Here is a 144,179-nt window from a genome sequence, read left to right as displayed (position 1 = left end):
GAGTTATAAAGTGAAAGGTTTTGTTAGTTTTAAACCAGGTTCAATTCACCATTTTCTACGGAGGTAAATGCCTGTACCAAGTCAGTAATATGACAGTTGGTTTACATTCGTTTCTTGTGTAACGGCATCTGATTTTTTCATTACAAAGAGAACTTTCAGATTTAAGATTTCCCAGGTGTTAGTATTTTTGTTATTATACTTTTTGACAGTTCAACAGTATAGATTAACCAGCTTCTCCAATTACGAACAAAACAACACCTATAATATTGATTGTCTGACAATATTAAATCTTTTTTTTTAATCGCTTGTCGCCTTTCTGGTTTATCGTCACCCAAAAAAGCTGAAACATTAAAATTGGAAGCAAAATATTTTGAACTTCTTGAACGCACACGGAAATAACACAACAACGGTTAAATCCTACAAATTGTGGTAAAGTTAAAGCAGTTTCAATTACACACAACCTTCTCAGTTTGCCTACCTACAGCTGTATGTATAATGATGTTAATACACATTTGCAATTTACACATAGCGTTTGTCTTGTTAACATTAATACGTCGCAGATGTTATTCTACAAATTCGTTGCATAAAGGAACATCTCCTCTTTTTATTATGTAAACACATTTTTTTTTTATTAAAACATAGGATATTTAATGAAAATTTAAAATGTACAACTTTAGATAAGTATTAGTAAGGTATTTTCCTGATATACAATATCATTTAGGGAATTATATTCAAAACAAGAATGTTTCTGTTTTTAGTTGCTGTTTGTAGATTGATAACATGGATCCAAGTTGGTAATGCTAGTAGTAAGTTATATAAATATGTAAACCCCACTTATGACTGGGGAGTAGAAATGTAGCATTTCATAGTCTTCTTCATGTATTCGTTTATCATTAATAAGAAGAAACAAATTTACTATACAACGTTTATATATTATTCCATTACTTTATTTGTAATCGGCAGTACGAGCTTTTGTTTTAAAATTATTATTTCTGAAACTATACTTAAATTGTCAGACTAGTTATCACGTATTAGACCGTAAGTTTTCCCGTTTGAAAACGAGTAATTTTTCGGGGCCCTTTATAGATTTTTGTTCGGTGTGAGCCAAGGCTCAGTATTGAAGGACGTACATTGACCTATAATTGTTTACTTTTATAAATTGTTATTTGGATAGAGAGTTGTCTCATTGGCACTCACACCGCATCTTCCTATACCTATGTTATTTAGCGTATCACTAAAACGTTAACAAATCCATCTGATAATTGATATACCACTGAATATAATACATGATTTTTTAAATATCTAATCAAAGATAAAAACTAAGATAGATATATATTTTAAAGTAAAAATATAACTTTTACATAGAAAACTTACTGAAATACACATTAAACAACGTGACCGTTTACTACAATATTGGTACAACGAATACCCTGTTTATTTGTGATATCTGATGCTTACATTTTAAAGCTTCTTGAATGAAAAATACTCTTCATTGTTATGATTAAATTTGAACACATTTGTAATATTCAGTTGAATAAACATCCACGACATAAAAGCAGTACTTGCACACAAAAAAAAACAAAAACAAAAACAAAAAAGCAGAAAAAACAGAAACTTTAATTAGGAGAGACAATTTCTAAAAGATCTTCCAATTTTAGTTTTTCGATTTGTCATTTTAAAGAAGTAGTCGTATTTATACACAGATTTTGAAGAAGGTATTACATACTATTTTATTTTTTAGCGTAAAAATTATACATTGCATCTTAGATTTTAGAATCGGCTTGCATTTGATAGTACAAATTTATTCCCATTCAACTAAACAAAAACAATTATTGGTGATAATAATGTACTGGCTGATGATAGAAAAGCATATGCAGACAGATTTATAGATCGGTTGATACAATATGTAATGTTAAAACATTGTTGTGACGTCATTCTATTGGTGTACCTGTTCTTTATTTTAGTGATTGGACTATCATTTACCTGTAAGAAACCATTATGTTACCTTTAACTGTCCAATAGTTTTAAGAATATCCCTCTTGTTCCTTAAAAATATTGGACAGCTGAAGGTGGTGAAACTGATTCTTACAGGTAAATGATAGTCCAATCACTGAAAAATATTATTTCCGCCAACTGTTTTTATCTTGAATGTGAAAAGAAAAAATGCAACCAAATAACAAATGACAATTACGAAAAAACAATTATTAAAGTCGCCTTCCAAAACAATAGTTTTGTCATTCGTCGTGTCCTGGGAAAAAATACTTTCAAATTGATAAACACTACCAACAGATTTATTATCGTCTGTCTTTGGTATCAAAATTTATAACTGGTGTTGCTCTTATTCTTCCTAACATCATTTTCATCTACAATTAAAAAAAATAATAAAGTAATGCTTCTTACGTTTGATGGACCACCCCGCTATACAAGGAACACAAACAACATAAACTGCACGCTGTGTAAAAGTGCAAATCTAGAACTTACATCATGAACTACGGGACTACAATAGTTGTTTTAATTTTCTGGTTTCTGCGTTGATTTACAAGTTGATGTTTTAAGTCTGATAGTATTGCTTGAATATGTCTTGAGTATAATGCGACATTTCGCTTAAGAACGACGATGAGTATGAGAACTTAATAAGAATAAAAGAAACGTTACTGCATGTTATTTATGTTACAGCCGATTTCATTGAGTGTGTAGGCAAAAGTAATATCTTTAGTTAGCTTGCTTGTTGGCTGAACCGGGAAGTCCAATATACAGAAGAATTGGTTATGTGTCAGACTAGTCTACTTTTAAAGGAGGTTAGTTTACCTAACCTAATAATGACCTCACGGTTCAGCTAACAAGCAAGCTAATCAAAGATATTACCTTTCAGGCTTTGCCTACACACTCAATGAAATCGGCTGTAAACAAATCAACCATGTATTCGATTCGCACTTTTTCGTAGTGATCGTTGTGTGTAAGAAAGAGGTTTTCAGTTTTTCCAAAAGAAAATCGAGAGACAAAATTATGTTCCTCTAATATTAAAAGGAAAGAAAAAAATACCACAAGGGACATTAATACACAAACAAACGGTAAAACAGAGGTGACACGATTTTCCAGGAAAATAATAGATAAAAATTGGGGATTATCGGGTGGAACCGTTTGGGTAAACAATAAGGTACGACATCAAACGTTCAATGTAGGATAAAAAAAACTTAATTCATAAAGTTTTTTTCACTGACCCCCTACCCCCTCTTCTTAGCGTAATTTGGGAACAATTGATTGACCAATAAGGTTAAATATAAAATCAAAATCAGTTAAACAAAACGTGCAGCAATTTTGACCCCCAATATTTGAATTAAGTGGTTTTTTTTCATCCTTCATTGATTTTTTTATGTCGTCCCTAACATTCTCATAAAAATCCCGATGAACAACAACAGAATGTAAAACGATTGCACATTGTTATCTTTTGTTCCTATAAATTATATTTTTGAAACAAAAACAAAATTTTTTCCTAGTAAAAAAATAAAACCCGAGAAGAAACAAGAAACTAATAGGAGAGGACTACATTTTGAAATATAATATATATAAAACTTGCCTTTATCAGCTGCTAAAATATCTATCCTCTTTGATTGAACTCTTTAATCGAATATGTCTGAATACACATTTGATGTAAATCCAAATTTTGCATCCGCACAATCACTAATCAACGCTTTCTTCGTTGTTTTTTTGCATTAGGAATATACTTTCAACGTCTTTCTCCATTTCAAAAACACAAAATGGATGTAAAGATATTCACGGAGAATAATAAGAGTAGTACTTTCGCACGCAAAATTCCTGATACGCATACCCTGAGTCTTAATCTACATGTAGCAATACATGTATACTATGTTTACCTTCAGCTGTACATTCTTTTTTCTATTGTTTAAGTTGAGCTACTGTTAAAAAAGGGGCAACATGTAGGCTAAATTTTAATGTAAAGAAAGTTTATTCTCAAAACAATTTTCACACTTGATAAAAAAAATTATTTTTTATTGGATTGCATTTTTTTCCCTTTTTGACGTGTTAAACAATGTTTTAAGTAAGATATAAGCCTCTAAAAATATTGCGGCCTCAGACCTGTCCAATATTTTACAGAATGGACTGTTAGAGGCTTATATCCTTTACAGAAAATTAAAAAATTAAGGAATGTCACTGTCAGTTCGATCTGTTTGTATGTGTGCTTGTTTGATTTATATATTTTGTTATATTAGTTTCTTGCAACTGTACATCTTTTTGTTGTTATATGACATTTCTATTGTGGATATTTATTTATATTTATTTTAAACATAATGTCACTCAAATAAACTTATTCTAATTTTGCCAGTAGCCATTAATCAATTATCAGAGGAAGATAAAATCAGATACAAGAAGCTGATGCAAACTTCAAAAACTGAGAACAGGTATTTTGTAAGAATAATGATAGTTGGTAAGGAATCGGCTGGAAAAACATGCCTCTTGAGAAGATTATTGAAAGAAAGCATATCTGATGTGTCCAGTACAGACGGTGTTGATATTGTTGTTCGTAGATGCAAAATCAATATAGAAGATGGACAATGGATCATCGGCAAAGGTATATAAATACTCAGCGGTAAAACATTATTATATGAAATAAAGTAAGTCATCAATGGAGTATATATGTTAACCATCACCTACATATAACGACATATATTTTAAACTTCAATTATTCTGAAATCACAAATAGTATATGTCACATGAATAATATGTATTCCCATACAGCATTTAATGTTTCATCACCAACTTTAACATTCACTGTTTCCTATAAACAATGCGTCTTATCGTAACGAAAATACGTGGTTGTCTTCTTCGAATACATAAATGACAATTGTTACTGGAGATGAAACATTATTTTTATCAATAATATATTACTTGTGATCCTATGGATAAAATCTGTTGTAGAGACGTACTTGCATATGTATGTTGATTATTTCTCTGACTGCACCTTGCACTAATATGTAGGATCATTTACAATAGATAAATTAGCTGATCTGTAACAATTCCATCTTCATAACTTATATATCATGTCCTGTGTTACGACGTTAGATTAAAACTGACAATTAAAGGTAACTTCCAGGCACCTGAAGTTTTTTTCCAAGAGCCTAGGTAGTCGAGTGGTCTAGCTCTTCGGACAGAGTGCAGTTGGTGCCACGATATCACAATAGTATGAGTTCAAATCCAGACGAGAAAAGAACAACAAATGTTTGGTGATATAGCTTCAAACAAACCCGGACAAATTTGTAAATGATTTAAGCCATTGCTCCACAGTTTTATCATTTAATTTGATTTTACAACAAAACATCGAGTGAAGTCCGATTTTGGCGATTCTTTATAACGTTTGTCTTGTTAGGGTGTATTCTTTTGACTTTTCAGTCTTGTTCAGTCTCGTTGAAATCTCGTTCTTGAATTATTTCTAAAACCTGTGATAGAAGTAGAAAATATCAATGAATTTCAAAAATATTATAATCAAACATAAATCTGTGAAAAAAATTGTGTATTTACAATGAATGGTTTTTGAGTAATTCAGTTTTCAAATTTTTCGACCAATCAAGTCAGTATTTTAGCCAACATTTGAGAAAACGGATGAGGGATATAAAAAATGATTTTACAAGAATCATGTACATCCCATATCAATTTGGTCTTTTCAAATTTCTAAGATAGGTTATTGTTCAATCATTTAAAAAAAAATTTGAAATAATATGCATTTTGTTCTAGAAACTTAGAAAAATCACAAAAATACAAAATTGAAAGCATGTAAAATATTACACAAAAAAGCATCACAATATGATAAAACTTTCTTATATTAACACCTACCTATAGTTTTTGTAAGTAAAATCTATTCAGATTGGTCCACATCATCTTTATAGAAAGTAAGAAAAAAGTTTAATTGTGGAACTGTGATTTTTTTTCACGATACTAGTCCAAAAATAGGTAAATATCGATGAAAAATGGGAAATTCATCAAAATTTGGGCATCTTCAAAGGGCCGTAGCAAAAAAATAAAAAAAATTGCACCACCATATGAATTTTTCTTCACCAATCATTTTGTTACAGTCTTATAAACAAATAGTTTAATTCTAAAAATTCTTGGCTCCTCAGAGGTGTACATCAAAATACGTCGTTGCTGTTATTTTTTTTTCTTCGCATGAAGGAACATCTCAACTTATTATTATATAAACAAAAACATATGATATTTAGCATTGCTATGCCCAAAATCTGGTATGAAATACAAAGTGTGGTGCTGAGGATCACAAAAATATTTCAATGTATTGCAAAATCCTAGCAACGGTAAAAAAATCATTCTGTTAACTGGTCCCATTCAGTTCTTCACCCAATGATAATTTCAATTATGACTGTCGTTTTACAAAATTTATTTTTAAACAAACAGCGGTTCTCATTTTAAGATTCAATCACTAAAATAAAACGAAATACGCCGTTTATTATGATCTAACAAATCAAAAATAGAAAGTAGCAGGAATGACCATGTCTATTTTGAAAAATTATGGTGCTTACTTTACCTAACGAAGAATAGTAATATGAAATTTGAAATCAGTAGCTGGATATACAAGCTTTGTATGTATTTTTGTCCAACTAAACATTTTTCGCATTTTTGGTAATCAATTTACATTCGTTTGTGAGTACTTGATATATGTTGTGCTAACAAAACTGTTGTGATTGCTACAATACTGTTATAAGTTAAAATAGACTATAAATAGATTAAGTCTTTGTGATATTTTCCAATAATTTAATTCTTTTAAAAAAACAATTTGAATTTGTCAATGTATAAAAATTGTCAGTCATCATCTGATTCCATGATTTTTCTTATTTAACATAATTAATGTAATACTTTGTCGGAGATTTTATCAACTTGAAATCAATGTATAAAGGATATTTCTCACATCAAATCTTTTTCTTTATCTGACCATTTGGTCATGTCAAAAAAAATGCAGCAATACATACCATTGCAAAGGGGCAATAACTCAATCGGTATACAACATGAAACTATTTTTTACATTAAATTCAGTTCTATTGTGTGCATTTATTGAGGTGATTTATTTTGGAAGAATGGAAACAATTGCAATTTCTATAACAGGTCAATATGTACAAAGAAGTAGGTAAAGAATTCAAAACTCGAGTTCTTATTGATGTGTTTCTCTCCGGCTTACAATTTTCGCTTTTATAAAAACTTCTAAATAATTTTGGACTTTACAGTAATCAGATCCTGTTAGTATTTTCAAATTTTAAACAAACTCTGTGAAAGGAGTACTGCTCATTTTCTCCTTTATGTGTTAACATAATGTTTTCAATAAGTAAAGCGACAGCATAATCATCAAATTTTGCTGCAAAATGGCCATATTTTTTTACCCTTATTACTCATATAAAATATACGTTACACCTTGTATGGATGGTATGGTATATGATCTCTAATGCCAATTGATGATATTTATACATAAAATGAAAGTTTAAAATTGATAAAATAACATAGAGCTTTGATCATTTTTTTTTCTGACAGATATTGATGATGATAAGATGAACCGGATTGACAGGGCACTTGCCCACAATGCAGATGACAGACACCTTCAATATATGCAGGTAGATGAGAAAAAGAATACTTATAATAGTCATCGTGATGAGATGTCTTTTAATACAAGAGACATCACGAACGACTCGAATTTTAGTCTGGATAAAAGTGAAGACACTAACGAGTCGTCATCATTGGTAATGCCGGATGATTTGACAAACGATATAAAGACTGGTCTAAATTCGCAAGAAGAAACACGTGAGTCTTCATCATTGGTAATGATTGGGGATTGTATAGCTGACGAACAGAATAGTCTGAATAAATATAAAGATGCGAATGAGTCTTCCTCATTGATAATACCAGGTAATTTGACAACCGATGTGAAGAATATTCTTGATAGCAATGAATATGCGGATGAGAATGCAACATATTTCATACTTGAGGATTTAACAGCCGAGGCAAAGGATAGTCTGCATGAAATTGAAGTTAAGAATGTGTTATCAGAAATGGTCATGCCCGGTGATTTGACAGCCGATGCGAAGGATATTCTTGGTAAAAATGAAAATACAAATGAGTCTTCATTATTGGTAATGCCAGAAGATTTGATGTCTCACGTGTTTTCTAGGTCGAAAGTAAATACTCCTTTAAACCGTTTTGCATTATGTGAATTATGGGATTTTGCAGGACAAAAAGATTATTATGCTACACATCAAGCGTTTTTAACCAGTAGTGCAATATACCTTGTAGTTGCAGATATGAAGGACGACATAAGTAAACAAGGTTTGGATCAGTGTTTTGCGGCGTTTGAACATGTTGGAGGTATGTCGTCCAGGAAAACATAAAAACTTAATAACTTATAATAATTCAATATTTTTAGATGGACAAAAAAATATCAAATATAAAGCGACACGTTTTGATTGTTCCGTACCGAAAAACAGCCTAAAATATTTTATGTACAGAGTTCATTATATTTGATATACTAAAACCTAAATAAGCAACATAAAGATTTTGCGGACCGTTTCTATATTCGAATAGAAAAAAATACGGTAGAATACAGGAATTATTCGCATTTTATTGATTTGAATATTTAGAGAACCGAAGCTGATATATACTTCTTTTGAAACTAATATAACAAAATTTATTTGTAAAGTAAATTATTCATCAATAATATTACGAATACATTCGGGTATTTTAGCTTTAAAAAATAAAAGTATCAGTGACAAGTTTCCAAATTATACGGTTGATATACATCAATGTTTTATTCTGATGAGAGATATTTTAGTTTTTTTCTTGTTTTTGTTTTGATGGTAATTAGAACACGGTTTTTAGTTATATTATCACTCTAAGCAATCTATAATTACAAAACACCAACTCAATAAATAAAACAACATCAAAGCTTACATTCTAATGCTATTAGAGAAAAAAAAAAGTTTCTCAGAATTGTGAAGTAAATTGTTATCAATCGTGTAACAAATGCATTCGGGCATTTTAGCTTTGAAAAAAGGACAGTGACAAGTTAACAAATTGTATGGTTGATTTAAATCAATTTTCGGTACTGATGCGAGATATTTTCAATTGTTTTTGTTTTGATGGTAATTAGAACTCTTTTTTTAAATACAAAACATTTCTCAGATTCCAGGGTCTTAACACTAAAAATGTAGAGACCTACATCAATACAGGAAAAATTAAGCAATACGTAATTCAGTATTTTAATAAAAGAATGTAATATTTTAGTTGGAAGTTATACAAGAAATTAATAATGATTTAACTAATTTTTTTCCTGTAAGTGAAAAAACAAAATACAGAACTCTGAGGATAATTCAAAACGGAAAGTACGTAATCAAAGGGAAACTCAATCAAACACATAAGGAACATATTTTTAAAGTATTCTATCTGGCCTGAGGCCTTATTTATGCAGCAATATTGATCCGTTTCAGAGTATGTTGATTTTTGGTTTGATTCTATCCATTGTCATCGAACAACTGACCAACCACCTGATTATGGGCACTTTGATCCACCGATTTTATTAGTTTTTACTGGAAAGGATAAATATGCCAATGAGGTACTATAATTGTAGACATGGTTTCGCATGTAAATATGAGTTTTACGATATTTTACTTATTATCATGCGCCATTGAAAGGAATTTCGTCATTAATATTTCCTAATGAAACATCTATCCATAAAAGATCAATGTATGTACGATCACGCTATCACCTTCAAAATTGGCAAAACCCATAAAGTATAAAAAGTTATACAAAAGCGCGGTATAACAACATGCAAAATATTTCATATCTGAAAGCTTAACCAATTATTTATAATTGAACAACTAAAATATAAAGGATTATTTTTCATAAGGGAAAAATGGTTGTTGAAGGTTTGACTCCCATTATAAAGGACGAGAAAAAAATAAACAATATGAACAATAGGTAGGTCTCCCAATAGAAGGTCCTCAGATATGATGGTAGCAAATTTTGAAAGCCGCTTGATAATGACGCAATGAATATATGGACTGGCAGGCAACTGACCACCGTATTGGCCCTTGAAAATTCAGTTGTGACAATAGTCCAAATAATTATGACGTCTTGAAAGGCTATTATAATTTTTTTCTTTGACGCCTTACATCAACGTCATAACGCCAAACTCATATATTCAGTTGGACTTTGATAGGGAATTTACTGCTTTATAAAAACGTTTAGCTGATTTCTCCTCAAGATGCTTCATTTAAGATGTATAAAATATATTTTTGAACCAAACTCGGTACATTTTGACCAACCTGAATTTCCGGATAATGTAAAACAATGGTTCCGGAAATTCGGGTTTTACCGAGTTTGGTGTACAAATTATTTTATAATCTCCTAAAAAGAAATCCGACAAACGTTTTAAAAAATGCAGTCGACATGTTCCCGCCTCGGATGGAATTGTTACTTATATTATTATTTCTGTAGGGATTAATTGGAAATATTTTCGTAAAACAAACACATAAAAGGTAAGAATTTTTATATATGCATTTTGTTTTAGCCTTCTTTGAAAATTTGATGGCTAAATTGGGTCTCAAAGTTGAGAGCAAAATATGCTCTCAAAGTCCAACCGAAAATGGCGGCTTCATCATTACGACGTCGAAGTAAGGCGTCAAAGAAAAAAAATATAATAGCCTTTCAAGACGTCATAATTATTTGGACTATTGTGACAAGAAACTCAATGTGCAGAGACCTCTTCACCGTTTTATACACGAGGCATCGAATTTAACGTCCTTATACTGATTGAACGCGAATTAATAGATCCCGCTTAGCCAAACAAACAGGGTTCGCTATGCGTTGATGGAATACCAGAGGATGACCATACAGTTATCCCCCAGGCACATCTTGTGGTACTCATAGGTAGATGTTGTATGTTTGCAATTGAGGTTATTCCACACAAGAGCAACACAAACAATATTGAAGTCAAAATACGACATTTAACAACAACAAAAACCCACACATAAGTAAAAGCTAGAGAGTTGTTTATGAAAAAAATGTAATGGCCAATAGATTCATGAGAGCTAGTTATACAATGTATTACATATACAACAATATATATTGGAGGCTCATCCTCTTTTTCAAATCTAAATAATTATCAAATGTGATAGTTCTGGATTTATATCTTTTGTAGGCAGAATTTAAGAACAGAAGAAATGAACTTGTTGATCAAATAAACCATGTTTTTGGATATCAAAGCAAATTTCATCACTTACACGAAACATTTTATCTGTCAAATACGATGGATACTGAAGAAGAATTTGAGAAGTTGCGATATGCAATTTACGTGAGTGCAAGAGAAATGAAAGATTGGGGTAATGCTTTTCCGTTAAAGTGGATTCTTTTAGAACATTTAATCGAAATCAATAAAAACAACGGCAAAAATTTCATAACTTTCAATGACATGTTTAAACTGGCTAAGCATCGTGATATCAATATATTGCATGAAGATGAACTGTTGCTGTTTCTTCGATTTCAGCATAACGTAGGAAACATTATTTTCTTTACAAATATACGGGATTTAATTATTTTAAATCCTCAGTGGTTAGCAGATGCATTCCGATGTTTGGTCTCAAATAGGTTTGATAACAGCAATTTACACCATCGTGTGGATTGGACATTGTTTACACGACAAGGCAAAATAAGTGAAGATTTAATAACAGAACTATTCAAATCAAAAGGTGGAGGACAGTTTTCTGGACAAGAACAAAACTTAAATAAAATTATGGAAAAACTTGACATATTGGTCAAAATTGAGGACTCGAGTAATTATATAATGCCAAGTCAGATGCCGTCTTCAACTTTTGAAGATGTATGTGAAAAATTTGGCATTCTTAAAAACAACTGTAAAAGGACTTCATGGCTTTGTTTTAAATTTGAATTTCTTCCACCTTCTTTCTTTAACCATATATCTTCCTGGTTCATCAGAACATACAACCCTAGCAAAGTAGATAGAGATATTGCTTTATACCGTGGCATCTGTATGTTTGACATCGATGAAACTTGTTGTGAAAAGATTTTGGTTACAATGTCGACTGATACGATTGCTCTTCAGATTGTGTCATTTTTAGAACATCAGAAATTTGGACTCATAACTAGCTATATATACAATGAAGTAAAAAAACTGATCGAAGAAATAATAGAGAGGTACAAGGTAAAAATATCTTTTACACTCCATTTCAAATGCAGTAATGGTGATTATTATAAAGACACATTTGCATATGAGACCCTGATAAAAGGAAAGGAATATTTTTGTCCACAGCATCAGAAAACACATCTTGCTGAAAAGATGTACTCGGTTTGGATGAAGAATAAGGTATGATTTAAAAACGGAACGTTTATAAAATGTTCATAATATCCCAATCGACGAATATCTACGCTAAGAAATAACTTGATTTAGATTAACTCCCCAAAATTGTAAAGTCCTTTTCGAAAAAGACCTTTATTAAAAGATCAACTAAACAGGCTTAGCAAAAATGCACTACCTCTTTCAGTTGAATACAATCATTTTTTTTTCAAATTAAGTATATGGACTGTTCTAATGATACACTCTAGGACTAAAAAAGACAATAGAGGTATCGATCAGGAGATACTCATATATAGCCTTCGATTCGTCAAGACTATTCAATCGATTCGTTGTGTCAGTCACAAAAAATCATTATTAGTTTGATGGACATGCTTTTATGTTTACCCTTTGTCATCCTATTGGCTCCGTAATTTGATAATCATATGAGTTTGGTGCTGAACAGAACAAAATGTAAAGTTGTGTAGTAGTCAACACTTCGGTGTTGACATAAATATCATTAATGTGGTCATTTTTATAAAGGAGTAGGTCCGGTAAGGACGGATTTTGGCCTCAAATGTCAGTTTCATCTGATGAAAGATTTTGACCACTTTTTAAACACTTAAGTGTCTATTTCATATGATTCAATTAATAAATGTGAAAGATTTTAACTTATTAAGTCATTAAACACGATCCGACTTAAGCTCAAATATGAAAAATCTACCAAATGTGCGAAAAAATGTCACTTTTCAGATGGTTTTTGTCAAAAACGAAAGTGGCCGCATCCGTGTCCATCCTAAATCTTTATTATATATGTTATGTATTATCACCAAATACAACTTCCATTTCAATATTTTGGATGAACACGAATGCGGCCATTTCGTTTTACACGGAAACCGTCTGAAATTTAACTAAAATACTGGAATTGTGAAGATTTCAGTAATTTAGCATGACTTAATGGTGCTAGTACCCAATATATGTGCATTGTATTGTAAAAAAAAAACCATTTTTATGTAGCAGAAGCTTTCTTCTGTTCAATAAATAACTAAAAGTTTACATTTTAACACTTTTGTAAAACAGCTATATTTTGGGGCCAAAAAAAAGGATCTTACTGGACCTTCTCCTTTCCTGTTTACACAATTCTGAATTTTTCGAAACACTATGAGGACTTTTTTTTCCCAGGCATATATTATCTTAGTCGTATTTGCCACAACTTTTTTGGAATTTTGGATTCTCAATTCTCTTCAACTTTGTACTTGTTTGGCTTTTTAAATATTTGTTATGAGCGTCACTGATGAGTCTTATGTAGAAGAAACGCGCGTCTGGCGTATTTAATTATAATCCTGGTACCTTTGATAACTATTTGTATTAAATTGACGGATTTTTTTCAGGTTCAAAGAGTTCCCGATGACGAAGAGAAACAGGATGACCTTATTCAAAGTAAAAGCAAATTAATTTCTCATTTTTATCTATAACCAGTTTTATTTTTTTAAACATATGTTTATGGCAGTAATTAGTCTAGTCTGTATCATTTCAATGCATGCCTCGGGGAAAACAAATAAGCAAACGTTTCGTAATGCAGAAGTATACAAATATTTCAAAGATGACTTTAAGAGAGGGACGAAAGATACCAAAGGGACAGTCAAACTCATAAATCTAAAACAAACTGACAACGCCATGGCTAAAATGTAAAAAACAAACAGAAATACAATAGTACACATGACACAACATAGAAAGCTAAAGAGTAAACAACACTAACCCCACAAAAAACTAGGGGTGATCTCAGGTGGCCACCGTCGTGTTGCTTATGTGGTAAATAGTCTAATTCGGTAGGTCACATTCATGAAACGTACTTCTAGCAAAAAGAACGTTTGTTAAGAGCCATTTTTTGGTTTTTAAATTGCAAAAATTCAAATTATGTTTTTTCTATGTACAAATGAACATGCTGATATACTCTGACAGTTAAATGCATAACGATCACTTATGGTGTTACTTTGCAATTATAAACATGTCGAACTTTGCATATTTGACCTGATGTACTAACTTCATGCAGATTTTCATAAATATATATATATATATATATATACGAGTCTAAATTGAAAACTACGTTCTAACCTATGATTGCGTTGGATAAAAACCGCAATTTTTATACGTGTGCATGTCAAACAAATTTCGTTGTAGAAGGGTCTAAAAACAGCACAAACAACATTTTCCAAAAGACCGAAAAAGTGAAAAAGTATATTTAAACAAAACGCATTTGACTAACAGGTCGAACAACTGATGTTCTTTATATATATATATATGAGCTATAACTTAACAAAAAAAAGTTTATTTATTTTAAAACCTTTAGAAAATACATCAAGTAGCCTATCATCTTTCTGTTGTTTCACATTAAAATAAATTAATTACAAGATCTCACAATGAGCTATTTTTGCAGTTTTAGAAAATTGCGTAAATTTAAATTTAAACAAAGATTTTCCTGAAAGTTTTAAAGCTTAAATGCTGATATATGAAACTAATCTTTTATTCATATACATTATAGACTTTGTTCACACCAATTGTATACATTGTATCTCAGAAAAGATGAAATTAAAATTAAGATAGTTTTATCAAACAATCATGGTGCCCAAAATCTTAGATATACAATCAAATGAATTACAAAATAAAGCACAGAAAAAAATTAGAATGATATGCAAATCTACATATTAATTCCTCATTAAATACAAAGTTTTATTAAAATTATGTTGTGTAGTGTCAGAGAAAATGCGAAAAAAAACACTGTAGCAGTGGTATATTAAGGAGGGGTGTCACATGTGGAGCAGGATCTGCCAAACCCTCCAAGAGCAAATGCGATGACCCCAAATTGTTGGTGGGGCTCGTGTAGCATAGTCTGTACATTCTTTCTTTTGTTTTACGTACTTTTGTTTCTCTGTTTGTCTTTTTCTGTACAGCCATGAAGTTGTCATTTTATTTTCGATTGACGAGTTTGAATGTTATTTTGATATATTTCGCTGCTTTTTGATGGCAAAATGACAAATTTAAAATTGGCATAACTCCTAGAAAAGATCCCTTCGAATTTCCTGTTGATATGCACATCCACATAGCTTATGTACATATTTTCTACAAAGTTTCATGAACGTTAGTTTTGTGGTTTCAGATGACAAGAACAGGTAGATTGACGGATCAAAATTATTATATATCATACGCAGCTTTGTTACTCTGGGTATAATGCATACGGATGTCAAATCGAATTTTGTATTATTATCACTTGAAGGATGTTGTTCGTAAAGAGGTGAGGTGAAGATAATATTCTTCGCATTCTGCGTTTTGTTTTGAAGTGAAACCGGTTGTGGGAAAATGTAATTTACTGTGTTATAACACTAGATGTTATTGAGGGTAAAGGTAACATTAGGCCATCAAAATCTGAATAATAAGTGGTCCAGGGCGATGGACATGTGGTAGGCGGTGTTTTCAAGATATCACAATAGCACGAGTTCCAATCCCTGCGAGGACAAACAAAAATGAGTTTGTCACTTCCTTACACGTTCTTATCAAAATAATTATTTCTGTGACTGTATCTAACTGTGTAGCAATCCAAGTTTCTACTGAATGTTTATCTTATCTAGTTTGTGATTCATCTTCTAATAAATCAAGTTATTTGCATTGCATGTCGAGGTGTCCTAGTACAATCCTATGCCTTTATCTTCAAATAGTTAGTGGAATGAGAAAACAAGCCAGTCTTTTTTGAGGCTACAGCCATTTGTAAACTTTCTGCTTTTTTTTTTGTTTCTGACTTTCATGAAAATTTCTTAAAGCTGTAACAATATGCTATGAGTTTTATCAAGACTTCTTGTTCTATTAATTGAGTTGTTTCCCTATATAACATCAACCTGATAGTATTTGTGTAACCTACATTAATTAATCCTTTTTGTGTATCAAAATACATTGAACATGCTGCTGTTTTTTTATTATTTATAAATACCACCATTCAAGGCTCGAAGATTGTATATGATGTCAGATACATACGATAACTTGTGTAGTAAAACAGACTCAGATAAACTGGGATGAAAACAATCTAATTTAGAAAATTATTAAAGATCACGGGGATCTTTTCGTCAACGGACCACTCGCTGAAAAAGACAAGTAATGGAAAAAAGACCAAACACATGGCAATCAAGTGCAGACAATGCTTTGAAACTTTCCGTCCATTTTGACAAATGCCTTGCTAAAGTTCAAACCTAGCTGAACGATTTACCTTATATATCTACGCCTAGTGTGAATCCAGTAAGATTTTGGCATTGCCGGCTACGCGTCCGGCTGCAAATAGTTTATAATTTTTCAGAAACAACACACGAAAATTACAGTTATTTTGTTACTATGGAAATTATGTTGATTTCTTTTGTTTATGTTAATGATCCTTCTTGTGTACTACAAAAATTGGCAAAGTGTTACAATAAAAAAAAACAAGTAAATATACAAATTATTAAAGTGTGGTGTCATTTTAAACATATACCAGAAGGAAACGTTGTTCAAATCAATACTGTTCAACAATTGTTTCTGCATTTAATACCTAAAGACCGATGGTGATCATACTTTTCCCCGTTTGCTCATGGACATAGTATAATTGATTTTAACGATACTGTTTGCCTTACTCGGAATTTTAAACGGAGCCTGAAGTTTGTAAGAGATCTTCAATTGCAGGGCTTGATACACTTGTAAGAACAGTTTTGTGGGTTCAATAGGTTGTCGCTATCAAGGCTTAATTTATAACTCTTTATACCCTCATTTTACTCGTTTCTGTCAAAATTGCCGCAACTTTGATCCTGTCAGTTTCAGAGAAGTTTTCGTCTAAATCAGAGTTATATTTTACAAAGTACGATTTATCCCTCACTTGTAAGAACTAGCAAAACTCCATTTTTGTAAGAACACTGATCATGCATGAAATGTTTGCAACTTGATGTTAAGCCACCAAAACATCAATTAATACGTTGTCCTTTACACAACAGTATTTTTAAAGAGCATTTATCTACCTCTACTTTGTCACTACCTTTTGTTGCCCGTCAAAATTAAGACATTACGATTTAAAAGTTAAGCTAGGTGTAATTTAAGAAAGGAATTCCTCCAATTAGACAGCAAGTTGTCTGAAACTACGGATTTTTTTTCATATAAGAAACATCATCTTCGACTTATGAATAGTACATATGTTTCGATCTACTACAGGTACAGATTTAAAAACAGCAGAAGACCGGGACATAGAAGTTGATGTGCATACACATTTGGAGCAAGAACCTTTGTCTGCAATTGAACGAGAATTAGTAAGTTATCATCATCTTACCATGTGTTTAAACCAAGAATCAACGATGAAAAAGAAACGCAAAATGATAAGTTGCCAATGTATTGATACATTTAAACCGCGAACCTACCACGGGAAAAAAACGCGAACTGCATGGTTACATTTCACATTTAAAAGCATATCGAGGATATTTTGTAGTCAGAAATTTCCACATTGTACATTAAGGAATCAACAATCAATCAATTAATCAATCAATAAATCATCCAATCAAGTATTAACCAGTATTAGTCGAAAAAGAATAATGATTAAAAGAATAAGGGTCATATACGCAGTTGGTCTTGTCTTTAAGTCTTTAAGTCTTAATTTTAAGGAATACAAATATAATGAAAAAACCATCACAAATTCAATATACACATTCATTACGTATATTGATTAAATACCGCATTAGAGTCAAATTAACAAATAAGACCAACGTTTTGTTACAGTAATTGTTTAATATTCACCAATATAAGTTGGAATTCTTCTTTCCCTCCATTCTCCATTCTAAATGTATGTTGATTCATCAATATTCGTTGGAAACCATCTATGGGTATCCAACTATTATTCAAATGTCAAATAATGAATAAATTGTCTACAGGTTTTCTTAGAAACTTTGACAAAAAAACTTAATCAATACTCGTAAAACTCCTGTTTAGACAATCAACAAATAAAAGTATCCACAAAAGCAATGCAATTGGATTGTTGCCAAAATATATATATGTTTAGCTTAAAATATAGGCAGCAAACCACTAACCTCTTACACAAAAGTAGGTTTTCAAAGATAAGGTAACAGTCAAACTTGCTAATAAAGTCACATCTTGTCAGCAAAAATCTGAGATTATGTGATACTCATAGATAGCCTTTGTTCCGTCAGGACAAATCAATCGATTCGTTGTATCCAATCGATTCGTTGTATCAGTCACATATTATCATGATAAGTTCGACGGACATGCTTTTATGTCTACCCTTTGTCATCCCATTGGCTCCGTAATTTGATAATCATATGGGTTTGGTGCTTCGCAGAACAAAATGTAAAGTTGTTTTTTGTATTCAATTGACGCATTTTTGTATGTTTTCAGGTTCAAACGGTTCCTGATAACGAAGAGAAGCAGAATGACCTTATTCCAAGTAAAAGCAAATATTTTCATTTTTCATCATTATATATAACCAGCGGCACCAGCATATGGAGTATATTTGTCTCAATTGATACGTAACTCTAGAGCTTGATCATAATAAGCTGATTTTGTTGAACGAGGAATACATTTTCCCCAAAAGTGACTAAGACAGGGCTAGGAATCAATCAAATTTAGGTCATCACTCAAGAAATTTTACGGTCGCCATCATGAGCTGATTAGCCATTATGACAAAAGTGTGTCAGAAATCATATCTGATATTCTTTTTCAGTAATAATAACCTTTCATCATTATTGGATTGAACAAAGAAATAACACGACTGGTGCCGTATACGATGCAGAAAATGCTTACCCTTCCGTAGCACTTGATTTCGCTCCCGTTTTTAAGTGGAGTTCATGTTGTTTCTTATTTCTTATTCATAACTGTGGTAAATGTCTTTCGGTTTTACGAGTCTTTGTTTACTCCTTTGTTTTGATTGTTATTGACTTCAATGTATACCGAGGGGAAAACAAATAAGCAGACATCTCGTAATTCAGAAGTATAAAACTGATTTCAAAGATGACTTTAAAATTTTACAGAAAAGATATATTTTTCATGAAAAAAGTAATATCACAAAAATACCGAACCTAGAGGAAAATCCAATCGCATGGCAAAATCAAATAACAAAAAGAATGGACAAGAACTGTCATATTCCAATATTTTCAAATGTAGAAAATGGTGGATTAAATCTGGTTTTATAGCGCTAACCCTCTCACTCTGATGACATCCTCATTAAATTCCGTTATATTTACAATGATGCGTGAACTAAACAGACATAGTAAGAAGTATGGGTAAGAAATCATCATTGTGTTACAATTTTAAGAGGAAACATTTAACAGAATACAAATACATCTATTTACATCACATTCATTGATTCGCGGGTCTGACGTCAGAATTGTTTTTATACGTCTCAAATATTTGTCGTTCAATGTATATACAAACAATTTGCAGACACTTGCAAAAAATAAAAAGCGATAAAGGAATAATTCTAGTTGTTTGTTAACACAACATGGATTAAAACAGGCAGTATTGAATATAACTCCATTTGAACTAATCGAAAAACTATACTGACAAATTAAGAACTGGTGCATCGTACGGGAACAGTCCTGTCTGCGTATTTAACCAACTCTGTTCTCTCTCTTTACAGATTAACAAAATATAAATAATATAAACCTGCATGGATTATTTTTTATCCATGTTTCTTTAACCTTAAAAGTTGAAAGAATACACGTATTCAAATTTGAAATTATTGACAGATGGTAGGACCTTAAAAAACGGGATTTTGTCCTCTGTGTCCGCGCGGCCGGTGATACCGCGCATTAGTTTATTTCGTCGTATCAACACGATAACACAAATGAAATCGTTCTTATTATTGTTTTAGCCTTATAATTATTATTCGTTTAGATAAAATAGAATAAAATTGACAAGTTGAAGAGTTAAATAATAACTGCAATCCCGACATTAACAATGGATGGCCAATTTCCATGAACAAAATTACATCATGGGATAAAATTTGTTCAAGGTGTAATACCACCATTGATTTTCCCCTATTAGTCTTTGTTAAATTGGCACTTTTAAAAAAATGTACAGTATTTACCCTTATTTCAACCAAAGAAATACTTTGCATGTATAAAGTTTAATCCCTTCCAGTGTTACAGTAAAAATTTCAAACTACATTTCATTGTATATAAGAAAGTAACCATCACCGGATGGATCTTTTCGTCAACGGACCACTCGCTGAAAAAGACAAGTAATGGAAAAAAGACCAAACACATGGCAATCAAGTGCAGAAAATGCTTTGAAACTTTCCGTCCATTTTGACAAATGCCTTGCTAAAGTTCAAACCTAGCTGAACGATTTACCTTATATGTCTACGCCTAGTGTGAATCCAGTAAGATTTTGGCATTGCCGGCTACGCGTCCGGCTGCAAATAGTTTATAATTTTTCAGAAACAACACACGAAAATTACAGTTATTTTGTTACTATGGAAATTATGTTGATTTCTTTTGTTTATGTTAATGATCCTTCTTGAGTACTACAAAAATTGGCAAAGTGTTACAATAAAAAAAACCAAGTAAATATACAAATTATTAAAGTGTGGTGTCATTTTAAACATATACCAGAAGGAAACGTTGTTCAAATCAATACTGTTCAACAATTGTTTCTGCATTTAATACCTAAAGACCGATGGTGATCATACTTTTCCCCGTTTGCTCATGGACATAGTATAATTGATTTTAACGATACTGTTTGCCTTACTCGGAATTTTGAACGGAGCCTGAAGTTTGTAAGAGATCTTCAATTGCAGGGCTTGATACACTTGTAAGAACAGTTTTGTGGGTTCAATAGGTTGTCGCTATCAAGGCTTAATTTATAACTCTTTATACCCTCATTTTACTCGTTTCTGTCAAAATTGCCGCAACTTTGATCCTGTCAGTTTCAGAGAAGTTTTCGTCTAAATCAGAGTTATATTTTACAAAGTACGATTTATCCCTCACTTGTAAGAACTAGCAAAACTCCATTTTTGTAAGAACACTGATCATGCATGAAATGTTTGCAACTTGATGTTAAGCCACCAAAACATCAATTAATACGTTGTCCTTTACACAACAGTATTTTTAAAGAGCATTTATCTACCTCTACTTTGTCACTACCTTTTGTTGCCCGTCAAAATTAAGACATTACGATTTAAAAGTTAAGCTAGGTGTAATTTAAGAAAGGAATTCCTCCAATTAGACAGCAAGTTGTCTGAAACTACGGATTTTTTTTCATATAAGAAACATCATCTTCGACTTATGAATAGTACATATGTTTCGATCTACTACAGGTACAGATTTAAAAACAGCAGTAGACCGGGACATAGAAGTTGATGTGCATACACATTTGGAGCAAGAACCTTTGTCTGCAATTGAACGAGAATTAGTAAGTTATCATCATCTTACCATGTGTTTAAACCAAGAATCAACGATGAAAAAGAAACGCGAAATGATAAGTTGCCAATGTATTGATACATTTAAACCGAGAACCTACCACGGGAAAAAAACGCGAACTGCATGGTTACATTTCACATTTAAAAGCATATCGAGGATATTTTGTAGTCAGAAATTTCCACATTGTACATTAAGGAATCAACAATCAATCAATTAATCAATCAATAAATCATCCAATCAAGTATTAACCAGTATTAGTCGAAAAAGAATAATGATTAAAAGAATAAGGGTCATATACGCAGTTGGTCTTGTCTTTAAGTCTTTAAGTCTTAATTTTAAGGAATACAAATATAATGAAAAAACCATCACAAATTCAATATACACATTCATTACGTATATTGATTAAATACCGCATTAGAGTCAAATTAACAAATAAGACCAACGTTTTGTTACAGTAATTGTTTAATATTCACCAATATAAGTTGGAATTCTTCTTTCCCTCCATTCTCCATTCTAAATGTATGTTGATTCATCAATATTCGTTGGAAACCATCTATGGGTATCCAACTATTATTCAAATGTCAAATAATGAATAAATTGTCTACAGGTTTTCTTAGAAACTTTGACAAAAAAACTTAATCAATACTCGTAAAACTCCTGTTTAGACAATCAACAAATAAAAGTATCCACAAAAGCAATGCAATTGGATTGTTGCCAAAATATATATATGTTTAGCTTAAAATATAGGCAGCAAACCACTAACCTCTTACACAAAAGTAGGTTTTCAAAGATAAGGTAACAGTCAAACTTGCTAATAAAGTCACATCTTGTCAGCAAAAATCTGAGATTATGTGATACTCATAGATAGCCTTTGTTCCGTCAGGACAAATCAATCGATTCGTTGTATCCAATCGATTCGTTGTATCAGTCACATATTATCATGATAAGTTCGACGGACATGCTTTTATGTCTACCCTTTGTCATCCCATTGGCTCCGTAATTTGATAATCATATGGGTTTGGTGCTTCGCAGAACAAAATGTAAAGTTGTTTTTTGTATTCAATTGACGCATTTTTGTATGTTTTCAGGTTCAAACGGTTCCTGATAACGAAGAGAAGCAGAATGACCTTATTCCAAGTAAAAGCAAATATTTTCATTTTTCATCATTATATATAACCAGCGGCACCAGCATATGGAGTATATTTGTCTCAATTGATACGTAACTCTAGAGCTTGATCATAATAAGCTGATTTTGTTGAACGAGGAATACATTTTCCCCAAAAGTGACTAAGACAGGGCTAGGAATCAATCAAATTTAGGTCATCACTCAAGAAATTTTACGGTCGCCATCATGAGCTGATTAGCCATTATGACAAAAGTGTGTCAGAAATCATATCTGATATTCTTTTTCAGTAATAATAACCTTTCATCATTATTGGATTGAACAAAGAAATAACACGACTGGTGTCGTATACGATGCAAAAAATGCTTACCCTTCCGTAGCACTTGATTTCGCTCCCGTTTTTAAGTGGAGTTCATGTTGTTTCTTATTTCTTATTCATAACTGTGGTAAATGTCTTTCGGTTTTACGAGTCTTTGTTTACTCCTTTGTTTTGATTGTTATTGACTTCAATGTATACCGAGGGGAAAACAAATAAGCAGACATCTCGTAATTCAGAAGTATAAAACTGATTTCAAAGATGACTTTAAAATTTTACAGAAAAGATATCTTTTTCATGAAAAAAGTAATATCACAAAAATACCGAACCTAGAGGAAAATCCAATCGCATGGCAAAATCAAATAACAAAAAGAATGGACAAGAACTGTCATATTCCAATATTTTCAAATGTAGAAAATGGTGGATTAAATCTGGGTTTATAGCGCTAACCCTCTCACTCTGATGACATCCTCATTAAATTCCGTTATATTTACAATGATGCGTGAACTAAACAGACATAGTAAGAAGTATGGGTAAGAAATCATCATTGTGTTACAATTTTAAGAGGAAACATTTAACAGAATACAAATACATCTATTTACATCACATTCATTGATTCGCGGGTCTGACGTCAGAATTGTTTTTATACGTCTCAAATATTTGTCGTTCAATGTATATACAAACAATTTGCAGACACTTGCAAAAAATAAAAAGCGATAAAGGAATAATTCTAGTTGTTTGTTAACACAACATGGATTAAAACAGGCAGTATTGAATATAACTCCATTTGAACTAATCGAAAAACTATACTGACAAATTAAGAACTGGTGCATCGTACGGGAACAGTCCTGTCTGCGTATTTAACCAACTCTGTTCTCTCTCTTTACAGATTAACAAAATATAAATAATATAAACCTGCATGGATTATTTTTTATCCATGTTTCTTTAACCTTAAAAGTTGAAAGAATACACGTATTCAAATTTGAAATTATTGACAGATGGTAGGACCTTAAAAAACGGGATTTTGTCCTCTGTGTCCGCGCGGCCGGTGATACCGCGCATTAGTTTATTTCGTCGTATCAACACGATAACACAAATGAAATCGTTCTTATTATTGTTTTAGCCTTATAATTATTATTCGTTTAGATGAAATAGAATAAAGTTGACAAGTTGAAGAGTTAAATAATAACTGCAATCCCGACATTAACAATGGATGGCCAATTTCCATGAACAAAATTACATCATGGGATAAAATTTGTTCAAGGTGTAATACCACCATTGATTTTCCCCTATTAGTCTTTGTTAAATTGGCACTTTTAAAAAAATGTACAGTATTTACCCTTATTTCAACCAAAGAAATACTTTGCATGTATAAAGTTTAATCCCTTCCAGTGTTACAGTAAAAATTTCAAACTACATTTCATTGTATATAAGAAAGTAACCATCACCGGAAGTAAACAACCCAATTTTAACACTGCGCGAATACACCGGACTGCACTGCTAATTCGAGATTACGGAATTTCGTGTCCTTATATTGGCTACTACCTGAGAGGTGTGCATAGATAAAATAAAAGAAGAGTACAACCCAGATTTGCCAAAATTGAATACTGGTAGGAGGAGATTTTTAGATTTAAAACAAAGATTACAAATGTGGAATCAGTCCACGATTTCCTTCAGCAAGCTCTAATATATGCACATTTAAATTTTTACTCAAACGTAAGATGTGGTCTTATGCTTTTATTAATTCTCCCACGGACAAAGCGTCTGCTTTGAATGTTCTTTTTGTGCTCTGAGACGACTGCAAACTTTTGAAAGGGCATGCATGAGTGAAAGAGATTTGCCGTCTTGCCATGCCTTCTGTTCATAGCGATAAAGATTTCAGCAAACTAAATATTTTGAAAGGATTTGACGAAACCAGCCATAGAAAAATTGGCAAACTCCCATTTGATAAACAATTTCTACTGAATCGGCGTTTATTATATGTTCTGGCGACAGAACAAAATTTGTATTTGGATGTTTATCTGACATATAATTTCAAATAAAGATATCAAACATTTGGGTTTAGAAAATGTAATTAGAAATGAAAAAAATATATAAAAAGTGTCTAATTTAAATATTGTCAAGCTCTCTGGTAATTCCCAGAATGTAGGATTTGCACCATTCCTTCCATACCCTTCCCAAAAATGTTCGCCTCCCTTCGCTCTGCTCTATTATTCTGCCTCTTTAAAAAAGGACCCCGTGTTCATCCTTAACCTTTATATATGTTATGTATTATCATCAAATACCGGAGTACAACTTACATTTCAATATTATGAATGAACACGAATGCAGCCATTTTCATTTTAGACAGAAACCGTCTAAATATTAACTAAAATACTCAAATTGTGAAGATTTCAGTTATTTAGCATGACTTAATGAAGCTAGTACCCGATATATATGCATTGAATTGTCAAAAACAGCACATAGTTATGTAGCAGAAGCATTCTACTTTGCAGTAAATAGCTAAAAGATTACATTTTCATACTTTTGTCAAACTGCTATATTTCGGGGCCAAAAAAGAGTCTTATTGAACCTACTCATTTAAACCCCTTTTGGATTACTGGAAAAGTAGATGTTAATAATTACGAAAGAGCTTTCGTGAAGCACTTGTAAGACCCAGCAATATTCCATTGTATGCAAGGACACCGAACATCCATGAAATTTTTGCAACTTGATGTTAAGCAACAACAAAAAATCAATCAATATGTTGTCCTTTATAACAGTATTTTTTTAAAGACAGCTATCGAGCTATACAGTGCTCTACATTGTCACTACATTTTAATTCCAGACCTTACGATTAAAAAGTTAAGCTTGGGTCGAACTTAAGATTTTTTATTGAAAATGAAGAATTTTTGATGTATGAAACATCATCTGCGACATATGTATAGTGAATATTTTTCCATTTACTACAGGTACAGATTTCAAAGCTGCAGTAGAACGAGCCAACGAAATTGATGTGCTAAAACTTTTGACACAAGAACCTACGTTTGCAAAAAAACGAGAATTTGTAAGTTATCATTGTCTTATTATGTTTTTAAAACTAAGAATCAACGATGGAAAAGGAACGCGAACTGACAAATTATCAAGGTATTTTTACATTTAAACCAAGAACCTTCAATTGGAAAGAAACTAGAACTGCAATGTTACATTTTACATTTAATCGTATATCGAGGATATTTTTATTAGTCCACACTGTACATTAAAAAGTCTACAATGTTAAAGATTAAGGGTGATTAACGAAATTGGTGTGATTTTTAAGTCCTAATATACTTTTAATCTTAAGGTATAAAAATAGAATGATAAACCCTTTGCAATTCAATATCCACATTAATGAGGTAAATAAATGTAACACCGCATTAAAATTAAATGAATCAATAGTAAACCATTGTGGTGACGTCAGCCTATTCATTGAGCTTGGATTCTTTTTCTAGAATCAACGCTTCCTAAATCTGTCGCTGAAATGAACTCACCATTTTATGTTCTTTTGCTTCCTTTGTGTTCCTTATTACTTTAAGTTTGAATTGACTAAGGCCGTGTTCACATTGATCTTATCGATGTTGTGGTAGTGTAACTCACACATAAACTAAACATAATTACGCTCCTATTGATGAAACTCAATGTTTACATGTAGTTTTGAATCATGTTTTGTCTTCATACAGTCGATAGTCGATTTGGGCGTTTTTCAATAAAAGCGCAACTTTCAGACCTAAAAATAATGGAAAATCAACTTGTCTAAAATTTAATTTCAAGAGTTATTTTGAATACCTCTATAATAGACCTGTTTGTAAACAAAAAGTGCAATCTTAAATATTCTTTAAAATGATATTATTTTCATAATTTGTGTACTGTTTCGTAGGGGACTTTTGTCCCCTACGAAACTTCTTCTAAACACATATATTTTTTGCAATTTTAAATGTTTCCGATAGATATTCCAGTTTGTTTACTTTAAATACTAGACAAATATCATTTTTTTTCTTAATTGGAAAACCATTGTTATCGATAAAGATTAGACAGTACTTCACATATGAAGGTTCAACTCATGTTACGTAGTGGACATTTTGATGCGTTTCGTAGTGGACAAAACCGTTTCGTAGTGGACAAAAAGTTTCGTAGTTCACATCAACCCTATTATATGTTAATAAAAACATAATAAAAATTACATGAAACTAACCCTTGTTATTTGTTTTGCACGAATATAATTGAAAAAAGATTAAAAATAGACTGCATGGTAGTGTTAGTGTCCACTACGAAACGTTTTTCTCCCATACTTGTTTCGTAGGGGGCCGTTTCGTAAGGGACGTATTCGCATGTTTTATTTTTTTCCCACAATCCCTATATTGCAATAGTAACAAGACTGATTGTTTTCATGAAAGAATTTATCAAGCTGTACGCTGATATTTTCTTCATAATTTTAAAACCAGATACTGAAGGAGATTTGACCCGTTTCGTAGCGGACATAATCAAAAATACGGTATCACTCTGGTCCATTTGATGTGCTCAATTTTTCTTAACAACAATTTAATTGCCGTTATAAAAGCATCACTTCTTTTGAAAGACCCTAATGTTTATATCTCTTGCAAACAAAAATTACATTGATTTTATAAAACTGTTTATTTGCAAATTTTAATGACTTCGTTTCGTACTGGACATTTCGTTAGGGACACACCCTCTGAAATTAAAAAAACCTATATTGAAAGCTGTTTATCAAAATATCTTGGCTCTGAACATACTTTTGAATTATTAAAGAACTTATGTAAAGTAAAAAAAAACATTTATTTTTTTACGATATTTTATCAAAGGTTCAAAATATATACTTTGTTAAATTTTATGAAAATCAAACGAACCAAATTAATTTTAGTTAAGGAGTATGAATGTTGAACAAGCGGTCTAGGGACATGCCATTTTGGTTGTTTTGGACCATTCAGGAGTCAATATCTTATCAATCCCTCTAAAAATAAACTGTTTCTTTGCTTAAAATTGTTAAATCTAATTCAATGTACTTACTGCACAAAAAATTACTTTCAAAGATCAAACACATTTTTTATAAAATGGCTGGGACAAAAAAATACGTTTTTATTGAAAAACGCCCATGTAGGCCTTGTACACATAACAAGGCTTTAAGAACTTAATTTTCCCATGTATATTTAAAAACGAAACGTTTTTTTTTTATATAAAATTGATACGTATAACACTGATAAATAAAGTTCTTTTCAGAAATATCTGTCAAAACTTGATATATTTATAGGTTACAGTCAAAGTTAGTAATAAGGTCACCTCATTTCAGCAAAAATCTATCTGAACGATCACGTGTTTGTCTTGCTGAAGTATGCACATGCTTTTTGAATCTATTTTCAGAGGTTACTCTTTTTCAGTACTGAACATGTACTTAGTATATTGCAAATGTTAACATTTAGGTGAATGGTAAAGCTAATTTCCATCCCATTTATACAGTCTGTAAGAATGGGTCTGCTGAAGTACTGAGAGAATTGTTGAAGTATGCTGATACACAGGCTCTGGAAGAAGAAGACAAAGGCAGTAAAAGTACACCACTACAAATTGCTGTTAAAAAGTTTGTGTCACACTATTGCTCAGTATTCAGTTCTTCAGTATATTGACATGATTTATAACTTTTTTTTGTTGACATGAATTATCATTGATAGGGTCATAATTATAAATTAACTGTTCATAAAACTTTCAACTTTTTAAAATAGTAAGGCTTTTCTACCTCAGAAATACATAACCTTAGCTGTATTTGGTGAAACTTTAAGGAAATTTTGTCCGCAATGCTCTTAAACTTCGTACTTCTTTGGTTGATGTTTGAAATATTTTCAATTCGAGTTTCAAAGTTGAGTCATTGTAGACTAAACGCGCGTCTAGCGCAAGTACAACATTTCAATCCTGATCACTATGATGAGTTAATTTAAATATTTTACAAGCACTGGATTGATGACACTGCTGGTGGAGTTGTGATTCCTCAAGGCTTTTCTATATTCGTAATAGATTACATTAGCAGTATTTGGCAAAGCTTTAGGAAATGTTTGGTTCTCGATGCTCTTCATAATTTTTGTGGTCCTATTTTGTTAGATTCAAGCGTTTCTGATGAGTCTTTCGTAGACGAAATGCATGTCTGGCACCAATAGAAAATGTCATGGAACCTAAGATGAGTTTATATTTTATTTTGATTCCCCGAGGGTATCACCAGTCGAGTAGACAACACTGCTGTCCTGACAGAATAAAATACATGTATATCTTGTGTCATCGGTGATACCGGTTTTCCGTAATTAAACATGTCAACTGTATTCAAATCTTGGATTCGCTCACCTGTGATTTTTAATCTCAATGTTCCAAAGCATTGGTTTGATTTCTTCAGATTTATACATGGCATAGAGAGGTAGTGAATGCATGAGTGGACTATTGTGTATTGTTATTTAAAAGAAGTATAACCAGAACAAAACCAATCCAAGGGAAATTTACAAAATTAGTTGGTTAAACTTGGTAATAAAGTAGCTGAACCTCCCAATCGTGTGACAGTTTATATATTACAGTTCTGATTGAATTTAATTACTATTATTTACAATCTGTAATTAAATGGTTATATTTTAGCATTTCTTACCAAATTCGATATTTCACACTGTTGGACCTTAAAACAGCTGCAGAATACTTATTATGTATCATATCGCGGTTTTTTTTCAGAAAACATTCTGAATGTGTAGATTTACTGCTGAGTCACAATGTTAATAAGGATGTTGTTAATGGTCACAGACAATCAGCTGTACATATTGCAGTCCAAGGCAGAGATTTAATAATGCTGTGTGTTCTGAGGAAATATAATTGTGATGTCAATACGAAGGTAAGGCTGATAATGATACAGCATGAAAAGTTACTAGGATTATGTAATTTTAGTCCCTATATCGTCATTGATATCATATTGAAGTTTTTGAAGCAGTCTACTTTCAGTTGTTTCAGCCAATTGTATGAATGGTCTTGGTTATTTTGGACATATGATCTACAAGGCCAACTTTTTAATTTCCAAAAATGCCAACTGCGTAAAGATACAGGAAGATGTGGTTTGAGTGCTAATGCGACAATTCTCCATCTAAGTCACAATTTACAAAAGTAAACCATTATAGGTCAAGGTAAGATCTTCAACACGAAGCCTTGGTTAACACCGAATACCAAGTTATAACTGGCCCACAAAAGGTACTACTGTAAAACCATTCAAACGAACAAAACCAACAGTCTAATCTAAATAAAAAAAACGAGAACCCAGAAACATTTATGAACCACACCAACAAACGACACATGTATGTATTTATTATTAACTCTACACCAGTTAATGTTGATGGATTTTTTTCTCTTTCTCGTTGGTTCACCAAAGATTTAAATTTTCTTTATTTTTATTCTGTATATAAGGATGATTATTCATAGAGTTACTTTATAAGACTTTTGAACACTGAGTTAGGTACCATCAACACTTTTAAAAGAGAAAGTTCTATCAATAAAATGTACGATGTTTTGTTTGATTGTAGGATACCCTAGGAGATAGCCCTGTTATAGATGCTATAGCAATACAAAGAGATACTACGGAAATTTTGGATGTGATACTAGATTGGCCGGAAATTGACCTAAACATTGTGAATAAAAATGGATTTTCTCCTATCCATATTGCAGCCAGGAAGGGAGATTTAAGGTAGGAGATAACTAGTGAGCTAGTTTTATGAAAACTTGTTTTTAATCAAATACCATATAATTATAGAAAACTGAAAGAAATTTAAAGCTAACAATTCAATTATGTATGAAGACAGTTATGTATTATAAATCAAATGAAGAGGCTAAAAACTTCTTTGAAAAGGCATGACAATATATTTCGGTGTTATTGATAATCATTTGAGTACTTGATTTTATCCACTTCTCATTAACAGAGCAATACAAAAACTCTTAGAAAAGGACAAGAAGTTACTAAATAAGAAAAAACGTGATGGGTACACAGCTTTACACCTGGCATCATGTTTGGACCATCATCAAGTCGTGCAATATCTCCTGGATCAGGTACGTACAATGATCTGATTGTGAGTTATCTCATAGACAAGATATATATACCGGTACATAATCTGATTGTGAGTTATCTCATAGACAAGATATGTATACCGGTACATAATATGATCGTGAGTTATCTCATGAAAAAGTGTTATAGTGACATTTTTAGTGGTCTTGTGATGTTTGTGAATATAATTATATATATGTGTTTTATTTTTATGAAATAAAAGTTACTAAAAAAATCAAAATAATTTATTGTGAAACCATTGCTATAAAAATAATAAAAGTCAGAAAATAAATTATAAAAAAAAGCAGTTAAATCTTTAAATAGATTGTTTGAATCATTTAGTTATAGTGTTGGAATTAAAGTATATAGAATTATTTCTTCATGCTCATGTTAAACTGTTTGTATTTATTAATTGTAAAACAGTCTAAATGACACTCCTATAAAGTACTATATGTATACCGGTAAATCATTCAGCTATTTATTCCCCCTAGTAACGATGGTCTACCTTAGCTATATCAGCCAAAACCTATTTTATTTTTTTCATTGTCAATGCTCTTTAACTCTGTATTTCATTTGGCCCTTCAAATGTTTTGATTCAATTACCATAGTCTTTTCTAAATTGAACTAAACCAAATATAAGCCTTGTATTCAATGCGTTGTGATTAAGTTTGTTTAAGAGATAATTCTTGCACTACGCGTTTACCTCTACAAGTGTTTACTTTGTTTTCTCAAATCAGACAGATATTAAGTAAATATTGATAAAAGAACATTTCAAATAAACTTTATTTTAAAAGATTGATATTTCAACCTGTGTTTGTATATACCTGATCCATGTCACGAGTCTGTATTTCACTGTTGGTCGTAAGTTCGTGTCGATCATATTTGTTGTTCAAAAATTGTTTGGGTCTTCTTTTGTTCATATTTTTAATATCACGAACTTAAACTTAAAGAGGACCCCGGGTACAAAAATTTTAGCGAAAGATTAAACATAAGTTATTTCATTACACATTTTATTTATTAGACCCCGTTCACACTAGGACATTTAAAGCGATTTAAACTAGATCGGTTTACTTTAGATCGATTTAAGGGATAATGTGAACGCCTTGAATCGATCTTCAATCGGTCTAAACTAAAACATCAAAAGAGGTAGTTTAGTTTGAATCGATCTAGAGTAGTCCGATCTTACTTTAACTGTGAACGCATAGATCGGTTTAAACTAGTACGATTGAATCGAAAATAATGTTTGCGCATGTATAGCGGCAATACTATATCATTGGTTCATTAACAGCCCATATTTTCTCTTAACAGAACTATGTGTACATGCACGTTTTATAAAAACAAAATGAAAACATGTTGTCTGCGACAAAGCAAAAGTTTGCGAGATCTGTGCTTTTCACTGAGGAACCGCAGTATATCGTCATGTTGTATTAAACTTCATTGCTTTATGTTTGTTTAATTAAAGAAATTAAATTTCAATAATACCAGTATCAAAATTTTAACTTGTGTTTCAACACATTAATTTATTAAATAAGTTCTATTTATACGCAATGTTTACAGTTTTACGTGTAAAAAATAAGATCGATTGCGTTTTTAATTGTAGTGTGAACGCACTGGTTCAGATTAGACCGATACAGACCGTTTTTTAAAAAGTTTTGGATTCTCATATATTCTATGTATAATTTTTGGACTAGTTTGAATCTCGGTATATATTTCTGTAATTTATTCTTACATACTTTTGATTTTTTAACCCTGTATGAGTACATTGCCTATGTAAATTTTAAAATTGTTTGTATGCACATTGAACGACAAATTTATGTGACGTATATAATTTTTCTGACGTCGGACACTCAAGTAGATCCATGTGTTCGTGGATAGGGTTTTGTGTCTGTTCCTTTTAAAAGTTTTGGATTCTCATAAATTCTATGTATAACTTTTGGACTAGTTTGATTTCTGTAATTTATTCTTACATACTTTTGATTTTTTAACCCTGTCTGCGCTCATTGCCTATGTAAAATTTAAAATTGTTTATAATCCAGGTACTTCTGATAACTATTGTATTCACATTGAACAACACATTTATGTGACGTATATAATTTTTCTGACGTCAGACACTCAAATCAATCCATGTGTTCGTAAATAGTAGATGTTGTTGTGTCCTGTTAAATTGTTATACGATGATGACTGATGTTCCCATATTTTGACTATTTTATTGATTGTGACTGTTTATTTAACGCATCACGTAACGGAATTTGATGAGACTGTTATTAAAGTGAGAGGGTTAGCGCTAAAGAACCAGGTTTAATCCACCATTTTCTACATTTGAAAATGCCTGTACCAAGTCAGGAATATGACAGTTCTTGTCCATTCGTTTTTGATGCGTTTTGTTTTTTGATTTTGCCATGTGATTATGGACTTTCCAAATTGATTTTCCTCTGAGTTCAGTATTTTTGTGATTTTACTTTTTGATAAGAGATAATGGGAACGCCAACTGGTTCTATCTAGATCGATTCAAATAAGATAGATTAAAAAGAAATGCTAGTGTGAACGTGGTCTTTCATTATTAGTTATTACTTTATGATATTGTACAAACATCAACCAACAAAAACGATTCGGTTTAGCCGAAGATGGTTTTTAAAATGTTTGTATCCTTGAAAAAGCTCCAAATAACTCCCTTTGGTACAAAAATGCCATTTTTTGGGCATTAACGCTAAAATATCTTTTTTTTCTCATCGCTGAACTTTATTTTTTATTGTTGTTTTCAAATAAGCTGTACATAAAATAAATAATTGTAAAATTTAGGCGATTTCTGTAATTTAGTTCTTTTTTTTTATTTCAATATTGCTTTTATTTCGCCTTTTAGTTCAACAGAAAAAAGGACGTTAACAAAAATGTATGCTTCTTTCGAAAGCAGATTGTGAATTTAAATGAACGGTGACCCCATTTTTTATTTTATTTTCTATTAAGTATATGATTAAGTTCATTAATAGAAAAATATAGCTAAATCCTGTATTGAAAGAAATTGATTTTTATCCGCCAGCCCCTTTAATAGCTGAATATATTGTTCGTGTTTTTGTCAGTAGTGAATTTTTTACTGTGATAAATAATTGTTTACATTCATTTTATTTGAACTCTGGTAGATAAATGTCACATCTGCTGATTTTCATACTTATTTTTCCAGCCTGGTATAGACATAAATGCAAGAACAAAAGACAAAAGTCAGACATCTCTGTTGATTGCTTGCTTCTATGGCAGCAAAACATCAGCAGAAATTCTACTGAGGGAAAAATACAGTAATTTTCTTTTGAAATATTATTATTATAATGCTATAATTATGAACTGTATGGTGATATTTGAAAAAAAAGAAATGTTCTTTATATTTTATTAATTAATTATAAGCATTGGTTTATATTGCGGTCCGTAATGTAATGGTTTGCTAATTGAAGGTTGTAAAGTGACCTATGAATGCTTGCATTGAAATCATGTGGACCCTTAGGAATAGATATCATATTTACAATCATAATGAGGATACATCTCTAATTTTTACTTGGCGTCTTCCGATGTCGTCCATATAGTGTAAACACTTTTAAACATCTCATTTGAAACTGTTGAACCAATTTCTACCAAACTTAGGCTAAATGAATCCGATGTATCTAGAATATAAAGTTTGTGTTTTGTTTTGTGTTTCGTCTAAAAAAAAACATGGCCACCATGGCTAGAAATAAAACATTGGTGTAAAATTCAGATATTATAACTTATATTAAATCTGACATGTGATATATATGTTCCTTAGCTGAAGGTCTATCAGCCTAGCAATTAACATATGAATCGTATAACCCATTGTTGGGTTGCTGCCACTAAATTTGTAATATAAAGGAAATTTTGTAGTTTTTGGTTATAATATTGAAAATTTTTAATGATAAGATAAACTATACATCAAAAACGTTCAGCAAAGTAGGATCGATAAATCTTTTTAAAGACAAAAATTATCAATTGGCTCTTTAAGAAGTAGTTGCATTCTACCTCAGGCATAGATTACCTTAGCTGTATTTGGCAAAAATTTAGTCCTCAATGCTGTTCAACTTCGTACTTTATTTGGCCTTTTAACTTTTTTTTTTATTCAAGCGTCACTGATGAGTCGTTTGTAGACGAAACGCGCGTCTGGCGTATATACAAAAGTTAGTCCTGGTATCTATGATGAGTTTATTTAAGGACAATGTTACACAATTTGATTATCATGGTTTTTTTACTCTAAAAAATCTTCCTCTCTTAATTTTACTGAACAAATTCCAAAACAACCTGAGCTGAATGATCTTTAGGGTATATGTAATATACTTTATGTATTATTTTCTGTTTCGTAAATCACATGGCCACAATGGCTCAATTAGAACATACTCATGAAATTTTCAGATAAATCTAACAACTCAAAATGTATAGCATAGTAAAATTTACTAATAAGTGTATATGACCAAAATTGTCAATCGACCCCTTAATAGTGGAACGGCTAATGTTGAAAAAGTCGTTTAATTAAGGAGTTAAGTATATCAATCCATCCTGGAATTTTAATGTTTTCAATTAGCTATCGATTATTCAGAAAAATGTTTGTCGTAAATAATAAATCTGGTACAAATGACTTTTTTTAACTGACTTTACCAAACTTTCAGAATACCTCACTGCTGATTCGGATGACTAATCTTATAACTAACGATTTTCTTTTTAAGTTCATACCTTAAAAATATAAATATTGTGCTAAATATTTGCTTTTTATCAAGATTTTGAGTCCGGATATTTGTCACACATTAACCGAAACTGATGCATTTTTCAGTTATAGGTAGCACTCCACAGTTAGAAAATAAAATTGAAAATGAGCCACAAAATGTTTTATCATCTCCTATTCCTGGATTTCTAATATATTAATCTAATAATTTTTGTTGCACGTGTGCACATGTATGTAATCAGTATCTTCCATAGATTTGATTTTCAAAAGATAAAAGGGTGAAAATTAATTCCTTTTATGTGTATCCATGGCAACATTCTGTATTTATTTACCATAAAATATTGCAAAAAAGGGGGTGGGGGTTGAACATGTCACATATCCCCCTAAAATTTGTATCACACTAAAATTTCAATGCCTTTGAGTAATACCTTTTAACAAACTGTTTTCCTAAATCTTCCTAATGATCATAAAAAAAATGGGTGTCTTTCGCCTCATTTTTTCGTAAAATCCAATCACAAAGTTCGTACGATAAAAAGTTGGAAAAAAACATTACAATAATTGCCAGACCAATGTATGGTATGGACATGCAAATACGGACTGTCATACAGAAAACAGCCTATATTATATGCAATACATAACCTTGATGTTCATAAAAAAAAAAAAATACAAAGGCTATTTTAATACTCAGCTATCCAAAAATGAATTTTATTGCACACTAGCTCTCATATTTGAAAAATTCACAGGGGCAAAAATGCGAAACTACACACCTAACTGTGGAGTGTTATCTTAAGGTGAAATTTTCCCCTCCTGCCTCAATTCTTTTTATAATTTCTGTGTTCTAAAACACGAACATAAAAGACTAAAGATTTGTGGTAAATTTTATCTTAAAAATTGCATTTCTGTGCTTTCTGATGTGCCATAAGGTGACTCAACTTTGTTTTATATTTTCTGTGTTCTACTAACTGTTAATAACTGTTACGATAAAAATAGTACCTTATTTTTTAAAATTGGTTCAGTAATAAAAAATTTATGAAGGTTAGCAGTTGGTGTTGAAACGCGACAAAAAGTGATTTAAAAATTAATGCTGGATCATAGTGAAAACTTCAAGTATGTCTCATTTTTGGGGTAAATTTCTAAAACTTTTCCCTTTCTTTATTCATTTTATTCAAAATTATAAAATTACCTTTAAAGAGGACAAATTGTACATGTTTAAGGTGTTTGAAAGCACATATAGGTCATTTTTGCTGAAAAATAGCATACCTAAACTTGGTTTAGAAGCTCTCATGCAGGGTATAAATTTCTAACAGTACATGTACTGGCATCATTAAATTTAATTTAATTAATGCCAATTATAATATAAAATCCTGCTAAAAATGTTTATTTGACTTATTCGCATTCAAAAATATAAAGCGATACATTCTGAGATTATCATATAAAGAGCAATCTTTGGTTACGGAGTACAAATTTAAGAACGCAACATGTCTAAGTGCCAAACTGTTTATATTTGGTTGCTAAAGATAGTAAACAATAAAATAAACATAAATTGCATTCCTATCAGAATTTTTACCTTCAGAACTAAAACACGAACATTAAAGACCAAAGATTTGTGGTAAATTTTATCTAAAAAAGTGCATTTCTGTGCTTTCTGATGTGCCATGAGGTAGCACTCCACAGTTAGAAAATAAAATTTAAAATGAGCCACAAAATGTTTTACTATCTCCTATTCCCTGGATTTCTAATACATTAACCTAACTGTTTGTGTTGTACATGTGCACATGTATGTAATCAGTATCTGCCATAGATTTGATTTTCAAAAGTTAAAAGGGTGAAAATCATTTCCTTTTATGTGTATCCATTGCAACATTCTGTATTTATTTACCATACAATATTGCAAAAAGGGGGGTGAATATGTCACATATCCCCCCAAAAATTTGATTAAACTAAATTTTCAATGCCTTTGAGTAATACCTTTTTATAAACTGTTTTCCTAAATCTTCCTAATGATCAAATAAAAAATGTGTGTCTTTCGCCTCATTTTTTTCGTAAAATCCAATCACAAAGTTCGTGCGATAAAAAGTTGGAAAAAAACATTACAATAATTGCCGGACCAATGTATGGTATGGACATGCATATACGGACTGTCATACAGAGAACAGCCTATATTACATACATTACATAACATTGATGTTCGTATAAACCCAATACAAAGGCTATTTTAATGCTCAGCTATCCAAAAATGAATTTTATTGCACACTAGCTCTCATATTTGAAAAATTCACAGGGACCAAAATGCAAACTACACATCTAACTGTGGAGTGCTACCATATGCCCTTATTATGCCATTTAGCGGAGGTCATATGTAGTCATTGTAGAGATTATTTCTTGTGAAGCATATTTTATGTTGTATGGTACTGTTGTTTATTCATTTATGTTGAATTGGGAAAATGAATATTATTGTAGGGTTCGCTTGATTTTTCTGGTCTGTTTGATTTGTTTTGTATTCAAGAAAGTTTCACTGTTTCGTTAAAACTGGTTTTGCGCGATGCCAAGAAAAGGCAAGAAGGTGTTTGTATTGACAAATTCATAATCTGAGAAATTTTTTTCCGATGAAATTTTGATTATATCAACAGAATCTGCACGAAATGTCTTATTTTTCGGTTTTTGTTTTAATGAATTATAAATTGATACACATGATACAGGAACTTTTGTATCAATGGTCGTGCTAAAAAAATCTACAAAAGTAAGGAGAATTCTTATTCAGTACCATGTTTAGGTGCTGAAAAGGAATAATAATATATTAAGCCCAATGTAAATTATTCCTTGCTGCCTGAAATAAAATGTCATCATCTCTATACACGCGATACATCAAAGTGTGATATTTGCACGGAATTATCTCATGAAAAAGGTGATTTCAATACATAACATTATATCGGCAGAAAGGTTGGCATATTACTTCTAGGACATAATACTCTGAATTGATTTTTAAAAGAGAGAAAGATAATTTTCTCAATAATGCAGTTTATCAAGCTGCATGTTTGAACACTTACTTGGCGTATATATGTTTTGTCGTTGGAACTAGTGCTTAAAACTATAAACATGCACTTAATTCGTGACAGAAAGTCTCTTGTAATGTTATCAATTTTGACAATGTACCAGTCATATTAAACCAGACCTTAAATTATTCATTTAACAACACGGCTAACCTTGAGAAGCACTACAAGGCTGCTATTGTTTTCTTTACCCAACAATGACTAACATTGTATTTGCTAGCGACATTTGTATGGGAGACCAGTTTAAGGCCGCGAATAACGTCAATACAGAATTATAATTCAATTTGGCAGTTTGACGGATAACAGACGATTTACACCAAAGCACGATTTTTTGCTGATTTTTTGCCTAGCTGTCACCGGTCTCCTGCTTCATGTTTATGCTTTGATTAGTTTCAAGTTTTTGTTAGTCGATAAAAAGTCAGTATTCAACCTCTCCGTGTTCAATTTGATGGGGCAAATTGACAAATAATGGCCAGTTTTTTGGGGGGAACTTTTACTTTCTACGACATCTTTTTTTTCGTGTAAAGGGGGAATGCGCATTCGGCGTTGACATGAATATCAATAATGTGGTCATTTTTATAAATTGCCTGTTTACAAAACTTTGAATTTTTCGAAAAACTAAGGATTTTCTTATTCCAGGCATCTATTACCTTAGCCGTATTTGACTCAACTTTTTGGAATTTTGGATCCTCAATGCTCTTGAACTTTTTACTAGTTTGGCTTATTAAATATTTTGATATGAGCGTCACTGATGAGTCTTATGTATACGAAACGCGCGTCTGGCGTACTAAATTATAATCCTGGTACCTCTGATAACTATTTAGCCCGTATCAGCCGATCGCGACATGGCAGAGGACACAGATTTAAAATCATATTAATCTATACCTGCTTTGGTCCATGAAAATAGTGAATATACAGAACAACTGAATTTACTCCTATTTTTTTGGTGGGTTTCGTGTAGCTAAGCTTTTATTGTTATTTGTGGTGTTTTATAACCTGTTGTTTGTCTGTCAAGTTTTCCATGAATATGTTCATTTCTTTAAAACAAATGTGTTAGAATTTTAGTACTTTTAGTTATTCTTTTGAAATATTTATTCTGACAAAATAATGAATTAATTAAACTTGTTTTCGTTTATAAAAAAAAAATAACGAAATAGGTTACGTTATATGTTCTGACTGTTTTATCGACAACATTTTTTAATGAAATTTACATTGTATCTATTCCCAAAGATTGCCAGATTGATATCAGTGACAGCGATGGTAACAACGCCTTACACTTGTGTTTGAGTGGTCCATCCATCATTGAAATGTCTGGAGTAAGTATGAGGAAAATTTGACGAGGTTTACCAATACGAGAGGTTATATTTGTGTGGTCCATAACGAGTCATTAAAATGAATGAAATTAGTATTTTGGAAAGTTTGTTGGGATATGCCAGTATATAAACTCATCATAGATACCAGGACTAAATTTTGTATATACGCCAGATGCGCGTTTCGTCTACGAAAGACTGATTAGTGATGCTTGAATCCAACGAGTTTGATATGTTCTGATATGTCTATAATAAATGTAAAATATAAAGTAATATATTTATTAGTTTAAACAATATTTTTTTCAAATAAATTGAATTGGATTGGGCAACAGGCATAGCCTATGTAAGCCCTTTTCACAAAACAAGGTACAATATATTACATTCAAACAAAGCAACACATACACAAACATAAAGACAAAACAGAATTAATTTTTCAAAAATACCTCTTAGCTGACTGGAATGATGTTTCAAGTAGTTAACTCAGATTAAAAGAATGACTATTTTAAAACGTTTCAAATGTTAACTCAGAAAAATTAATAAAAAATATATTATGAGAAAAAAAGTTTTAGTATTCTAGGTTATAAACTCCAACATTGATTTAGAGGTATCACATTAAATTAAATGGTCTCCAGTCAGCTATCTAAAATAATAAATTTAATAACTCATTTTAAAAAAAACATGTTTGAAATCATGTACTTATCTTTACTAAATTATTGCATCTGAAGAAAAACGACAGCGAGTAGTAACCATATTGATACATTAAAGAATTATAATAATATAAAAAGAATTTAGAATGTTAATAAAAAGAGAAAAAAAAAGTAGATTGAAGAAATTTAAGATATACAAATTGAAAATATGAATGATATAGAAATAAAGGTGCATTTATAAGCTTTTAAGCTTTAAAAATATATTTATAAAGATGTATAAGAAATCAATTTAATTATGTGTAATACTGGAACAAGAGACCGGATAATTATACTAAAATATTTCTGTTCCACAACTTGAATATATGGTTATAATTTAATTTAATTTTGATATTGGAAATAGGCAATATGTCAAAGGGTATACAACCTGTCTACACAACAGATAACATTTGTTTTCATATTTATGAATTTCTTTTCTTATCAAAGCAAGAGTTTGATGAAAATACTATGTTAATAACAAATTGAGTAATGTGTATGAAACTATTCAGAAACAAATCGTGCGAGACAACGACAAACGAATTAAACAACAGCTAGACCTAGCAGAACTGTTAGTCAATAAGGGTGTGTCCTACAATGTTAGAAATAACAACGGCAAACTACCACAGGAACTGCCTTCTGCAGGGAAATTGAAACAAGAGTTAACTAGTATCCTAAACAGTTTCCAGGTATTTATTTATTAATATATTCTAACATGACATCCTTCAAACACTTTGAGTACACACCCGTGGTAAAATATAAACAATATTGCTTGGGCTGTTCATATTGTGTTCCACGTCATATGTGGTTTTATGAAAGAGCTACCCGACGTCAAAGACCAATGACAATGACGTCAGAATGTAAGCATTTTACGGGAAAATACACTCTTGTGAAATCGTTAATCATCATAAAAAGTAAACGTAAACAAATGATGCAAAAATGTGATATAAAGTAGCCATTTTTGTATACATGTGATACATATAAGTACAATAATCATTTAGATTCTTCCAAACTTATCTATTATGTTATTGTAAAATGTTTAAGCATCGTCATTTATTTAGTATGGTCTGTTATTCTACTTACATTTATTTACGAGAAAGCAAAAAATGTTATCACCTAGAGCGCTTCGATCGAAAAATTGTTGTATTTGTTATATACGAATCGAAATAATTCATTGGGGCTAATAAATATATCGTGATTATATTGCAAGGGAGACAACATGAAAGAGGGACGAAAGATACCAAAGGGACAGCCAATGAATTAGATGTTTAAAAAAACCTTCCGAATATTTCCTGATTATCAGCACGATATCCGATATTAAGCAATTATTATAGATAATGAAATATAACTAATATACTTATCATATACTTAGACTAAATATCATATGTTTTTCACTATCTGATAATAGCATTAAATTAAGGTAAATTCCAATTTTTTTTCCGAATTGGTGATTTGCGGGCTGATATAAAAAGTTTATCACATACCTATCTGTAACGTTATCGCATGGCATTCCGGTGATACTCGGCAAATTCGGAAATATATGCATTTTCTAATAGTTTCAAACATAGTTTAGAAAGTTACTTTAAAGTCATAAAAACCTCAAATTAAAAAAAATCATGCATATATTTTTTTAGAACTTAATGGATAGTTTTGATTATACAACTTACGTACATATACTTTTTTCTGAGGAAAATTCTTTAATATGTCCACATTTAGAAGAAGTAAGCTTATTTTCAATTGCTTGCTTCCGAGAAGCAATGTGCCGACATTTTTTTCCGTATGCATAGTGACCTGAGCGTAACCCTCCTCGTAAAAATCAGGTGATCGCAATACGCATGGATATGTCATTAAAATAAATAATTATCTGATTGTACATGTTAAACACGTGCTCAATACCCATGTTGTTGTTATGTGAAATTAAAAATTGAGAAAGGAAATGGTGAATATGTCAAAGCGACAACCACCCGACCATAGAGCAGACAACCAATGTTGTTAAATAATTAATTAATACTATACCCCATTCATAAAATCTGCCACAAATCCGCTCTTAGGCTGACATAGTGTTTCTGATGTCCACTCTAAGCCTGAGGGTGCAATCAACAGTTTTTTTCTATGACGTCATATTTTGAGGGACCATCTATAATTGACCCTTAGTGGTGTTAATGTTAATGAAGATACTTGTATAAAACTAGATATCATTGGAATCAGAATTGTCTCTAGTTTATAATGAAATAAAAATAAATTGTACTTTTAATAGTACCAAAAAGTTTTATCCAGAGAAAATGGGAAAAACATTGCCTAATCTATGCATAAAAAACATGAAATCAGGCCATGTGCACACACATGCAGACATGATACATGCACATTTTTTATATTCAAAACTGTATGAATTTCATAGGTTTTTACCTGGTCTTTCTAAAAATTTATGCTTCAGGCTACGTTCGCCTGGTCCGAAAAGAGCTACAGTGGGTGCAAATAAGTTTTGCACTTTTCACTGCCAAAAAAACAGGATGTTTACAGTTTGTCTCCCCTTAAAACATGTGTATTTAATCTAATTTTTAAAAAATATTTTAATCATTCAACCTGTTTTAATTGAAGCTAATTAACTTATTTTTACAATCAAATATAAAAAACATGATACTTTTTTACCAATTGTGTTGATAAAAAGGGACTTCCCTTCAAGTCTATTTTTAGTCGGGGAATAACCCCTAGTTTTGTATACGAAACTGTTTATAGCACCCTGAAAGACTTGATCCCCCACCCGAGGCCTCTGACGATATGAATACAATTTGGAAACTTGAAAAAAATTACAAGCATGAAATTCACTTACATGAACACAGAAAATACACTTTATTATGTAAATCGTTTCCACATTAAGCAGAAATATAAGAAGTTCAAATGATTATATATACCAAGATTATCTCTTACTGATAAAAATAATTAAAGGTGCAAATCGTATTCCGGTCAGGACCATAGCAATAGAATTAAAATTGTTATCGTCGAATGTTCTACTGAACTTTAATTCCTCCTTAATTTACTGTTTCCTGGTCTTCATTTCTCTGTAGCTGCAATCGATTCTGATTTTCTTTTAAACAATTGTATAATTTTTTTCGACTGACAGTTTTGAACAAATTGTTCAAATTCACTATAACCTTTTTAAAAATGTCTTCCCCACATGTATTATATCACATCTTCCAATTTAAGAACATTTATTATTAACTGAAAAAAAACTGTTCACTTACTATATGTAAATATTTATAAAAGTTCTAATAAATGTGAGTATTGAGCAGTTTTAAACCAATTTATTTGGTAATTACGACAATTTCCGTATATATGTTTAGGTACATACCCGATCCTATGGCTTTTTATCATAAAACCGGATGCGGGTAAGCGTATCCCATGAATGCCAATTTGACTACTCGAGTACGCGCAAACACTTTAGAGTGTCCGCATGTCATCTCTGTTTTCATAATATTGATCCGTTACTAAAGTGAGTAGTTTGGGATGTTGTGTATAACATAACTATTTGATCGCTTCATCCAACACTACCGTGTCTGGTAAAGCACTAGATAATAATGACAGTATTTTTCAGGTAAAGTCAATATTTACAAATGCATAATAAAACCTAACTATTGAAATGGTTATTACATATATTTATAAGTTTATTTCAAATGGGGTCTTTATAATTGCTCAAGGTAAAATATTTAACTTAGAGGGTCAACCACTGCCAAAATGTAGTATAACATCAAGTCCCCGTAAATTATTTCACTTACAAAACAATAGAAACGTACGCGAAGACAAAAATATTTAATGTTAGAGAGATTTAGTTATTTTGAACATTATATTATAAATTATATTTTATTGTAGCTCATCAGCAGTACTAGTTAAGTCCTTTGTATATAGACGGGGGTCCTGAGGTGTATGCTGTACAAAATGTATGTGTGGTACAGCCGGAGGAATGTTCTTTTCATACTGAATGTTTTAATCCTAGCTTCAAACAATGTCCGAATGTGGTAAAGGTAAACAGTCAACAGCAACAATCAAGAGAAAGTAGAGTTTCAGAACTATGCTTAAAACTTTCTTGTATTTAGTTAATCTGATTCACATAGATAAGATTTATTTTATAATGATTTATTTCACAGTGATATATGTATAAATAAAGTTGAGATTATATTAGAAACAAAACAATTGTTTGTTTTGCTTAACATTTTTCATGTATTTTTGAATTTAAAACTGTATTATTAAATGCATTTCCCTGTTACTGCAACACTAGACAGAATATTTGTATGTTGACTAAACACTAAAGTAAACGCGAAAGTTTGTGTCCGAATCTCCATTTATTCCTATACTTTCATATGAAAAGTAAAATTCAGTGAAACAGTTTTGCTTTTAGTGTACATCTTTAACTGCTTGTACAGTTAACAATTCTGATTTTGTATGGTTGAAAACTTTTTACCAGGTATAATTTTTTCTTTAAACAGATTTCCATTTTCAGACATTTGATATGATAGGGGTTTTGCATATTTCAAAGGATTCAGTATCATACATGTATAACAATTTACCAGCGATTATGTCTAATGAATCTTTTACAATTCACCAGATTTCAGTCTTATAAACATGCATCCTTTTGCAAGACATTTGGTACAATACGCATTCCTGATATATGCCTAACGAGATTAAAAGATAAGGCAGAAGAAACCAAACAGATATTCTGAATCAAAATTCGAAGACACACTGAAAATTCAATGCGGCGAAAATGAGGATAAAGATAAAAACGACTTAAAAACAATCAACAATATATAATCAAAATTACCAGGATTATAATTTTATACGCCAGACGCGCGTTTCGTCTATACAAGACGCATCAGTGACGCTCAGATCAAAATAGATAAAAAGCCAAACAAATAGTTGAAGCACAACACAGAAAACCGATAGCTCGGCAACGCTTACCACACTAGCACTGACATGCAGTCTGGGTGCGTCAGCATATTCTGCACACAAGACCATTTAATATAATTTTATGTTCAATCGATAAAACCGATTGCAAATATAACTTTTCAAGTCCTTTTTTAATGATAAAATATGATAACATCTATGTACATTTTGCGTTTTTCCAACATTTATTTGGCATGTCCTCTCCTTTTCTATCAAAGTTATGAATACGTTTGGAGCATCGGTTTACCTCATCATGAACCAGTTCAAGCTATATATAATTTTAGTATACCCTTAAGAAGTAGAGATGTGCAGTATACTGCATACTAGTAAATCTCAACCTTAGGCGGAGGAAGTCGTGTCTGCTGTTTCTCCAATTTCTATTGTCTGAAGGAACTTTGACTCGTATGAAAATAAGAAATGTCGGCAAGGAGAGGCGAACAATTCGTTCCATAATGAATGGCAATAATTTCAACGTATATATTGTCAATGAGGAACTCCAGCATGCTGATCACTTGTTCCTCTATATACCACGTTTTCCCTTTTTGTTCCTATCAATAAATATATGCCGTATGATATCTCAATGCAATACTATAGTGTTATTAACTGGCTGTTTCTGTATTGGCACTGGTATAGATTCAAGGTTTGCTGTATTGGCCTCGAGACCCGTAGGGTCGAGGGCCAATACAGCTGACCGAGAATCTATACCAGTGCCAATACAGAAACAGCCAGTTCATAAAACTTTTATTAAATAATCCAACGTTTTCAATACAGACTTGTTCTGAATGCTGTATTACATACATCAAATGTGAATATAGGGCCAATATTTCCAATACGGACTGGCAATGATGTGAAAACAGTCCGTATTTCCAATACGGACTGCCAATGAATCCTGAATTACATGCATAATTACACCTAATATAAGAATGCCAGAATTTGATTGGTTCAACCATTGGTAGCCAGTGTATTTTTCGCATATTCTAACATTTTTTCCTCATTTCAAACCAAATTTTCACCATGTTTTTAAATGTCGCAAATACATGTACCATGGTATTTGCCATTTTGTATATTCCTTTTTTACCCTCCCGGGCATATTTCCGCCAATTTGTTTCGGATAAGATGTTACATAAAAAAAGAGAGCTAACACGTATTAGTACATGCATAATTCCTACGGTTCTATGATAATATCCACTTATTTATCCTCAAAATTATGCATAAACATGTAACAGTTTATGAATTACACCGTTACAAGTAAAAGAAAAAAATCAACTTCACCTGTACAGAGAATTTTAGTCCTTAACTATTCGGTGTAATTAAACAGATATATCATGTTATGGAGTGGTATTTGCGAAAAATACGAGTCTTGGGACCGATTTCCATCGCCTTGTTGGCTTGGGAAATTTCACAGCCCTTTGACTTGTATTTTTCGCAAATACCACTCCATAACATGATTTATGATCTGTTCACAATGTATGTTTACAGGGCCAATGATTTTTTGAATACTGACTTGCTTTGAATCCAGCTTACAGAGTTACATGTATGTCATTGATATGTGTCATAATGTGATCAGCGGTCAATATTTCAAAAGACAAATTTGTATGAACTGTCAAATTTGTAAGATTCATATTTTTTCAATAAGAATAATTATAGGACCTACCGTAAAGAGGATACAGAAATCATTTCATATCCCAACTCGTCACTGCTTTTCGCTTTTACGTCCATCATCATGCATGGATTTCTTGTCAACATTGTCAGATGAAATTTCTGATTCCTCGTCCAAGTACTTAATAAAATGCTATAACAATTCATTTTATGTAGCAAATATAAAGTAACTGGGAAGAATAAATCAGACAGTTTAACTATTCTTACTCTGTCTTGGATCGTCTGCGTTTTGAATGTGATGATTGTTTACCTTAAGGGAGATATACATTTTTACACTAAATCAATAAAGGATTTTTTTTACCTATGCAATTTGTAAGTTTATCAATACAAAGTTGATTACGGGCAACTATGATAAAAACAAGCCTTAAATTCCACCCTGAAAGTAAAAATTGCTGATTCAGCAAATTTTGCCTGATCTGTAGGTAATAATGTAAAAATTTACCTAGAAAGTAGAAATTCATTGTTTTTATGTAACTTGCACTACATTTTTAATTATAAATGCTCGCTTTGACTTTTCGCAGTGTCTGACACATGTGCAACCACTGAAATTTGAGACGCGACATTCTTCGGTTGCATGTACATCCTATTATTTTCACCGAAATAAATAAATTGCATAATTTCTTATTTTTTTCAACACAAGTACAGCTATACTAGTTTTCTTGGGGTTTAAATTGTAGTTCTGATGTAACATGACACCAGTTGGAGCTTTTGGGGAACTAGTAAGTGGTGAAGGGGTCCTTACTTATTCATTAAGCTCTCATACTGGTCTGAAATAGAGATAGAAATAGGGGTTTCTTTACATTGAATAGACCTTATTTTTGACCAAGAATGTATTTATGATATTATATCAGCAAGATTGAATGGTTTATTCATCTTCCATGCAAATACCATTAGTTGTTAAGATTTTCCGACAGTGAAAAGCACAATAAAGGCAAATTGATTATGTAAGGGGACATAATTTAACTTAATGCATACATGAGAAATAGACAAACAGTAAACTTTTTTGTTCTATTACATGTATTGTCAAACAGATTTTGGAATAATAGTTAACTGCAATCTAAAGACTCTTGTTGTATTATCCTCATAATCTGGAAATGTTTAAAGTAATATAAGGCATACTGTAAAATGTGGAATGGACTTTTATACCAGTTTTCATGATTTGGTGCTAAAACTGTTTCTTTCAGTCAGATTAACCATAAACAGAGTTGGCAATCCACTAATTCCTCCTGAATCACCATGTTTGACTTCTGTGTTGATTTGAAACATCATATATTAGGTTTTTTTTCACTCCTTAAGTAAAAATGGGAAGATGAAAAAAAAGTGAAAATCTGCCAGATGGGGTAGGGATGGTATGTTTCATTTTTTTTGGGTAAAAAATGAGTGCAGACTGGTATTCTTTATTGTAATATGATCCAAAATAAGAAGTCTATGCATCATAGGTGTCATGACTGGTTTCAAGTTTGTTATGTCTTGGTTAAGGGAGATATACATTTTTACACTAAATCAATAAAGGATTTTTTTTTACCTATGCAATTTGTAAGTTTATTAATACAAAGTTGATTACGGGCAACTATGATAAAAACAAGCCGTAAATTCCACCCTGAGAGTAAAAATTGCTGATTCAGCAAATTTTGCCTGATCTGTAGGTAATAATGTAAAAATTTACCTAGAAAGTAGAAATTCATTGTTTTCATGTAACTTGCACTACATTTTTAATTATAAATGCTCGCTTTGACTTTTCGCAGTGTCTGACACATGTGCAACCACTGAAATTTGAGACGCGACATTCTTCGGTTGCATGTACATCCTATTATTTTCACCGAAATAGATAAATTGCATAATTTCTTATTTTTTCAACACAAGTACAGCTATACTAGTTTTCTTGAGGTTTAATTTGTAGTTCTGATGTAACATGACACCAGTTGGAGCTTTTGGGGAACTAGTAAGTGGTGAAGGGGTCCTTACTTATTCATTCAGCTCTCATACTGGTCTGAAATAGAGATAGAAATAGGGGTTTCTTTACATTGAATAGACCTTATTTTTGACCAAGAATGTATTTATGATATTATATCAGCAAGATCAAATGGTTTATTCATCTTCCATGCAAATACCATTAGTTGTTCAGATTTTCTGACAGTGAAAAGCACAATAAAGGCAAATTGATTATGTAAGGGGACATAATTTAACTTAATGCATACATGAGAAATAGACAAACAGTAAACTTAGAGATGTGTTCTAGTACATGTATTGTCAAACAGATTTTGGAATAATAGTTAACTGCAATCTAAAGACTCTTGTTGTATTATCCTCATAATCTGGAAATGTTTAAAGTAATATAAGGCATACTGTAAAATGTGGAATGGACTTTTATACCAGTTTTCATGATTTGGTGCTAAAACTGTTTCTTTCAGTCAGATTAACCATAAACAGAGTTTACCAGCTTTGATTATTTGTAATATCTTCAATTTTTCACTTATTCTTACAACATTTGTATAAACTTCAAGATTATAAAAAAACGGTTTTTTTCTAAAGTGAACATTGATTGGTTAAATATTTCTCAGTGTGTTTGAATTTGTTTGTTAGCCTTTAGGTCATGAATGTTTGTCTCTAATATTTAATTAACTGTGCATTTGTATTCAGATATCGCAGATCAAATTTATTCGTTCATTGTGTAATCATACGTTTTTTGATTGAGTTAAGTCTGCCAATTGATATTTTATCGTATGTTTTTCTATGTTGTGATGTTATGCTATTGTTTCAGAAAAAGGGAGAAGGTTTGGGCCCATTAAAACGTTTAATCCCGCTGCAAATGTTTGCACCTGTCCTAAGTCAGGAATCTGATGTACAGTAGTTGTCGTTTGTTTATGTAATATTTACGTGTTTCTCGTTTCTCGTTTTGTTTATATAGATTAGACCGTTGGTTTTCCCGTTTGAATGGTTTTACACTAGTAATTTTGGGGCCCTTTATAGCTTGTTGTTCGGTGTGAGCCAAGGCTCCGTGTTGAAGGCCGTACTTTAACCTATAATGGTTTAATTTTTAAATTGTTATTTGGATGGAGAGTTGTCTCATTTGCACTCACACCACATCTTCCTATATCTATTGGCAATCCACTAATTCCTCCTGTATCACCATGTTTGACTTCTGTGTTGATTTGAAAGATCATATATTTGTTGTTTTTTTCACTCCTTAAGTAAAAATGGGAAGATGAAAAAAAAGTGAAAATCTGCCAGATGGGGTAGGGATGGTATGTTTCATTTTTTTTGGGTAAAAAATTAGTGCAGACTGGTATTCTTTATTGTAATATGATCCAAAATAAGAAGTCTATGCATCATAGGTGTCATGACTGGTTTCAAGTTTGTTATGTCTTGGTTAAGGTGGCACGGTAGTATTTGCTTTCCAGAATTTAGGTTGCTCTTTTGTGTACCCTACTTAGGTAAATGTATCTAAACAGTGTGATTGGACAAAAAATACAGTATCAACTGAACATACTTTCCCAAACTGAGTGATGAATCAGGTGTAGAAAAATATGAAATAATTTTACATACAGATGAAAATGAATTTTTGAGAATTTTTTTAAATTTTGCATTCACTGCACCATAAAAGACCTAAAAGTACTAGTGGCCTTAGGATTTTAAAAATAGCAAAAAAAGTAAACGGTCATGATACATATTCAAATTCATTTCTGAATGGTAAAATGAAAGTACTTCAGTTAACTGTGAATGTAGAATTTTTTGCAGTGTTAGAAAGTGGTGAAAATTCTAAAAAGGCTATCATTATCCCTTATGGCCCAGGAAATACTACCGTGCGACCTTAACGGATATGCAACAGTGTCAATAATAGAACGTCGTACTCGAAAAGGCTGTGAATTATTTCCGTTTCAAGACTGCAAGACGTTAAAAAACATTGTACATCATTTAACCTTTTTATTTTATGAGTACACAAATGTACCCCCATAGTTAAGTAATGGCGTTGGAAAATTGAAACCGGAAGTAAACGTCCTGTATTAGCCTATGGGCCAATACAGCTTTTATCTATATTGGCCCTGTTCGTAAAGCAATATGAGCTCTTGATTTATATCGACAGTGGAACGTTATCAGTATTGCACATGCCGATTTATCCGTATTAGGGCTGTTTTAATCGTATTATTTAATAAATATATATATATAGTGTATGCTACCTTATTCATATCGCAGGGCATTTTGGATACAGTTAATTTCTTTAATACTATGTTTCAATTTTACATGGAGTATGGGTGTAAATAGGTTTAAAAAATCAAAAGTTTTGATAGAATTCATTTCACAGAAAGCTCGGGATTCAATATTATCCGTAAGTTCTTTATAGAGCTTTTAAAGAATCAATATGCAGGAATTTCCTTGGGTCAGTGTCTAAAATTCCCGATCGAGTAGCAAGTCAGATCGATTACTAGCAAGGTACACGACCCCAAACATTCTTGTCGATGGAATCAAAACAGTATCCCGATAACTAATTCTGTCTTGATTGAGTAATGACCGAGAAGCCAGTCACTCGAGAAAAGATCGGAAATTTGTCGAGTAGCGATCGAATTGATAGTGTAAGGACCATGTTGGGATCGAGTTTGACCGGAATACAATTATTTTCCCGTTCATTACTCGACCTATTCTCGACTAATATCCGATCATTCCTGATCAACGCTAATCCTGTTTTATTTGTATCAAGATTAACGATCAATGCCCTATCCATTCCAGATCACTGCGACGTCTATTATCTTTTTTTCATCCCAGACAAACTCGACAAAAACCCGATCAATACATGACCACATTCGACCACTCGTAGAACTTTATTCGATCATACACGAGTACACATGACTGCTACATGATTCTCTAAAAGGGCGTGAAAATCTGATTAACTCTTATAAGTTTGCTTTCGCAAAAAAATATTGTCACTGTTTATTTTTTATCTATAAACAAGATTTACTAAGCTAGAATTTTAAAAGACAGGCAAAAGATACCAAGGTAACTATCAAACTCAAATGTCGAAAACAAACCGACACAGACATGGCGAAAAACTAAAACCGACGAGAATACAAACAGACGTCCACAAAACACAGTATAAAAAAACATAAAACTTTAGAGGATTTCTTAAATTATGAAAGCAATTGTGCAATAAAGTTCAGTTTTAGAGAGCTGCTGACTAATTTAGCCTTCATAGTCGGTTTATAAACACCAAGATTGTTTTTATACGCCCCGTCAAAATTTTGTAATGGAAATAATGAAGATAGTGGAATTAACTTTTGTTGAAGTGTAAACAATTTCTTTGGATGTATTAGATTAATTACGTGCTTTCGATGCTCAATTCTGTTGACAATTTCGACTTTTCTATTCTTTGTACTACACTCCCACATAATCTTATCAAACAAAAGTTTCCCTATTTAATTAAATGGTGGTCTGGTAAATCGCAATGTAAATATATTTGCTGTAATTCATTTCAAGCCTTCTTCTCTAATGATTATGAGAAAGTCAAATATGATAGATATACTTACTGGAGGTGTGGTGTGCCTTTTGCACCGTCTTATGGTGTTTGTATTTCACAACTAGTTTGCTAAGCCCTTGTCTGTTCTGACATTTTTTGTTTTAACGAACGTAATCTATGCCTGTGTGCTGGTGGTTGTTCCACAGTTTATAAAAAGCAACTGCCGCTGGCTAGCATGCATATGTGAGCGAAGATAGAGCTACAATGACTACCCACGACAGCGCATTGTATCTGGGATCTTGTATCTCAGGCTATACTGTAGAGGATCTTGGAGCAGCAAGGGGCCTTAAGATACAGATTGTATGCCCACCGATGTGTGGACACGCCCTTACTCCCATCAACCTTGCCCCAACTATGGGTAAATAGCCGGTTAAATGATGATCGTTAACCTTGGAAGGGTATCTAATCTATCTAGGAGTACGAAAACGGGAAGATAATGGTTCGTAAGCCTTGGTCGGCAACTTATCTAAAGGAAAGAAAACTCCACAAAAAATCCCTGACCCTCCAAATAGGGGCTCGTCATAGGGCCAACAACTATATCCTGTAAAAAGAATTCAGTTACGGAAACAGCAGTAAAGGAATCAAGAACAAAAAATAGTATGATTGACAGTGGTGAAAGCCGCAAGGAAGCTGTTGGCAGGAATGAAATGCTGAGCGCCAAAGCAAAAACCATAATAGGATTCTGGAACGTACATAATATGTATGAAACTCGGAAACTTGCACAGGTCACATCAGAAATGAGGCGATATAATTTGAACATTTTGGGAGTAGATGGACAGGTTCTGGTAAGATAAAGACAGACTCAGGAGAAACAGTTCTTTACTCAGGGAATGATGACAACTATCATTATGAAGGAGTAGCCATCATCCTCAAGAAGAGACTTATGGTCTTTTGTGGATAGTTGTCTCATTAGCAATCATACTACATCTTCTTTTTTATATTATGGAATGGAAACCTGTCAATAGTAGATTGGTAATAGCAAAATTAAAGGAGTGCACACCAACATGACTCTTATACAATGTTATGCACCAACAAATGACAGTCATGACACCTTTTACGAACAAGTACAAGCTGAAGTGAGATTGGTACCACGTCATGATCTATTGGTGGTAATGGGTGATTTGAATGTCAAAGTGGGAAACAACAACACTGATATGGACAGAATAATAGGTAAACATGAATGTGGTACTATAAATGATAATGGAGAAAGACTTGTAGAATTATGTGCAGCTTACAACCTGGTAGTAGGAGGAACACTCTTTCCACATCAAGATATACACAAATTAACATGGTATTCTCCTAATGGAGGGGACAAGAATCAGATAGACCACCTTATGATAAATGGTACTTGGAGGCGTTTATTACTTTATGTTAAAGTCAAGAGGGGAGCAGATGCTGTTACTGTAAATATTAAGATGGAATTGAGAAGTACAGGGCGCAAAACACTTGTCCCCACATGATATGATATTGAAAAATAACAAGATCATAAAGTAAAAAAGCATTCGTCCTCCAATTGAAGAATAAGTTTCAAGCTTTGACAGATAATCCTGACATGGTCCCATCAGAATCAACAGAAGTCAACACAAAATGGGCTCAATTAAGAACAATATACGAACAACTGGCAAAGAATGTTTGGGTTTTAAACAGGGTAAAAAGATGAAAAAATGGATAACACCAGGTACATGGAAGGTTATACAAGAAAGACGTCAAATGAATAAGACGATACTAGACACAAAATCTGAACGGTTACAAGCAAGCTACAGAGTAATAGACAAAAATGATAAGCGAATGGCTAGAGCAGACAAAAAAGCTTACATGGAAGACCTGGCTAAACAAGCAGAAGAAGAAGCAGAAAAGGACGATCAAGGAAATATTTACAAGACGAGCAAAAAGCCAGATGGGCAGAAGACTTTAAGGAAGTACTTAACAGGCCACCGCCAGATGACGGAGCGATAGTAATTGAGGCAGTTCAAGACTTGGAAATTAATAACAACTTATCAGACAGACAGGAAATAATAAAAGCAATAAAATCTTTATAAAAAGGAAAATCACTAGGTCAGTAAATCTAAATGCAGAACTTTTCAAAGTCGACCCAGAACTCGCAGCTGAAATTCTTCAATCACTATTTACATCAATATAGGGAGGGAAAATAATACCTGACGATTGGACTAAAGGCATAATAATAAAGCTAGGGATCTCTAAGCGACTGCAACAACTGGCGAGGTATAACCCTACTGTCAATTCCAAGTAAAACCATGGCCAAAATATTATCCAAAAATAATAGATGCAGTTGATAAACAACTAAAAGAGGAGCAAGCAGGATTCCGTTAAGGTAGAGGGTGCATTGATCAAATCTTTGCTTTACGCAACATCATCGAACAATGTACATAATGGCAAAAAGCAGCTTAACATCAAATTTGTGGATTTCCAAAAGGCTTTTGACAGTATCAACAGAAAGACCTTGTAGCGAATACTAAGAGCATATGGAAATCCAAAAGATATAATTGAACTTTTTTACAACCATTTCACTTGCAGTGTAGGGCATATCAACATCTGGTTTGAGGTAAACACAGGAGTTAGGCAAAGATGTGAGATGTCTGCTTTTCCATACCAAAAGCTTAAGAAAAATCCTGTGTATTTTCTGGCAAAACAAAATATCCAATGAAGACCTTTTAAGACAGTGTCACCAAGATAGCATGGGTACAATATTAATGAGAAGGCGTTGGAAATGGATTGGGCATGCCATCAGAAGAGATAAAAATTCCATCCCTAGAACAGCTCTGCATTGGAAACCAGAAGGAAGGCGTAAGCGAGGAAGAACAAAGAACACATGGAGACGTACTGTAGAAGGAGAACTGAAGACCATGAATAATACATGGGGAATAGTAAAAAAGATGGCCAAAGACAGACAGAAATTGAGAGCATGTGTTGCTGCCCTACATGCCGATGGCATACCGGGCAGTAAGTAAGTAATCTATGCCTGGTAAATTATTAAGGCAGGGATTTCGTTACCACAAATTACTTAAAACCTTTACTAAATACTCCATAAATAAAAAAGATTTGATTTTTAAATTTGGTTATACCTGTAGAAAACTTATTTCAAACGGGATAGCACATCCTCATTTTTACGGAAATGTTGTTTACCGTGCCCGTAAATTTAGAAATGATCCTGGTAAACTTGTCGATCCTTTAAATAAACTTACTCTAAAAGGTTATCAATTTAACACTGTAATAAGAACATTGAGTATTGTTTTATTTGTATTAATATTAATATTGATTTTGTTATCAGTAATTTAAAAGTAAACTAAATATTATTGCTATATACATATACACATTCATGGATCTACAATCTGTCGATTTGTAGTATAATTGCTATATACACTTACTGTAGGTGTGATAAGATGAATCTTTTAGTTGTTAGTGACTTTAAACTAGAGCACTCTGAGCTCTGGTTTTTTGTTGTTGTTTGGTAATACAAGTATCCGGCCATGTCCACTCTGTATAGTATTTCTATATGTGTATCCATCTGATGAGTTAAGCCTTTTCAGCTGGGTTTTTGTATATAGCCCATTGTATGAGGCCTTACGGTGACCTATATTTGTCAATTTCTGTGTCATTTTGTCTCTTGTGGAGAGGTGTCTAATTGGAGATCATACCACATTTTCCTATTTCTATATTCAATGTCTTACCAATAAAAATACATCAGTGATTCCACCTAGAGATTGTCGCTTGTTCAAATTCAACAGTCGTTTGCTGTTGGTTTTTATATTTCCTGATTAGCAATATCCCTTCCTATCTTATAACATGCATTTTTTTTTTACATCATTCAATGCTATAAGCTGTTTGACATTCATTTTGTTATGAAACACACGTGTACACAACGACACTAATGTAGACAAATTCAGGAATTGTGAAGGGAAAACGGTAGTATTACATTTTCCCAGCATTAGGTTGGCCTTTTGTGTACCCAAGACAGGTGAAGGAAGTCAACTTATGAGCGCTGTGATTGGATGTAAGGGTACAATATATTTTTTATTTATCTATGAATAACTGCAGTTTGTATATTTACAATATAAATTTTAAAACCTATTGAAATATTTTCTGGAGAATTATTTGAAAAGGCTTCCAAAATTTCATAAATTTGGTGCAAAATGACGGTGGGCATGGATAACATAAACCAGCTCCGTTGGAAATTGGTCATGATACTATTTGGCTTCAATTTTTAGAATACAGTAATAAAGTACAAACACCATACATAACTGTTTTATCCAAGTTTTTATTATAAAAACTGGTAAATTTAGAAAATGTTAGTATTGTCGCCTATGGCAGAATAAATAGTACCGTTTTCCCTGAATTGTGCACGCTAAAATGAATGATTTATAACTTGTGTAATACATATACACGACGACATACAATAGATTAGTCGAAATTTAAACAAAAATGGTATACTTACCAAACTTTATAAGTTAAATCCTGTTTATAAAAGAATATTAGACACACTCGGTAATGCGATAACGCACATGCTTGCCGAACTAAACTAAGCCCAATTTCTTTCAATGGAACACGGATCATTCGATAAAATCGATAACGGAAATAATTCCGGAAAATTTAAGATATAAAAAAAAAAGACAATTTTTTTTTTAACAAAGATCTGTATGTGTATTCACAATATTTATTTAATATATTTGTGAAATCAATTATACTATAGATACTAATATTATGAATAAGTTATATCTTACCAAATAGTGTTTCCCTAAACTATTAGGTAAACTAACATGAGGGATACTAAGGCCGTGTTCACATTGACCTAAACTCGGTGTTGTGTAAGTTTAACTCACACATAAACTAAACATAATTACGTTCCCATTGATAAAACTCAATGTTTACATGTAGTGTAAATCATGTTTTGTCTACATGCAGTCGATAGTCGATGTAGGCCTTGTGTATGTTAAGTGTACACAAAACTAGGCATTCAGAACTTTAATTTTCTCATGTATATTTAAAAACGAAACATTTTTCATATAACATTGATACTTATGACACTTATAAATAAAGTTCTTTGCAGAACTATTTGTCTAAATTTTATATATTTATTTGTTATAAAAACACTTTACACAGCCTTATTAACCCCGAATCAAGACTCATCCATTATAATTGCCGAACACATGATTCATTTGAAAAGTTCTTCCCGAATCGATTGGACGTACACACTGACAGAAATATTTGCCACTGGTCTTTACTCAAACAACGATTCACTCATACATGCATTACTGGAAAAAGGGTGAAGTTAATTGTTTGTTTGTGTAGTATCTCAGATCCGTTAAAATACAATTAGAAATAATAAAAAAAAACATTACCCCCTCCCTTTGCCAAATACTCCTTGGAGAAAAAATACCATTTGAAACAAACAGAAAAGATATAAATGTAGTGATCCTTAACATCGCAATTCTTTTTCTTCTGCTGTAAGCACGCTGATGGCGAGCCTGCGTTTACATGCGCAACCGATACATCTTTAAACTACTGCAAATCATCCAAAATGACTTTCTTAAAGGAGCAACCACTTTACTCAACAACAAAAAAAGGGGGAGGGGGAGGGGGGTTCTTAGTCAGAATTTTTCTGGCGCAAAAGTTTAAAATTAGTTGGATTTTTTCGATGGTACCAATTCAATATTTAATACTATAATGTATGGGAAAACTTTGGATTCAGAAAATTTGTTCATTCTAATCATCTGAATGACCCGATTGATTGTTAATCAAATTCTTGAAAAATCCATCCCCCTTTTTTTTTTAAAGTCAAATGGTCGTTCCCTATCTGCTAGAAAAGATGTTCGAAAATTTAAATTCGGTTCTACGTAATGAACATTTAAATGACATATAGTTTACAAGTGTGAACAAATCGTGTGTACAGGTAGCTAAACAAGGTGTATAGATGTGAACAAATTTAATGTGAAACTAGCTTACATCACATTAAACCAAATGTAAACAAGTTTACTGTACACGGCGTTTGGTGTGAACGCGGCCTAAGTTACAAGCTGTAAACTTGGTAAATTGTAACAGCAAATTTGAAATAAAGATATTTATTACGTTTAAAAAAAAAAGACACTAATGTAGAGTATAAATTGACCAAAATTTCCTACATTTATTTTTAGCCAGACGATTGACCAATGAGAAATCAGTATAAAATGACATGCGGACTGGGTGTTGCCAAAGCCGACCGTGCAAGGGCTGTATAGCCAGTCAAGGTCGTTAAAAACTTCCATTTGTTGTTGTTGCCAAAGCTTGAGACGTATGCAAAAAAAAATCCCGTTGACCGACTTCTGAGTCCTGCTACTAATGATCCCGACAATAATGATAGTCGTGTCATATACCATTGTATAGATAAATCAATTTTGATTTACGGCATATTAAGTTTAAGTAGGTTTGACAACCGAGAAATAAAAAAATAACGGGAATTCGGTACTGGGTGTCATTTGTCAAAAAAATATGTTAAATACCTTGTGTTATATTAAGGTATATATAGGGGAAAAAATTCTGAGACAAGTGCCTGTGCTAAGACGTGACTGTTTAATATTTATCATGATAACTGGGACAAGCTTTGATTAGGATTGTTGCAGTCGATTTAGACTTAAGAGCTGATCTCAGAGAAAACCATGCAAAATGGTCCAGAAGCAAGGTTGTCCAAATTTTATATAATTTGGACAGTAAGTTGTTGCATGGATAAGCTTTCAAATGACAAATCATTTTTTCCCAAAAATTTAAAATGGCTGTCTCACGGCGTCCATCTTGGAAATCCAGGTTTTCTTAAAATGGCCTCAAAATAACAGCAAAATGTAGGCAAATAAAAACAATTTATTTTTTTACACTGAATTAACTCATACAAACACTATATATTATTTGATACACAAACATAGTACAAATTGTTTTTACTTTATTTCAAACCTTAATTAAATTGTCATCAAAGGGAGGCAACTTTTTAAAAATGGCAATTTGCCAAAAAAATGAAAACAACCCAAATTTCCAATTTTTAAAGGTATGTAACGCCTAAAATAACACTTTATTTTTCAAATCACTTTTATGAATTGATAAAACTACTACTCCATACTGCTTTCATAAAATATAGTGCTGGGGATTTGAGAATGAAAAAAATTTTGCCACTTCAAAATTTGCTGATTTGGGAAAAAAGGATGTTTTTTAAGAAATGGTGGGCTCAATATCTATACCTTTACTGATCCACTGAATATGACTTATCTTAAATGGTTCTATGATAAAGAAACATTTATGTATGTTATTTAGTTCATTTTCCTTTTAAAATGATTTATTCGGAAATAAGCACCCACCAAAAAAAAGGGGGGGGGTCTAATACACATGAATTTTCTGTATGCAACACCTTTTTCTTTTTAAGAATATTTAAATTTTTCTTGTTGTTAGAAATGAATATTAATCATTTTGTACAGTTTAATATCAGATTTATCATAAACCATTCATTTGCCATTGTAATAAATAGTTATAAATATGTAAATATGTTCCAAAAATGGATAACGAAAAGACCATAGTGACACTTGAGTGAAAACTGAGATTTTGTTGAAACTTTTCAAAAGATAATCAAAATATACAGTCTCTTAAAAAAAATCTGGCACTGACTTTAAATAAAGTTATAATTTCAGTTATACATTGTACCATTATTGTCCCAGTCAGAAAAATATTTGTATCCAATTTATACTGTGTTAAAGTTTCTATGTACTTGTTCAAACTGAACTCCTAATGAAATGTTAAACTAAAAACCACCTTAATTATGATAATATTTTCATCAGGGTGCATATTTAAATAAAATGCAAATGCAAAGTATAAAATAATGAACTTGAAAAATCAATATGATTTATTCTTGCATCCATGTAAATTCATATTGACAATATATACCCTTGGTTTTTGAGATCAAAGGAGAAAAAAACTGGTTGTATTTCTTTTTCATGAACAACTGTGTTTAATAAAAAAAAAATGTATCCTTCATAATTCTGTAATTAACATATCATAATCAACAAATGATCTAAAAAAAAAGGAAAAAAATTTCTAACTTTTAGTGACATTTGATTTGTAAAAATGCATATAAAGACAAAGTCCTGTTTTGTTGTCAACATCTAAATATAAATAAGTCTTCTATCAAAGACTTTTGGCATACATGTTCATTGAATAACACTCATATTCACAAAAAATATTCAGGAGATAATAATTTTTATAGATCATAAAACATATCTTTTTCTGTCACAAATTCAAACAACTTATAGACAAAATGATAAAAGGAGATGTGGGATACATTTCCACAAGACAGAATACCAACAACACAAAATAAGCATTTTTTTTTAAAACTTCCATTTTTATGGGATCATCAAAACTTCATCTACAGTAATAAAAGCAGAACTTTCTAGATATTTATAGCAGAAAAAACCTCATTTACAATACCAACAGCATTTTCATTATAATCATTCATTTCTAACATAGATATAACTTCTGAGAGTTTTTCATCTTCATCTACATTAACCTCCTGAAGTTCTGTTCGTGGTTTCTTTACTGCCAAAGACGACTTAGATTTTGAAATTATGTTTGCAATAAATCCTTTAATTTGCGGTGGGTTTAGCCATTCTTGTTTTGTAAAAAGCTTGTTGCCATTTTCATCTGTTGCCTTCCTTAGCTCTTCTGACAAAGCAATAAAATCAGGACGTGAGCCAGTTTTTTCACATGATGCACAAATTTCTTGCAAGTAAGTTTTCACTTTATCTGAAAACCTTACATTTGCTCTCTTTGATTTCAAGCCCCAACCTCTTCTTGAATTTTCTCTCAAATTTACTGAAATTTCAACTTCATGACTTGCTTCCTGAATGACATTTTCATGGTACTTTTGCAAATCAATACATGAGGAAGAGTATATCTGAACTGCTGTATCCATAGAAGATATGGTATTTTTCCTGTAATTATGATTTCCTAAGAGTAAATGACGGTCAAGGTTATTTGATGAAGCAAACACTTTATCACATGAAAAGTCAGGGCAAGAGAAATATGCACTGGATGCAGAACTATTCATGATGTTTTCTGACAAAGGTTGATCCTCCTCTAAGGAAGGCTGCTGATCATGGGTATCTTCAATCCTGCTATCTGGAAATTTGTTAAGTTTGCCACAGATAGGTTGATCTTGTGCGAAAGGTTCCAAAACCTGAAATGATAGAAAAATATTATCATGTGAATAATTTTAATATGATAAATTTATTGTACAGAATTGCTAATTAATCTCAATATTTTATTAAGCTTTCAATTTATTTAAAGATAAAAGATACACGTCTTTTAATTACAGTAAGATTAACATTAGAAATCAAGATTTTGAATTAAGCTACATTAAAATTAAAAAAAAAATAATAAGAAGAAAATTCTCAAATCTATCAGCATGATCAGAAAAGTATTGTTTTTGTCCAATTGTGGTCACTTATTCAAAATTTCATTAACAGTAAGGATAATAAATAAATCTGCTTCCTCCTCATTTGGTACAATTTCATTGCAGATTACAGTCACAGATTCAATTTATTGTCTGAAAACCAGAAAATATTTTCAACAAGAGTGCACACACTGAAATGTCTTGCCTTCTTTACAAATCATTCATATAATGTTGATAGTCCTAAATATAAAACTTTATTACAACTGTCACATAAACTCAACATTAACCAAGAAAACTAAACATTGATCAATGATCCATAAAAATTAGGCCAAGGTCAGATGAACCATGCCAGGCAGTCATGTACAGCTAACAATTCTTCCATACAACAAATATAGTTGACCTTTTGATTGTAAATTAAGAAAAACAGACCAAAACACAAATACTTAACACAAAGCAATGAACTGTAAAATTGAGGTCAAGGTCAAATAAAACCTGGGCAACTGACATATAGATCATAAAATATTTCCATACACCAAACATGCCAAATATAGTTGACCTATTGCATATAGTATTAGAAAACTAGACCATAACTCAAAAACTTACATTTGACCACTGAACCATGAAAATGAGGTCAAAGTCAGATGAAACCTGCCAGCTAGACATGTACACCTTACAATCATTTCATACACCAAATATAGTAGACCTATTGCATATAGTATGAGTAAAACAGACCAAAACACAAAAACTTAACTATAACCACTGGACCATGAAAATGAGGTCAAGGTCAGATGACACCTGCCGGTTGGACATTATATGCATGTTCACCTTACAGTCCTTCCATACACCAAATATACTAGACCTATTGCTTTTAGTATCTGAGATATGGACTTGATCACCAAAACTTAACCTTGTTCACTGATTCATGAAATGAGGTCGAGGTCAAGTGAAAACTGTCTGACGGGCATGAGGACCTTGCAAGGTATGCACATACAAAATATAGTAATCATATTACTTATAATAAGACAGAATTCAACATTACAAAAAATCTTAACTTTTTTTCCAAGTAGTCACTGAACCATGAAAATGAGGACAAGGACATTGGACATGTCACTGACGGAAAATTTGTAACATGAGGCATCTTTATACAAAGTATGAAGCATCCAGGTCTCCAACCTTCTAAAATATAAAGCTTAAAAAAGCCGCTTTTAAGAAGTTAGCTAACACCGCTGCCGCCGGACCACTATCCCTATGTCGAGCTTTCTGCAACAAAAGTTGCAGGCTCATCACAAATAGTTCATCAGCTCTGATTTTCAAACACTATTAAAACTTTGTTGACAAATTAAAGTTTTGGTATAAAAACATGTCCTGTTTGAAAATGCCACTTGAAAGAAAATGATGATAGATCAACTGTTTTATTTTCATTTTTTTAATTACTATTACTGTCTCATTGGCATATATATACATGTACCACACATCTAATCTTTTGTAGTCCTATAAATATTTGTTTAATAATTTTAATTTGTGTGTATAAATTCTACATGTATCTTACCTCCAGTTTATATACTCTCTCTATTGAAATAGTTTCACTACACTGGGTACTGGTCTTTATAACATGTCCCTCACCAACTTTATAAGCTTTTCTTGCTATGATACCATCATTAAAAGCAAACAAGTCTCTGGTTTACAAACTAAAATATCTGTAACAATGAAATGTAGCAACAGTTACATTTCAAACAGGCTCGATCAATCAATATTGCTTTGATATGAACATTATAATGGGAGACAACTATTTACGTCTTTGAATATTTACAGTTGACAAATTGAATTACATCCCTTAAACAAGATGCAAATAACAAAATCATATAATTGATGTATTCTTTTTTAAACACGTACGTTATAACAGATTACTAAATGGTTTAAAGGAAATAAGAGCTTTATCTTATTAAACTAGTCGTTTAACAACTCTGACTTGCAAATTTATTTCCCGCAAACAAATAAAGCATTTTCGCGAATGAAAAAGATATACTTAATACTGGAGGTGTGATGAGATGATCAAAGATGTCTTTTTTTCTCTTTCACAACATTTATGATAATAAGGTTAATCGGCAGGTAACAGGTATTCATATGCGCACCAATTGTGTCCTTTTTATAGCATACATGTACTGCTATGAATCAAAGTTTATGGCAAAACTCATAAAGACCCGCCTGAATTCCATTTAGTTCATATTTTTCGACAAAACGTACCATTATCTTGATGATTTTTGTCGGTAAACAATCATTAATTCTCAAAATATACTGTAGAAATTCACACTACAACTAAAGGAACTTACTTTAAATAAATCAAATATTAACAGAAATAACTGTCCTTTTATAGATTAAGATATTTAAGATTTACACCAGTGACTCTACACATAAGTTTTCAACACAAGAGACTTCTTTTCTTATTGTTTATTTTCCTTTTTTTGTGCGGTGATGTAACTTTGGCAACGTCTTACGGTGTTTATATATCCCAACCCTTTGACTATGTCCATGTCTGTAATGACGATGATATTTCACTGTCTATGTATTACTAGTAAATTATAAACTGAGAGTTTTCGCTACCACATTTACTAAATTCTGTCATAGATACAAAGCTGTGCTTTACAAGTTGGACTGTACCTGAAGATAACAAATTTCAAATGAAATTGCACATTCATTTTTAACGGTGATGTTGTTTGCCGAGCTCAGAAATTAAGATACGATCCGCGTAAAATTATCAACAACTGATTACTGTATCCTCAAAGGTGACCAATTCAACACTATAATTAGATCTTTGCATATTGCTTGAATGGTATAAATATTGGTTTTGGTATCAGTTAATTTATACTATACTAAATAGTGTTGCGAGACGCATTCACGGTACTACAATCTGTTCATATCTTTATTTTGGCAATGCAGAAGTTCATGTTTTCTCTCACTGTGTGTGACGTTTTAAACTAAATCCAGTGAATGTTGGATATGTACTTATTTTTAAATATCTTAATATTGGGTCACTTTGTAAAAACAGATGTTTCACAAACCACTCCTCTTTTGGGGAGATATATAATATTCATAGATTTTTACTTTATTTGGTTGCCAGATATGATCTTTATGTGTCATCTCATCGAGACATAAATTGAGAATGTTACCAGTATAAATATATATTTAAAGCGGCTAAAATGAATTCTGAAGAACACATAAATTGAAGGGAGGGGTTAGTACAGAATCCAAACGGCATCAATAAGATGTGGTCTAGCGGGGCGGCTACTGTGCAGGCGATTTTGTGTCACGATATCTCAGTAGCATGGGTTCGAGTCCCGGCGAGGGAAGAACAAACATTTGCGAAAGCAAAGTTACAGATCTAACATTGTTGGGTTTGAACTTTTCACCAATTGAGGTAAAAAATCCCTTGCGTGACAAATCCCCTTAAAAAGTTTTACTATTGTGGATAAAAACTGCATGATGTTTTTCTTAACGCGAATTCATGTACACTGTATCAAGGTGTTTCTTTGATTAAGGTTATTTATTTAATAGGCTAAACCATAAGCGATTGATATGCAACTAAGCGCAGAAAAATTAACAAAATTGTCACCAAAAATGTTAAAAGCAAGATGCAATGCGCACAATAAACGCATAAGAACGGCAATTTTCCATGCCCTACTAAAGAAAAAATCAGTTGTAAAGTCCATTGGATTTAAGTAGAATTGTAAACTTCATTAATTGTATTTAAAAGATTTTAAACGTGTCAAACAACCAAAATTACAAGTAATAATATTGTCTATTTGATGAGGTTTTTAACAACCGGATATTAAAGTCTCTACGCGATGTCGGCAATAAATATAACCTAATGGAAACAAATATTTGCATAAAATAGCCCGGATGATACAACATTGTTAGGTCAATACACATTGACTAGTTGTAATGAAATGTTAAGAGTGAGATTATAGACGGTCGTGGTCAACATAAGAATGTGTTTCTGAAAATGTGATTATTTTTTTCTTCGGAGTTCAAGGTTTTTGCATCACAACCCATATGTCAAAAGTCTAACGACTGAAATTTGGCATACATTTGCTTTACTCAAAAATCTTTCATTTTCCTGTAAAAAAAAGAGAGTGCAGTCAAGCCTGTATAGAAAGGTTTGTATTTGGACCAGAGAAACAGACTTTATAATAGAAGGGCATTTCAATTGAGGTTCAAAATACAAAGATATTACTATATTGGTTCAATAAGAGGGTGGCCTTACACTACAGGCCCTGGTTTTCTTTTGACAGAAACAACCACGGTGACATAACCTTTCCACTGAACTAGTACACAGTTTTGTTTAGTGGCCAACTGAAGTCCGCCTGCGGGTACGGGATTTCCTCGCTGTGTTGAAGACCCATTGGTGGCCTTCAGTTTTTTTTTTAACTCTTTGTCTCTTTGACACATTCCCCATTTCCTTCTCTATTTAATTTACAACATGTTTGAGAATATGCATACATTTAAGTAACAGAATATTCTTTGCATCTTGCCAAAAAAACATAACATTTTGTGTAGGCTTATGATTTTTTCCTTGAGTGCAATAATCTCAGCTTAACAATTTATACCTTTTCAAAATATCTGGGGTGATTTATAATATTCTCGATTGTTAACATTGCCCTATATAGTCCCGGATGCACTATTTGACACTTGAGTTTTCAGTAGCCAATGCGAAACTGCTAAACTGATATAAGCAAAATATAGAAACTCGGGTAACTGTTAAGATAATTGCTTGTTTGCTAAATGTCCAGTGGCAAATATTTTGTTATGTGCCGGACGAACGCAGTAATTGGTCTTCTTACTGTAGCGTTATGTCAAACTAAGTGTGGAACATTTAAGATGTATTAAAAGTGAAAAATGTGTAGCATCGTTAATATAGCAACGTTTTTTAGATATGAACGGTTCTATTGCCTTCTTTATTTTGAATACCATGGTATTCCCCGTCTACTGAAACTGGAGGCAGAACGCAACAGAAATTTAAAAAACGCATGCGCAAAACGGAATAATCAGCACAAGCTAACCTTTGCCCGCAGCTACGGAATTAAAACTTTTAGTTTACAGAAAAAATGTGTTACTTAAATCAAGTCAGTTCCGAAGCACTGGCATGATGGCAGATGGTATATACTCTGGTGACTTATATCTGATCGGCAGATATACATATAGTTGTAGATAAAACGTACAGTACTTGTGTTTGTTGGTGCAAAACACGTGTGTCCTGCAATTCGGAGCATAGGGTTAATTTACTGTCAAAAATTTTTAACCAAATATTTTAAACTATATATATATATATGAGACTATGACTTCTAATCACAATTTACTCTCATTAAAAACTTGTTATTCTCAAGAAAGTTGCTACAAGTGTTATGTCATACACTTGAACAAGGATTTCTTGAAGCAAAACCGTTCGGTGCAATTTTGGTGAGGTTGTATAGGCTAATAGTGTTGTAATATCGCACATGGTTCTTTGTAATATTTTAATTTACAACCAGGTTTGGTAACAATTTCGTCTTCAGAGAGTGCGATAAAGGAAACATTTCCTTCAGAAACGTGACAAATGAAAAGAAAAATATAACACCTGAAATTATACAATCTATGACCTGTTCACAATTTCCGAACTTCTCACTGTTTTACCAATCGTTATCAACTTCAAAAAGAGGCTGTAAATCAAACTCGTGTGTATTTTCTCTTTATAATAGTGTCAGAACTTAAAACTTTCAGTGTTTAGTATAACACGACTACCGCTTTAACCTCTGACATTAGCTTTTAGAAAAGCCTTTGTTCAAACACGAATAAGTGTGAAAATTCAAACAGTTGCAATAATTCAATCATGCCTTTACTCAAAAGGTTCAAATTACAATCTGGCTTTTATCCTGATCTTTGATGTCGGTTTATAATGTATATTTTGAATTATGGTGTTTGGAGAAATAATTCTAAAATGTGTTGGCATTTATAAATTCATATTTTTAAAAGACTGCTTTGAAAGCAAAATTGAGAATGGAAAAGGGGAATGGTATTGATCTGATAGAAAAATCAGAAAAATATGAAATAAGCGGACAGCAAAATAAATTTAGAAAAAAATGTAGAAAAAGGCACAATTTACGACAAGCTTATTTACCTTCGATTAATCTGCTATTTTTTTTGTTTACACTTCAAAGTTGTCCTTACCTTGATAATACTTTTAAATTATAAAAAAGATAGTTTCATATATAGGAGACATACAATCCGTTACATAAACTATAAATATCATACAGTATACGACATATATTCTGTACGCATGCGCAAAATCGGTTTGTTTGACATACATCTTGTCAACTTGTAGAGATGTCTGACATGTTTTTGTTTCCTTTTTTGTATCCTTTTATCAACAAGTCCATTATATGTTACAATGTTTCCTATTACCATGCATTTAGACTTGTGTTTTAAACACAATATAGACCAACTTTTTCAAATTACACATATAGGTATTTGACATTTCGCTTGCAGATCTGTCTGATATACGTTCATTCTGTTCGGTACTTGCTATTTCATTGTTCACATCAACATACTATAAAAAGACATGAGCAGTACTGAATTGACTACAAGCAAATTCTCTTAAAAATAGATGAAAGTAGTAGGGTTAAATTGCAGAATAAAGACAATACATGCTAAAATTGTTGAAAAATATCTCTTCGAAACACGTGAATTGCTAGACAATTCGCACTCTCGATACAAGCTTGTGATGTATATTAATATACAAAAAAATAGTATATTGATATAAGAAGATGTGGTATGAGCGCCAATGGGATAACTATCCATCCAAGTCCCAATTAAAGTAAACCATTATAAGTCAAAGATGGTCTTGTGCAAATTGAATATGGCTTTTATTACACGGAACCTGATCGATGAGCAAGCTTTAACCATATATACAATTAGATATATGCTTTAACCATGCATTTTACAGATAAAAACAGTTGTTGTTTTACATGTTTATAAGAATTACATCGGTTCAGAAAACATTTAAGTTTGAAAAAAAATACAAATTGATTTATTTCTTAATGAAGTTCGTTTAAAGCTGATAAAAACCTTCACTCCCAAATTAAAACTCCTATTTTTGTTTCTGTCATGATTCTACGATTGGGTGATAATGAAAAGGAATTAATTCTAATCTTATGGAAAATTTCTAGATTACCATTGAAATAAGAAATTAAATTAGTTGATAAATTTGAGATCGCGGAATGTTTTCTGTGTAAGGTTTTTCCCACTTGAGAGCAGTAAACAATAGGGTGACTGACAGTTTAATCACAAAAAGTATATTAACGTCTTAGTTACGACATTTCCAAAGAAATTAATGAGATTGACACTCAAAACAAGAGTGATATTGCTTCCGTATTTCCTGTTGAATTACTACTTGGTTGGTGTTGATGGCATATATGTACATTTGGTCGTCTCTGTTGACTTTATTTGCAACCTGTCTAGCCATGGAGCAAAAAAGGGGGATTACGGGTTGTTATAGATTGATTACTAAACATATTTATATGTGTTGAATACACTTCGACTGTTTGCATCTAATTTACACCAAGATATTAATGTTAATGCAGAAAAATAGTTTTCAGTGATAAGAAGGGGTCTTTAAACAATTTGCGGACTGTTATTGAAAAGCATGATGAATTCATGTACATTTCCCAGGGTCCCATTATGTGAGGCATACATAATGGCAATTATCTATTTGGATCGGAATTGAAATACACTAGTTCAGGGAAACAATGCGCATGTGCAAGATCGATCGTGATTTTGCGTTATCGACTAATTAGATACGAGATTTGATAAACTGGGGGCATTATCAGTTTATTGATTTATCTGATGGGCATCGTTAATACTGTAGTCAGATCAATGAATTTTCAAGAAGCATATACATTCTATGGCAAAATAAAAAATATACAATATATGACAAAAATAAATTAATTAATTAATAATAATATCTAACTTGTGGCCAAGAACAGTAGAATAAATATAAAATTCTATATACGTTGGACATGATAAAACAAAATGATATTTGTCCTCCAAAACATTTATATTGCAACATATTATATTTTCTCTTTGAGTATTCAGATAACGACCAATTTCAACATTTAATCTAAGTGTGCCGCTACGCAAATACTGGTTTACATGTATATATATCGTTTGTGAATACAAAAATTACAAAAGGAATGGTTTGATATATGTCACCTGACTTTGGAGTATTACCTTCACGCAAAAATGGACAGATTCATGCTGTGGTGTTCACTTAGCAGATTGTCTTTATATTCAAGAAGGTACTGATCTTGGGTCATAAAAATAAAAGTCAATCAACACCTAGGCCATATGGTATGATAAAGTTTTACCTTAAACTATTAATCTCACCAGGCGACAGTTAGACACAATTAATATACCCTTAAAAATCCATGAAATTTATTAAGATTTTAAACAGAAAAAAGACACTTTTTGTTGTTGTTCCTTCATAAAGTAAATTAATTTTTACACATATATATATACATATATAGTTTGGCATTTGATTACATACATTAAATGAACAGTTCTGTCGTATATTTGTTTTTGTGTCAGAAAATTCACGTTAGTAGGTAGAAAAATAATACTAAATGCGAAAAAATAATGTTACATTACAGTTGCTAACCCCCCCCCCCCCCCCCCTTTGGACAAAAAGAAAACAATTGTTGTCATTTTGTCGAAAGCAATGAGGTCTTTAAGATTTATGAGTGAAATAGCTGCTTACTTGGATCTTTTGGCATACATGATCCTTCTTTTTGACAAGTTTCGCGAAAGCGATACTAAGCGATCATAGATTCCGCCGATTACTTAAGATTTTAGGTTCAGACTGTGGTTAAATTTTTGTTTTACATCAAAATCGTTGTCAAACATAATGGAATTTCGGGATTTTGGGGCAGAAGCTTCTTTATGTCCAAAATACAGTATACAATGTATATCCAGGGCAAAATTTTGCAAATCTTTATTTACATTTTCCGTATTTTACTACTAGATGGACTTCGTTTTTCCTAAACAGTTAATTTCATGTTTTGTATGAGGTTACAGATTTTCATGCAGTCATCAATAACCGTTTTGTTTAAACGTCCAGTTGCAAGTTAAATGCATATCCATGCAGGTCAAGATCATGATAATGATATATGAATATTGAAGCTATTTCTATCTACATTGCGCTGGACTGTACTCGTTTGTTCAAAATGCAACAGTCAGAGTAAAGGCATTGTATATATCTTATAAGTGAGTGCGGCTTTTTTGGCTAAGAGTTTCATTCCATATGACGACCTATAGCTGTTTGATTTTATGGGAACTTATTTTTCATGGTTTGAACAAGGAACGTATAATTAGTTATCAAAAGTACCAGGATTATAATTTTATACGCCAGACGCGCGTTTCGTCTACAAAAGACTCATCAGTGACGCTCAGATCAAAATAGTTAAAAAGCCAAATAAATACAAAGTTGAAGAGCATTGAGGATCCAAAATTCCAAAAAAGTTGTGCCAAATATGGCTAAGGTAATCTACTCCTGGGGTAAGAAAATCCTTATTTTTTTCGAAAAATTCAAAGTTTTGAAAACAGAAAATTTATAAAAATGACCATATAATTGATATTCATGTCAACACCGAAGTGCTGACTACTACTGTTCCAAGTTTTAGCGATCAGATTATTTATACAATATTGAAAGCATAACATTTATGAACCCATGGTTATTTTTTATTGAATACATCGCATAATATCATTCATTGCGACTATGTGTGATGACCAGCATCATGATTTTAAAAAGCTCCGGTTTAGAATGCTTATCTATATTTTCCCGACAAAAGCTAAACAGAATAAATAATGTAGTGTCACCAGTGTATGATATACTGTTTTGTCAATTAATGCCATTACACCAACATTTTTCTGGAAATTATTTTCAATCGCCAAAAATGATATTTCTGCACATAAACTTCCTCAAAGTTTTAAACAGCCTCCAGTGACTTGAAGGATCTCGTTTCTTCTTTGTCAAATTTTTCGTTTTTAATTATTTGCAAGCCGTTAGGGAGCTACCATTTGATTTTTATGGGGGGGCTAGGATGAAAAATTATGTCCTGCTTTTTTTTTTAGTTGTAATCTCTGTCCTGCCTTTTTATTTTTTACTCAATTCGGTCCTGCCTTTTTTTTTACTAGTATATCCTGACTTTTTTTACCCAAATTGCCATCCTGCCTTTTTTTTTTACCAAGATACTCATCCTGCCTTTTTTTTTTACTCCAAACTCCTGTCCTGCCTATTTTTTTCAAATTTCATCCTAGCCCCCCCCATAAAAATCAAATGGTAGGTCCCTTATTTCAAATTTCTTTTCCAATTTTCTCCCGTTATTTTCAAACACTATGGTTCGAAATTTTTCACAATATTTTTGTTTTACTTTTTTTAATATAAACATAAACAAACAAAAAACAGATGACACTCAACGACTTCACAGGTAAACGGGAAAGCGGCGGGCGTCCTAATAAACGCCTATTAAACATCGAATATTAATGTGGACCATACATGTATATGACTTTGCCCCCAGTTTATCCAAATCTCACATATTCTCGTATGAATTTTAATTAAACGCTTGACCCACTCAGAATTCTAGGTCGCGCACAAGCTTTCCCTGAAATAGTGTATTAAATATTCAATAAATGATTTGAACCTAAGAAGATGATCGTGTGTAGATTGTGTAACTGTCTATTAAATATAGGTTTTACTCATTGTCGAAGGCCGTATAGTGACCTATAGTGGTAAATACATGTAACTGTGTCATTTTGGTCTCTTATAGATAGTCGTGTGATTGGCAATATTACCACATCTTTCCTTTTTTTCTAGTTATGAAAATTGGTACATGCAACTAAGCAACTACTTAAGAATATTACCGCTTGACCATATAATTTTAACTCCAGACTGCAGTATCAAAAAAAAAAATGCAGCTTCTTTAACTATTTAATGAAAATATATTTGTTGACTAAGATTGCAATTTGAAACATCATGGTTATTTTCAGAAACGACCACAGAGACCTTGTGGTTGAGTGCTGGCTTCGAGTGCTGGAGGAATTTGGGTCCATCCCCAACAGGGTCAAACCATAGACCGGAAAATTGGTTATGCCCCTCCGCTAACAACGCTGTAAATAATATAGAGGTTAGAGCAAAGACGGGTTAGGTAAGAGCAAGAAAGTGTCCGGGAAGAGCGACATGTTTTACCGCGGACTGCTACCTTGTGAACTAGCACAGTAAAAATCCAACTACGCGCATCGTTCTTGTCGAAAGAAAGCTTCATATATAATTGAAATGTTCTTATCCCGACATGATACATGTGATATTTGTCACTGAACGTTAAACGCCATCAATCATCATCATCATCTTGTGTATAACCAATGGGGAGTAAACGTCGTAATTAAGTTCAAGATGTCCCCTACCTAAAAGTGCTTTATTTATATTCAGTTGCATTTCGGTGTGGCATCATATAACAATAAATAAATGAGATAAGAGAAAGTTTAGATCAACAGAAATGAAGTTACGGCCTTTTGTGCAGTTTTATGTCATAAAAAAGTTTTTCAAGTATCTTTTGTGTTGCTCATCAGTTTTGTTTGCACATTGAAATTGAAATCACAGGTGTTCTTTTAAAATTGCCTCAATTTGAGTCTCGAAAATTTTGTTTATTTACAAATAACTAACAAATGTACATAAAAGTTGAAGATTTTCGACCACAGCGGATGGAAAATTTTTTTTGAGTGTTTCTTTAATGGTTTTACTATCAGAGTCAGCTGTGAACAGTACATTTTAAATTAGTTGTTCTCAACTGTAAAATCTAATTTTAAACTTTTAAACTTTTAATCTATCACCAATCTTAAGGAGTATAGCAATAAAGTGTATGTTTTTTTCTCTATTTCCTTTACTTGGTTCAAACCGACCGCAAAAATAAAACCTCATGGGTTGTCACGGACGGTCGTTAAAAAAAACCTCATAACTTATTCGTAAAAAAAGAATAAGAAAATGGACCGTACGTAGTCATGATACCCTTTCGTATATCTGTCTTTTTCACTTACATGGGAGGCAAGCGTGATTTAATTGTGAAAAAAAACTTTATAAAAAATGAATGAGTTTTGAGAATTCAACCCTGATATTAATTGTTTCATGTTGGTATGTGCTTTTTTTGTATGTCACCCCTTTATTTCCTGCAGAGCATAACTTTTGTCATTCCTTTATTTGCTGCGGAGCATAAAACAATAAAATAATGTTTACGCCTATTAAGTATTTACTAATTAATCGTCAAACTGCATGCTAACAAAGACAACAAGAAAAATCATTAAAGGGAAACTTCGCAAAAAAATCAAAAAATCATATTATGTCCATTCTGTATAAAAATGCTCAAATTTATAAATATTAAAGTTTTATTCCGCTAGATAAGAGATCACCATCGATTTTAAATTTTGAGTATCAGTTCTTTGCGTTCCGCCATTTTGTTATCTTGTCCAAATAAAAATCACGATATGTCTATAAACCATAAAGAAACAAAACCACAGTAACCGATGTTGTCGTGATTACGTGTCGATATCTTGTCAATCGTACGGTTGTTTTATCTGACTAACTAACTTGATTCGGAAAATGTTCTTACATTTTTAATAACCATATAGTCTGTTATTTTTAAACTGTTAATATTGGAATTAGTTAAAAAGTCCAAGTTCAAATCATAAATAAGAGTTCCGTGAAAATTGTTTTCGAAAATCTAATTCGTTCATAATTCTTTAAAGTAATATACTTTATTCAAATAAATTAGGATCTTCGCTCCACTGATCACCCGCATGGCTTAAGGTATTACTCCCAAAGGTATTGTGAGGGGTGTAAGGTGACACGACCAGGTATTCAAGCGATTTCCTGTCGGGCCTGCAAGTTCATGCATCGTTTCACTTCTGTAGGTATTGATCAGTGTACACGGCCGATAACTTATAACTTTCCATTTTGAACTATCAGGTGCATGTATAATATACATCTCTGTCTTGCGTGTCCGAAAGTGATATAATATACTAGTCATTACTTAACTCATACGCTTGTTTATAAATAAAATTTCTGGTGTAAAGAATATTATTTATATAAAAAAAAAAATGATACCAAAAAAAAAAAATTAAAAAAATTGAAGATATACAAATATACGTATTTTTTCCAAGGGTTAATTTGGGGAAAATCAGAGACATATAATTGTGTTATATGTCTCTGGGACAATGTAATATTTACTCGTTGTCAATAGTAAAGAACATAGTTGGATCATTCCAGAAATGTTGATTAAAAAAATGTGCGCACTTGTCGACGATTAGTTTATACGCCCGGATAGAAAGTTACGGAACTACAGCGCAATTTAAAATATATACGTGTATACATTGAACATAAGAAAGAAACATACATTTTGTGCAAATTGGGGTAAACGTTGTGTAAATAGACTAGTCCACGTATACCAACAGTATGTAATCATCCAATTCTATAGACTATTGTATACCAAAAGAAGAAGAAGAAGAAGAAGAGGACCAATTTGATTTAAATACAGGTCGATCTATAACTTGCTTTGGTTCATCGAAGTTATGAACATAGTAAAATCACAGATTTATATATCAATTAGATTGTTCTCGAATAAAGAAAGAAATTCGTCATCACCACAACTGTTCCGACATATGCAACTGGACGTACACTAATAATCCCCGAGGGATGTGAATATTTTCTAGGAAAGCTATTGAGTATTAAAGTTTCAAATCATTTTCGGGATTTATTTTCTTTCTTGATATTCAATGACAGCAAATTTAAAGAATAAACTGCTTGTCAGATATTTGTCCGCTTTAGGGGTATTCTTACCAGTTGAACAGACTTATAATTACATTCAAAAATAGGGAAAGATGACATTAAATTCGTTGTCTTTTGTTTTTAAACATCTTTGGTCAAATAGTTATTAAGTATTATACGTTGTGAGACGAAGACTATTTTAATACGGACGTCCCCGATTATGATTAAATTTGGTTGACGTTTTTCACACTTGATAAAGAATATCTATTCGTAACTTTTCGATTCCATTCCAAGAAGACCTTAAATTTGCTGTCAATGTTTTAAGACTTCTCAAGTACAAAAGTATTTTTTCTTTATTCGTTCATATTATATTCCGCTTCGGTAGAGTTATCTTCAGTGAGTTCCAGTTATTAATTTGTACGTGGCTTTTAAAAAGTCTAAATCTAAGTGTTCTCATTCATTTATTTGCCTAATAAAGACAAATAAAAATACTTTGGTAAAGCTATTTATAATTTCTAAGTTCTCCTTTTTATTAGACATCAATCAAGGACAAAAGGTGTAAATCATTTCAATCGGACATATGAATTAAGTTTCCCGTCTTTAACCAAAAATTGTGTATTTCTTAGTAAATTAACTTATTTGAATTCAAATAAATAATAGCACCAAACATAATTAAATAATTCCACGGCGATCAATTTTTATTTGTCACCAACTTGAATATATATTTTAAATATGTGTATTGGATGCTCCCCTTGTCTTATAATTCACTGATCCGAATAGACAGTCACACCTGGCAAGGTGTGCCCGAGAGGCGTGGTTAAATACCGAATTGCAAATAACAATTTACCTTTCAACAAGCCATCTACGAGTATTGCTACAGAACCGTGAATACACACATCGTATCAACCAAGTCATAGCAGAGATAGTAAAAGGTCAATAAGAGTACACCAACATAATAATTATTGTCTTTACAGATTATTGTACTTTACTTTGTTCACCCTATCAGTCCGAAAATACATTAATTAAAAATTAATTTATAACTTTTTGTGTTGTCTACAAAAATAATTCGAATATATACGTTTAACATAGAAAATTTATCTCATGAATATGTACATTTGAACGTATGTGCGTTTTATCTTCTTATTATCGGATGGTTATTAGATAAAGCATAAATCATCGGCGCGCTTACGATTACGTTAAAATATGATTAAAAACCAAGACTTTTAATGATTGTTTTTTAAATCCCGGCATGCAAAAACCAGGAGAAAACGTCACGACCTACAGGAAGTAGTTAATATTTTTTCATTAAATATTGAATTTCTCCTTTATTACTGCACATATAGCGATAAAACTTTGTGAATATATATATTATGTCATAATGAACATATTTAAACCATAAGTAAAAAATCGTGAATTTTCCCTTTAAAGACCACAAAAATGCAAATATACTACAAAGAAACTTTTCTGAATGATGCATGTCCACAAAGTGCACCGCCATGACACCCTTCCATATACCTGTCATAAATTACCTGATCTTATCAGATCTTTACTAGACTTAATTACGTCACGCATGAATAACATATTATATATTTCAATACACAGATTGTGCTCCAGTCAAAAAAGCAATAACCCGTACCTAACATACGGGTCTTAACTTTACCTACAGGTGTAAGATCAAAGAAAAGATAAAAATTATCACGAATTTAAAATCCGTGAAAACTAGCGTAATAAAATGCGGATTTAAAACTTTTATATTATTAAATGTTGATATTTAACGATTGATTTCATTAACATATATTTAAACACTAAAACAGATGTGAGAAATATTTGTCAAGTTTTGTATTTACTTTCTCTTGAGTGGTTTATTTTAAAACAGGAAGATCAAATTTGTTATCAAGTTGTTACAGTTTAATGCAGGTTAAATACAATGTATACACAAACACAAATATGCCATAATTATATTTTGGAGAACTTCATGTACATACTTCAAAGCAGAATTCTAAACGTTAGTTATGTTACATTTTAAGATTATGAACCGGTGTTCCGTTTGAAAACCAAAATTGCAAGTCCTCCAGCCAAACAAGCAAAACAAACCAAAAACACTGGTAAGAAACTGAAACAGTCGCATGGATCTCTTAAAAATCGACCCACGTGCTCGGTTATAGGGTACTAGTATACATTTCCAGTTATAAGTCAATAAATGGTCATCCTCATATACCATTTATATCCATGAGATTAGAACGTGTTGTGGTACATCTTAGCTAAATATACATAAACGCTGATGCTACTGCAAAGGGTTTCAACTCAAGAATGGGACGTTTACAATTAGAAAAACTGACATCAGTACATTTGTCATAGATCATTATTTCGACTGGTTCACATATTATGTCAATTTCTAGAACGCCACTACACAGAAAAAAATGAAATTATTCGAGCTAGTGTTTAGAAATGAAATATAATTCGGTAAATTTTAAACTAATTTAAATTTCATTTTGTTAAAATATCAATGTTTTTGAACAAAATGTCCTCAGACCTGTGTTATCAATCCGAAATCTTTGCAGGTATTATTTTGGCAAGTATCTCTTAACGTTACATCAAGGACGTCAATCTTTTCATTTCAATCTTTACTTGACATGTTTTGCTACCTGTAGATTTGAAGATCAAAGAAGACAGGTATGGATAAACACGTTTATTTATATTTATTTACTTTAATGAATTCGAGGTATTTTACACAACTTAAGACATTTTGAGAAATACTTGTTGCTGTCGATTTCAATCAGTCACTGTGTGTTAAAGGTCAATTTTTCAAGTAAGTTGTTGCATTTTATATTTTAAAACGTATGGTGTTTTCTCTATATACAAATCTGTTTTATTAAAAGGTGTCGGGGATATATACTATCTTCAATCTGTCTTCTTGCATTTCATTACCCTGTTCGCACTTAACCTGCCTGGATATGTTTGTTTAAGCGCAATCGACGTATGCTTCAGACCAGATCTCCATAACGAGGAAAGGTTTGTGTCGTTAGTATATTTATTGGCATCAAAGTTGTAACCCGTATAACAAAAAGAGGCTATGTTTGTCTGAACAAGATCGATCTACGCTTACATCTCTATAACTTTAAGAGGGTTTGTTGTTCTGAGCAGGATCGACCTACATTTTTACAACTCAATATCTTGAAGGAGGTATTATTTTCTGAACGGGATCAACCTACGCTTATAACTCTATATCTTGAAGATGGTATGTTTGTCTGATCATGATCGACCTACGCTAAAAAAAAAAGTTTCCTTTTGGAGACGCCAATTTTTAAGGCAAAACTGACGTGCGCTTTGGTTCCAAAAAAATGGCAGACCCTATTTGTTAATTAAGGTATGTTGTTCCAAGTGAAAAAGACTCAAACAAATGAAAACTGAGATTAAATATGATCATAAATTTGCATGAACTAATCTGTGCGTTACTGTTTACTTGTGAGCAATGCTCTTCAACTTCGTACTTGATCATAATTTGTTATTTTTTTTGGTTTTTTTTTTATTCTGGCGTCTTTTGAGAGTCTTCTGAAGACGAAAAAGTCTATAGTGGTCCAAATTATAAGCGTGCAATCATTGATTTTTGTTTTCATCACATAAGTTGCTATTTCCATAATACAATAGACAACAAACATTGCACTGAACATGTGTATGTTTGTAATTATTATACAAAATAATCCAGGCTCGATCCCAGTAGCATATATAGTGCATACTATCGTCCATATTAACCTTCGATAAGTTATGCATATCAACACTCGTCGTTATTCTTATCACGCAGTCATTGTTATATAAAATGGCTACTAAGTCGAGATGGCAGGATTTGATTTAAGTGAACACTGTATGTCCGTTTTATAGTGGTATAATGTTTATGTACAGTCACGTCTGTTATACCTAGCTATATATTTTTCTTGAGAATCGTCATGAAATAAATTATTAAGACCAATTATAAGTCATTGTTTTCTTAAACAATAAAAACAAACTAATCTGCACTGTTTTGTGTTATACATTGAACGTAAAGTGTTGAGATGCAACATTTGATGTTTGCCGTCTGTTATATCTATTTTTGGGTTGTTATACATCAGGCCGCTGGTATTCTCGTTTGAATTGTTTAACATGTTATCATATCTGGACAATTTATTGATGTAAAGGGCATGTATATTTTTCTTATAAGAAAAGGCTGTTCGGTGACATATAGTTGATAAAACCGATTTGCACAGAATCGTTGGTATCGATAATTGTGGTTTTGGTTTGGATCGATTAAGAGTAAAAACAAATACGGATCGTACTAGATTCACATGTGTCTTGGTATGGTAACATGTCTCCCTGTGGACTGTTACCTTGTGAACTAGCAAGTTTAAAACTCGACGACTCAACATGTCAACATTATGCTGACTCTTGGTGAGAGTTGTCGCACTGACAATCATGCCACATTATCATATCCTTATTTTCATAATGAACTATAGCCTTTTATAGCTGACTATGCGGTATTGGCTTTGCTCATTGTTGAAGGCCGTATGGTGACCTATAGTTGTTAATGTTTGTGTCATTTTGGTCTTTTGTGGATAGTTGTCTCATTGGAAATCATACCACATCTTCTTTTTTATATCATCAATACTTTCATCTTAGCAATGCATAAGGATGTTTCTTCTCTGACTGTTAGTTAAGTCTTTACACTAAATTGTTTTATACATTTGCCATCAAGGTGCCTTTTTTATGATTGTGCGGTATTGGTTTTACTCATTGTTAAAGGGTTGACCCATGTAGTTAAGTTCTATATGTAGTTTTGTGTTTGGTGAAGAGTTGTCTTTTTGGGAATCATACCACAAATTCGTTTGTTTTTTTAAATCAGTACTAGTATTTATATTGATCATTACAAACAAAATATGGATGGAGAGTTTTTCTTTTAGTACATGTATTTCAGATACTCAATGTTCAATTTGTACACATTCTAAATTTTGTACGGAATGAAGCTATTTTTCACTTTCATCATAAATTGTATTTCATAACTAAATTGAAACAGCAAATAATTTATTGAGAGCAAAAAACATGCGTCTCTTTTTCATCCTAAACCAAAACATTAATGGTCCATTTTATAAGCTTATAAAATAGCAACTCTCAATCTTCGGACAAATTAACTCTTGCTTTTAAAGCGGTCTGGTATAGATCTAAACCACGTTTTATCTTTTTGCTTTCGAACTGTTTGCCTCGAACGAACACGCGATGAAGTTTTGTAAGCAACACCTGCCACGCATAGGGAAATAAGTATCAAATTTTTCGTTTTCGTTTTTCATATTACATTGGTCTATGACTGAAACCATATACACACAGGGAATCATTATAACAAATAAGGCTTTTAAATCTCGGGTTTTAATAATGTACTTAAAAAGCTGAGGAAATACTTGTGGGAAAATTTCATTATATACAACAAAAGAATATTATTTATGGTTGAACAATATTAGCTGACAAAAATGTAGGAACAAGAGATGAATATTTTATAAATATTATCAGTCTGTCTGTTAATGGGATGAAAAGTGACACCGATTAAACAAAACAAAACGCACGGATGAACTGATGTAAAAATCAAGGACAAAAGAACGTTTTGTTGGTTAGTTGTTTCAGGCTGGTAAACAAGCTCCGTGATAGAATTTCTTTTCAAAGGGCATGTCAGTTCAAACGAAAAGTTGCTTGCCGTTTAGAAATAAAATGTTTATTGATAAGACAAATTGTACTAAATTCTTTTATTTGGCCTAAATGAAATAAAAATATAGATGATATAGTGGTTTTGTAGTGATAGTGAACATGTTTCTTGATTTCTGTTTCTTACCAAAAAGATTTTTTTAATATCTGCTCTTTCGACGTTAAAATATGCGTTAGTCTGAGTGCATGCAGTACTTTAAAGGGAACACATGCATCAAACTCACACAATTTATTATATCTATATAACAGATATAGCCAAAAATCTCCTACGAGAGCTTTCACCATGTCTTAATTTAGAGTCCCGAGAGTTATTACTAGTGTGTTCGTATTATCTTTCTAATGATAGTAAATGTATATATTGATTTCTCTTTAGAAATCGTATTATTCTAAAACTGTCGAGATTGCAAATAAATCTAACGCTGCAGACTTGTTACGTTTTAATGCTTTTGTTGTTTATCACTGTTTGCTCAAAACCCCAGGGTCAATACTTCTTCTTGTCTCCGTATGAGCCTCCTTTAATTAGGAGCACCACCATGAGTTATCATGGCGTATAAAGGAGGAAACCTGGAGCCTGTTTCGGTACTCATTAATGTGAGCATGTAATATTTAGTAAAATATTGTTCTTGAAGAGATATTTTTCTCTCAAAAGATCGTAAATTTTCAACATATCCATACATGTAGATATCAGCACACGTTTAAACTATTACATGCTAGTATATGAGATAAAACATTGGTTATTTTAAAAGTATATGAATAATAAGTTGCCAAATTTTATGCACGACCATAGACAGATTTTGTTCACGCTACTCCCCGCTATTGAGAATTTACTGTTCAATTGAAGCGGCCTTGGTCATGTTACAATCTGGACATATTCTGTTCTCGGTGATCAGTTGAGTGGAAGACTAAGAATGGGAAAAAAGCCCAGTGTGACGACATATTCCGATCAATACCCCTAGTTTGGTTGATACCATTACTGGACATCACACTTCTAGGAAAATTCTAAACAAGGACCGAAGCTCATAAACTTGGCAATCAACGCAAGACTTCGGGAAAGTTCGGAGAACCGATAACCTTGCGGATTCTACCGAGGATTGCCGAATACTTGCTTCGGAAGTTGGCTTCTAAGGTGCCCTCCTGTGAATTAATGCTGCTCCATCTTTAGTTTTTTTAAGCTTTTAATTCGTCCCTTGACATTACGAGCGTTGTCAGTGTGGTCTAGTGTTACATATCAGACGCTGCAGAGGTCATACTTGTATAACCAGTATAAAGCTTTCAAGTGATAACGTCAACTTAAGTTATTTCGGCTCAAAGTGTATATCATCCTTTAGAAGTATACCCTTTATCTCTAGACGATGTAATAATACGACGTGAAACACAAGATCCGGAATCTCGTCACTGATCACAAAGACTTGTTTAGGTGATGCATATAAACGGAAAGTTATTTTTCATTCGTTTGATGAGTTTTATCATTTGATTTCGCCATTGATTAGGGACTTTCCGTTTTGAATTTTCGCGGCCTCGGTGTTAAGTATTTTTGTTTTTTTACTTTTTGCTGGAGGAAATTGACGTTATCTGGTCTGTCGTCGAATTGCATTTTACATCGGCTATGGTTTTAATGACCTACTTAGTGTTTGTCTCTTCGGTCGGTTTTGTTTCTATGATTTACACCATTTTGGTTATTGGTATCTATTTGAGATATACTAAGACGAAAGAAGCAAGAGTGAGAATAAAATCTTTTCGATTGCTCTTTCTATTACATTGTGTAATACAAATATCGATAACTTTTATTTACAATCAATTATACAAAAATTCGTATCGTTTATGTTCCATTAGCTGATAATTGCTGATTTATATGTCGATTTTTTACGACCATAGCAGGAGTCACAAAATTTTACAATAAAGTTCGGAATACCGTTTCTATAAAGTTATTAATATTGAACACATTTATAGATACAACCAATAATACAATAAACCTGTTCATGGTGTTGTCAAATGGAATTCTCCATTTTTCTATGATGCTCAAAGCTGTTTGATGTATTTGATAATATATCTTTAAAAAATAAACGACTGAAACAGAATTCACTAAGTTTTTCGGAATACATTATCGATAAAGTTAATATTGACCACTTTAGTTACAATCAATTATACCAAATATCAGATCCTTTGCTGTGTTCAAATTGCAATCTGTATGATTCTATTATGTACAACGTTGCTGGTATAATTGATAATATATCTTTTTTTACGACAGTAGCAAAAGTCACTAAATTTTACAATAAAGTTGTCGGAAAACTTTTCTATAAGATTAATATTGAACACATTACATATTTACAATCATTTGTACAAAAAGCCTGCTCAGAGCTATTTGATGTACAACATGGTTAGTGATTGATAATATATTTTTAAGCGACTGAAGCAAGATTCACTAAAATCAAGTTTTTAGGAATACATTTTCTATCAAGTTAGTTTTCGTCACGGTAAAAACGATCAATTATACAAGAAATCAGATTATTTGATGTTGTCGAATGACATTCTGCATGTTTCTATGATGCACAGAGCTGTGATGTACAACATGGTTGGATATCTAATATTTTCGACAAAAGCAAGAATCACAAAATTTTACTATCAAAGTTTTTTGGAATACAATTTCTATTAATAGTTATCAATAGTTATCAAAGGTACCAGGATTATAATTTAGTACGCCAGACGCGCGTTTCGTCTACATAAGACTCATCAGTGACGCTCAAATCAAAAATATTTATAAACCCAAACAAGTACAAAGTTGAAGAGCATTGAGGATCCAAAATTCCAAAAAGTTGTGCCAAATACGGCTAAGGTAATCTATGCCTTAATAAGTACAAAGTTGAAGAGTTATTAAGTTAGTATTGAACACATTATATATTTACAACGTTTGTACAAAAAGCCTGCTCAGAGCTATTTGATGTACAACATCGTTAGTGATTGATAATATATTTTTAAGCGACTGAAGCAAGATTCACTAAAATCAAGTTTTTAGGAATACATTTTCTATCAAGTTAGTATTGATCATTTTAGTCACAATCAATTATACAAAAATTCTGATTCTTTGATGTTTATTTTTTTATCGTGTCGATCAGCTTCGTTTACTCAATTCTTCTCTATGAATTCAATTAAATGTTCTCTTTAATCACAGAAATCAATTGATACTGATTTATATATTCATTTAATTTTATCATTTTAATTTATCTAGGTTAGAAATTGGGGTTAAAAGAAGATTTATTTATTTTTTAATTGATTTTTAAACATCAAAACAAATATAGGAGACATGTTTTAAACAATGTATCATGTACAGGGTAAATGTAATTTCAACTCGCGTCTGTAATCTAAGGCCAATAACATTGTTCAGTCGAATTCGAAAAAGTCACAGTTCACATGCAAATCGAGTTCAAACTTCAACAGTTCGCATATACCATCATAGTCAATTCACTGCTTGATGGTAGAAATGTGGTCACCTTTACTATTCTCGTCCGGTAAAAAACACATGTTGGATGTATAAATACGCAGCCACATTCAGTTCCAACAGAAACGTTAAATATGGGTAACACTTCCTCACGGTAGAGGTAGTGTCACCCTCTCTATACATGTAACTTGAAACTTACTGCAGCTTTTTAAGGACCCGAAGGTGATGCAATGCTTAGCAAACCTTCTTTCCATGCTCAAACTGATTTTGCTGTAACGATTTATATCCAAAAAGTATTCATACATCATGGATAATTGAAATAAATAATGTATTTCACAGGCTTAATGAGATGCGAAAGATACTCCTAAATCGAAATAAAATTGAAAACGCCATGGCTAAAAACAAAAAGACCAACAGAAAAACGGACAAACGTACATAAAACACAACATTCCCGAAAAACTTAATACTGAGCAACATAACCCCCACTAAGAACCGGATGTGACCTCAGGTGCTCCTGAAAAGTAATCCTCTTCTCCTAATCCACTTCTGGCACCCGTCGTGTTGCTCGTGTTAGTATAAAGCCGATGGTGAGTCTATGCTGATAGGTCAGATTACTGGAATAGAGGACGAGAGATTGTAGTTATGACAATTGAAAAATATCCATTGTAATCATTAGGCAGTTTTCTGTCGTTTGGTCAATTGTTGTCTCTTTAAAACATTTCCAATTTCCATTTTCAATTTTAGAACGGATGAATTTAATTTTACTGAGAACCAATGTATTTGTATATATAATATCATATTTAATGGTCTATTGTAGCACTATTTTGCGTTTTGTCTTTTGGCTTGAATACCAAAGGTCACAATTAAGTTAGATTAAGTCTAAATAAATGATATAAATCTCCATTTTGTTTTATATACCAGTAGTTTAGGTCCATAGGGTGACATTTATCTCTTTAATGCAATAAAATTTCCTATGTAAATGTTGCAACGGTGGAATTAAGATTTATTTCCTTAATTTGACAGATAAAAACAAAAGATATTTGACAATACAGGAAATTACTTTGGGGATTTAGAGAATTTAATTCAATCCAATGAAAGAAGCTTTTTGTTGTATCTGACATGATCCCGAATCGTTATTTAAGCCAATTAATAACTATTTCTATATTATTCGTGGGTTTTAAGTTTATCTTGTATAGAAGAAGTTATTACCTTCGTGTATAATACTTCTATGAAAACTTTCTACATTCAACTTATTTTACAGTCAAATGTAGGCCTGGAAACATTTATAATGGAAAGCAGGTGTATACTGTACCTATAAATTGTCGCTGTGGGCTATATATCTTAACCTTGGTCTCGTCCGTCCAGCCGAATATCCATTTACGTGGTGTTTGGGAGGGGCTTTTCTTTGTATGTGCGAGATGTGTATATGTGAATGAACGTGCGTTCTGGATGACGTAGGGTACACAACACTCTCATTTTTTAAAAACGACTCCCAAAAGTCGATGTTCCCGACTTGGGCACTATGAATATTATCTTAAACTGCTACACACCTCCCCTTAATGTCGATCAACGGAGGAAAAAATACTGTACAGAAAATGCTTATTACTCTTTAGCCTTAGCTTCTATTTTGTATAATATACATATATGTACTTTTTATTACATCACTGATACTTTTTTTTATATATATTTGGCACCGCATGGTTGCATACATGTACAATTTGGAAATTAGAATGGCGTTCATTATCACTGAACTAGTATATATTTGTTTAGGGGCCAGCTGAAAGACGCCTCCGGGTGCGGGAATTTCTCGCTACACTGAAGACCTGTTGGTGACCTTCTGCTGTTGTTTTTTTCTATTGTCAGGTTGTTGTCTCTTTGACACATTCCCCATTTCCATTCTCAATTTTATGTATATATTATTATTTGAGGAATAACTGTAATATTGTTTCCGTTTATGAAGAAGTAACACGAAAAAGGTGGTGCACACTGAATAACCTGCGTAGCGGATTATTTTAAAGTGTGCATGCACCTCATTTTTGATGTTATTTCGAATAGACAGAGAAAAAAATACAGTCATTTCTTATAATTTAATTATGAATTCCATTTTAAGCCGGAATAAAACATGAATTAAAAAACGTTGATGAAGTCACGGTCACATGTCCAAGTTTTGTCTATGAGCTGATCGACAAATCATTGCCAGCCAATCAGAAGACGCAAATATAAGGGCTAAAGAGTAATAATCATTTTCTGCACAGTATGTTTTTCCCATTGATCGAAAGGGGAGGTAAAACAGTTACATCCAAAATAAAATTATTATCTTAAACAACACTTGCTCTTTGTTTATACCTGTGCCACTCCTTTTACTTGTTTGTATAAAAAAGATGTTGTATGATTGCCAATGAGACAACATACATAATAGGACAGGGTTAAACGTGTTAGCGGGATCCCGACCCTCCCCTAACTTGGGACAGTGGAAGAACAGTACAACATAAGACCGAACTTTAAAAATCAGTCGAAAAAGGCTTAAACTCCTCAGATGGACAAAAATACAAGTGGACGTTGCTGTGAATTTGTACATCCCAAAACAAAAAGACACTATGAACAGATCTGAGAGTACTCGCATATAACTGACAGCTAGTTCTTTTCAAATGCAGGTTAAGGATGCGCGATTACCAGCAGTGATAACGTCAAATATTTTCTGTTATACAATCCGTTGTTTTCTCGTGGCATTAAACGGTAATCTCTTAACAAATATGGTGACACGAGAAGATAAAAATATATAGTAAATCATGTCATAAGGGAGCTACCATTTGATTTTTATGGGGGGGCTAGGATGAAAATTTTTGTCCTGCCTTTTTTTTTAGCTGTAATCTCTGTCCTGCCTTTTTATTTTTCACTCTGTTCGGTCCTGCCTTTTTTTTTTTAGTATATCCTGACTTTTTTTTACCCAAATTGTCGTCCTGACTTTTTTTTTTTTGCAAGTGTCTCATCCTGCCTTTTTTTTTTACTCAAAACTCCTGTCCTGCCTATTTTTTTTCAAATTTCATCCTAGCCCCCCCATAAAAATCAAATGGTAGCTCCCTAAGAAGTTAACAGTATCGAAGTTTAACCGGAATGTAGCAATGCATTATAGTTGCCATTTCGGTGTCTTTTTTTAACAGACTTATTAGATTGGACCATTTGATTTAATATTTGAAAAAGGAGTAATGACTTTTTCTAAAGGGTATCAAAAGTTATTTCTTAGGGGTGCGGATTGGCTCATAATATATCTGAGATATACTCGTTTGTGTTTCTGGTGGTATGTTCCTGTTTAAATACTAGTATGTTATCAAATATAATGTGGGATTGAGGATTTTAGCATCTGACGGGTTTAAAGCCAACTATATTGGGCAGTAGTCGACACGTATTTTGCATATGACATTAAGTGTTGAACTTTATAAAATAAGGAGACGTATGTTTGCTTATATGCCAACTCTCCAAATGAACCCAAAATGACGTGAATGGATAAGCAATTATATGTCACTATACGGCCTTCAAAAATGAACAAAACACATGCCGCTTTACTAGGACCTGAAAAAATGTGCAACTATTCAAACGGAAAAAAACCCAGCGGGGCCTGGTTTATTCCTAAGCAATTATCTAAAAACAAATATAAAACATAGCAACCAACTATAACCACTCAATTTCAAGCTTATTTTTTTGGGGAAAGCTATATAAAAATGTGGCGAGGTTAATAACACTTTTAAAAAACAAGAACTCAAAAGCAATAAAAAGTAAATAAGGCTAAGTTTTACCAGAATCATAAGATCATTGTTCAATATAGGTTCATGGTAAGAGACTTCTGCGTTAGGGTACTCTAAAAAGAAATCAAATATTGCATAATCGAGTACTATATATAGAGCAGTTAAATAAATACGCGGGAATATGATATACAAATAAAAGCGAACTAACGATCTCGATGCGTCAACTTCAAGTAAAACTAAAAACCAAATACGTACTTGACATTATAGAAGCTTGATCAATTGTGATTCAATTTACCAATCGTACATTATAATGAAGAGTAAATAAAAGTGTTACTAGACAAGATTAATCCTGTGTGGAGATAGAGACAAAGTAGGCAAATATAGAATGTATACAGAGAGGATTAACAAAGTAAAAACTAGATAACGGAAAGTAAATGTTGACACAGATGGTATACATGGAAGTCTTAATTGTGTCGTCTCTGGTATTAGGCTTTCATTATCGTTGATCCTTGTGAACTACTGTCCGACACCGTGTCTTCGAATGCCGGCTTCTAGCTTTTATCGTTTATCTTTGTGAACTACTGTCCGACACTGTGTCTTCGGATGGCTTCTAGCTTTTATCGTTGATCTTTGTGAACTACTGTCCGACACTGTGTCTTCGGATGGCGTCTCGCTTTTATCGTTGATTTTTGTGAAATACTGTCCGACACTGTGTCTTCAGATGGCTTCTAGCTTTTATCGTTGATCTTTGTGAACTACTGTCCGACACTGTGTATTCCGGAAGCTTCTAGCTTTTATCGTTGACCTTTGTGAACTACTGTCCGAAACTGTGTCCTCGGATGGCTTCTAGCTTTTATCGTTGACCTTTGTGAACTACTGTCCGACACTGTGTCTTCGGATGGCTTCTAGCTTTTTTCGTTGATCTTAGTGAACTGGTACTGTCCGACACTGTGTCTTCGGATGGAATCTAGTTTTTATTTTTGATCTTTGTGAAATACTGTCCGGCACTGTGTCTTCGGATGGCTTCTAGCTTTTATCAATGATTTTTGTTAACTTCTGTCCGACACTGTGTCTTCGGATGGCTTCTAGCTATTATCGGTGATTTTTGTGAACTATTGTCTGACAATGTTTCTTCGAATAGATTCTAGCTTCTGTATGAAAAAGAATAAAAGTCGCATTATAACTCCAATAAACTTTAAAGATAGATTTGGCCCATTCCAAGGATTTTACAATATCCTTCGTGGAAACCATAGATTGATATGTTCTTGGTGACCAGTTGCGAATATTTCATGCAATTATTGGATCGTGTATGTCTTACAAACTTTAACAAATCCATCAAAAGCAGAACAATTTGAATGAGAAACCTATCTATTACCGCAGTTCGGCATGATCAGACATGAAATATTTGCTACTGGACATAAAAGGCTTAATGGTCTGTACATCACCTTAGGTATACAATGCATATGTCTTAATGTGTTGCCTTGCGCATGACGTGCACCCTTTTTTTGTGGAGTGAAATTGTTCATCTTTTCTCCCGTTCGTATATTTCCTTTACATTTTGGTCAAACCAAATACACCCAAGTGGTTGATTTGCTTCTCTTCGAACACACACGAAAATCCGTACTAATGACAAGTTCTATATCTGGTCGGCTCAGAGCCAGAAATGTGGTCGGCTAGGATGCCACAATAATCGTCTAATGACGACCTTAATGAAAAAAGTCGTTCAAAATGGTTCTAGTATAAAAGCAAAGTTTTTGTCCTAAATGTGCGTTTTGTATTTGCTACTTGACGTTAAGCAGTCATTAATCAGTCGAATTATGACGACGGCGTGTGTAACGATCTCACGAACGAAGATTATCTTAACCGATAAATCATTTCAACTTTGTATTATATGTCGTCTACAGCACATATTTGAAAGAAAGATGATTCCGTGTACTAGTTTACTGTTCCAAAGTTTATCAGCTAAAACTCAGTAAAAAGTTCGTTCCGTTGCCAACCCTTGCTGCTTTCCAAATCCACCCCATAAACGTTACTTCAGGCTCGTTTGCCATTAATTTCATAAATAACACCAAAGTTGAGGCTATGATTGTGAATTGTCCATTGCAAAAAAAAAAAACCAAATCAGTAAATATATATAGTTCTTGTTGATGAGAATAAAAAGTCACGAAAATACTTGCTTGAATAAAGTGAGTGAAATGTCCTGAGAAAAATATAGACCATAAAATAAAAATTAGCTATAGTATATCAAGGAGTTATATAGTATACAAATCAATCCTTGAGTTTATCAGAAATATAAGTTGTATTTGAACTAACTATAGACTACATGGTAACAAATAACAGACATCAGATCTATAAACGCATACTTAATCCTATTAAATTATCTTTATACTAAATCGGGGTAGTTTGGTCCACTTTCTTTACATTAAAAGTTCAATTAAATTAAAAATCCACCAAAATTACACTCTTAACTTCACTTTTTACCTATGGTAATATTTAAGTAATGGTTATAATAAAGTCTCATTTTCTCGTCACCAAGTATCAACACTCGTATCTTTTTTCACATTAGTAACAGATATTGATCTCCGTTGAAAATTTTAATAGACTATTTTAAAATTACAATATATGAAAAACGTATTACAGTTAAACGTATGCAAATTACGATCTTTGATCATTTGGAAGTTCATTATATTTCTGTTTATTGAGTAATATATCCCGCTGATAAATTTAAGTCATGTCCCTTTGAAAACATTGAAAAACATTTTTCAAAAGATTTATTTTCGAAAAGAGAAATATTCATTTTTTTTTCGCACAATAGTTAGGAATTATTTATGACAAAAGTTCGTGTCAGTGTCTTCAGACCGTATCTAATATTCACCGCGGATTAGCATTCGGAACAATGTTATCTCATAATACGTTGATTTGATTGGACAGTTCAAAGCCGCATAATAGCTTTAGTTCTTTCGAAGGCGATAGAGTAAATAGTACACAAAACAAGGGGAAATAACTTATAGCCGTTATAACAATAAATGAAGACCTATTTAGATTTTGTTACAGGTAAAAATTGTCATTTTCGTTTTACAGGTGAAATAACACCTGACTTGGCAGTATTATATTGTTTGTTTCGTTCCGTGTTTTAAAAGGCGGAGTATTTTCGTTGGATATTTTTGTTGTAATTTGTTATGAATGCAGATTATGGAAACTATAAAATTATAATCCATTTCGTCAACAAAAAAGTTTAGATATTGACTCAGTGTTAGTGACTTACAATATTTTGGATATTTTCTATGCTGTGGAATGAATGATATTTAGATCCAAGTTAATGTAAGTTTTTATGGTTTAGTTTTTCTTACATTCAATTTACTTTGTTTTGGTGTTTGGTAGTTTTAAAAAGTTGAATATTTTGTAATAAAATTAATGGTACCAATTTTCTTGCACCAAATGCGCATTTCGAAAATACATGTCTCTTCAGTGATGCTCGTGGCCAAAATATTTGAAATCCAGAGCTTATATAAAAGATGAAGAGCTATAATCCAAAAGGTCCAAAAAGTATAGCCAAATCCGTGAAAGGAATCCGAGCTTTGCATGAGGGAGATACATTCCTTAATTTATAACAATTTCTAATATTTTGTAACAGCAAATTATAATAACACAAAAAATCCGTATTTTCATGCCAGTACCGAAGTACTGGCTACTGGGTTGGTGATACCCTCGGGGACTAAAAGTCCACCAGCAGAGGCATGTATAAGCAGTCTCTTAATTAACTATAACGAAAGTTTTCGACGGTAAAAATATTTTTTGTTAACTGATTCAGTTTAGTTTGTTTTAGTGTTTGAAAGTTGTAAATAGTTAAATATTTTCTAAATGCATAAGTAGACTCTTAATAATTTAATAGTATAAATTAAAAAAAATGAATTTTACGAATGTCTAATTAAATTGAGAAAAAATACAAAGACCGAAAAGGTTGTCAGTTTATTGTGAAATAGAACGGATTCTTCAAAAATTCGGAACATAAATAGACAAAAGATAGTCTCTATATAGATAGGCATATTAAGACTCCACTGAATAGAGTGGTATTTAAAAACTTTATTTATTTTAATTGAAACAGAAATACAAAACAAGTATCATCAAAGAAGATTTTACATTTTATTAAGAAGATAGCAGAATTTTGGAATCCATCTATACAAAACTTAAAATTTACGAAATTTGTATGATTAGAGAAAAACACATACATCATCACGGTATCAAATATGCTCAATACTATAACAAGCATGGAAGTGAATTTTGATTCTACTTTAAAAGGAGTTCTAATAGAACTGAAGACCCAAATCTTACACTATATCAGAGACATATAATACTATAATATGTCTCTGACAATACATGTATATATAGAATAATAAAAATTGTTTCTCCTTGTGTAGCTGTCTTGTATACCCGACTTGTGTACAATTTGGAAATTAGTATGGCGTTCATTATCACTGAACTAGTATATATTTGTTCAGGGGCCAGCTGAAGGTTACCTCCGGGTGCGGGAAATTCTCGCTACATTGAAGACCTGTTGGTGACCTTCTGCTGTTGTTTTTTTATTTGGTCGGGTTGTTGTCTCTTTGACACATTCCCCATTTCCATTCTCAATTCTATTGTGTATTGGCAATATGTATTGTATTTGTGGTGAATTGTATATAAAATCACAAAATTTTAAATTGAAACAGGGACATTAAAAATTGGAATGTAAATGATTGCATGATTTGAATTAGATATTTGAAATCTTATCTAAATAGTATTTCATTTTCACCATTTTCTTGCATTTGTGCATGGAATTTGTAATATTCGCCACTGGACGTTAGTTAAGCAATGAAATTCTTCATGTACGCCGACGGCTTCATTGCTACATTGTAAAATATAATTCCTCCTTAAATGATCAAAGAATAAAAAGCAAACGGATTTGAATTAGATATTTGAAATCATATCTAAATAGTTTTTTGATCTACACCATTGCCTTGCGTTTATGCATGGAATTTGGAATATTTGCCACTGGACTTTAAGCAATGAAATTCTTCATGTAAGCCGACGGCTGTAGTATTCATTGCTACATTGTAAAATATAATTTCTCCTTAAATGATCAAAGAACAGAGGAACATAAATTACATATAAATTACATACGAATACAGATCATGTCATTTCATTAGAGCATCACAAAAATAGTTCTATGTTTTACATGTGCTTGTCATCCTGGTGATGTTTTAATATCCCACAGCCTACGAGAAATTAAAATATTACAATAAGTAACTTTAGGTTCATTGTAAGTTGAAACATGACACGTTTTTAAAATTCGATTTAGTTATGAAATTAATTAATTCATTTCACATTTCTTTTCAACGAATTTTAAATATTCGTTTATATATTTTTGCAGTTGTGTCTGTTATTTAAGTTAGTTTCCCGACCTTACTCAAGTGTAATAAATTTTCTTCACAATTGTTCGTGTACAAATGTATCTTTGGTATGACATACACATTTTATAATATTTGAACAAATTTATAACTCAGTCTCAAACATTTTTCAACATAAAATTGCTCACTTTCATCATCAGAAACATATAATGTTTCTGCTCTCATAAAACGGACAAAAACAAATGTCTTTGACAAGACTTTATAGCAAGTAATTTATTCCTTAAAACTCATAACACTTTTTTTCAAAATTCTGGACCCTATGGAATGATAGGCAATTAGGCATATACCCCTACAAAATATTTTTTATACCCCCCCCCCCCCCCCCCTTTCAACACTAAATCATACCTCAGTAAGTTGAAGTGTCATTCGTCTGCGAAAATATCTAAATATATTCAAACAATTAAAGTTATTGAAATTATACACATAAATCGTACAATACTATATTTGTTCATTTGTCATTTAATAAAATAAATATTTAGTGCTACATAAATAAACAACCTAAAGTAATACTTTCCCACACTAAACACTGACATGTGACTTATAGAACTGTCAGATACGATGCCGAGGTTTTGTCACCTTTTTAAAAACTTGTCCATTTCATTATGTTAATTGCCTTTTTACTAATAAGTCTATTATGTCAATAATCTCTTTGTTGTTGTGGAGTATTAGTTAAATAATAGACTTAATTACCTATACAGGTGAAGACAGGTATGTTAATTACAGGTGGGTTAACAAAAGTACTATAGGATGAATAATAGGGGAACTATTTTTATGGTAATGTTGTACATATTTGTGTATAACATTTATTTATAACTGACAGTTATTTCATCAAATATTTGTAACTTAAGTGCAGTTTTTAAACGCAGACTTAGATTTAAATATTTAATTAACTGAAAATGGATTTAATCTATTTATAGGTAGGATGTTATTTATGTCTTAAATTGTCGTAGTTCTTTAGTCGCTGGGTTGCTGTCTTGTTGCCTTATACCTCACATATGTGAAAATCTTATTGAGATAATATGAAATTTTATTCATACATTGGTGAATAAAAAGGAATGAATAATTCATCGACCTTTCTTAAAAACTGCATCAATTAAATAACTCAAACTGCTTCATTTTCAATGAATTTCTTAAATATCAATAAACTGAAATATTTTAACAGTAAAATCAATGTGCATAACCATCTTTAAAAAAATAAGCAATTATTTCCTCGATTAAATTTTTTAACTTTTTCTTACATATTCGAGATTTGAAAAGACCGAACGAAACTTTTTAATTTAAATTTGCAAATAATAATAGAATTTTAAAGTTTTATACCATGTTACAACATTCGCTTTTTCCCATCTGCTATTAAATATACATAATCTTCTCGCCAAATATTGAATATTTTCATTTTAAAATTTAAAGCACGTTTTATGTCTTTTTCTTTTGTATTTAAACAAAAAATCAATCACATTTCGCCCAAAGATAAAACGAAGCTAATTTTATTTTGACAAAAGTTTAATATTTATGTCCAAATAGAACATGCCAATTTATCAAAGTTTTTATTTTAAATATTTGGAGGACTATTAGTAAAAACAACATTGATTGTACATTTATACTTGGCCGAAATTTTTTAAACAGTTTGCTTTCAAAATTAATATCATGATAAATATCTCATTGAGACATTGCCAGTTTTTGTACTAAGCTGATTATTACATTGTCTTCATAAGAAGTGTACAGATTTAAGTTAAATACGTTTATAAAAACTAGGACACTTACGACATTGAGAAAACATTTTGTTTTAGAATTGAGAAAGACCAAATGACAAGACACGTCTAAATGTTTATACAATGTACCCCAGAATATGTATGAAATACTTGTCACTGGCAACCAAGCAAACACACTCAATCATTAATTTGAATATTGCATGCTTGTAAATATTCTACCACCCTGAGATCCTCATGTTAAAACTTTCATACATGAAATGCCAAAAAAAACTTGTTGTTTTGATATATTTTTAATTCTGTAATCCACCTCCTAGTAATTATACTTTCAAATTTTTACTTTTTACATGGGGAGGGTGAAAACTAAAGGGTAATACATGTCGAACAATTCAAAACACACAAAAAGATACAACTGTATATACATGCTCTACATGTATATACAAATTGCTTGATGCAGAATTAGATATCCATGGACTGTCAACCATCTTAGATGAACCCTTTGATAACATGATCGGCTTACAAGAACTAGTTCATATAAGCCGATTTTCGTTAATCTTTCTGTGACATAGAACATACGACAAAGAATTGAAGCCACTGTTCTGAAAGATTATATCATGTATACAAGAAGTTCTTATCAGATCTTAAATACTTTTATAAATAGTGATTAGTTATAGTTTTATGTATAATGGCTTTTACTTTTTCCTTGGATTAAATCATTTAATTACATACTTTTTGAACCAGAGTATAAATACCCGACTAAATCTTTTAAGTCCAGTACAAACAACTAATGTGAACAGATATTTTCGTATATTGTTGTTTTCAGTCTTTCGGGAAAATATTTGAACAATTAACAATTTGTTTTGAATGATAATAAAACAATTAGTGATTAGCTTTATTTACAACACAAGTGTCGAAAGATTTTTACTTGAACAATATCTAGAGCAGGGACGGATCCAGCCATTTCAAAAAGGGGGTTCCCAACCCAGGACAAAGGGGGTTCCCAACTATATGTCCCTATTCAAATGCATTGATCGTCCAAAAAAAGGGGGATTCCAACCCCCGAAACCCTCCCCCTAGATGATCCGCCACTGTAGAGCTACATGTACATCGCTCAAGATTCCCTCGCCGCGGTAAAACTGACTCAATTTCATGCTAAACAAAAAGCTGATGATCAATGAATTGATACATCAAAATGTGACGATGATCGGAGGCCGAAATGTCCCTCTACCACACTCTACTTTGTTAGGCAGCAATGGTCTTTCTAAGTGGTGTTCGAACAACAGTCTTTGATAGTCTCTGTTAAATCTTATTGAACTTTTCTGGACGGTAAGAGCTTGAAATATTGAAAAGGCACTTGACTCTTGTATAAATAATTTTTTTGACTCAAAGATGTTTTTGGTTAATTTTTGTGCGGCAGCGTCCCTGTCTAATTTATTATTGTACCATGGAAGTAATATTCAAATATTACTTCCATGATTGCACCAAATCTCCGTTTACGCACATATAAAGCCGACAATATCCATTTAATACTGAAGTCTTAATGATGACTGATTTGGATCATATTCTCCATGTATTAAGTAAATTTGCATGTAACTTCACGGATCCCCGATTGACCTCGGCGTACCCTAACATGTAAAGACTACTGTAAACAGACAACATGTGTATAAATTTCATTAAAATCCGAGACTTTTTGTTGTCGACGTAACTGTATACGCTACTATTCATCACAAGTGTCAACTCAAGTCTTATTTAAACTTTTCCTATTGAAAATATCCCCTGATATCAATCTCTTAGATACATCCTCGAACAATAGAGCTATACATTAGTTACAACCTTGGATCGCCTGACAAGGTATACATACGTTTTAAATCTGATATCAGGACAAATTTCTGTACTTTGACGGCGAGACCTTTTAAGGTAGGCCATCGTCTGTATATCTTTATTTATACTACACGAGGACTAGTTGAGTAAAGAAATTCAGGCTGTTTCTTTCTTTGATGTTATCTAATTAAGAACACCTGCTAAAACCTTATTCAACCCTTAAAATCGCCCTGACTGATTGCAAGGTTGAATTTAGCTCGTCACGTGAATAACTTAGCTCTCTTATGTGGAGATAAGTAAGATTTTGTATGAGTGCAAATGCGACTTCATCCAAGTCACAATTTGTACAAAGTAAACCATTGTTGTTCAAAGTACGGTCTTCATCACTTATTTAACACTACACACTTTTCTTTTCGACTCTGTTCACATACAGCTTAAGTTGTCAAAAAATTATTCAAAAAGAATACATTTTGTTAACAGTTAAGTATGTTCCACATAGATACGACCACTAACATAGAACACATAAACGTTTCAAAGTTTAATGTGCCTTGTGGTTTTTATAATCATTTTCGAGTTTAAAGTGTTCATTTTCTCTTTAACCTATCAGAATGACCACTAGAAATCTTCCTTTCTTTTCTTTTTGTTATTCAATCATTGCCAAATCTTGGTATTAATGTTCCCTATGTTGTATCATTTAGGAGTTCTATCTAATGTGTTCCCTGTGCTTTTTACCCATTAACAATCATTGAAATGTTCCCTGCGTTTTTTTTAAATGATTTTCAACTTTTGAAATGTTCCCTGTTATTGTTTAATTATGGACACTTTCCAAATGTACCATGTTATTCTATGGGTTATGTTAGTTTGTTCTGTCAAATCAAGTATAGTTGCTGACGTTTGGATGGTGAAAACATCTCTTCATTCTATAGTTTAACCACATAGTATTTACACAACCTGGAAAATAGATTAACACTGACAAACTATCACTTTTCAGTTTGTTAATCTCGGTGCACCTTGGTTGTAGGAGGATCGTATATTTTGAATATTTCAGAAACATCAAGTTTGTTTAATGTATAAACTGTAAGAAATAAGTAACGAAACAATTTTCATTATGAAGTTGAAGAAAATTGAAGAACAGAGCTTTTGTTTTGTGACTTTATATTTCAAATCATTTGTTTGAATCCAGTAAAAAACAAAAAGTATATTAGCCATAATCAATTAACTAACATCAATTGAAACATATTCTAATGACAAACATGAGCATTATAGTTGTATGTGTATGGTCTTGTAGAAAACTACGTTTTGTTTGTCTTATGTTATTTTCTGTCTGCTTTGAATTATGTTTTTCACACTCTCCTTTTTTCGTTTTCCTACTCTTTAACTATACAAAAATCATTCGTAAAAATATAATCATTAAAATCATTAGATGTGTACACAAAAACATAATTGAAATGGACCGTGGTAGCATAAACCGCAAAGTCAGTGCAATGGTTGAAAGCACGCAGTACACTATGAGAATGCAGGTATAAATGCGAATATCTACTCACAATTTGATCTAACTAATGTTGTACAAGGAATATCAATATCTTCAAGAAGCTGCTCTGATTTTTTTTAGCATAGGAATGATAAACCGAACGTCTTTAATTGGTTCGGCATCCAACAGTAACAGATGACATTTCTGCTTCCTTCTGACAGAGTGTTAAAGTATTGATTTACTAAGACGAACGTTCTTAAGCTTTCTCTTTTTTTAATATCCATTCTGTGTCGTCGTGGAGAAGAAGCCATATTCAGATGACGAATATTGGCTTGTTTTATTTATAATTAACTCGTCTCTTTTTCCATTGCAGTGTGAAATTGAAGTGTTGTAGTTCTAATATCTACATTTAATCAATGAAAAGAAAGGAATAAAGCTGTTTTCTTGTGGTAAGTTTACTTATATTTTGAAATTTTATCACTCGACAAAAACGAAAACGAGGTTGGATCGGACAGAGGCAAACCATTGTGAATATTTTCAACACAATTAAGTAAGTAATATGCCGGGTACATATCCCAAAAATAAACACATACGCAAATTATCAAGAACTTCCAAAATCGGGTTTTACCGGAAAAGGGAGGAATGTAGTAAGAAAAACTACAAGTTGTTAGAACTCATCCTTACCCACCTCGCCCCTGCAATTCAACAAACCAAGCCACAACAATGACTATGGATTTTTTTAAATGCCGAAAGAAAAAATTACAGCGGTACAACACGAATATATATAAAAATAGTGGTAAAATGTACTATTTCCGTCAAATCAATGGGGGAAAAATCAAGTACGTGTACTCAGATTTATCAGATGTAGAATAAAAAGGTTTATATTAAATTTTACATTGATCGTTTTTTCAAGTTATCAAAAAAACTATCTTGTTGCAAGACATAATTTTCTTTAAAATGTAATTTATAATTAGAAACGCATGGTGTGAGGTCTGTCATTGCGGGTTTCATAATTCGAAATCCTATTAAAAAACAAATCTCTGATAATCTGAAAATTAAAAATATTAGTGTAAATAATAAGTAATATTGTTCCACCATGTTTTAAATGGCGGTAAATGTGAGACATTACGAAAAGAAATAGATCCGTCTTCCATGTGACAGGACCCTGTCATTTGTGATTGTGTTGTACAACTTTTATTACTACAATTTCCTTTTTACTTTCGTAAGCCACCATTAATTTAATGTGATCGTACACCGTGCGTGAACTTTATGTAGAAAAAGTAATTTAAATTTGGATTTTTGTATATATAAAGTTTCGTAACAAAGTAAGATTTTTTTATGACTTTACTTTGAATAGGAATTAAATGTTATTTTCCACTTTTCATCTTTTTGACTTTATAAGTAAAGTAGAATATTATTACAGTATAAACAACAGATGTATCATACAATGATTGTTTTATTTGATGGCTTCGTTTTTTTTCATCATTTGCAAATTCCATGCTAAATAAGACAGTTTGAATCATCTAGATATATATCGTGATGAAATTATTCTGTATCATAAACAGCGGCGGATTCAGAAATTTACATAAGGGGAAGGGAATACTAACTGCTCAAGACGGGCATCGCTCCAGCTTGGCTTTAGTGTTTCCCTTTATAATCAACCATTTTTCTTAAGAGAATAAGCAAAGCAGAATACTTTTACTTAATTCCTAAGATCTTTCTAACACGTTTGACTATAGCAACGCTTCATCTGTATATAGCTAACAGCTGTGGAATGGTTAAATGGTTTTACACTTGTCATTTTCTTGGCCTTTTATAAATTGTTCTTCGGTGTGAGCCAAGGTTCCGTGTCAGTTAAGACTGTACATTGACCTATACTGGTTTCCTTTAACAAATGGCACTCACACCACATCTTTTTTATATTGATGTAGATCTAACACGAGATTGTTTTCCGACCCCCTTCCCTAAATAAAGTGTACCCCTAATTACTCCTCAATATCATGTAAGAATACATGCATGGAAATAGTAAGTAATTAATTCCCTCATATCTATAGCCATAGCCTAATATATGGTTATGATATCTATGTGTATGCCCCATTTATAGGCATTATGTGTTCTGGTCTGTACGTCCGTTCGTCCGTTCATTCGTCCGTTCGTCCCTCTTCAGGGATGAAGTTGAAGTCCAATCAACTTGAAACTGTAGTAAGTAATCATGTTCCTATGATATGATCTTTCTAATTTTAATGCCAAATAGAGATTTTATCCCATTTGCACGGTCACTGAACATAGAAAACGATAGTGTGGATGGGGCATCCGTGTACTTGGGACACATTCTTGTTGCATTATACATTAATACAAATTACCCTTCTACCCCTTTTAACGAAGACAGTCTGGTCATTAGCACAGCTTTAATTAATGCATGAATCTTAAGAGACTGTATAATTACGCGCCTGCTTTCTTTTGGCAAAACAAAATGGTGTCAAATTGCTGAAATTGACTTATTATGATGCGAAACATAAAACATTGTTTTGGCATGTAAATCTCGTGGGATGAATATGTTTACGAGAGTTCTTATCCAGGCTTTACAGAATGGTTTCTGTCAATAAAACGACATTACCAAATCAGAAGTGATTACTAAATATTTATATTATTCTAATGGGAGATTTTCTGAACTTATCCAGTTATTGATAACCTTAATGAAATAGCATTTATTTTCGTTTGCATATATATGTACACAGGAACACAGGAACATTTATATTGATAAGTTATACTGTTCACCCCCCCCCCCCCCCCTTTCCCCAATCTTGTTATGGAATAAGACGGGTGTTCGAAAATTCAAGTACCATGGAAGTATTATATAATAGTTCCATAGTTCCATGCTAGTACTGACTAAGGCGATGAGTGTGGAACCGTTGACCAGTTTCAGTGTACCCACAATGCATCACAAAATCTGCAAATTTCCAATTACTACTACTGTCTAAGGCGATGAGTGTGAAATATTGACCAGTTTGTAAATATTTAAAGAATGGGAAGAATTTCTTCACAATTCGTATCCAATCCAAACCCTGTATAACAGTTCATATTGAATTTAATCAGATTATTCAGTAATGGATGAATCTTGCTTTCTAAATATAAAGAAATCATTTGGGATTAAAATTAACAATTTTGGGATTAGTGATCTAAATAAAACATAGTTACTTCATATAACGGTTGGAAAGGTCTCTAACAATGTAAAGTTATTGACGTATGAAACATCGAGCTTGGTTTCAATAGCTTTTATATACAAAACAGTAATGAACTACACCGTGATTCACAGCTGGATATTTTTCATTTCTATTCCGTAATAGATTTCACTTTTGTACCCGGTAAATTCATTGAACCAGACTTATCTGAAAAGTGGTTTTCTGTAGTGCACTCGATTTGTAAAGATCGTGCTGAGTGCTCGGGTCAAATCGACTTTAACTGAGAATGGTAGATGTATTAGAACTCATCTACTGGAACACTTTTTGTAAACTTTTGTTTTAGACTGATGCGTGTAGCTTTTCTGTGGCGGATCCAGAAATTTTCAGAAGAGGGGACCCACTGACTGCTTAAGAGGGGGCCGCTTCAGTCATGCTTCAGTTATTCTCTATATAAACAACAATTTTTTTCCCACAAAAGGGGGGACCCGGGCCCCCTGAAAAACCCTCTAAATTCGCCTCTGCTTTTGATTGGAACCCTTCATTTCTTATTCTATATTTATTTTGAACATTATTCTCTTTTCTTTATTTCTATTTCTCATTGTTCATTCTTTATAACATAGCACCTCATTGTTCCCTATTATTAAGATTTTTTTTGCATTTTTTCTTATCTTTGTTATTTATTTGTGCTTTATTCTACACTTATTGCCCTTCGTTCTCTATTCTATAAACCCCATCCTCACCCTCATGCCTTCGATGGACAGCAAACGTTAGCCTGGGATCCGGCCCAATCTAGCTGTGCGTCAGCCAGGACCCCAGGCTAAGCAAACGTATGCTCAATGTTATAGTAGATTAATTCGCCGTATCAGAATCTAATGCATTCTGGGTAATATTTTCAAACGCGTTCACTAAATGTTGTGACTGGTTAAAAACGTTATAAACGATTGAAATTCAACCAATGACGTAACATTATTTTCATTTTCCTTCCAAATGAGAAGATATTTGATATACTCTATATCTATATTTACCACAAAACTGATATTCATATTTCGGAAGGAATTATAGGAAATAACATTGACTAATATTATAATATTTTAATTATAAAAAGATGAGTCGTGAATGAAGGTAATAAATATATTTTCAGTGTGTCATAAAACTTCATCATTATAAAAATGTATGAATAATAAAATTAAATTAGTTTCTTTGTCAAAAGCATAGATGACCATTGTATTGTAACATGTGGTTACTAAGTCAGAATAAGATTAACAAAGTTATACCATTAGTTTCAACTTTGTGTAGTATGAAAATTTTTGAGCTTTGATATGCCATTAAATCGAATACCAGTCAAAAACCCTTACAGATATTTTATAAATGTCCCAAGTAGTTTTTGGTTCTTATTGTGTTTTTCTCTTCTTTTGTGTTTTGGTGTGAATAGCTATAAAATTTGTAATGTAGACATTGTTTTGCTATTGCCACTGGACGTGAAGGCAATTACAATCAATTTATAAACAAAATAAATTAATAGCTCATAGAGGGGGAAAAGACCACTGTCCAATGAGCTAAGTTTTTATTTTTTTTTAAATGAAAACAATTTATAATATAAAACTAATATTAGTATAACAGTAAAAGTAAAATATTACGTATAGTACATTTTGCCTATAGCTCTCCGTGTTTGTATGCACTTTTTTCATATAATAACTGTTAACGAATTTAAATTGTAATTTATTTTTAGCCTCCAATTAGTGAGGGAATGATGAATTTTCAATTTCCTAGTGCTTGTTTTGTAAATATACACCGTACAAGCAACATGCTTTTAATGCATTTAGTTTTCGCAGTTTCCAATCATCCGTTGAAACGTGATATTCAGATTTTCAATTTACTTTAAGTGAAAGGCCGATACAAATTCCTTTTCCAGAGTCTGATTACTTTTCCCAACCTGCTTCATACCCTTTGACCCTGAAAATTAATTTGCTTAGTGAGAATTATTCAGCACTGATTCGAATTCGCAGCCTTTTTTCCACATCTTTTTGAATTTGCACTTAAGGCAAAGTTTTCTGGTTGATTTTCCTAATTAAGCCAATTTAAAGTGACATTTTGACAAGTTCCCGTCTTTGTTACCAGCCTCGAAACGTCAAAATGTGACTTGTAATAAAATCGTATAAAAATGCTAATTCCAAACACAGATTCCCCAGCTAATTCTGGTAGGATTCTTTAACAGAACGAGCCATCTGCTTCTATGCAGACATTTCCATGTAGAACTGTCATTTCAATGACGTGAAATTATGCAACTGAAGATCTTCATAAAGCACGATCGGAAGATAGAATATCTTTGCATCCTTCCTCAGCACGACATCACATAGAACCTAATTAGCGATAATTGTTATACGGTGTTGCCGTTAATGTCAAATTAAAACGTTTCAATGAAGTGGAAAGAAATCTCTTGCATGAATCAAATCCTGATCTCTATGGCACACGTATCATGCAAAGGACTGCTGTTAACAACGTATAAAATTTAACTTTTCTAAATATGAGCCATAAACTTAAGTAGAAAAACAGCTATATCGAAGCAATTTAGTCTGCTTGGTTAATGAGCTTTTATCATGAATCTTTAATTGTCTGTTAATTTTTGGGACAATATTCACGGTAAAGGTTAATTCCAAAAAGCCAAATGAACGATTTATTTGACTTAGATTCTCATTGGAGTCCTGGCTCAATGAATGACGAGTAAATTTAAATGAAAGTGTCTTCAATTATTTATTCTTAAACGCTGACAATAAGTTTTCATTTCAATAATTGTCAGTTGTCAAACTTTAGAAACTTTCTGACATGTAATCAACGCGTAAAAACTTAATAATATATATAACTTGTAAATTCAAAATTTAAGTTGATTGCTGCACGTTTTTATTTTGCTTTGTAATCTTATGGTTGTCAATTTGAGGCAAGTATATAATAGCCGTCACATACGTTTCATTGAAGATGTGTTTTAAATAAACAGTTCTGATTTCAAAGAATCAAAAGACTATTGCAATATTTAATATGATATGAGTGTTCAAATTTGAGAAAAATAACTAGTGATGTTTTCAATAAGCACAAATATTTCAATTATAAAAGTTATTTACTAACTGTAATTGATTTTATGTAAATTTGAACTGCTAAGGACCTATTTATCTATTTTAACACATGAAAGGTAATCCGTCTTTTGTGTCATTGGCTAGATCGCTGTTGAGTTCGGAAAGCCTTGGGACTTATCATCGAAAAATAAGCTGAAATGTGGTAATTGAAATTTCGCACCTAAACTGTGAACTGTCTTCCCAACAAAGTTAACGAACATTTGCTAAAAAGTTATTACTGTCGAAATGGCGTTGAATGGTAATTGTTTCCACGGAAATCGTATCAATATCTCTGTCAGACGGTGATTTATGACCGACATTTTGAATAATGGCGTAGAGATAATCGAAGGGAATTAGAAATTCCAAGTTAGCCTATGGTCAAATACGTTCATAAAAATTAATACCAAGAGTTAATAGCTTTCAGAGAAAGTTTGTTCGATACAGATAGTTTTTATAGGATATAATTAAAGTATAACAAAGGAAAGCAATTATTTTGTACACAAAAGTGGTCTACTTGGATAAAGAGAGGGTGAAAATGAAAAGAATGTTTCCGGATACATATAAACCTATCTAAGAGCGTGTATTGTCCTAGCAGACAGAATTAAAGATTTATCTGTGGTTATTCAAAAGTTTCAAAATGAGATAGGGCAGTTAATTGAGTCTGATAGATCAGTGTAACATATGATATCAGTGGCGGATCCAGGAATTGTCGTAAGTGGGGGCCCACTGACGGACCTAAAAGGGGGCCCGCTCCAGTCACGCTTCAGTGATTCCCTATTAAAGCAACCAATGTTTTTCCCAAAAAGGGGGTCCTCTGGATATGTATTGAAGTATAACTAAGTTATGACCGCAGATTTTCAAGTCGACTTTCGATTTTACAAACCCAAATTGGATTTTGAATATTTGCTTTATGTAAGTTTTTTTTTATCAAATGTATCTTCCGTTACATCTATCAGATACATAATACATGCTTCGACCTGATCCTTTCCTATAGAATTAGAACGTTACTTCGCCTTATTAGGGCCAACGAAATATCATGCAATATATAATCAAAAACTAGCAGGGGACAATTACACTTCGACAAGTAATACATAATTCTAAATTTAAAATTCAATTAGACATACTTTTCGCTGAGTGGTCTCGTCCATTTCTTATCTCAGTTCGGACAATAATTACCTCAATATCGAGCTGTCCATCATTTATCACGACCCATCACTGATTAACTTGTCATTATACAAAAGACATTAATATATACATAATCTACATTGTGTTATTTATTGCCGACCCCCTAAGGTGGCATGTACAACATCTTGATATTCAAAGGTTCATACAGGTCTTATCGCCCTCGTGATAACCAATCAAATATAACAACTCACACCCCGTAGAGTGATAACGAGGCAGGGGTTAATATTAAGATGATATCACATTGTAATGACCAATAAACTATCTCTTCACGAGCACCTGTTCGGTTGATGGCGAGGGAGAAGATGCATTTATAAAACTTAATCATGTGATTGCTTGTAAAGACATACAGAGCTTTAGGCCGATGTACGCTTGTAGATCAATTTGTATTAGTAATACTTTTCGATACTCTACACCTGTTTGTAGACTAAAAGAGGGACTGAGACATTTTGCATTAAGTACGCATAGATTTACCAGCATATATTTAGTTTCTCTAGTTTTTTTAAAAGGAAAAAAAAACCACTTTTAAAATGAATACTATTATAGATTTTCATCTGTTTGCTTTATCTATGTTTTTGATACGACCAAATTGACTTTTGTTTGTTTCGCAAATAAAATAAAGTTAAACAGGTTGTATCCAACTCTTTAAGTAGTTTTAGAGGTAGGTTGTGTGAACTGCAGACAATTTTCACAAAGCCTTTTTGCACCAGCTAAGCTTAAATTGAAATTCGGCTTAAAAAGGGGCGACACAGTCATTACCTCTACAGTACATATTTCTTAGTGAAGCGCCCACACTTCATTATCCTTTACGAAGATCTAAAATGGTATTTTATTTTTTTCTTATGTAATAAAAAATATAAATAAGATAACATCTATCAAGTAAAAAATGAAATTTGATGTCGCTTTTTTATGATTAAATTTCGTTTGATCGTATATACAGTTAAAAGTATCCATTTATTTACTTGAAAGCACATTTTCATAGTTCAGTTGTTGTCAATAAACGGAAGGACAGTGGCTTCGGGCAAGGTAAACAGTATAGATGCTTGTGACTTCGACATATATCATTTTACAGCTGATTACCCAAAAGCTACAAATTCCATGCACGTGATATGTTCCGAACTTCTATGTCCCTTTGGTTATTTTACTGACTGAGATATAAAAAAGAGGGAGGCTTTATTATAAATCTTTAAAAAATTCTAACACGTATACTTATGTTTCCTTATTCCTACCCCAAAATGAATATTGTAAGTTTGGGAGACAAACAGCACGACATTACAAACCCTGTTACAATGCAATGCTGACCCCCGTCAAGATTGGCTTTTCGATAAGCCCTTTTCCTTTTCCAAACTTTGTGTTTCACCCACTCGCGGTCAACTTTACTTAAAAGATGCCAAATCTTTACGCCCTTATATATAGTCTAATCAAATTAATGTAAATTCTGTTTTTGGCATACTCAATTTATTATGAGAAATCGTGTCAATATATTGACAAAAAAAATCAAGAACGACTTTTTTCCGGCAAACTCAATACATTTTGAGAAATGGTGTCAATATATTGACGAATATTAGCCACACACGTCTGTCTTTTGTGAAATTGACTGAACATTTAATTGTCAAATCACAGAGGAATTTCCCCTGTCATAGTCCAAAATAATTCCCTATTCCCAGTACAGCTATAACTCCTTATCATTAATTGATCCTCGTCTGACAGTCTAAACACATTGGAAGACACTGTCAATATAATATGCAAATGAGCTGTCATGTCTTAATGAAATTAAAACAAATTATGCAAATTTATTCATACTGTCAGTGTTAGGGCTGTAGGGTAGAATAAATCGAAAATTGTAATTTACATGTTAAACAAATATTAGGCTGAAAATGGGGCGTTACAAATGTTACACTATTATACACCAAGTAGGAATTTAAATGTCGGAATGTTTGGCTCCAGGAGGAGAAAAAAGAGCAAATAAATTGATGATCTATTTATAGCACCAATTTAAAAAATAATGTCTATTCCAATTTATATTGTCTAAGGTCAATGCATCTTTCGTTGTAGGTTTATTGTTAAGGAAATTAAAGTCTTGGGGGAGTATGATATAAATAGAAGAAAGTTAAGACGAAGAAAAACAAAAATAGATAACCGCTCGATCAATAGTTTTTAGGGTATGAATAATGTTTCCAATTTGTTTATTTATTAGGTATTTATGGCAGACAAAAGAAGAAAACTTGCTATCAAGATTATTTAGTAAGTTTAGTTTATAAATGATATAAATTGCAACTTAGACGTATATTACTATTTTAATAAAAGGCGATTTTTTTTTGCAATTCGGGGTGGGGTGGGGAGCAAAGTTATCAGACAATATGTCCGAATGGTTCTTTTCTCATAACCTATATTCTAAAACATAGACGGGCTTATAATGTCTGAAAGAGAGTTTGAATAATGTTTACATACGAGGGAGTAATGGAGTTGTTTATATCTGTGTCATTTGGTCTAGTGTGGAGAGTTGTCTCATTGGCAATCATACCACATTTTCTTTTTTTACATTAAGGATAAAGACTAGAGAAAATTAAAATGCTAAAATATAAGAGTAGAGAATAATAGGCAATACTATGAGGAACAAATATTAGAGAAATAAAGAAATATAGTGAAATTGGTATTTAAAAATATTTAAGAATGGAGAATTCGGAACCCCAGAATCAATACTCTCTAATATACAACTCTAAGCATTTAAAAGATAAGAAATAATAATGTCAGTAAAAATAACAGCAAAACAGTATCATCAACACATCTTTTGTGTTTCTGTGTCGCTGTGTTGCTGTCTCATTGACTGATACACTTCACTTTCCTTTCGTTGTGAATATATTCATCTTAAATTTGGTATCCAACAGTTGAAAATTTTCACTCAATTAATAGAAAATTTATACGATGGTGAAGAACGTTTTATTACCCTAAGTTAAGTCATTATGTTTTGTTTGTACCCCTCAGTGTCGGAACAATTCAACATTAAATAATTTGAAAGGGAAGTCAAAAATAAATAAAACAATTGTAAAACTGACGTGAACCTTCAGTGGGAACAGTTTAATTCAGTTTTAATGAAAACAATATATCATTTTTATTAATATTTGACAGACAGTTTATAACCTGAAGGTGCATGCTCATCTACATAATTTTGTAATATATCTACAAATTAAGTCATTGATCCAACTAAAAACCAAAGATATTTTGTCTTAAAGTTTTTGTGGTTAGTAAAGCCTTCAAGCATGTAACAAGTGGAATAAACTTTAGAGAAGAAAGACATCTGTAGTTTGATGGCTTTATGGTTTCATATGAAATTTTTATTTTTCGTCTTGTCTTGTACTTTCGCTTCACTATCTTCAAGGAATTGTATATTTAAATATACAATTCCTTGCTATCTTTAAGTCTCCACATAAGTCTGTTAAGAATTTTAGTTAAGGGGAATTTCTTTTTAAAGGAGGGGGATAGCTTTTTTAAAAACATAATAGTGAAAAAATAAAGTAGAATAAAGGAGAAAAAGAGGACTCTCGAAATGTTTCTCTCCTTCTTCTTTGATAAATAAATTTGCCGCATAATTTATTAATAATGAAATAATTATTACACAATATCCTTTTTGTCAAAACATTTAAATTACATGTACATTATTTCAAGGATTCATAGCTAACTATACAAATCCTTGATTATTTACCTTGGAAACGAAAATCAAATCGAAACTGATCTTCCTTTCCAAAATAAATGTCATTTTTTTTATTTTTCATTAAAAATATACACACATCATAACTTGGTCTTCAAGTTCCATGGGGATGAGGTGGGGGAGGGCAGTAATACAAATATCGTATTAAACGGCTAGCTATCTGGTCTAAACGTTTTAGAAAATAAATCAAACTGTACTTTTTTACCAAACAGGATGTGTAACGCTAAAGTGAAAGTAGCCGTAAGACAACATAACTATTTGTGTAATAGAGTGATAATTAATCCTCTATTTACCGTAATTTGATTAACAGGCCTGCTTCATAAACATTATCACCATAAACACATCTGGAATTCCTCTTCAAAGAACAAAGAAAAAATATGGCATTCTGTAAAAAAAACAAAAACGGATTGATAAAAAAAAACGCGCGTTGAAAATGACACTTGACATTTCGGTATAAACAAATAAACAAAATAACATGAAAAATGAAGAAATTGTGCTAATTTCAAATGCATCAATGTAATGAGTCATTAGATGTATAAACAAATGCGTTAAGAACCTTGGATACAATCAATTAAAAGTGATAATAGATGTCTAACTTTAATGAAAATTCATGTTTGTAAAAAAGGAGATATTTTATCATTTTTACATCACTTTGAAACTTTTCACTTTATATATAGAAACTATAAATAATGTTTTAATATGTTGGATCGATACGTCCATAACTTACACCATGCCTCATGGCACAGATGGATAATGTATAGAAATTGGATACATCTCCAAACCACAACGTTAAGTGTAAACACAGCGAGGGTCCTTGTCCATCATATTCAGACCATTGTCAGTTTGTACATAAACACGATGGCGACTAGGTATTCAGAAAGCTGACCGAGTTAAACGTTATCAATGCTAGGTGCGATGGATTTTTAAGGCTTTAATTTAAAAAGCTGTTACTTAGGAATAAAAATTGATAAAAAACTTTCAGTTTTGAAATGGAAGAACGTATAGTATTTTAGGACATCTACCGTTCAGTCAAATTAGAACACTGACCGAGTCAAACGGATAAAATGGTAGATCTGAAGGATTTTTAAAGCACTTAGAAATTTTGGAATGAAAGAACTTTAAGTTTTTGAGGGCATATATAGACATTATAGTGTTCGTTTAATAGTTAGTGAATTGGTATATACCAATTACAGGGTGTATGGATGTACTTATATATTGCGAAATTCGACTAGTATTTTGGAGTTTGAAACATAATTAAGAGGTAAGAATTCGTTTAAAAATCTGTTAATGTGTGCATTTATCGAATTCGTTTTTGTCACTTTTTTCAGATAACATAATTTCAACGTCAAATATTTGTTTTTATTGCACCAGCGACATATTTAGAATGAAGTTTATTTAAACCATTTGTTTCAGATCATACTAATTAAAGGGCCTTAAATATTTGAAAATTTTAACCTGTCAAGATTTAAACGTGTTTAGAATTAAAACCAGTGACAAAACTATTACAAAAATCTCTTCAAGGTAAATTTAAATTATACAGGTGAAACTCACAGGTACATCGTAGGAATGAATGAATTTTATCTTTGTCTTGTAAAAGGCAGACGACATAACATTCTTTAGATGACGTTGTCCGCCATTGCTAAGTAAAAATATGTGTTTCTTGAACAATACTGGCATTGGCGATAAATTTTGTGCTTAGATTTTGTTCATGCGAAGTGATATTCAATGTTTATTATTAACACGTGTGTGTTACACCACAGTTTCGGATTTATTTGGATTATAAATGTCATTTAATTTTCATAACAGGTATATTTTGTACTCTATTATTTTCGTTCTTTGTTAAATATATCTTAGTTTTGTATGATAACCATTTGCTAACTTATTCCGCTTCCGATATTTTATCTATCTGTATTAGAATATACTTCATCTGAAATTGTTTGTTCTTTTCCTTTTCCTTTCCATCTTTAATATTTAACAATGTTTAAACTAAGATTTGAAAACTGACCACAATTACTTCAGAGATTCTTAATTTGTAAAGACCATAAACAAATTACATTTCAATTTTTGAGACCGTTTTAATCATTAAAATGTTCGTGAAAACAGTCCAAATACTTTGTATTCGATCAGCAATTTTTGGGAGACAACACTTTTTTAATATTACAAATAATAATATGATCTTTACATATGAGTAGTTTTGAAATCATATGATAGAGATCATTATTCTCGTAACTATTGTAAAATTTTCTTTAAAATTGTTGAAATACGTATTTTTTTTACGGAATGAAACATTTAGCTGATTAACATGCATCTGTTTACAATTGTTCAACTATTTTTAAAAAAAAATATATCTTTTTAACATGCGATTTAATTTTCGAAAACCCACTTTAATTTGATTTCAAAATCATTTTGCATTATACATATTCAAGTAGCAGTTACTTGGCTTCTGATGTTTTGAAAACTCTTTAAAATAAGGCTCCAAACATTGTCCTTTTCCTTGCGTATCCCTTATCTTATTTATAGCATGCACATTTATAAGGGTCTTGGAGCGGGTTTACATAATAGAGAATAGTGGACCAAGAAATAAAGAATGGAGAATAATTAGGTCCTTTGTTAAATAAAAATATACAACAGTGCACAGACAAATAAAGAATAGAGAAAAAATCCATAAAGATAAAATAATTCAGATCTACATGTAACATGTATAAATTCAGGACTTCCTTGATTGACCCTCATTTACTCGACTATCAATCATTGCCCATTACATTTTACTATCACCAATACATTCTTAATACAATAAAATTCTTTACTTTCATCAATATTCTATAAAATATGCATACATTTGACTACTTTCCCTGGTTGTCTGGTCGGTGAAAATAAATTTAGCTTCAAGATATAAAATGTCTTTTTCATCGAAAAATCGATTTTCTGGGGATAAAATTAGATTTATAAGTGTTTAATAAATTGTTCCGTGCTATGTTGTACATGTCTTCTGCGTAACCGGTGTCGATTTGCAATTACATTACCCTTACATAACTTTTGCATCTCGTTCGAGTTTGAAACGATAAAATGAAATTGATGAGACACACAATAGATGCACCCTACGGCTTGTACGCTGTAAATTCTCCGATCCTGTGAGGTTAATTCGTTTTAAAACACAAACCAGACTGCTTTACGGTTGTCATTTAACTCATTAATTTCAAGTTAAAACTAAATTTCTGTAGAACAACCTGATATCATCATTTAAAGAATAAACATTTTAAAGAAATCTGATAACGATTTGTACCTGTTGTGTCTACTAAGTACAAAGGCATTTTGTACATTTAAAAGTTTTGAAAGCTTTTTTAGAACACATTTATATTCTTTAACATTTATTGTTCTAAATAATTTTTTTCATTGCAAATAAGTATTTTCGGTTTGTGGGATACTTAAGGACATATTTTCACTAGTAATTATGGATTAAAAGCAGTACAATGCTACTCAACCCCTATCTAAGCCTAGTAACATGGTTGCTTTTGTTTAAAGAATACTTTTGGCGAGGCAAAGTTGAGGTCAAATGGTGCTTTCTGTATTGAAGAAAAATCGCAAGTCATTTACCTATGCAACAAAACATTGTCTTTGTTCTTTTAACCTTCTTACACCTTCTCTCGCATGCCCAAACCATATATATAATGCCCAAACATTAATAATGTTCTTATCAAGTAAAAGATAGGAATCGATTTCTTTAAAATATGTATCCTCCTTTTTGTGCTGTTCTGTGGGTGTTACTTGCAAGTGGGTTATTTCCCTTTGTGTTTTTTTGCCAGAACCGACAATGTACAATGATGCTCTATTTAATTGGCGTCTTCAGGCAAGGTCATTGTATCAGGGCATTGGATGCCTTATAAGTTTTTCAAATCAGTATTAGGATCTTTGAATAATTTTTAAAAGTTTTATCATGTCAGAGACTAGTCTACATAACATTCATAATATCGGATTATGCCTATTAATATATTTCTATGTACAAAGGTTTGCTCAGATGCAATTTTATTGCTTTTAATCCATAATTATTTTACTCAAGAATGACCCGCACGAAAAAAAACAACGTCAAGAAAATGAGGACATATTTTTGATAAAAGGATAAACAAATCAAAACCAATGTATGATAATCATGATCATGATGATACATGGATAATAAACTTTTGATACGAAATCACTAAAAATTGCAACTATTGATAGCGTTTGTTTATTACCGTTCTCAATATCTTCATTTATTAAAAAAATGTGCTAACATTGCTCAATACATATTATCAACAATGTTGTAAAAATCAATTTAAATTTAAATGAATTGCACATCACTTAAACTTGCAATATTGGAATTCACGATTGGAATGTGTTCCGAAGTGTGAACCTTTATTGTGGACAATCTTTCTATGCACGATGTTGTGCAAATCAATTTGAAATTAAATGTCTTGCACTTCACTCAGACTTGCAAGTATTGGAATGTCTTCCGAGGTGTTCCCAAGTGTGAAAACTTATTGTTCTCAATCGTCTTTGCGTGCATGTAACACAATGTGAACTGCACAAAGCCCAGTTTCCTTATTGATTATATTAGTGAACTTTATGTATGTGTGTGTGATACACAAGATGGTGGTTTGCTGTGATTCATTATTGAAATGTCAGGTTAGACGAGAAAACTTTATTCTTTTTTTTATGTGAATTGATTGAATTTTATGTTTCAATTTGCATTTGATCAATTTTTGCATAAATTCAAATATTGATTTGGTTTTTAGGCTTTTACATAGTTTTGAATTGTTTTTGCTTGAATAATGCTTAGTAAGCAACATACATGACTAAGTTCTTTGAAATTGGTCAAAAGTTTTCATAAGATTTTAATTCTAATGTAAAATTTACTACTGGGATATTTTGATAGTTATTTGTACAGCCGAACGTCATATACTACAAAAACTAAAGGTCATATATTTATATATAATGTATATATAAAAGGTCAACTACGTCTTTTTATAGTATATCTTATAATCTTTATTGTCAAATGTATATAAACATCTACAAACGTCCTGAGTTTGGTTGCTTTTAAAAAGTTTTACCAATCTCATACTCAATGACAGATTAACGTCCAGTCAAAAATATTAGAGATATGTTTAGAATCAAAAGTCAGAATACTGTTGATTTTTTTTTATCGGTCAATGATACAAATTTAAATAAATTGATTTTAAGAGCACCTGTTTAGTATATATTACGACATTAAAAACTTGATATTGTTTCCATTACATAACACGAAATCTCTAACAATCATTTAAATGATTAAATGAAAGCTGTAAAAAGTTATAAACAAACTAAGCAAACCATAACATTTTCCTGTTTTTGTTGATTTTTCATTCATTTGCTGTTTTTTTAAGGGGAAAATAGGGGGGGGGGTATAAAATGAATTCAAAAGTATTTTTTTTCAATACATAGAGCACTCTTTTGTTTATTCTGGCTGTCAATCTTTACAACTCATCTAAAATAATGATCATCATCATTAGTATGTTAGCTGAGAGTTTATTTGTAAATCAAGACTTAACCTTGAACTATTGTCCTTGAACTTTTAAGTAACTGGCCTTGCATCAAACTGAAATTGATATATAACAAACATTTCAACACGGTATAATTGATTCGCGAGAGCAAATTGTGCTGTATAAGCTGTCATGAAGGGGTAAATTTATGAAATATGTGTTGCGATTTGAAAGCAAGCATCAGAACCAATTAAATACTAGTATGCCATTACTGCAATGATGAACCAGGAAACAACTTGTTTAATAGGAATATATACCTATAGCTGTTATATCTAATAAATGAAACGTAAAAAACAACACATATAAACTGAGAAAATTTTTATAACTCGTTTTTGAACATAAAGAAAATAATTACAATTACAGGAAAACATGAACCAAGGATGAGCTTACAGCTTAACCATTTTATAGTGTTTCTTTGCAAATATAGAAACAAACTGAACAATGATTAGTTAGCCAAAACAACAGTTGTAACTATCTCACAGAATACAGTTTATATCTGATATGCATTATTTTCGAACTAGCAAATGACCAATCTTATGCTGATTCTTTCCCGTGCAACATACTCTTGTAAAAATGCTCTCTATTCACACTTATGCTTATGTGCTTTAAAATATTATTTATCAAATTGATTAAATTTTTTTTCTTATCATTTCAGAATAAATCCACTTTAAACGACAACGATGTCTTTTCTACATAGAAGGATGATTTATTCAGCTGTTCTTGTTCTATTACTTTGTGATTATAGTCAACAATCTAGTGTAGTTTCAACAAACCAACCATGTGTTGTAAAAGGACAATTTACCACCCATTTACAATGGTATGGCTACTTACTTCAGAAAACTTTACATAAGGAAGCTAAAATAGAATACCAGATCACGTATCCCGAACGAGAGTGCTGCGTGAATATGATGATTTACTATGACGACCAAATAAAAGAATTAAAAGAAACAATGAATTGCCAGCAGAGAAATGCTATTCTCCCGGTAAAAAACAATCAGGTTATATCATTATCCACGCAGAATCAAACAAAAGGATGCGAAAGATATCGTCCATCGGCATCAGCCGAACCGCTCATCGTGTGTACTGGAGAGCGGACGCTTCGTTCGAGCGGGCCACGGACATGGTACATCGCAATTAGCCGATGCAACAGTGATTCCTCGAAACCGTTAGATATGAGCTTTTATTTTAATGTTTCGAACTATTTTGGTGTATGCGAGGTTGACCCATTGTCAAATACGTTTATTCCAGTTCGCGTCGAATCGGGAACTGATGTGAATGTTATTGTTGCCCTTGGAGTTATTTGTGGAATTTCTACTATCGTTGCCATCGTGTTTGGAGTTCTGTTCTTTTTTGGTCGTCGGAGGAGGAAAGGTAAAAAGAAGGCCGGTTCGGTAACCTCTAGCCAGGCCACCATGACGCAGGATATATTTTATGTAAATCCGTCTTTGTCAGAACGAGACCAGTCAGATTCACAATACAGTCATAGCCAATCCAGTGGTTCGGAAAATTATTACGAAGTAATTCCTGACAGAAGAAGCTATGAAAGCATTAATACGCAGCTTGCACTTCACGGTCAAAGCTTGCGGGGAATACATATTTCGCATGGTCGGGACAACAGACCTAACATACCACCATATATATTAGAGGATTATCCACCTCCACCATATCAACCACAACCCCTTCAAAATGGAGTTCACCATCGTCAGTCTAGTGCGGGTGCTGTGTTACAACCAGGACAAAACCCTGCTAACGCAGCCGCAGGAAGTACTCCACTTCTAAATGGTCACATGATTGCAAATGGACGTCCTGTGCATATGAGTCCAGGATTACACTACAATAGTTCAAATGTAGTGGGACATAACAGATCTGAACAAACGCTTCAAAAGCAAGTTCCTATCGGGAACCAGTCACTGCGCCTTTATTCTCAACAAAGAGTTGATCAAAATCAGGGACAAATTAGACCGCAGTCAAGTCAGGGTAATCAGACACTTCCTGCCGGAAATGTGAATCAAAATGTGCGCGCTCAGCATCAAATGAGTGACAATAGTCAGCAGACTAATCCGTCATTTAGTCAAGCTAATGGTAGTGCAAGTAATCCAAGCTTTGTTCGTCAACAAATTCCAAATGGCGGACCAAAAATCTCAAATGGAGTTTCGAATGGACAAAATATTCAACTCCAAACATATGGTCCAAATCAAAACCAACAGACTCAGTCCATTCCTACGTCGAATGGTCGACAAAACATTCCCAATGGAAATGTCGCCAAGTTATTACACGATGCCTATCGAATACAGCAGTTTGAAACAACAGCTTGATTTTTATGAAACCAATGCATCTAGTGCTTACAACAGTATTTATATCGAAATTGTTCCCTACAATATATGTTAAATTTAGAAAAATTTGTGAAGGTGTAATTTTAAAGTTAATGAAAATTTATTTCTACCCTCGCATTTCAAAATTAATTTTAGGAAACTACAATTATATTATAATTTGTTAACATATTTATGTCATATATGAGAATGACCGTATGATAAGTTTTTAAGTTAGAAAAGACATGATAGAAGGGTTTGATTGTCTGAGAACTGAACAGTATATGATGTGAGGATTTCAAAAAAAGATTCTTTAAAAACACAGAAAAGATACACTAAAAGGACTAGTCTTTTGACCTACTCTAAATGCATTATCTGCGTATTTTGTATAGACTATGACTATATATATATATATACTACATAAAAGTTTACAGGGATGCAAATTGATTTTTCTATTAACAGAATACATGTAGGTCGAAACGTTTTTAAGCATTAAATGAATTATTAGTCATTTCACAGTTGTACTGCATTCGTCGTAATTGAACATAACACAAATGATAATACATTTCTGTTCATATCTGTATGTATGTCTTCATTTACATTTTGTTTCGTGAGTAGACCATGTGGTGTAGTACTTGTTGTGCTCCATGCAGCCCTTTTCATCACGTGAAACTCAGTTATTTGAATGGTTTGAATGAGAATGATAATTTGTAAGAATGATAATTTGTGAAAATGATAATTTGTGAAAATGATAATTTGTGAATGATAATTTGTTTTCCTGTTTTTTATAGAGTAAAATAAAAATGACCATCAGTTTAAAAATTTAAAAATTGTTATATTAAGAAAATGAGCAATTGTATGTCGAGTAGATTGAGATTGGCTGTCATTTTTCATATTTTGTTATGTGAGTAGGTTAAGAAAGATAGTCTGTTTTCATATTTTGTTACATGTATGTGAGTATGAGTATGTTATTATATATTCATTAAATTTGTCATACATCTTAATATTTGTTTTGAAATTTATTTTGACGCATGCACGAGACAGTATTTTGTGTATGCATGTACATGTATGTCATATATGGGAGTAAAACCTCTGAAAAACACATATATTCACAATTGCATATATAAGAGCGAAAATTTTCCTAACAGCTACTGTTTTCATCGTGAATTGCGAGCATACAAATTCTGACAGCTAAGAAATATGCATGAAATGTTAAATTATTTACTGCAACTATACTTTTGTCATATATATATATTAGAAAAAACCCGTTGAAGTTAAAGGAGCATCACAATGCAATATATCAGTTATTTGCTGAATATAGCGTGACTAGCAAAGAATACAGCATAGCAATGGAAAGGTCAAGCACCCATTTGCGCGAAAAGAAACTAATCAAAACGTATGAAAGCACACGAATCAGGTTTTGAATTAAGTCTTTGCGACCAGATTTTTTCGTTGCGGGGTTATTCTTCTCCTTTATCTTGGTACAATACAAGACGGTTTAAGGCGGAGTTTGTCATCTGACTTAGTGACAATTGTGACACTCTGACCATATATAAGTGGTCAAAGTCACACGTTGTCCGTACAATTATTGACACAAAAATCATTAACTATAATAATACAGTACAAAACATAAAATGTCACATATTTCCTACGGGTGAAGTTGGTCAACAATGAATTACTTCAGCTAAATTGAACAAATCCGAAATAGCCGATTCACATTAAAATGAAAAATTAACACCCGGAGGCAATTTCGGTATCTGATGTTCCGTGATAAAAATTTGACACGATTTTGTCTCAGATAATAATTAAAGTACACATATCCCATCGCGATAATGATCTCCATTAGAGCTTAATAACAGACCAAGAGCGACACTCGATACTTTTCTTTAGTTATCCGTAAACAAAGAGAGGACTCAAACAGAAATTTAACACTTAAGGTAAAAGACCAACTTAGATCAAATGGCGTTCGGGCAACAGTTGTTACCATCAGGTCTGCAGGAGCCCCTTTGTGAGCTAATCGAGTCAGCGTGGAATCTAAAAACAGACCTGTATTTATCTAAATTAAATATAATCAGTCTTTTTGTCATTTGAGATGTAATTTTAAATTAAAGTTGAGGCAAATGTGGGATATTCAGTAAAGTTTGTAAAATTTCTGAAGGTTATAATTAGCACTAGTTGCTAGTTTATGAATCGAAATGATCACTATAAGCATTGGTTTTATATTCATTCAATAATAAAGTACTGTTATAACTAAATTTCTGAAAGAATTAAATCCGAGTATTATACATACATCATGACAACATTTGTACAAGAGGACTATGGAAATTTCTTAAAATTATGGATAGTACATCAAAACAAAACAACCACTTTGAAACACCAGACTCATCAAGAAAAAAACCCAGATGAACAAACAAGACAAACGATAATCTAACGAACAACCCATGACCGAGATAGACGGATACGTGTAGCCGGATTTGTTGCATACACAAATTGTTTGGAGAGTGTTTGAAATTTTGCCCGTCACCAATATTACTTCTTGCACACTCAAGACGAGAACAAAAACATTGATTAAACTTCAAAGAAGCTCGTCCTGGAGAAAATGCAAATAAAAATGGAGTTCAACTGGTATTTATAAGACGATTTGCCGTGAGCCTCAGTACGTATTCAAATGTGGCCGTTAAATAACAATTGCATTAATTTCAAACCATATAGTGTGTGCAGAAATTTGATTCGGAATCAAGACAGACAAATGAAGTTATTGGTAATAATCGAACCTCGTGTTTGTGGGTATTATAGTGACAAGAACAACAAGACAAAAGAATAGAAAAGAGATAAAGATCCAATGCACTTATATTTTACACGTACAAAATGCAATGAGGTGACATTTTCTTAAAAAAAGAAACAATTTCTATCATCTTAACTAATCATATTGCCTTATCATTTGTAGTCCCCATCCCCTATCACAAAAGAGGAGGAGCACATCGAGTGCTATGATTGGAGCAAGATTTGTTTATTCTTCCGAAGCACATGGCTTGACATTGCGTTATGATGGGTTTGTTGCCCTGAGTTTATACATATATAGTTTTCTGTATACTGTTTTGTGACATTCTTTTATTTTCCTTTTGGTTATAAATGGGATTGTTTGTCGTTTGACTTATTGTTATTTCTAACTTTTCATATTTGAAATTAAATAGCCTAATATGGTCCTATGGCCTATCACAGATTACAGAATAGAAAATAATGTATGGCATTCAATATAAAGAATAAAAAATCATAGAAATTAGAAATAAAAATAGATGAAAACGATCTAACCAAATAAACAATACAGAAATAATGTCCCCATCCAGACCCTCTTATAACCTATACATACCCTCCTATAACCTATACAGACCCTCATATAACCTATACATACCCTTCTTCATTTCGTAACTCGAAACTATAATTATACCTTTGAACTTTCCGACTATATATGAATTATATTACCTTTACTTACAGTCATTATGCTATATCAGCATTTTATTTTGTGGAATATAATCTTTTAACACATCGATGTCTCGAGTAACAATCGTATGTCCCTAGAGCTATATTATATATAGTGTCTTGGTTTTTATTTTAAACGTAGACTTAACCAGTCGGTCATAAGCTAGTGTCTTGGTTTTTATTTTAAACGTAGACTTAACCAGTCGGTCATTAGCTAGTGTCTTAGTTTTTATTTTAAACGTAGACTTAACCAGCCGGCCATAAGCTAGTGTCTTAGTTTTTATTTTAAACGTATACTTAACCAGTCGGTCATAAGCTAGTGTCTTGGTTTTTATTTTAAACGTAGACTTAACCAGTCGGTCATTAGCTAGTGTCTTAGTTTTTATTTTAAACGTAGACTTAACCAGTCGGTCATAAGCTAGTGTCTTAGTTTTTATTTTAAACGTAGACTTAACCAGTCGGTCATAAGCTAGTGTCTTAGTTTTTATTTTAAACGTGGACTTAACCAGTCGGTCATTAGCTAGTGTCTTGGTTTTTATTTAAATGTAGACTTAACCAGTCGGTCATATGGGATGCTTCTGTAGTTTATTAGTTCATTGTTGTTTTTGGAGTACTATAGGTAACTTAATCGGAACATATTTTGTGTCATGTTTTACCTTTCGAAATTTTCTTTGAAGCACTCAGTAGACAGTTTTTAAAAAAGATTAAACGTCCACATTTCGAACTGTAGTGGATGTGTTTTTTTACACCCATGTTTATAGCAAAAACAGACGACTCCTTTTGTGATGAGTGGTACCTTAGATATTCCCTAGAAAAACTGGAACCAGTTTATATACCTCATGATATTCCCTAGAGGGCTTCAGGATAACAGTTTACCAATATACCGGAACTAGTAACAGCATATACTAACAGCTTCCTATACTTGTTCAACTTATCACACTCTCAAAGTAAGAAATTACTTATTCAAATTTATACATGATAGACAACAAATTAGCATACTAAAGTTTTACTTTTCTACCTTGTGTATTGTGTGCTGCTGTTTTTCTGTTGCTATTTATCTGCTTATGCCATGACGTTGTCAGTTTGTTATCGACATATGAGAATGTCCCTTTTGTATGTTTTGCCTCTCTTCTTCACTTGTTTCAAGTCACTATGCACTATTCCATGAATTATAATGCTACCTCGATATTATAGCTAAAATTAATGGGGAAAACGAATGACAATAAAGAAAGATTCGTCTTTGTAAGTCAGAACCAAAAATGTTTAATAGAAAAAAGAATAAATGAAAAAGATTGAGACGGCAAAAAATGACATAACAAATCCAATCAAGAACACCAATCAAGCAGAAAAAAACTACATACTATATCAGACAAATACTGCTCTAGTTGAGAAATCAAATATTCTTGTGTACGGTCAGTTGTTTTATTGAAATATATTGGCAGGAAAATAATGAACTGATCAGAGAAACAGATTAATTTTTGGTCTGATTGGATTTTGTGACTAATTAGAGTCGACTGGCCATTATGGAACTGTCTCTAGAAGATGGATGACAATTCTCCAACGTAAATCTAATAACATGTCCAATAACTGGTCTGGTGATGTTCGATAGCTCCCTCTGTATCTTAAACTTATTATCTCTAGCATTCGTCAAAACTCGGCCGATTCCGTAGCGGATTCACCCAAGGGTTGCCGATAGTAATAAGAGCAGACTGGCTATTATGGAACTGTCGCTATAAGATGGTGGACAATTCTCCTCGGTAAATCTAATAACATGTCCAATAACTGGTCTGGTAATGTTCGATAGCTCCCTCTGTATCGTAAACTAATTACAGCATTCGTTACAACTCGGCCGAATCAGTAGCGGACTCACCCGAGGGTTGCCGATTGTAATTAGAGCTGACTGACCATTATAGAACTGTCTTTATAAGATGGATGACACTTTCCAGCCGTAAATCTAATAACATGTCCAGTAACTGGTCAGGTAATTATTTGTAGCTTCCTCTGTATCGTAAAAATGACTAAATCGAAACTAAATCCCATACATAAGTATATTTATCCGGGTGAAACTTGATTGTGTGTCATAAGACTGATTCCCAGCAGTTTTAAGACAATTCCAATCATCGAATATTAATTGTGAACCATAAGTCCGATTCCCATGCAGCAGTTATAAGTCAATTCCAATAAGTCAAATCATATATCAAAGTAGACTTCTCGGAGGAAATACAGACACATTTTCATTTACAGAGGCTGTCAAAGAGAGGTAGATTATACCAATCAGATATTCAAAACACAATTACAAACAAACAACTTATATTTTAATTGCAGAAATTAAAACAACGACGAATAGAAAAACAAGCAACAAATCATAACATATAAAAAGAAATATCTAAGGAATGAGCAAAAGTAATCCTACCAAAAAACCATTGGTCACATCACAACAAATATATTGCAAAATATCAAACAAAAGTACCAAATGACCAACACGAAATTGTCGATGAATTATGACACAAGGCTGATATAAACTGACTCATGCAAGTACATGGTTCTGTTTGTTGAGTCAAGTACATGTATTTCAACCGACCGTGCAAAAGCTGTAAAGCCATTGAAGGTCGTTAAAAACTTCCATGTGTTATGTATTTTAATAATATACAACAGCAATGTCGTGTTTTTGGCTACCTCAATTTTATAAAATCCTGGCGCATGTTTAATGCAAAATAAGCTACAACGAGCACCATACCAGTTATTGGCCTGGACGTGTAATGAGACTTCTATATCGAAACCGAATTGTCGTTTATCTTATAGAGACAGTTTTATAATGACCAGTCAGTCAGCTGTAATGAGTACCTAAATTCAAACTGACAATGCACACATAGCAGTACCTACTGAAAAACACGTTTTGTTCATACAGAAATCGATTCATTCATGTTTGATTAATCTGGAACGATTTTTGTAACTGAATAACAATATAAAGCCCCATTTCTGATTTATAAAGCAAACAACTGAAAATGAAAAAGAGGCCTATTTTGCCTTTTTTTTCAGATCATAAGTATTTCTAAACTTTCGAAAACCTGCATGTCTGCACTTTAATCAAATATAAAAGTTTTGATGAAGATTACAACTCGTATACAACCATCTACAAATGTATATGTAAGAAGTTTTTTCCAACCAAAACGTATTTTTGATGAATGTTTTGCTTGTTTTATTCGCAGTGCTAAAACTGTTCAAGAACTATTTTAATCAAATTCAAGGAACGCTTTCTACCATTGACACAGATACAGGCCTTCTTTACTGAATATATATAATATCCATTTGGACAATAATGTAAAAAAAATAGGACACCTTCTGACATTCAAAACTTTAAGTCAAAAGCTTACAGATGTTGTAATTTCATATTCCAATAAATCTGTAAATGCATTATTTTGTTCCACCTTCTGTTACATCTGACAAAAATGGAATGTAACGGACATTTTTTGTTTTTGTTTAAAGCACCTTGATGATGTTCTCGATCATTGAAACGTTTGCTAATTTCCGGATATTCCGAATGGATAAAGCTGATATTAAGTTTCGTTCTTTGTTGGCTTCTTTGAGGATTTTATTTCAAAGACAGATGTCATAGAGTTCATATAATATTCAATATAATTAATCAATACACTTTTTCAAAGGAAACACATAAAGGTCAGTTACCATAGGTGATGCTGTAAATGGAGAGAATAGAGAGACAAAAATAGACAAAAGATACAAAACAAACAAAACAAACGGCAAAGAAATTAAAGAATAGAGAAGATAAGACTAAGAAACGAATGGAGTATAAAAAGACGCAAAAATAGAAAGAATACAGAAAATTGGATAAACATATTAAATAATTTAGAAATGAAGTAACCCCTCTTCAAATCAAGACCCTAACAGATTGGAATTTGATTTCGACTTTAGAGCATTTTACGACTTTACTGCGTATGGAAATCCAATCGAAATACAATTAAATGATTATGGATCATATAATGGTTCATTATCAAAAAGAAGAAAAAGCATGCATATTGGAAAAAAATATTGGATTTAAAAATATTTATTCGAATCATTATAAAACAATGATGCATATATATATATATATATATATATATATGTACCAGTGCAAGATTCAGAATTGATTGATTGCGAAACTACCAATATAATGTTTGATGTAACATAATATCTAAATAAGAAGATGTGGTGTAATTGCCAATGAAACAACTATCCACAAAAGACCAAAATGACACAAAAATTAACAACTATAGGTCACCGTACGGTCTTCAACCATGATCAAAGCCCACACCGCATAGTATATCTGTATACTGCATGATGGGAGTAGATCTAGGTGTTTTTCTTTTCGGTGTATTTGTTTAAAATACAGTTTTGGTCATGGCATTGTCTGTTCATTGTTGCTTTACTGTTTTTATGATTGTTGATTTCCCCTTTCTATAGTTTTAAGATATAACTAGATTCATAACTGATTAAAACTAATTCTTAAAAGATTCTTAACAAGAGCTGCTCTTTGGTCGGGTTGTTGGCGCTTTGACACATTCCCCATGTCCATTCTTAATTTTATTCATGGACTATTTTGCGCTATATAATAGACTAAACTTATCAACTACATTAAAGGGACATCAACTGCTGTATTCTATTACAATCGAATCGACTTTAACTTTTAGAACAATTTTAAAATAAACCACATAAGGTCCATATTAAAACAAAATTTCATGTATGATTCACGAGAATCAGTCAATTTGATTGGCTAACAACACTCGTGCGTCACTAAACAATTAACCTTCTTTCCCGACTTATATTTTTGATCTATGAAATGTTGACCAGAACATATTTTTATATTTTCCAGCTCTTTATGTAAAATGTGCTTAGGTCAACCCCAATACAATTAAAAAAAGAAGTATTCATTTCCAAAAAAAATTATACGAAAAATCGTTATAAATTATCAGCACTTCATGCGTATTTTGGGATTAGACGGCATCATGGGACCCGATATAAACCAGAATATATACAGTATTGAAAGACGACATAAATAGTATGCGTTTGCACATTGAAAAGCCCTCGTAAAAAAAGGGAAGAAAGATACCAAAGGGACAGTCAAACTCACAAATCTAAAACGAACCGACAACGCCATGGCTAAAAATGAAAAAGACAACATGCCACTTCGATTCGAAAACTAGAGGCTCCAAAGAGCCTGTGTCGCTCACCTTGGTCTATGTGAATATTAAACAAAGGATGCATTTGAATTCATGACAAAATTGTGTTTTGGTGATGGTGATGTGTTTGTACATCTTACTTTACTGAACATTCTTGCTGCTTACAATTATTTCTATCTTTATTGAACTTGGCCTAAAAGTTTTAGTCGAAAATGTTAGTTAAAATTTACAAATTTTATGAAAATTGTTAAAAATGCACTATAAAGGACAATAACTCCTTAAGGGGTCAATTGACCATTTTGGTCATGTTAACTTATTTTTGGGTCTTACTTTGCTGTACATTGTTGCTGTTTAAAGTTTATCTCTATCTATAATAATATTCAAGATAATTACAAAAAACAGCAAAATTTCCTTAAAATTACTAATTCAGGGGCAGCAACCTAACAGCAGGTTGTCCGATCCATCTGCAAATTTCATGGCAGATTGATCTTGACCTGATAAACAATTTTACTCCCTGTCAGATTTGCTCTAAATGCTTTGGTTTTTGAGTTTTAGCCAAAAACTGCATTTTACCCCTATGTTCTATTTTTAGCCATGGCGGCCATGTTGGTTGGTTAGCCAGGTCATGCCACACATTTTTTAAACTAGGTACCCCAAAAATGATTGCGGCCAAGTTTGTTTTAATTTATCCTGGTAGTTTTAGAGGAGAAGATTTTTGTAAAAGATTACTAAGATTTACGTAAAATGGTTAAAAATTGACTGAAAAGAGCAATAACTCATAAAGGGGTCAACTGACCATTTTGATCATGTTGACTTATTTGTAGATCTTACTTTGATGAACATTATTTCTGTTTACAGTTTATCTCTATCTGTAATAATAACGAAAAACAGCAAAATTTCCCTAAAATTACCAATTCAGGGGCAGCAACCCAACAACGTGTTGTCCAATTCATCTGAAAATTTCAGGGCAGATAGATCTTGAACTGATAAACAATTTTACTCCCTGTCAGATTTGCTCTAAATGCTTTGGTTTTTGAGTTATAAGCCAAAAACTGCATTTTACCCCTATGTTATATTTTTAGCCATGGCGGCCATATTGGTTGATTGGCTGGGTCACGCCACACATTTTTTAAACTAGATACCCCAATGATGATTGTGGCCAAGTTTGGTTTAATTTGGCTTGGTAGTTTCAGAGGAGAAGATTTTTGTAAAAGATTACTAAGATTTACCAAAAATAGTTAAAAATTGACTATAAAGGGCAATAACTCCTAAAGGGGTCAATTGACCATTTTGGTTATGTTGACTTATTTGTAGATCTTACTTTGCTGAACATTATTGCTGTTTACAGTTTATCTCTATCGATAATAATATTCAAGAAAATAACCAAAAACAGCAAAATTTCCCTAAAATTACCAATTCAGGGGCAGCAACCCAACAACGGGTTGTCCGATTCATCTGAAAATTTCAGGGCAGATAGATCTTGACCTGATAAACAATTTTACCCCATGTCAGATTTGCTATAAATGCTTTGGTTTTTGAGTTATAAGCCAAAAACTGCATTTTACCCCTATGTTCTATTTTTAGCCATGGCGGCCATCTTGGTTGGTTTGGCGGGTCACGCCACACATTTTTTAAACTAGATACCCCAATGATGATTGTGGCCAAGTTTGGTTTAATTTGGCCCAGTAGTTTCAGAGGAGAAGATTTTTGTAAAAGTTAACGACGACAGCTGACGACGACGACGACGAAGACGGACGACGACGGACGACGGACGCCAAGTGATGAGAAAAGCTCACTTGGCCCTTCGGGCCAGGTGAGCTAAAAAGGGGAAAATAAATGAGACGATGAAAAGATCTAGAGAACAAATATAAAACAACTAAAAAAAGTTAATTGAATAACTTCTTTTCTGATTGTGAATTATCATTCACGAGAGTTCGAAAATATGCAACACTATAAACATGAAATCTGAATCCGAATCGGAAAATGTTTCCCTATGAATGAAAATTCCGATTTTTACAATTTTTAATTACGCGATTTATGGTTAAAATACGGTATACATTTGAAAGAACTTTTCATTTTACAAGTTATCGATTTTAGGCATTGCTTTATCATTTGTGAATCTTCATCATCATTAAAATATGAAATTAACGGTCTCAATATGTTACAAGAACAAACAAATGTAATTTTATTATCACAAATATCAATTCATTCTCGACCTTTGAATGTCGTTATTGAATAAGAAGAACGATTTACGATAGTATTTTACGACATAGTTAACCATTACTTACAGATGTTTCAATACATATGCAGCAGTAATTACATTGGTGATTCAGAATTCTGTAATGAAAGTATCTTCATCTGTATATCCATATATAGTTTAAGGTGGTATGGGTGTCTTCCGCCATCTTGGATTGTAAAAAGTTAAAAACCTAAGGTCCACAATTTCTATCAAGTTATCAAATTTGATACAGGAATACAGATATTTAATGTGCATTTTCATTTAAATATATCTTTATTGCAAAATTACACCCATGAGGGTCAAGCAATACAATGAAACAATAAATTTATTCTATACAATGCAATACAATGAAATACAATGTAATACAATGAAATACAAAATAATACAATACAATATATGGAAAAATAGAACATTAGAGTTCAATTATAAATGTATGTAAAAACACCATCATAACCTTGCCTGACATGGGTCTGACTCCCTCAGTTCTAAAGACTGTTTAATGAAGACTCCAATATGACAAACAAGTTCAGGGATAGGGTTTAGAATGTGTTTAAGTTTATTGAATGCATCAAGATGCTGAAGTAATGGTACATAGTCTTTTAGATAAACAAAAAGATTAGAACGCAAAGATATGTTAATGTCACAATACAAAAAGAAATGATATTCGTCATCTAAGACTTCACATTTTTTACATAATCTTTGTGCTCTTGGAATGTTTCTGTACCTTCCTAATTCAATGCCTAGGGAATTATCACTTAGTCTAAATTTTGAGAGTAACTGCCTATGTATAAAATTATTGCAATTTAAATATTCCTCAGATATATTTTTACAAGTGTTAATTATTTTTGGTTGTTTTTAAATATTTTTGAATTGGCATTTTAAGGGGAGGTAACCCTAAAACAGTGCATTTTCTGAAGGATTCTACATGAAATTTTCCTATTTTGTATTTTAGCCAGAAAAAATGCACGGTGACCCAATCTTTTCTTTTGATATTCCCAAAGCATTGTCTGAAAGCTATCTTTTCCTAATATATTTTACAATTCTATCATTTTGTTTAGTGTCTAATTACCAAATGGTGTTTTTTTCCTGTTAAATCAATATCAAAATATGTCATTTTGTCACAACCTGTAGCATGAGAAAATGCGCGGTGACCTATCATTTTTATTATATTTTGGAACATATATCAAAAGATACTACGTTTTGGCAAAGTATGAACAAATTCTATCATTTCTATTTTATAGACTCCCATACCACCTTAAATCATAAAAGATGGAAGAATAAAAACCGCGCTATAAAAGAGGGGCAAAGGATACCACATGTACATTCAAACTTATAGATTTAAAATAAACTGACGACGCCATGGCTAAAAAGACAAATAGACAAACAAACAAATAATAATACACAAGAAACAACATAGAAAACTTAAGACCAAGTAACACGAACCTGAACAAAAACTGAGAGTGATATCAGGAGCTTCGGAAGGGTAAGCATATCCTGCTTTACACGTGGCACCCGTCGTGTTGCTCATGTTATTATAAACCTGGTAAATAGTATATATTTTGTGCGTCCGAAGCGCTTTTCTGGATTTCACCTCAAAGCCAAATATTTATTAACCAAAGATGTATAAGAACAAACAGTTGGAGAGCTATTTAACAAAATAGGACCTAAGATTTTAGTAAACTCCATCAAAGGTTAACTTTGCCTGTCAAAACCTCAATTTATTTACAATTCTAAAATTTATAAACGAACAATTTTAACAATTTTAGAAAGGTTTGTTATATAAGCCATGTTAGTACCGAAGTAATTCATGAATAATGAGATTTTGAGACACGTTAATATAAAAAGTTACGTAAACACTTGAAACATTTGCCTATAAGCTTTATGTCAATTAATTCTTGACATGTCAATCGATTCTTGACATTTTGTAACATTCAGAAGAAAAAAACTTGATGGTATAGTGCTAATTGTGCAATCTATAAAACGGTTCTATTTTATCATACATCAATCATTCATTGTTAATTGAGCATTGTCACTTGTAACCCACCATAGTTATAGTTAGATATACAGCCAGTATTTACCAATCATTCGTTAGTCTATGCCTTTTAGACAATTGATGTTTCCAACGATATGTGATATATTTAAGAGTACCAATTGTTCGTAGGTGTAAGTAATGCTACTTCAATAACTTGCAGACTTGACAAAAAAGAAGACGTGGTATGATTGCCAATGAGACAATCCCAAAAGAGACCAAACGACACAGAAATTCATACCTTTAGGTCACCATACGACCATCAACAATGAGCAATGCCCATACCGCAAAGTCATCTATAAAAGGCCTCGAAATCACAAATGTAAAACATTTAAAACGATAAGAATCATTCAAGGGTTAACATATCAGTATCTAATAGGTTGTGCTATGAGTTATGTGTTTGCTCATTGTTGAAGGCCATATCCGGTTTTATTTGTGCTAACTTCTACGTCATGTGGTTTCTGGTGGAGAGTTGGCTCATTGCCAAACCAAATAACATCTCATTATCTTTTAAGAGATCACGTTATTTTTGTACAGATAATCTTTCTCTAAATGTTTTGTAGTTTTATTGCAGAGCAGTTTAGTGCAACGTTTTTTTTTTTGTGTTTTTTTTAATATTAACACTTTTCATGAAATGGACTCTTATACTGTTCGACAAGTCTTTTAAACAAACCATTGTCAAACATTATCTAGGTAGAAAGCTATAAATATATCGAACATCATTTATGTATGTGTCCTATGTTTCATTAGTCTTGCTTCCAGACAAAAAGCCTAACTGCACCTTGACACTGAGAGGCTGATATCTCGTCCTTCTTTCCTAAAATTATAAGTATATATAATGGCATAATACTGCAGGGGCGGATCCAGCCATTTAAAAAAAAGGGGGGGGGGTCCTAACCCGGGACAAAAAGGGGGGTCCAATTACATGTCCCCATTCAAATGCATTGATCGTACAAAAAAAATGGGGAGAGGTTCTTATCCCTGGAAAACCCCTCTGGATCCGCGCCTGTACTGTACGAAAATCTTGACTTTATCAATTGTATATGATAATTTGTACAAGGCGGAGATTGGCACCTTTTTGTGGTGAAACAAGCGTGTACCGTAAAACAACACTGTTGCACCGAGATACAAATACCTTATACCATATTTTATAAAACTCTATCGTATCTTTAAAATCGAATTGTTCACGCTTAATTTCCTCTGTAATATTTCTAAAAAAGATGGTAATCTTTTCCTCACTTAACGTTAATATCCAGTTTAACATTTACTTTATTATGCTCACCTGTGTGGAAATTAACACCTGAACGGGAGATGGTCAATGAAAAACTGGTAATAAAAAACATGGCGACAATAACATCAAATAACCGTGTCTCACACGCCTATCACAAATCTCATCACCATTTTACTTATTCCAGTTTTATGATGTTTAAAGACAGCTTTTGTGTTTTTTGATCGGATCTTTCCGAAGTTACATTTGCTGCGGGCCATTAATTATTGTAATTTAACTTTATAACAGGAGACTTCATTGGTTGTAGTTTTTTATGCGAATTTAATGCAAACCTCTGAAGGTTATTTATTGAAGGAGACAAAGGTAAAATATTTAATGAATATTAATGCCTCACACTTTTGCTAGGTGACGATCGTTAAACTTTTCAGCTCGGACTATTATTTTTCGATAAATAAGGGCCTCTGAGGATGAATTGACAGCATGACATCCAGCCGCACGTTCAATGATTGAGTTTCTATCAAAAGTCTAATTTGAATTTGTTATAGTTTGACTGCTACTGCTTTTTAATTCAAATTTATTCAAGGTCAACAAAATTCATACTACTGCATGATATAATATCATTTTTACGTTACCATTTTACTGGATCAGATCATTACTTCCATGATCAGATGCACTTTCGACAATATATCAATATATGCATGTCGCTGTAATAATCAAGGACGGATCGAGGGGGTCCGGGTGTTAGAACCCCCTTTATTGGACGATCAATGCATTTGAATGAGGGCATAAATTTGTCCTGGGTTGGGAATCCCCTTTTGAAATGGCTGGATCCGCCCCTGATACTGTTTGAAGTCATTTTAGTTTACTATGGTGATCACAGCTCACACCACAACTCAGTTCTTTTGACATTATGGAATCCCCCGATGTATCTAACGCTTTATTAGCGGTCATCGACGTGTCTGGAAGTTTTCAACAAGTACTGACCAGGTACAGTTATCATGGAACAAGGCTAAGAAACCAGAGGCATCCTCCAGTAAACCCAAGCCGTCACTGAAAAAGAACAAACCACCATCCACCAGGACAAGGCACGTCTAGCGTTATGATCAGTGGGTGCAGGCCAAGAGCTCTGCTGCAACATCGGCTGAGTTAATACCACCAACAACCAGCGTAGACCAGAATCAACAATTAAATAGAAGCCAACACATCGCTGGAGGGAAACAGGGAGAAAACATTTACGAAATACCAATGTGAACCTGAGGGGATCGTCATCAAAACAGACATCGTCACCGTTCAACCCCAGGAATGCATGCCATCGACAATACCATCTTCACCCAACCAACAACAGAGACAAGTGATGTCGGATTGACTACGACGAGGGATTTGACCTAGATGATCCTCAATTACTCCGGACACCACCACACATCGCCATTAATAATGACATCTCCAGAGGCAGTAACAACAGCAATATCGATCTTCAACGACCAGATACTCCATACCATACTCCTCGATGCAAGGTTAATGCAAAACGGTTAACAGATAGGTAGAAGTAAGTCCGCGATATCCTTTGGATAGTTGGGATTATAAAACCGAAACGAACGAACGAGGGCAAAAATAGTTGAAGTTCCCAAATTCAAACATTGATGAGTGCAATTATGTGATGCCTAATTATCTAACATAACATACCAAAATATTGTATAGGAGCAACACAGCGGGTGTAACACGTGATTAGATATAGGAAGATGTGGTGTGAGTGCCAATGAGACAACTCTCCGTTCGAATAACAATTTATAAAAGAAAACCATTATAGGTTAATGTACGGCCTTCAACACGAAACCTTGGATTACACCGAACAACAAGTTATAAAGGGTCCCAAAAATACTAGTGTAAAACTATTCAAACGGGAAAGCCAACGGTCTAATAACTGGATTTGCTAACCCTTCCGGGGCATTTGTGATTATCCCTGGGTTTTGATACGATTTAGGTTGCTTTAGTTTTTCTATGTAGTGCTTTTTTAAATGTTTTTTTTCTTTCTTGTTTTTGATATGTCGGTGACAGTTAATTTTCACTACTGAGTTTGAATCTTTCCTTGGTATCTTTTGCTCCACCTTTTCCCTTGAAGGTCTGACATCCAATCGGGGATAAGATTTTTTAAAGGGAAAAACATACCCCCTTTTTTTTTTTAAAGTTAAATGGTCTTTTCCTTAGTACTGACCGATTATCTTTCGTTTCCTTCTCTAGAACTAGATCATCAAAGGTAATAGAGAAAAGACAGAAAATTTACTTGTTATCGTTTAAGAGTAGCTTATCCCTTGGTGGTGTCTCCCTTTAAAATCACCCAAACCCAGTGGCGGATCAAAGAGGGGGTCCTGGGGTTGAAACCCACCTTTTTTTTGGAACAATCAATGCACTTGAATGGGAGAATATAGTTGGACCCCCTTTTTACTCTGGGTTGAACCCCCCCCCCCCTTTAAAATGTCTGTATCCGCCTCTGCAAACCCTAGACGATAGATATGGTTAACATGCATCAATGGAAATAATTACGTCCCAAAAGCCACATCTAAATTTCCTTAGGCGATTTTTTTTTATCCTGCGTTGAAATAGTTTTGTTCAGTATTAGTTGTATTGATTTGTTACATTTCAAAAGCATAATTCTAATTTTGTTTCCTAAACAGACAGATTTTCTATTGGTATCGCCCATCGACCACGCCCCTCGTCGTACTTCATAGGGTATTATGAAACATATAATACGTAATAAACACTATAAACCATATCCATTAAAAGAAATCTTTTGATGATACTTGGAAATTCACATTTGTCCTTATTGACTTGTTTCGTGTGTGTAATTTTATGCTGACATATAAAGAATAATTTACTTTTGTCGTCTATTTGCTTTTTTCTCAAATTATGTAATTCAATTTTCATTTGTGGTGTTATTTTGATAAAAAAAAAGGAAAAGAGACAAATGTACGGAATGTGACGAATGTGAATGCATACATCCCCCATGTCCATTCTCAATTTTATTGATGACCAGTAAAAGATTTAATGAAAATAGTAAGAAGATATCATAGGGCAAACATTTACAAATTAAAACTCGATGCCACTGCTGGTGGAGGTTTTCTGTTTTACCATGGCAACCGCTTGGTTTACGTACATTGTTATGTTATGTTGTTCTTATATATAAATGTCTGACTTATTTTAATTACATTTTATTTTTTGGTAACTCTTTTTTAGAGTTTTGAATTCATATTTAGTACTAATTAAATTGTAAGCCGTCTCATGTTCATGATTCTTACAACTTAAGGAAATATAAGAGCATTTTGCTTTTTATATAATTACTTTTGCATCTTAAAAATAAATATAGTACAAATTTAAAACTACTTATAACCTTTTTTGTTTTAGTATGAAACAAGAGGATGGCATGAAGACATAAGTAAAAATTCTAGTATAATCTATTTAAATTACCTTTTAAAATCACTCTTTAGTCTTAACATCAACCCTATCCATATATTTTTTTTTCAATTTTTACTTGTCTACACGCTCAAAATCAGTGTTATTAGGGATCATTCGAGTAACAAAATAAATAAAAGTATTGATTTTAAGGCATATTCCATTTCTACGTTTAATTACGCACATTTTAATATATACATTTATATAGTTATAAATTCCGAAACTTCTAACAAATGCAATAAAGGCGAACTGGAAAGCAAAACCCGTATTATCACCAACCCGACGTCTGAAGTAAAAATTCTAGTATATTAATGAATATTGAAAGACTGAAGAATTTCCTTTTTTCTTAACTTTATAATTTAATTTTGGATATTCTGATTGGCTGTCGTTGTTTTGTTTATCAGCTCATAGCCATAATTTTGTCAGGCTACGCGGGTTATGAAGTGTGCACCACATTTTTGGAGTTATTTCTTCATAGACATAAAAATATTACAATCATTCCTTAAACAGACCAGACAATATCTCTCTTTTCCTACCCCCTTAATTCACAAACACATATTGTATACACAATAACATTTGATTTGACCGCCTTTTATCAGAGAAAGATCACATTGAATATTCTAGTGCAAACTTGCTTTCATTAAGGACAAAACATAAACAAAGTGGACTGAACTAGTATATATTTGTTTAGGGGCCAGCTAAAGGACGCCTCTGGATGCAAGAATTTCTCGCTACATTGAAGACCTGTTGGTGACCTTCTGCTGTTGTTGTTTTTCTGTGGTTTGGTTGTTGTCTCTTTGACACATTCCCCATTTCCATTCTCAATTTTATTGTTGTTACAATTGTCTGAATGGACCCTTACCACACTACATTTTTGTAAGTACAAAAATGTATGATATAAAGCTGATTCATAGAAGACATACATTGTACGAATTTCATGTAATTCCCATTTATATTAACGATCATTAAAAAGACCGGGGATTATCTGTATATTTTGTTTTAGATTGTCATTATCAAACCTTGGAGAATCACCATCGTTGAAGACAGCGTATCCTTTAATCTGTACAAAGTTGTTCTATACTTATGTTCCTACTTTTTGTGCATGTGATAACATATTGTTTTGGAAACAAAACGAACTTTACCAATTATCAGTGCTTAAACTGCCAAGGGACAATAAAACTCACAAGTCTATAGATCGCCGCCGTAAGTCTTCAGTGGTGGATTCAAAACTTTGCATAAGCCGTAGCCCGCTGACTGACATAAAACAGAGGGAGGGGTCCAGTCATGCTTTAGTAATTCTCTATATAATCAACCAATTGTTTTCCACGAAGGGGTGCCGGGCCACCAGCTCCCCCGGATCCGCCTATAGTATTGCGGGTTATAATAAGACTTGTCGATAACAACATGTACAACAGTCCAGAAGAGAGGTTCATGACTTGGGAAACAGTCCAAAAGAGAGGTTCGCGACTTGGGTAACAGTTCAAAAAAGAGGTTCGTGACTTGGGAAACTGTCCAAAAGAGAGGTTCGTGACTTGGGAAACAGTCCAAAAGAGAGGTTCGTGACTTGGGAAACAGTCCAAAAGAGAGGTTCGTGGCTATTGAAAGGTACATTAAAATTTTCAAACATGTTTAAAATTTCATAAAAAGGTCAAACAGATTTCTTATGCCTTGATAGAGTGTTATCATTACTGACGCGGAACGTCATCGTTGTCATCAGGTCCGAGACCACAATTAATTCGTAGTGCATTTCTTTTAGAACATAAATGAAAATTAAAAAAATCCCACCTGCGCTTTCTCAATGAACTTTTTACAGTGTGTTGTACTACTTTTGGGACACATTATATCAAAATTATAGAAAACTTCATGCCTGTAACTCAAAATATGGACAATTTTGTGTTTAGGGTGTCTTGAAATCTTTTGACAGCTTCTTAAGTGCTAATTTTTAACCTTTTTCAGCTGGACCAAATCACTACTTTCCTGTAAAATTCTGGACCCAAATTTTTTTACAGTGTAATTTTATCCCCCTACTTACAATTTGAGGCATTAAACATGGAAGGGGTATAAAAAATATTGGCAAGTATAAACCCACTGTTAACACTCAACGAAAAATAAAATATAGAACTAATTGAATAAAAGTATTATTTGGAGTTCCTTAAGCACTCGAACCACTAACTATAACTGACAAAATATAGAATGTCTAAAATTACGATCAAAGTCTACTCGCGGATACTTAAAACAAATTTAAGACCTATGTCACCTGCTCAATAGTTTCCAAGCCTTCTGTTCTTTTCAAGTCATGTTAAGCAATGCAGGATCAGAACAGACATTTAGAATATGCAAATTTACAGACACCTTATCTATTTCTATTCTTTTTCAGCTTTTGTCCTAATATTTTTAATTCTAGTTAGGCTACGTCTGCTGATTTAATAATCCAGTCGACCCGAAGACATCGAATTTTCCTGTCAATTTATAATTCTGAAAGCTTTTGATTTCAAGCATTTGACACGAAACTCTAAAGCATCAATCACTAAAGATCTTTTCCTCATCAATCGTGAATGCAACTTCTTTCCCAATTTAATTACGTAAACGGTAATTACAGACATTACACTAACATGATTGACGCTTTGTATAACCATTCAATCAAATACGGACCTTTGTTGATCTTACCCGTCATTGGTTCGTACTTTATATTTGTATATGGAAATGTCAGAAAAAGTAAGAGATCGTAAGACATACGTTGTATTCTATTTTTGTTAGAATTGAGCCATCAATCATGTTTCTTTACGTTATAATTATATTTGAAAGTACAATATTAGATCCTTATCGAAATGAATGTACTTTTCATTTTCAAAAGGGCGAAAGATACCGGAGGAATATTCAAACTTATAAATCAGAAGAAAAAAAATAACAACCCGATAGCTAAACAAGAAGAAGATAAACAGAAAAACTATAGTATTTCAATTATCTCAATTTACCTCAAATACCAAAACATCTATAGTTGTAAATATAATATGTCCATTCTCTTTAACACGGATTTTAAATGATTGACTTGGGTATAACAATATCTTCATCCCTGTTCTTCTGGTGTCTGGTGTAGTAAAAACGATTCATAACAGTGGGCGTCCGGTTGGCTCTGCGGGATGAACTGCTTATTTAGCAGCCACGTCCGGTGAAAACAGAACGTTATATATAGGATGAATACCATTGTCTCTGTACGATATTGAACACCAGTAGCAACTTTTGGGGTCTTTGGGTTGCCTTTTGCCAGGAAAATGATCGCCCATTTCCAACATACCATAATTTTCTGTTCAAATTTCCCGCCGTTCTTTTCAGACAACCTGAATGTACCATGTAGAATCTATATATACCAATATCTATATTAAGTGATTTCTGTTCACATTACAGAAAATGTGCATGAACTATTTGCCACTGAACATTAAACAATTAACAAATCGTATCAATGTAATGAGATGATCCATACTGGAAACCGAATCGTTAAACAATATTGTCCTACACCCAAACACCATACATGCACCAACACAATTTCAAGTGACAATTACTGAATTACTTTAAGTGATACTATGAATTAAAAAGATATTTTTTTTTCATTTTCTCTTTCTTTTAATTATTGCAAATCATAAGAAACATTCTTATTTTCCTATTCTAATAGAAAAGTGTTTAGTGATTAAATGCTATTCACTCATTTTGACAGTTAGTGCAAAATATGTAAAGAAAAGCCACGAAAGCCTATATATTTGTGGGACCATAAAATACTTCCCTAAGCTTATCTTTGATTCTAGTAAAGGTTTCCTCGGGCTATCATTATCGGTTGTGTGGAAATAGTTTTTGCAAAATATATTTTTTTTTTAAATTCGGTTTTGAAGTAAAAGGGAGATAATCCATTCTCTTTGTGGACATCGTGAAGGAGAACGTATTTGACGTTAGGGATTCTTTAAGTAACGGGCTCAGCGCGTTCCAAATTAATATGGAAAAGATTTGGATGATTCGCCCAACCTAATGTTTCCAAAATTTCAGGTCCGCAAACTTTAAATATTAAATATATTAATTTTAGACAATCAATTATATCAAATGATCGAGGTTGAACGTTTCTGTAAAATTATCTAATTTGCAGTTATACTGAATGCTTCGACATATGAACGGTAAAGTTCATCGCAGAAAACCGCCCAAAAATCGTCACATGTAAAATGAAAAGTAGTTCAATTTTATCTTTCTGAAATTATTCGTTGTCGTCCAAATACTAGTAGCCTGGCATGTAGTGGCGGATCGAAGCCCCCCCTGTTTTTTGGACGATCAATGCATTTGAATGGGAGCATGTAGTTGGACCCCCCTTTACTCTGGGTTGGGAATCCCCCTCTTTATATAACTAGATCTGCCCCTGGCATGCTACCACATAAGGTTTAATTATATATATATAAAAAGAAGATGTGGTATGATTGCCAATGAGACTACTGTCCACAAGAGACCAAAATGACACAGAAATTAACAACTATAGGTCACCGTACGGCCTTCAACAATGAACAAAGCCCCATACCGCATAGTCAGCTATAAAAGGACCCGAAATGAAAATGTTAAACAATTCTAACGAGAAAACTAACGCCCTTATTTATATACAAAATCTGAACGAAAAACAAATATGCAACACATAAACAAACGACAACCACTGAATTACAGATTCCTGATTTGGGACAGGCACATACATACACAATGTGGCGGGGTTAAACAGGTTAGCGGGATCCCAATCCTCCCCTAACCTGGGACAGTGGTATAACAGTACACCATATATATCCCTTGTACACACCAAACAGAAAAGCTATGTCCGTCGTTTATCTGTGTGGAATCTGAGTGTGGAATGCTTCAAGAAGTATCAATTTTCGGTGGGGGTATAAATTCATCAAGATGTTCTACAGTTCCAAACTTTTGTTTTCCGTGTCACGTTTTGTAACCTTTTTGTGTATCAATTGTTTTCTTTAATTATTTTGTAGAGTCTTGTTGTAATTCCGAGTACAAGTATATCTAAATATCGATTAATACCTTGAATGGTCGTTCTTGCAGTCAGGAACGGCCGATTTCTCCTCGAGTATGAGAAAGTCGTCAGTCATTTAGTTCAGTACAAAAATGTACCAGGAGAGGAGGATTTCTGGGTAGTTCTTCTAGATGGTCTGTCTGATGATCTAAAACTAACTCTACGAATACTAGTCTCATAAGCAGCCAAGGTATTAACAAGTACTGGAAGGGTAAGTAATGATATATATGTTTTATGCATGGCGCAATCGGCAATCATCGACATACTTGGAAATACCCTACTTCATGCACAATCTGTCGAGGTGTGCCGAAAGATTCACTCACTGTAATACACGTGTTTTAATCATGTTATTGCTGTTTACTGTGACTGATCGTTGATGTGTACTGAAATCGATTAATCTTGTGTTCTGTGAATTGTTATTGCTGTGTTCTGTGAATTGTCATTGTTGTGTTCTGTGAATGGTTATTGTTGTGTTCTGTGAATTTTTATTGTTGTGTTCTGTGAATTGTTAATGTTGTGTTCTGTGAATGGCTATTGTTGTGTTCTGTCAATTGTTATTGTTGTGTTCTTTGAATGGTTATTGTTGTGGTCTGTGAATTTTTATTGTTGTGTTCTGTGAATTGTTAATGTTGTGTTCTGTGAACGGCTATTGTTGTGTTATGTGAATTGTAATTGTTATGTTTTGTGAATGATTATTGTTGTGTTTAGTGAATGGTTATTGTCGTTAACTTTGATATGCTATTGTTAAGTTTACTGAAATGGGTTAATGATGTGTACTGTGAATAATAATTGTTGTGTTCTGTGAATTGTTATTACTGTGTTCTGTGAATTGTTATTTCTGTGTTCTGTGAATTGTTATTGTTGTGTTCTGTGAATGGTTATTGTTGTGTTAAGTGAATTGTTAATGTTGTGTTCTGTGAATGGCTATTGTTGTGTTCTGTCAATTGTTATTGTTGTGTTTAGTGATTGGTTATTATTGTGTTCTGTGAATTATTATTGCTGTGTTCTGTGAATTATTATTGTTGTGTTCTGTGAATTATTATTGCTGTGTTCTGTGAATTATTATTGTTGGTGTTCTGTGAATTATTATTGTTGTGTTCTGTGAATTATTATTGTTGTGTTCTGTGAATTGTTATTGATGTGTTCTGTGAATTGTTAATGATGTGTTCTGTGAATTGTTATTGCTGTGTTCTGTGAATTGTTATTGTTGTGTTCTGTGAATTGTTATTGTTGTGTTCTGTGAATTGTTATTGCTGTGTTCTGTGAATTGTTAATGATGTGTTCTGTGAATTGTTATTGCTGTGTTCTGTGAATTGTTATTGCTGTGTTCTGTGAATTATTATTGTTGTGTTCTGTGAATTATTATTGTTGTGTTCTGTGAATTGTTATTGCTGTGTTCTGTGAATTGTTAAGGATGTGTTCTGTGAATTGTTATTGATGTGTTCTGTGAATTGTTATTGCTGTGTTCTGTGAATTGTTATTGTTGTGTTCTGTGAATTGTTATTGTTGTAAACAATGGTTGGTTATTGTCGTTTACTTTGATAGGTTATTGTTAAGTACTATGATGGGTTAATATTGTTTATTGAAATAAGGTATTGTTTTTTTATTATCATTAGTTATTGTTGTTTAAGGAATATTTATTGCTGTGTTCTTTGTGTGATTTGATCACTGTGACTTGTTATTGTTGTGTATTGTGATTGGTTACTGATGTGTACTGTCGTATCATAGACCTCAAATCTACTCCATCTGACAAAAACCTTTAGTAAACAATTTAATGTTGTTGCTGAACCTTGTTTGTCTGTTTAATAAATTGATTGAAAATATTCGTATATTCGTAGACTTTGATTGTTTCAGAACTGTAGTATAAACAATTGTCAATGGTTAAAACCGTATACTGACCTTTATCCCACAGTGCTATAGTCACATTAAATGATTAAAATTACTTTTGCTTAATTTGATGACTGTATCATTGATGTACACCTCACATAAGAATATAGCTGCAGTATAAACAATTGTTGAAACCGTATGCTGACCTTTATTCCACTGTGTTTTAATCACATTTTGGTTCTATTGTGTAGTTGTGTAATTATCTCGTTAATGTATACCTCACATCAACTGTACTTTTTAAATTTCGCCCCTTTTTGTATATTTTAATATCCATATATGTAAGTGAGAAACAATAAGTAATAGATAATGGAAACACTTGCAGATTTTATTGATAAAGTAACATATTCAATTTACAATAGTTTAATGTCTATTATTGTCAATTAGCTTAATATCCTGGTTTGTGATAGCCGGCATCGTCTCCGTGATAGTCACCACCGTGTCCACCGTGTCCACCACCATGGATTACGCTACTTGCGGCTGCATGAGCTGCGGCGGCAGCGTGTGCGTGTGATCCTCCTTGTCCTCGTGTTGCTGCATGTGCTTGTGCGGCTGCGCTGGCTGCTGCTGCTGCGGTTCCACTTCCATGTCCTGCTACGGTTGCTCTAGCTGCTGCTGATGCTGCTGCTCTGGCTGCTCCTGCTCCAAGTCCTGAATTTGCTGCTGCTGATGCTGCTGCTTGTGCGGCTGCTTGTGCTGCTCCACCGTTTCCTCCTGCTCCTGCTGCTGCTGCTGCTTGTGCTGCTGCGGCTGCTGCTGCACCGTTTCCTCCTGCGCCTCCTGCTCCACCTCCTAAACCTCCTGCTCCTCCTAATCCTCCGAGTCCACCACCTAAACCT

The 144,179-nt window shown here is 32.4% G+C and overlaps 2 protein-coding genes across 16 annotated transcripts in view; one reads left to right on the top strand and one right to left on the bottom strand.

Annotated features, from left to right (window-relative positions):
* Window positions 1-79,083: 79,083 nt before the first annotated feature.
* LOC134718849 (uncharacterized) lies at window positions 79,084-119,819 on the top strand. Of its 14 annotated transcripts, none has more exons than XM_063581652.1 (4): window positions 79,084-79,102; window positions 100,148-100,223; window positions 109,443-109,489; window positions 117,162-119,819. In XM_063581652.1, exon 4 carries the CDS (start codon window positions 117,187-117,189, stop codon window positions 118,819-118,821), a length of 1,635 nt encoding a protein of 544 aa, XP_063437722.1. In that variant the 5' UTR covers window positions 79,084-79,102; window positions 100,148-100,223; window positions 109,443-109,489; window positions 117,162-117,186; the 3' UTR covers window positions 118,822-119,819. The 14 variants fall into 14 exon arrangements, with proteins under 14 accessions (XP_063437722.1, XP_063437719.1, XP_063437729.1 ...); XM_063581649.1 differs by lacking the exon at window positions 79,084-79,102 and adding an exon at window positions 79,154-79,238; XM_063581646.1 differs by lacking the exon at window positions 79,084-79,102 and adding an exon at window positions 92,285-92,383.
* A 23,828-nt stretch (window positions 119,820-143,647) lies between these two features.
* Window positions 143,648-144,179, bottom strand: part of LOC134718845 (collagen alpha-1(III) chain-like) — a 10,873-nt gene continuing 10,341 nt past the window's right edge. For both annotated transcript variants that reach the window (XM_063581636.1, XM_063581637.1), the window contains one exon: window positions 143,648-144,179. This exon is cut by the window's right edge and continues 82 nt beyond it. In XM_063581636.1, coding sequence (XP_063437706.1) covers window positions 143,729-144,179 — 451 coding nt within the window. In that variant the 3' untranslated portion in view covers window positions 143,648-143,728.

Source organism: Mytilus trossulus, chromosome 5 (genome assembly GCF_036588685.1).
Source record: "Mytilus trossulus isolate FHL-02 chromosome 5, PNRI_Mtr1.1.1.hap1, whole genome shotgun sequence".
In the NCBI taxonomy this organism is placed as follows: domain Eukaryota; kingdom Metazoa; phylum Mollusca; class Bivalvia; order Mytilida; family Mytilidae; genus Mytilus; species Mytilus trossulus.
This window is presented reverse-complemented; position numbering and strand designations above follow the sequence as displayed.

What these genes read in the sequence shown, in the direction of transcription:
- LOC134718849 (XM_063581652.1), top strand. Translation starts at nt 117,187, where the DNA reads ATGTCTTTTCTACATAGAAGGATGATTTATTCAGCTGTTCTTGTTCTA.